General features: G+C 41.3%; 1 non-coding gene and 2 pseudogenes across 1 annotated transcript; 2 read left to right on the top strand and 1 right to left on the bottom strand.

Annotated features, from left to right (window-relative positions):
• Positions 1 to 30,577: 30,577 nt before the first annotated feature.
• Positions 30,578 to 92,847, top strand: LOC138080806 (large ribosomal subunit protein uL18 pseudogene; annotated as a pseudogene).
• A 6,750-nt stretch (positions 92,848 to 99,597) lies between these two features.
• LOC138081589 (U2 spliceosomal RNA) lies at positions 99,598 to 99,796 on the bottom strand. The gene has a single exon (XR_011145042.1). It is a non-coding gene; the product is annotated as a U2 spliceosomal RNA (small nuclear RNA).
• A 13,955-nt stretch (positions 99,797 to 113,751) lies between these two features.
• LOC138081321 (large ribosomal subunit protein uL18 pseudogene) lies at positions 113,752 to 114,613 on the top strand (annotated as a pseudogene).
• The last annotated feature ends 29,566 nt before the right edge of the window (positions 114,614 to 144,179 follow it).

Genomic DNA, 144,179 nt, shown 5'->3' on the forward strand with positions numbered 1-144,179 from the left:
GAGTTCACTCAAACTCACGTCCATCAAGTCAGTGATGCCATCCAGCCATCTCATCCTCTGTCGTCCCCTTCTCCTCCTGACCCCAATCCCTCCCAGCATCAGAGTCTTTTACAATAAGTCAACTCTTCGCATGAGGTGGCCAAAGTATTGGAGTTTCAGCTTTAGCATCACTCCTTCCAAAGAACACCCAGGACTGATTTCCTTTAGAATGGACTGGTTGGATCTCCTTGCAGTCCAAGGGACGCTCAAGAGTCTTCTCCAACACCACAGTTCAAAAGCATCAATTCTTCGGTGCTCAGCTTTCTTCACAGTCCAACTCTCACATCCATACATGACTACTGGAAAAACCATAGCCTTGACTAGACGGACCTTTGTTGGCAAAGTAATGTCTCTGCTTTTGAATATACTACCTAGGTTGGTCATAACTTTCCTTCCAAGGAGTAAGCGTCTTTTAACTTCATGGCTGCAATCACCATCTACAGTGATTTTGGAGCCCCCCAAAATAAAGTCTGACACTGACTCCACTGTTTCCCCATCTATTTCCCATGAAGTGATGGGACAAGATGCCATGATCTTCGTTTTCTGAATGTTGAGCTTTAGGCCAACTTTTTCACTCTCCTCTTTTACTTTCATCAAGAGGCTTTTTAGTTCCTCTTCACTTTCTGCCATACGGGTGGTGTCATCTGCATATCTGAGGTTATTGATATTTCTCCCGGCAATCTTGATTCCAACTTGTGCTTCTTCCAGTCCAGCATTTCTCATGATGTATTCTGCATAGAAGTTAAATAAGCAGGGTGACAATATACAGCCCTGACATACTCCTTTTCCTATTTGGAACCAGTCTGTTGTTCCATGTCCAGTTCTAACTGTTGCTTCCTGACCTGCATATAGGTTTCTCAAGAGGCCCGTCAGGTGGTCTGGTATTCCCATCTCTTTCAGAATTGTCCACAGTTTATTGTGATCCACACAGTCAAGGCTTTGGCATAGTCAGTAAAGCAGAAATAGATGTTTTTCTGGAACTCGCTTCCTTTTTCCATGATCCAGCGGATGTTGGCAATTTGATCTCTGGTTCCTCTGCCTTTTCTAAAACCAGCTTGAACATCTGAAATTTCACAGTTCATGTATTGCTGAAGCCTGGCTTAGAGAATTTTGAGCATTACTTTACTAGCATGTGAAATGAGTGCAATTGTGCGGTAGTTTGAGCATTCTTTGGCATTGCTTTTCTTAGGGATTGGAATGAAAACTGACCTTTTCCAGTCCTGTGGCCACTGCTGAGTTTTCCAAATGTGCTGGCATATTGAGTGCAGCACTTTCACAGCATCATCTTTCAGGATTTGAAATAGCTCAACTGGAATTCCATCACCTCCCCTAGCTTTGTTCGTAGTGATGCTTTCTAAGGTTTGTAGTAAATGGTAAGTAAATGTCTATTGAATGAATGTTGCAGGGTCAAGAAGAAATTGTTGAACACGGCTACAGATATTTAAGCTTGGGTATCCGGATGGTTGATTGAACTGAGAGACTAAAATACAAGGGAAAGAATAGCATGAGGCAGAGAAAGTTCTTAAGTCTAGTTTGGGACATGGATATCCCACAGTTGGATATCTCTGGGTTGGGACCCTATGGAGAAGTATGGATTAGAAATTGGTTTGAGAATTATGGGATAGAGAGACACCCAGAGAATGGGGCAGAGAGATCAGACTTCCCAGGCGTAGACAGAAATTTGAGTCTATCTAGATAGACTCTCAAGTTCTCCTCTTTATTATCTATTTACACTCTTTCCCCCTTACAGGTAACAGCTCAACTCTCATGGATGCCAGGAGAAACATCCAGTTGATCCCATAAAACTTCTATGACTCCTTCTTCTTGCTCATGATCCAATCATTATAAAGACTAGATATGATAGAAGATTTACAACAACCACTTCCACCATTCTCTCCATCCTTAGCAGTCCCACTGTTTTACAGTTGATTAAGAATCAACTTAACAAGGGGAAACACTGAACAAGAACTGAGAAGCTCAGTTTCACAAGAATAGAAATCATAACTTGTCCAGAAAAGCAAATTATACACTCTAAGAAATCCTATCTAGAAGCAGAAAAACAGATGTTTAATGGCAACAACAAGGAAAAGGTAATAGATCATTAATGTGTGTGTGTGTGTTTAGTCACTAAGTCAAGTCCAACTCTTGTAACCCCATGGACTATAGCCCACCAGGTTCCTCTGTCCAGTGGATTTCCCAGGCAAGAACATTGAAGTGGGTTGCCATTTCCTTCTCCAGGGGAACCATCCTGACCTAGGGATTGAACCCATATCTCCTGCATTAGTATCTCCTGCATTTACCACTGAGCCACAAGGGAAGCCCCCTAGATCATCAGTGGTTCCTTGTTAAATTAAAAATTAACATCCCTCTTCACGAACTCTCAGAGATCTCAATTTTGATATAAAAATTGAGATAATTTACTCTCACAGTAAATGTTCCACTGTACTTGAAAATATGTGTTATTTTAAAATACCTTTTGACACTGATTTCTAACATAATTCCACAGTGATAAGAGAACAGACTATAATTTCAGTACCTTTAGATCATGAAAGTTTCGCATCCTATTTTATGTGCCTGGATATGTTCCAGTGTCTCATGGTTTATAGTCTATGGGAACTTGAATAGAATTTGTATCCTGCTTTTGTGTGAAAATTGTATAAATCTTAATTATGTTGAATTAGTTCATAGTGCTTTCCAGGTCTACTATATCCTTCTACCTCTCTGTCTATTCATTCTATTAGTTTTTGAGAGCTTGATATCAAAATTAAAACTAAAAATCTTAATTTATCTACTTAAAAAATAATTGTAATAAATAGTGGAACTATTTATAACTTTGTTTTGTATTTTCCAAGTCTCCTGTAAATATGTTATCATACTTTCATAATTTAAGAAATAAAAAAGAAAGAAGATTGTCTTTAAACAAATGAGATGATTTAAACTTGTCAACTATGTGTTCCCAAGTGATTCTCTAGCTCATAAAAATAATATGACCCTACATTTAGCAAAGACCATTTTATTACAACAAAAATCACTATACCTCAAACCATCCCTTGCTGACAAAGAGAAGGTATAGACAGTTATCTCCAATTTTGTTGGACAAATCTAGCCATGGAGTTATCAAACAATGGCCTAAGGTTGTGTATCAAGATAGCACAAAATTAATATCTCAGTACTCAAATCAGAGGCTGAACACCTACTTTAGTACTTTGCCCATAAAGCCAGAGTGCCTCTCTGTGTTTTGTTACTGTTGTTCAATTGATAAGTCATGTCTGACTCTATGCGACCCCATCACTGTCTCCGAGTTTGCCCAAACTCATGTCCATTCAGTCAGTGAACCATCTAAGCCTCTGTCTACCCCCTTCTCCTCTTGCCCTCAATTTTTCCAAGCATCAGGGTCTTTTCCAATGAGTCAGCTCTTCTCATTCAGTGGCCAAAGTATTGGAACTTCAGTTTTAGCATCAGTCTTTTCAATTAATATTCAAGGTTGATTTCCTTTAGAATTGACTGGTTTGATATCCTTGCAGTCCAAGGGACTCTCAAGAGTCTTCTCCAGCACCACAGTTTGAAGGCATCAATTCTTCAGCACTCAGCTTCCTTATGATCCAATTTTCACATCATACATGACTACTGGAAAAACCATAGCTTTGACTATATAGATCTTTGTCAGCAAAGTGATGTTTCTGCTTTTTAAATACACTGTCTAGGTTTGTCATAGATATTCTTCCAAGGAGCAAGTGTCTTTTCATTTCATGGCTGTAGTCACCATCCACAGTGATTTCAGAGCGCAAGAAAAAGAAATCTGACACTGTTTCCACGTTTTCCCCATCTATTTGCCATGAAGTGATAGGACTGGATGCCATGATCTTAGTTTTTTGAACGCTGAGTTTTAAGCCAGCTTTTCACTCTCCTCCTTCACCTTCATCAAGAGGCTCTTTAGTCCTCTTCACTTTCTGCCATTAAAGTGGTATCATATGCATATCTGAGGTTGCTGATATTTTTCCTGTAATCTTGATTCCAGCTTGTGCTTCATCCAGCCCAGCATTTCTCATGACGTACTCTGCATTTAGTTAAATAAGCAGGATGACAATATACAGCCTTGACGTACTCCTTTCCCAATTTTAAATCAGTCTGTTGTTCCATGTCCAGTTCTAACTGTTGCTTCTTATCCTGCATACAGCTTTCTCAGGAGGTGGGTAAGGTGGTCTGGTATTCCCATCTCTTTAAGAATATTCCACAGTTTATTGTGATCCACACAATCGAAGTCTTTAGCATAGTCATTGAAATAGAAGTAGATTTCTTTTGGAATTCCCTTGCTTTTTCTATGACCCCATGTCTTTTGGCAATTTGATATCTGGTTCCTCTGCCTTTTCTAAATCCAGCTTGTACATCTGCAAGTTCTTGGTTCATGTACTGCTGTGTTTTAATGTTTCTAATCAGTCCTGGGTGTTCACTGGAAGGACTGATGTTGAAACTGAAACTCCAATATTTTGGCCACCTGATGCAAAGAGCTGACTCACTGGAAAAGACCTGGATGCTGGGAAAGATTGAGGGCAGGAGGAGAAGGGGATGACAGAGGATGAGATGATTGGATGGCATCCCTGACTCAATGGACATGGGTTTGGGTGGACTCCGGGAGTTGGTGATGGACAGGGAGGCCTGGCTTGCTGCGGTTCATGGGGTCGCAAAGAGTTGGACATGACTGAGTGACTGAACTGAAGAAATTACTATCCCATAAAAATCACTGTAGTTCTTTTGATTAGAAAGAAAAACCCTTTGATTGAAAGAAAGACCATTTGGAAGTCTTAAAAGAAAGTATATCTAAATATCTATGATTAGGAAGTCAGGGCCCAAACATATGAAGTGATTTGCCCAGAGTCATATGGATATTGAGAAGCAGGGCTAAGTTGTAAACACAGAAATTTTAACGCTTTTTTTTTTTAATTGTGGCTCTTATTATTTTTATAAAAATCACAATAATGCTTAATATTTAGTAAGTATGCATTAAACTGCCAAACACTTGTTATAAGCATTCCCCTACATTAATTTATTTAATCTTATGATTATATTCATTTTACTGATGGAGATAGTATAAAAAATAGGTTAAACAATTTGCTTAAAGCTACATAGCTATGTAAGTAAAGGATCCAGAATTTGATCCAGAATTTGAATCATACAGGTTTGTATGATTAAGTCCAAGTTCTTTACCACTATGCAATGCTACCCACAATGTCTTAGAATTTCAGAATTTGAAGGAATCTTATTGATCATCCTTCTCAGTGTCCTATAGCATCCATGAACAATCTTCCATATCTTTGATACCTAATGACCCAACATTTACTTGAATACCCAGTAGTGGAGAATTTACTGTCTAAAAATGCACTTCACATTATTTTAAGGCAACTGAAACTCACCTTCCTAAGCCTTCTACTCACTGGTGCAATTTCTGGATAATAATGGATGGAGCAGCATCCCTGAAAGACTTTAGAAAGAACAAGGAAGGAAAAAGATGGCAACTCCAAGTGTAAACAAAAGTGGGGTCCAACTACTCATCTCTCAAAATCCAACAAAGAGGCAAGTTGGGGGAAAGGGGAAGTTTGCTTTATTTTGTATGCCGGCAATGGGCCATTGGTGGGGAGTGGGGGAGGGGAAGAAGGGTGGTGCTACATTCAGAGACAGCATAGTCAGCTCTGACTGTTATCTTGAAATTGGTCATGTGGTGATCTGACCAGCCTTGTCTTGTTGTTTTTAGGTGCAGTTAGCCCTCAGTATCGGTCAGTTTGTTCCCATCACTTTGAGGCAAATTCTTGACAGCAAGGAGATCAAACTACTCAATCAACTGTGAATACACATTGGAAGGACTGATGCTGAAGCTGAAACTCCAATATCTTGGTCATCTGACGTGAACAATCGACTCATTGGAAAAGTCCCTGATGCTGGAAAAAATTGAGGGCAGAAGGAGAAGGCATCAGAAGATAAGATGGTTGGACGGCATCACCAATGCAGTGGACATGAACCTGGGCAAACTTTGGGAGAGAATGAGGGACAGGGAGGCCTGGCATGCTGCAGTGCATGGGGTTGCAAAGAGTTGGACACAACTGGGCAACTGAACAACAACAATATCATGGCTACAGTCTGGCCATCATGTAGTTAACTTCTACCTGGTGCGGGTTTCAGTATCTATAAGAAAGCTCACAGGAAATGGCTCAGAATATTATCTGTAGCCCTTGAGGAGGAACTAAAGGTCCTTGACTATGCTTGAAAGTGAAAGTGAAAGTGAAAGTTGCTCAGTCGTGTCCAACTCTTTGCGACCCCATGGACTATAGAGTCCATGGAATTCTCCAGGCCAGAATACTGGAGTGGGTAGCCTTTCCCTTCTCCAGGGGATCTTCAAAACCCAGGGATTGAACCCATGTCCCCTGCATTGCAGGCCGATTCCTTACCAGCTGAGCCACAAGGGAACCCCAAGAATACTGGAATGCGTAGACTATCCCTTCTCCAGAGGATCTTCCTGACCCAGGAATCAAAATGGGGTCTCCTGCATTGCAAGTGGATTCTTTACCAACTGAGCTATTAGAGAAGCCCATGCTTAAGACAATATTATTATTATTTGATCTTCCTTGACATTATTTGGTTTTCTTTTGCTTCTGCATTTTCTTATTTCTCTGATTAAACTTATGGCTAAAGTTTTTTCACAGACAAAAGGTAGGCTGAAGGCATGGGCAGAAACGACCATAGGGTTCTGCTCCGTTCCACCAGGACAGCAAGTTTAATTTATGTGGTCAATAAGCAAACAGATGCAACTTTTCTAGTTTTATTTATCTCTGATCTCATGGAGATATTAATCCAGCAATAATGCAGAGAAAGTACTGTAATGTATAAAGATAACAAATTCTCAGGACCAGGAAATAAATTTCAGCCAGTTCTTGAACTATGAACAATTCACAAACCCTGAAGGAATATCCAGGGACATGCAGATTCTCTCTCAGCAGGGGTGTCCATAACAGCTTTCCAGTCACTTCCTTAAGAGAATGTGTGGATACAGCATCCCAAAGCTCCAAAATTCATCAATTGGTAGTGGATACTTTTTGAAAGCCATCTGGCTTAACTTGAAAGTTAACTGAAACCTGCTGATGGGAGTACGAAGACTCTCTGGTGTCTCATAATTATAAGATCTGACTAAAACTGACATGTCATTCTCCCCTTTAACTCTGACTTTCCTTAGAGCCATTAATGTGCCTGTGATGAGGCTTAGAAAACACTCAGAGTGTATATAAATGTGTAATAGCACATAACAGACCTAATAACATTGGGATTGGGAATTGAAATTAGTCTTCTTCCAGTCTGGGTTTGAGGATCTTAGAAGAGTTTTATCTAGAACAGAATTATCTGTTTGGGAATTTAAAAAAAGTTCTTGAAATAGTTATGATGGCTGCACAACAGTGTGGATGCAATTAATGCCACTGAATTATACACTTACATTATTTAAAATGGTTAAAAGAAAAATTTTGTGTTTTATATTTTTTCACATATATATTTTACATTATGTTTTTTTTTTTTTAGGAGCTTCCCTGATGGTGCAGATGGTAAAGAACCTGCCTGCAGTGCAGGAGACCCAGATTCAATCCCAGGGTCAGGAGGATCCCCTGGAGAAGGGAATGGCTACCTACTCCAGTATTCTTGCCTGGAGAATTCCATGGACAGAGAAACCTGGTAGGCTACAGTCCATGGGGTTGCAAAGAGTTGGACAGGACTGAATAACTTTGCATTTTTTAACCACAACTAAAGAAATTAACAATGTAATATACCCCAATACATTACAAACAATGTAATACACCCCAATTGTACACTTTAAGGAGATGAATTATATAGTATGTGAATTACATCACAATAAAGCTGCTAAAAAAATAACTAATGAAACCTCAGATATTATTTAGTTCTAGAACCTCATTTTATAATTGAAGGTCCAAAGAGAGGAAGGGACTCTACAAAGGTTGCACATATGCTTCATGTTAAAAAACAGTTCATTTTAATTTTACATTATGTGCTTTTCTAAAGAAAAAATATTTTATTTTATATTTGTAACAGAGACTCATAGAAATCCACTATATTTTAATAAATCTTAGTGAATAAAATTGTAAAATATGACTAATTTACTTAAGATTTTCTTGCTCTCTAGACTAGTAGAAAATGTCTTGAGTCAGAAATATCTGATTAACTTCTTTTTACTAACAAGCTATAAAGCCACTTGAACTCTAAAACAAAAGAGAGAAATTATAATTCCTTAAGAAGAGAGGAAATATGTCTACATTCAGCCTGATACTCTCTTTTTATAAAGTCTTCACAGAAGAACCCTGAGGTCTTTGGTCTTCAAGCCTTTGTTAGATGAGTATCATTGGTCTCCAAATGGTGTTGACCAAAAAGAGGCTGATCACACCCCCTGAACAACTTACATACCAATGGTTAGTCAGAAATAAATAAATTTAAATTAAAATAAATAAATAAACCTGCCAGCTACCACCCACAAAGAAGAAAGAAAATAGAGAGCTTATGAGCCAAATGAAGAGCTGAGAAATGAACATGTCCTTAATAACTTAAGCTAAAAAAAAATACAAATGGATTTCCCACCCTTTTAAAAATCTTTTAAATTAAAATGATAAATTTTTAGTATATTGAAGAGCTCAGGTCACAAGGCAACTGAGTAACATGAATTTCAAACAAATTCTTTCAAAGAGAAATAAGACACATAAACATTTGCTTTTGGCAAAGAAGGGGGAAAATGGTAGTCACAAGATGAACAGGTAAAAAGAAGCCACCTAAAATGTTAATGAATTATTGAAGAGCAAATGATGCCATCTTGTTATAGCTGGAGGTCCCAGACACTAGTAAAACTCACAATCTGTTCTTCATGGGCCTCTACTGAGTTGTGTTGGTAATGGACTCTTTTAATCTGAAAACTCTGGTTTTTCAGGTCTAGCAATTTTTCTTCTATTATATTATGGAATAAAATTTCTATTTTCTTCTGTTTGCTCATCTTAGATATCAAACTTCCTGGACCAATTCCCTAGTTTTATGATTTTTGTATTTTCTAGTTATCTTTTTTCCCATCCTATTCTCAAAAGATTTTTTTCAATTTTGTCTTTCTTTTTTATTCCCTATTGAATTTTCAGTTTCTCTCTGCAGGAGAGAGTTAACACAGCAGGTCTGATTGTGCTGTCTCTGCTGCTGCTGCTGCTGCTGCTGCTGCTGCTGCTAAGTTGCTTCAGTCTTGTCCAACTCTGTGCGACCCCATAGACGGCAGCCCACCAGGCTCTCCTGTCCCTGGGATTCTCCAGGCAAGAACACTGGAGTGGGTTGCCATTTCCTTCTCCAATGCATGAAAGTACAAAGTTAAAGTGAAGTCGCTCAGTCATGTCTGACTCTTCGCAACCCCATGGACTGCAGCCTACCAGGCTCCTCCGTCCATGGGATTTTCCAGGCTCTCTCTACAGTATGAAGTCGCTCAGTCGTGTCCGACTCTTTGCGACCCTATGGACTATAGCGAACCAGTCTTCTCTGTCCATGGGATTTTCCAGGCAAGAGTACTGAAGCGGGTTGCCTTTTCCTTCTCCAGGGGATCTTCCTGACCCAGGGATTGAACCCAGGTCTCCTGCATTGCGGGCAGACGCTTTTAAAGACGGCTCCTGGCAACTTGGTCTCTGGTATGCACTCCATGCTGCTAAGTGATAAGAGTTAAAAGTGTTTTAAGTGCCTGGGGCACTGAATTCTGTTCTATTAGCCTGACTAGATGGTGCAAACAATGTGATTTAGGGTGAACACCTGCTTTTCTTCTGACAGTCAGGAATTTTGGTAATTGTGGCTAGTTCCACAGGCGGAGAGTACTTAAATGATTAGCATTAAAAACTGTGAACTGTGAGTCTTAAGATGGCTTATCTGGCAAAAATACTGCACGGGTTTCTATATTTCACTGTTGAAAGCCAAAGCATATTCTGCGCAGCAATCCCACGCTGCCCAGAGGAAAATCTTTGGAAACCTGTGCTGGACAACTTCAGAACCTGCCTGATGTGCCTTCCCTTTTATGATCCTGCTATGCATCCTTGGCTGTAATAAATAATGGACATGATTACGGTCATCTCGGAGTCTGAGTACTTATACAGAATCACTGGATGTGTGGGTAGTCATGGGAATCCCTAAAACTTTCAGGTACTGTATTTTTTGACTTCTATATATTCTGTTTTATCTCTGATTGTACCTTTAAAAAAAAAACACACACACAGCTCTTGTTTAAGAAAAGCAGTATCTTCTCTTCTCTTTTAGAGAATTTTAATTCTAAACTTTGTAGTACTGCTCCATATATGGTCTTTTTCACCCTGTACTTGGTTTGGCCTCTCTTTTTAATATTGGAAGTATTCCTTAAATATTTCGTGATTCTTGATTGTCCATTCAGAGTTAATCATGGGGAACTAAAATGCTGATGGAGGCTCTGTTTGCAGGGGTAAGTCTTGTTAAATGCTGGGCTTGACTGTTGGGAAAGCTGGCTTTCTTCACAGGGGATGCCAGTATATACAAGCTCTCCACCTGGAAACAGTTTCTCCAGAGAAGAATCCTTTAAATTTTCTCCTTGTCATATACATGCAGGGCTGCTGGATTTTTGTGAATATAGTATACAGTGGTTTTCAAACTTTAATGCACATTGAAAGTATGCATATGGACCTCTTGCTGTGAGGTAAATATTTGGGATACCAGCAAATATTTGGGATGGGTCTACCCCATAAGTGTCTGCCTCCAACTCCCAGCTCCTGATAGATAGACCTCTCTTGCTTCCTTCAGAGAGGCCATTCCACCCCTCTCTCCTTGTGACCCTACGGACTGTCTGCTCTCTACTCTCTTTACAGGCTGTATGCTCCCTCTCTAGTGCTGACTCCCACTCTCATCCCTATCAGATAGGTTATGAACAAGATGCGGTCTCCTTTGCCTCCCCCATTCTCTGCTTTCCCACAAAAAGCCCTCTTTTCATAAGCATACTGCAAATCAAGTCAGGGAAACAGAAGAATGACAAAAATAAATGTGAGACTAAGACATGAGTTTTGGAACACTTTCAAAGTTCTGGAAATTGTTGCCTCTGATTTTTAGTTCCTAATTCTACTTGTTCCGCCCACTTTGTCATCTCTTCCATCTCATACATAGTGTACTATAAAATAATAACAACCTTTTTCTTAGTATACAAGTAATATACAGTTATAGTAGAAAATTGTAGATAACATCCCCCATTTTCCACCATACACTCAAACAGAAATTTAAGTTATCCATAATCCCTTCACCTACTACTGTCAACACTTTGATACATTTCTTTCTAGTCTTTCTTCTGTTCAAGACTGTTGATTTATATACATATGTAATAAATATTTTGCAAAACTGGAATTATACTGTACATTTTTTTTGTAACTCTCCTTTTCATTTAATAATGCCTCATGAAATGAATATAACTTTACAGTTATAAATTAAAAAATAAATAAGTCAATTTTTAGTATGTGAATTTATTATAATTTATTTAACTAAAAGATCATATTGATGGACATTTAGGTTATTTTCAACAGTGTGCTATTATAAGTAGTGCAGAGATTATCATACTTCCATATATGTCTGTACATTTGTCTGTTGTTAATCTTAGACAGGGAAATCTAGGGAAGTCTAAGATAAGGTATACTAATTTATATTCCATCAATAGTTGTCCCTTTTGTGACATTATTGCTAACACTGCATATAAGCATACTTTCAAGCTTTTGATGGCCTGATAACGGAAAAATTACATTTTATTTGCATTTGCATTTCTTTGATATTGAATATGTTTCTATGTTTATTGACCTCTTGTTTTTCTTTGTGACTTGCATTTTGTTGCCTACTTTTCTATTAGGATAGTCAGTTAATTTTATTCCTTCATGACAAGTTTTTGTGAATTAAATATAAATTTAATTACATACAAATTTAGTCTGAAACATACATTGTAAATTTTTCCTAGTTTATCATTTACCTTTTATATGCTCATGGTTCAGTTTAGTTCAGTTCAGCCGCTCAGTCGTGTCCGACTCTTTGCTACCCCTTGAATCGCAGCATGCCAGGCCTCCCTATCCATCACCATCTCCCAGAGTTCACTCAGACTCACGTCCATCGAGTCCGTGATGCCATCCAGCCATCTCATCCTGGGTCGTCCCCTTCTCCTCCTGCCCCCAATCTCTCCCAGCATCAGAGTCTTTTCCAATGAGTCAACTCTTCGCATGAGATGGCCAAAGTACTGGAGTTTCAGCTTTAGCATCATTCCTTCCAAAGAAATCCCAGGGTTGATCTCCTTCAGAATGGACCAGTTGGATCTCCTTGCAGTCCAAGGGACCCTCAAGAGTCTTTTCCAATACCACAGTTCAAACGCTTCAATTCTTCGGTGCTCAGCCTTCTTCACAGTCCAACTCTCACATCCATACATGACCACAGGAAAAACCATAGCCTTGACTAGATGGACCTTTGTTGGCAAAGTAATGTCTCTGCTTTTGAATATACTATCTAGGTTGGTCATAACTTTCCTTCCAAGGAGTAAGCGTCTTTTAATTTCATGGCTGCAATCACCATCTGCAGTGATTTTGGAGCCCAAAAAAATAAAGTCTGACACTGTTTCCACTGTTTCCCCATCTATTTCCCATGAAGTGATGGGACCAGATGCCATGATCTTCGTTTTCTGAATGTTGAGTTTTAGGCCAACTTTTTCACTCTCCTCTTTCACATTCATCAAGAGGCTTTTTAGCTCCTCTGCACTTTCTGCCATCAGGGTGGTGTCATCGGCATATCTGAGGTTATTGATATTTCTCCCAGCAATCTTGACTCCAGCTTGTGCTTCTTCCAGTCCAGCATTTCTCATGATGTACTCTGCATATAAGTTAAATAAGCAGGGTGACAATATACAGCTTTAATGTACTCCTTTTCCTATTTGGAACCAGTCTGTTGTTCCATGTCCAGTTCTAACTGTTGCTTCCTGACCTGCATATAGGTTTCTCAAGAGACAGGTCAGGTGGTCTGGTATTCCCATCTCTTTCAGAATTGTCCACAGTTTATTGTGATCCACACAGTCAAAGGCGTTGGCATAGTCAATAAAGCAGAAATAGATGTTTTTCTGGAACTCTCTTGCTTTTTCCATGATCCAGCAGATGCTGGCAATTTGATCTCTGGTTCCTCTGCCTTTTCTAAAACCAGCTTGAACATCAGGGAGTTCACGGTTCACATATTGCTGAAGTCTGGCTTGGAGAATTTTGAGCATTACTTTACTAGCATGTGAGATGAGTGCAATTGTGCGGTAGTTTGAGCATTCTTTGGCATGGCCTTTCTTTGGGATTGGAATGAAAATTGACCTTTTCCAGTCCTGTGGCCACTGCTGAGTTTTCCAAATGTGCTGGCATATTGAGTGCAGCACTTTCACAGCATCATCTTTCAGGATTTGAAATAGCTCAACTGGAATTCCATCACCTCCACTAGCTTTGTTCATAGTGATGCTTTCTAAGGCCCACTTGACTTCACATTCCAGGATGTCTGGCTCTAGATGAGTGATCACATCATCATGATTATCTGGGTTGTGAAGATCTTTTTTGTACAGTTCTTCCATGTATTCTTGCCACCTCTTCTTATGCTTATGGTACTTTTGGACAATTAGAAGATATAGACTTTTCCTAGTCAAATCTATCCTTCTTTCTCTTTATGGTTTCTGCCAGTGGTGTACATTCTTCACAAAGCCCTTCACTCCCTCCCACCTCTGCCAAAATATGTATCAATATTTCCCTCTAGTACTTTTATCTTTTTGTTTGTTTACATTTAATTCTTTAATTCAACTGAATTTACTCTAGTGTACTGTATATGTGTTAGTGTTCTCCAGAACAATTAGGGTGTGTGTGTGTATACGTGTGCAGAGAAAGAGAAAGAGAGTTTTAAGAAATAGGCTTATGTGGTTGTGGAGGTTTGCAAGTCCAAAATCTGCAGAGAAGACCAGCACTTGGAGATTCACAGAAGAGTTGATATTGCAGTTTGAGTCCCAAAACTCCCTGCTGGCCAAATTCCCTCTTTGTCAGACAACCTCAGTCTTTTTTCTCCTGAGGCTATCAACTCATAAGATAAGGTCCTCCCATATTATGGAGGGTACAGATCTTCCTTGATTTACAATGGGATGACTTTTCAATAAACACATCATGAATTGAAAACATGATGTGAAAAATGCATTTAATACACCCAGCCTACCAAACATCATAGCTTAGCCTAGCCTACCTCAAACATGCTCAGAACACTTACATTAGCCAACAGTTGGGCAGAATCATCTAATATAAAGCTTATTTTACAGTAAAGTGTTGAATATCTCATGTAGTTTATCGAATACTATATGAAAGTAAAAAACAGAATAGTTGTCTGGGTACAGAATGGATATAAATGTATCAGTTATTTATCCTTGTGACTGCATGGCTAACTGGGAGCTGTGAGGCTCCCTGCCCTGCCCAGCATCACGAGAGAGTACCCTACTGCATACTACTAGCCAAAGAAAAGATCAAAATTCAAAAAGTTCTACGTATGGTTTCTACCAAATGAATATTGCTTTTGCACCATTATAAAGTCAAAAAATCATTAAGTTGGATCATCCTAAATCAGAGAGCATCTGTAATCTGCTTTACTCCAAATCTATTGACATAAATGTTAATCTTATCTAAAAAATACCTTTAAAGAGACATCTAGACTGATGATTTACCAAATATCTGAGTACCATGACCCAGCCAAGTTGACACATAAAATTAACCACTGTGTGAGTCAGGGATCTGATATTATCTCTGCCCTACTCTTTTTTGGAAGTGGGTCCCACAAAGCCCTAATTACTTAATATCCTCTGGTTTATTTTAAGGAGGCTAAAAGCAGGTGTTCTACACATTTTTTTCCCTCTCTGAGCCCACTCTTACCTTCTCTAGGTCCTGCAAATGTCTTTTCAAGCCACTAGACCACAAATGACAAGCAGAGAGAGAAATGAGTGTGATCCAGTGTCTTCTTGTCTCCAAAAGTGGGGAGCTTGATCCACAGCAGATTAAAGGCATGCCCCATCCTGATATCTATGGGGATCTTCGCCCATGACACTTCCCCTGTAGAAATAGCCAAAAACATGTTAAGTTGCTATTTATCTTCACACTCTACTGAGCCCTCTAGCCCTCATTTCTCAATTGCAAAGCAGGACCCAACTGCTGTAGAGCTTCCTAGCCATGGTATATGCTATCATGGAGGCCATGGTGGAAACTTCTACTTAAATATATGACACTATTAATAAGCACTAGCCAACTCAACCCTTTAAAGGGGCATCTGAATTGGATCTGAGTTTCCTTCAGACACTGTGATCTCATAGCAGATTTCACACTCTGGTCTGCCTGTTCCTAAACCTCAGGCTTTCTGCCCCTTGGCTTGGCAGGAATTTACATGTGAGGCCAGTCCTGACTTTGAGTGTGAAGTATCATGAGTGGAGTATCATCCCTTGCATTTTGGAGGGCACTAAATGCCAACTCTCATTACACAGGGACCAGAATGGACTCAGGGATATTGGTAGCAAGCCAGGCTGCCAGTCTTCCAGTTAGGCAACTGGGCCAACCTGCAACAAATGCTGCCTGGTCTAGCTATTTAGAACTGAATAATTGGCACAGATATAAATGCCTGCTGACTTGCACTGGTGCCCCCATTTGAATTTGAATTCTTTCATTATGCTCTGTGGAGCATTCTTTTAAAAGGCCCAGATCTTCCCATAAAAATTAGACTCTTCCTAAAGTACCAGGAAGGCTGAATTATTGTTTATGCCTCCCTGATTTGGTTGTATTTAAATAAAATGGTACTTACTTTCTGAGTCTAGGAAAAAAGATGAGTAAGGCTCAACTCCCTTTTCAAAAGTACAGATAACACTTCTAAAAATGCCTCATGATATCTAAGTGGCATAGATGTGCTTTCTTGGGTACAGAGGGGAGCCTTGAAAAACTGGGCTTTTGCTGTGTGCTTCCCAGTGAACTGAGGCACTAACAGCCCTGGGAGACTCTGCAAGGTTGTGGCAGTGTAGTTTGTGTGTACCCTGATAAACAGTTCTGTTGCTGTTTCAGTGCATTTACAAGCCCTTATTGAGGTAGCAGGCGGCAATAGGAAAGGAATCCCATTTATTTTTTTAAAATCCTTTGGAAAGTTGCATCTAAGTACCCAGGATATATAAAAATGTGATTGTGATTCTCAGCAGGCTGAAACTCAGTAACAGAGAGTCAAAATAACAGATTTCATACAAGCTACTTATTCACTCATTGATTTTTTATTCACTAATTCCTTTACTGAGTGCCTCTATTAAATACCAGGCTTTGGATAGGATCTAGTCCCTGTCCTTGATGACCTGAAAGTGTTTTGGTAGGGGTAGAGAAGTGGGGTAGGTTAATTGGTAGGGGTAGGGAACAGAGGGCAGAGGAGATAGATAAGTAGGTAGGTTTTTGATATAGAGTGATAATTATTAAACAGTGGTAGGTACAAGTACCAAAATTCAGATGAGGAAGAATTTATTAGGAACAGTGCCAGAAAATGGTGGGAATGAAAGGAAAGGCTGTACAAGCAAAACCAGGTTTAACTGAGTCTTGAGTAAGAGTCTTGAACTGAATCTTGTCAGACATATGAAGAAGTAGGAAAAAAAGAAAGGCACTCAAGTCAGATACAAAATAAAGGGGACATAAAACAACATGGCGTACATAGGTAACTACAGGTTGGTATGGCTAAACCTTGCGAGCACGGGAAAGGGAGCAGCAAAAATGAAACTAGGGAGGTAGTGATGGGCCAGATCTACAAGGATCAACACCATGGAGCACATATCCCAAGAGCAACGAGTTCAAGAAGCTATACCCTGGAACTCAGGGTCACTTGGCACAAACCACAGCTACCCATATCTATCATTTCATGAAGACTTAAGGGCCAAGTAGATCTCCCAGAGAACAGGATGATCATGAACAGAGAGAAGATCATGGTTTGATCTGGTTAATACGCTAATAAAGTGTGTGCAAGCCCAGGCCCAGGGCCAATGCCCCACAGTAGCCACTGAGGATCTGCTTTCTTATCACTATTCATCCATTAATTGTTATTCACTGGAGACAATTATGCAGCCAGCACATGATATCTGTATCCTGCCCATCTTCCCTCATTTTGCCTTTAATGACATGCCTTGCTGTCATCTGGATATTCTGTGCTCACCTCACAACCCTGCTCAGCCATTCTAACCACCCTAATCAGAAAAGGAAATTAGATTACTTTGGCATGACCTGTTCTACTGAAATGCTACTGGCTTAGAGGCATTGCTACTTAATTTGTAGGCACTCATCAGCCATTAATAGAATAATCTTTTATGGAACTTTGCCTAAGACGGGTGCCAAACTCATGAATTCATAGTCAGTGGGGGTGAAGTGGGAAAATTAATTGTATTTCCTGAAAATCAAGACACTTGCCCATCCTTAGTCCTTCTGATGACTCTCATTTTCTATGAGTCCCTCAGATTATTGACAGTGGCTGTTTGATCTCACCAGCAAATCTCCCAATAGCTTGTGAAGTGATTTGCTTAGTCCAGAAGACAAACTCTTTTAGGACAGCCTTTATCCCCATGTCTCCTCTTGCAGGGAATTCCGTACCTTTTATCAGTTTGTCCCAATCGTTTTTGTCAGAATAGCCTTGTCTTTGATGGAGAAGAAAGCAAAATTGGAGTCATCCATTGATCTTCCTGATTCTTTCTTTTGCTGTGTTTCTTGAACAGCTGTTAAGTTTTCTTGATGATTACAAATTATTTTTTAAACTTTGGCTGGTTCAAATATTAACTCTCATATTTCATATGTTTTGTTTCAATGCTTAACATCCCCCAACATTCAAAAAGCACGGGACAAGTGCTTCCAAAGAGACAATTGATAGTCCCTGAAACCAAACATTTGAACTTAGTCTGAGTCACAAATAGAATTTAGTGCTTCGGAATTCTCTCAGAGGTAATACATCATGAGGAAATCTACAGGGACAAGAATCTTGCAAATCATCCTTGACAGGAAAGAGCCTTTGAACTTATCTACTCAGTACAGTTTCACCTCGGTATGTCTCTTCTACATTAGTTGAGTATAAGACAGATTCAGGGTTGAGGAGACAGATTATCTCTATGGACTTCAGTCTCTTAATTTATAAAATGAAGAATTTTGGTGGGATGACTTCTAAGATCCCTTTCAATTGGAAAGTTCTATATCTCCAGAAAACCAAAGGGAAGAAGAAAACTAAAATTAGTGGAAGGCCATTAAGACTACGTACTGTACTAAACTCAATACCTGTGAACTCAATTAATGTAGACAAACAATCTTATGAACTTGCCCTATTTGGCAGATAAAGGAGCCGAAGTTTATAGAAAGCAGGCATCTTGTCCGGGGTTGCAGAACTACTAATCCAAAATAACGAGCAGAGTTAAGAATTCAAATATTAATCCATCTACATCATTGATTCTCAACTGGAGCCATTCTCTCAACCCCCCAGAAACATTTTGCAATGCCTGGAGACATTCTTGGTAGTCACACAAAGGGGACCGTTACTAGCATCTGGTGGGTAGAGACCACAGATGCTACTAAACATCCTACAGTGCATAAACAGCACCCCACAAATACCCCCACAAGGAATTTTTTGGCTCGAAATGTCAATGTGTTGAGGTTGAGGAACTCTAAAGAAAGCAAACCCAAGTGATATGAAAATAACCTAGGTCACTTTCTGAATTCAGAAAAGGTTAGTCATTGCTACACACAAGGTTTTCTATCTAAAGACACACAGCTACAGTGAAAATCAAACACATATTCCCAAAAGAGATGTGGCCATTGTCCAAGTCTGAGAATTTTGCACCATATTCCATAATAGGCTCACAATTATATAATAGAAAACAAAAATTTCAAAGGCTTTCTTTCCAAATCTTTGGGCAAAACGCTGGAAGATGCACCATGCTTATCCTATGGCTTATCATACCCACTGACTCACCCACCACTCATACCCCAAGAGTATGGGAGTCCCACCTTGAAAACATAGCTTTTAAGTGGTAAAAGGTATAAACTGTCCATTGGCAAAACTAGCCTAAATCAAAAATAATAGTTCTTAATGTAAACCTGTTATAAAAGACAAAAGAGATATGAATGGAATATGAGGCAAGACCTCAAAATCATCTACTTTGGCCATTTCATTTTAACGAGAAGGAAGCTGAAGCCCAGAGAAGTCAAATGACTTGTCAAAACACACAGCAAGTAATGGGCAGGTCCAAAGATCACACAGTACTCAACACTAATTAAAAAAAATATATTTCTTAAGCAAATAAATAAATCAGCCAAGACCAGAAGCCCAGTGTGTCCTGATGCCACAGTCGACTATGGTAGACCCTGTCTACTGCCTACCCAACAGGCAAGCTTCCATATATCCTCTTCCTTACATCAGAACCCAGATTTTGTTTAGGTGTTAGGCAGACAGTAACGTACTCAGGGAAGGTAGGACTAACCCTTCTCCAGGTGATGAATCATCTAAGCCATTCATGGTATTCTCATTCCTATCTGTCAGTGACTGGTTTACAGGAAGACCCAAAACAAAAGTATGGCTGCCAGTAAGACTTTTACAAGTGAGTACCATTTTGTAAAGGAGACCCCTTTTTGCTGTTAACACCCAACTTCCCATGTTGAAAGCAATCTTTAAAAAACACAATGTCTGCAGCTACCTAGGACAGCCGTTTTGTTAGTCTAAAGCTAAAAATCCAGTCCTCTGTGGATGCGGAATGTGTGTGCTCAGTTGCTTAGTCAGGTCCAACTATTTGTGACCCCATGAACTATAGCCTGACAGGCTCTGTCCAGGGGATATCCCAAGACAGAAGGATAGATCTTAGCCTGGATCTTAGCTTAGATCTTAGCCTGGATCTAAGATAACATGGAGCTACTTAACCAGGCTTGAAAATGTTTACATCCTGTCTTCTTGATAAATGACATGACAAATCTCTGTAAGATTTAAGACACTTATTGGGGCTTCTGTTGTTTGCAGCCAAACACATTCTGTCCAGTACGGCCTGGTACCTGCTTCTTGGAAATGGAGGGATTTCAAGGATGTCTTCTTGCTCCATTTAATCTTTTTTTTTTTTTTTTTTTGCTTAAACAACATTTATCTTTCTCATAGTTCTGGAGGATGGGAAGTCTAAGATCAAGGCACCAGCAGATGCAGGTGTGATGAGGGTCTGCTTCCTGGTTCATGGATGGCTGTCTTCTCATTGTTCCCTTGCATGGAAGAAGGGGCAGGGGATGTCTCCAGGGTCTCTAAGGGCATTAATTCCATTCACGAGGGCTCTCCTCTTGTGATTTAATCAGCTCTCATAGACCCCACCCTCTTAATACTCTCCCATACGCCCACCTTCCTTGTTGTTGTTGTTGGGTTTCTATGTCCAACTCTCTAAGACCTGAAGGACTGTAACCTGTCAGCCTCCTCTCTCCATGGATTTCCTAGGCAAAAATACTGGAGTGGGTTACCATTTCCTTCTCTGGGGGATCTTCCCAGACCAGGGATCAAACTTGCATCTCCTGCATCGGCAGGCAGATTCTTTACCACTGAGCCACCAGGAATGCCCCCATTTCCCTTAGTGAGAGTTAATCACTCTCCACTTGTTTGGGGGTACAACAAAGGAAATCAGGTATGATATATAATTTGGACTAGATGAACTATAAGGCTGCATAAATAATGAGCTTCTGTAACAACAAGATAGTTTAGGGTAGTTATGAATGTCAGATTTGGAATGAGACCGCCAGGGTTCAAGTGGCTGCTCTAACCCTTACTAGCTGTGTGATACTGGGATAGTTCAGCTTCTGTTCCTCTTTGGTAAAATTAAGAAATTTGTGTGTGTGTCGTACCGTCACTTCAGCCATGTTTGACTCTTAGGGACCCTATGGACTGTAGCCTGCCATGAGATTCTCCAGACAAGATTATTTGAGTGGGTTGCCATGCCCTCTCCAGGGGATCTTCCTGACCCAGGGATCAAACTCAGATCCCCTGTGTCTTGCATTGTAAGCAGATTCTTTACTGCTAAGCCACCAGGAAAGCCCAAGATAATTTATACAAGAAGTAAATGAAGTACTTGTGTAAAGTACTTTACAAGAGTAGCCAGCACACAGTAAAGGTTTACTACATATCCATAATAATGGTTGTGCTGCCATTATGTAACTTTTACTTTCAGGTAACTAGTTACTTATTTTAATCAGGAGGAGGAGAAGGTTTCTGTTGCTTGCAGCCAAATTACCAGGGAGAAATATATCACTCAGGGATTCTAACTGCAAACAAAACCATTTGACCTAATTTAAGCAGAAAAGAGATTTATGAAAGGCTATTAGGAAACTCACAAAATGCCTGAGAGGACTGAAGGTTATCTCTCCAGGAATAATACCCAATCAAACCACAGAGTTACCTGGAGGAGACATAACTGTTGAACCACTGGGAAGACACAAGCTCACCTTAAGGAGAAGGCAGGGCTTGGGGGTCATCTCTAACCCCTCCAGGAACTGCATCCACCAGAGACCACCATCACCAAAGTGGATTTGGTGGCACCCCCCTCTTTATGTCACCAAGCTCCAAAAAATTTCTAGCTTCTCAAGCTAGTTGAGTTGGATTCCTATGTGTAGATCCTGGTTGCAAAGGAGGCTGAGAAGGCAAGTTTCTGGTCTTCCCCTTGGATTTGTATGGACCTAAAAGGCAGAGAATTTGCCAAACCAGGTAAGGATTTAACTTAAGGATGGCTACCCTTTTAAAGAATCAAATTAGTTTAATCATCATCCTGATGTTACTGGGGAAATGTAAGGGAAAAGGAGATGTTATGTGGGAGCGCCACCACTTACCCAGTTACTCAAGCAAGAAATCTCCTTGCCACCTGGTCCCTCCTGTCTTAAGTCTTACAAGTTTTACCTCTGAACTCTCTAGCATCAGATCCCATCTCCATCCCCTCTGCCCTGGTTTAGGATCTTATTAGTTCTTATCTGGACAGTCATCTAACAGGTCTACCCACCCCTAGTCTATTTCCTAACATTGCTCCAAAAACAACATATGTGAAACACAAATCTGCACAAGCACAGGCGGCTGCGACGGTGCACAAGCGAGGCCGAGAGGAGCTAACCCATGTCCAGGGTCAGGGGCAGAAGCTGGGAGGGCCCCATGCCCGGGGGGCGGCGGCCGAGAGGAGCTCCCCATGCCCAAGGCCAGGGGCGGTGGCCTGGAGGAGCTACCCCAAGTCCAAGGAGCAGTGGCTGCGCAGGCGCAGGAGGGCCTAGAGGAGCTACTCCACTTTCAAGGTCAGGAGGGGTGGCGGTGAGGAGATACCCCTTGTCCAAGGTAAGGAGCAGCAGCTGCGCTTTGCTGGAGCAGCTATGAAGAGATACCCCATGTCCAAGGTAAGAGAAACCCAAGTAAGACAGTAGGTGTTGCAAGAGGGCATCAGAGGGCAGACACACAGAAACCATAATCACAGAAAACTAGCCAATCTAATCACACTAGGACCACAGCCTTGTCAAACTCAATAAAACTAAGCCATGCCCTGTGGGGCCACCCAAGATGGATGGGTCATGGTGGAGAGGTCTGACAGAATGTGGTCCATTGGAGAAGGGAATGGCAAACCACTTCAGTATTCTTGCCTTGAGAACCCCATGAACAGTATGAAAAGGCAAAATGATAGGATACTGAAAGAGGAACTCCCCAGGTCAGTAGGTGCACAATATGCTACTGGAGATCAGTGGAGAAATAACTCCAGAAAGAATGAAGGGATGGAGCCAAAGCAAAAACAATACCCAGATGTGGATGTGACTGGTGATAGAAGCAAGGTCTGGTGCTATAAAGAGCAATATTGCATAGGAAACTGGAATGTTAGGTCCATCAATCAAGGCAAGTTGGAATGGGTGAATTTAACTCACATGACCATTATGTCTACTACTGTGGGCAGGAATCCCTTAGAAGAAATGGAGTAGCCATCATGGTCAACAAAAGAGTCTGAAATACAGTACTTGGATGCAATCTCAAAAACAACAGAATGATCTCTGTTGGTTTCCAAGGCAAACCATTCAATATCACAGTTATCCAAGTCTATGCCCCAACCAGTAATGCTGAAGAAGCTAAAGTTGAACAGTTCTATGAAGACCTACAAACCTTTTAGAACTAACACCCAAAAAAGATATCTTTTTCATTATAGGAGACTGGAATGCAAAAGTAGGAAGTTAAGAAACACCTGGAGTAACAGGCAAATTTGGCCTTGGAGTACAGAATGAAGCATGGCAAAGGCTAATAGAGTTTTGCCAAGAGAACACACTGGTCATAGCAAACACCCTCTTCCAACAACACAAGAGAAGACTCTACACATGGACATCACCAGATGGTCAACACCGAAATCAGATTGATTATATTCTTTGCAGCCAAAGATGGAGAAGCTCTATACAGTCAGCAAAAACAAGACCGGGAGCTGACTGTGGCTCAGATCATGAACTTCTTATTGCCAAATTCAGACTTAAATTTAAGAAAATAGGAAAAACCACTAGACCATTCAGGTATGACCTAAATCAGATTCCTTATGCTTACACAGTGGAAGTGAGAAATAGATTTAAGGGCCTAGATCTGATAGAGTGCCTGATGAACTATGGAATGAGGTTCCTGACATTGTACAGCAGACAGGGATCAAGACCATCCCCATGGAAAAGAAATGCAAAAAAGCAAAATGGCTGTCTGAGGAGGCCTTAAAAATAGCTGTGAAAAGAAGAGAAGTGAAAAGCAAAGGAGAAAAGGAAAGATATACGCATCTGAATGCAGAGTTCCAAAGAATAGCAAGAAGACATTAAAAAGCCTTCTTCAGCGATCAGTGCAAAGAAATAGAGGAAAACAACACAATGGGGAAGACTAGAGATCTCTTCAAGAAAATTGGATATACCAAGGGAACATTTCATGCAAAGCTGAGCTCGATAAACGCCAGAAATGGCATGGATCTAACAGAAGCAGAAGATATTAAGAAGAGGTGGCAAGAATACACAGAAGAACTGTACAAAAAAGATCTTTACGACCAAGATAATCACAATGGTATGATCACTCACCTAGAGCCAGACATCTTGGAATGTGAAGTCAAGTGGGCCTTAGAAAGCATCACTACGAACAAAGCTAGTGGAGGTGATGGAATTCCAGTTGAGCTGTTTCAAATCCTGAAAGATGATGCTGTGAAAGTGCTGCACTCAATATGCCAGCACATTTGGAAAACTCAGCAGTGGCCACAGGACTGGAAAAGGTCAATTTTCATTCCAATCCCAAAGAAAGGCCATGCCAAAGAATGCTCAAACTACTGCATAATTGCACTCCTCTCACACACTAGTAAAGTAATGCTCAAAATTCTCCAAGCCAGGCTTCAGCAATATGTGAACCACGAACTTCCAGGTGTTCATACTGGTTTTAGAAAAGGCAGAGGAACGAGAGATCAAATCGCCAACATCTGCTAGATCATCAAAAAAGCAAGAGAGTTCCAGAAAAACATCTATTTCTGCTGTCTTGACTATGCCAAAGCCTTTGACTGTGTGGATCACATTAAACTGTGGACAATTCTGAAAGAGATGGGAATACCAGACCACCTGACGGGCCTCTTGAGAAACCTATATGCAGGTCAGGAAGCAACAGTTAGAACTGGACATGGAACACCAGACTGGTTCCAAATAGGAAAAGGAGTACATCAAGGCTGTATATTGTCACCCTGCTTATTTAACTTCTATGCAGAGTGCATCATGAGAGACGCTGGGCTGGAAGAAGCACAAGCTGGAATCAAGATTTCTGGGAAAAATATCAATAAACTCAGATATGCAGATGACACTGCCCTGATGGCAGAAAGTGAAGAGGAACTAAAAAGCCTCTTGATGAATGTGAAAGAGGAGAGTGAAAAGGTTGGCTTAAAGCTCAACATTCAGAAAACGAAGATCATGGCATCTTGTCCCATCACTTCATGGGAAATAGATGGGGAAACAGTGGAAACAGTGTCAGACTTCATTTTGGGGGGCTCCAAAATCACTGCAGATGGTGATTGCAGCCATGAAATTAAAAGACACTTACTCCTTGGAAGAAAAGTTATGACCAACCTAGATAGCATATTCAAAAGCACAGACATTACTTTGCCGACAAATGTCCATCTAATCAAGGCTATGGTTTTTCCAGTAGTCATGTATGGATGTGAGAATTGGACTATGAAGAAAGCTGAGCACTGAAGAATTGATGCTTTTGAACTGTGGTGTTGGAGAAGACTCTTGAGAGTCCCTTGGACTGCAAGGAGATCCAACCAGTCCATTCTAAAGGAGATCTTTGGTGTTCTTTGAAAGGAATGATGCTAAGGCTGAAACTCCAATACTTTGGCCACCTCAGGCGAAGAGTTGACTTATTGGAAAAGACTCTGATGCTGGGAGGGATTGGGGGCAGGACGAAAAGGGGACGACAGAGGATGAGATGGCTGGATGGCATCAATGCCTCGATGGACGTGAGTTTGAGTGAACTCTGGTAGTTGGTGATGGACAGGGAGGCCTAGCGTACTGCAATTCATGGGGTTGCAAAGAGTCGGATACGACTGAGCAGCTGAACTGAACTGAACTGATCATGTCACTCCTCCTACTAAAAGGATTTAGCAGTTCCTATTTCTCACAGGATATGCAGGCAGGTCCTTTACCACTAGAGAAACCTGGGAGGCCTCAGGTTTGGTTTTACTTGAATCAAATGACCCATTAGAGATAGATGATTAATAGATCAACAGATAATAATATGATACTTTTCAGAATATTCTAGTTTCAAGATAGAGGTTTTCAAAATTTTACTTCTCAAACTACTCTTTACACAAAATGTAGTTCTGCTGGTCAGAGTAGGCCTCTGTGAGGGGTATAGATGAGCAGAGACCTGACTGATGTTGGGGAGGGAGCCACAAGTGTCTAAAAGATGAGGGTCCAGCTCTCCTAACTGTGGCCCCCCACCCCAACTTCTTCCCTCGCAGCTAAATTATTAAGACACAAAAGTGCATCTTATTCTTACTTCCACAGCTCCCTTGGAGACTTGCTTTCCTTTCCAGTATAATTCAGGTATCAGGGGCAGTTGTTAGTCTCAAATCTCCAATTGTTAGCCTTAAAATTCCCAGTAATCCCCTCAGGCAGCTCAAAGGACTCGTTGAGATTCTGTGGATTCCTAGGGCCTCCCAACATTCCAAGGTCTCCCCTGAATCTTATTGCACATCTGTGGCCTCCAGGTTGACCCATGTATTCAACTTCAAAGACCTTTCCTCAGTGCTGCCCTCCCCACAGGCACACACACAAACCCACTCACACAAGTATTTCTGAATATTGATACACTTTACTGACAGTTGAGAGAGAAGGGGGAGGACATTGAAGTGGCTTGCCTCACTTCAAAATGCACAAACAAACTGGATGATAAATGTGTGACCTCTCTATAGTGGGCACTCCACTGTAGGAGACTCTCAACCACCTTCCCAGCTTCTCAGTCCCTCCTTCCTGTGGGGATAGACACGAAGGGGTACTGAGGAGGGGCCAGTCTCGGTGGAGGTGTTGAGAGGAAGGCTTTTCGGAGAAAATGACAACTGAAGGGGGAATAGGAGTGAGCAGGGCAAGAAGGGAGATGACAGAATCCTTGGAGCTTGGCAAATTCAGCGTGTGATAGAGCAAGACATGCACATGGGGAGGTGAAGCTAGAGAAGTAAGCAGGGGCCAACGTAAGAAATTTAATGCTCCAGCTAATGGGCTTTCATTGCATTCAGAGAGCAATGTCGAGCCAGTGAAGGATAACACAAATAGATTTGCCTTTTTTTTCTTTCTTTCTAAAATTCACTGCAAGGATCTCATTGAGGATACATAGTTGGAAGGAGGGGAGAGAGCCCGCAGGCAGAGTGCCCATGGACTGGGGAAGGGAGACACAGTGCCAGAGTGCTAGCCATGGAGATGGAGATGAGGGGACTGCAGGAGAGCCAGGGAAGATGTAGACAGGACAGACTGGTGCTGATTGGGCAGAAAGTCAAAAGGATGTGAGGATTCGAGGATCAGAATCACAGCAGGTTTCCAGCGGGGCAGCTGGTGGATGGTACGGCCAACCACTGGGAAGTGGGGCACAGAAACAGCCACACAGGTTTGAAGGCAGCTGTTAGACTGATTCCCTCCAGTTTTCCCATGACCATGATGACTTGGACTCCCAGCCTAGAGGACATTTGCTCCCCTCTCCCATTCCTGCCAGCTCTGCACCAGCTGCATCTGGGTATCTTTTGAGCACTTTCTTTCCTTGCTGGTGGTGGGTGAGGTGTGGCCTCCCCAACAAAGAGTGTAGGCTGAAGCAGCTGAGCAGAGGGAAGGGGGCATAGAAGGCAACTTAAGAAACTCTGAGTTGCTTAATATCTGTGTAACCACAGGGAGCTCAGTTACCCCTCTGAGTCATAGATTTTCTATAACTTGGTAATGGAGGGGACTACTTACCCTAGACTTGTGTTTTAAGGATTTCACATAATGCATATGATAGTGATTCTGTAAAGCATAAAATCCTGTAAGGGGGTGTGTGGCATGGGGTTGAAGGGAACTATTTGTGGCAGCTATATGAACAGTATCTCTACCCACTACCAGTTCCTCTCAGGGAGGATCTAGGGGTCACAACGAAACAGGTTTTCTGGAAGTTTCAATTCATCTTCATTGACTCACAGTCCCTTTGCAGTGAAAATAGGCCCGGGGAGGAGAAGAATATATAACTAGCACAATAATGTCAAGATTAATATTTCATACCTAGGATCAAATCACTTTAATTAGAGGAATTTCATGTTATAACTGGACTGTATGATCTTCATAAGATAATAATTCTTATACAGACATTTGCCTTAAGATTATTCAGGAAGAAAGAGGGCTTGATCATTACTGACAGTTCTCATCCTCCCACTGAGCCCATCCTCAGGAAGCCTAGCCTGTCACCCACCCAAGCTTCTCCCTTGGCTTTTTCAGGAGCCTGGGCCAAGGAAGCGTCTATTCACATCCAGCTGCAGCCTGCAGCACAGAGTCTTCAAGATATGAGAGACAAGGTCTGGGGACTGTCATGCAGGGAGAAGGAAGAGCGTCTGGAGGAGGAGACAAAAGGGAGTCTCAAAGAGGGCATTATGGGAGGAGGACAAGTAACAGTTAGAGACATAAAGGTGGGGTAACAAGGAAGCATCCAGGCAGAACTTCCTTCAGACCCCTGAACAGTGAAACTTGTCCCCCATCCCCTGGTGCAATTCGACAGATGACATAGCCAGAATCCCAAATCTCATCCTCCAATCTGGTGCTCTTTGCAGAACTTTATATGCCCTTTAGTAAGAGAACAGCTCAAACCTCCAGCAGAGTTTGGTGAGGACTCCACTTTAGGAAGCTGGGCCTCTTCTGTACCTCATCTCCTGGCAGAAACTCTCCTGCTGCCCTTGGGGATTTCCAGGCAGAGAGGATTAAGGAGCAGCAAATGCCAGTCCCAACAGAGAGACACTGAACCAGTATCCTTGTTCCCCTGCCTCCTTGCTCCCTCATTTGGTTAAAGATACTCACAGTGGGACAGACAGGAAGGCTCTCACCTTTCCTACCCAGGACAGTCCACACACCAAGGACAGATGCCTTTCCTTTAGGGATGAAGAGGCTCAGAGAAAGGGTGTGCATGACCACCATCTCATCCACACCATACGAGAGGGAGCAAGCAGTCAAGGCCACGTTCAGCTGTATCCAAAGCCTTCCTGCCACACCAGCAGTATACACGTTTGCTAAATAGGACAACCAGACTGGCACCGTTGCCCCTTTCCAGAATAGGTTGGCTCTGTTCCCCTTCCCCTAAAACTCCTCACACACACACACACACACACACACACACACACACACACCATGCTGCCACTGCCACCACCACCTCCACCTACAACATCAAGTTCCAACCCAATAATCGCAAGAGGCCTTCCCTCAGGAAACATGACTGTCCCCAACACCATCCCTGGCCCTGTGCTGACTCAGCAAAAGGGGACCCTGAGCTGCTCCTGCCCAGAAGGCTCTCAATGTAGTAAGGAGACAGTCCTAGAGGCATGTGGCACCAACCTGCTCTCAAAGAGCATCTCAGTTCTGGGGTTCTGGGACCCCTCCACAAAAACCTAACTGTTGTCCCCACTCCATCCTGGGAAGTGGGCACCTGGGAAGAGGAAGGTTCCCAGGTGACAGAGGGGGTATGTGGGGAGCACCAGCAAGAAGAGAGAGCTAAGAGAGTCTCCCTGACACCCCGATTATCTCCACCCCATTGGGCCTCAGGTCTTCTTCCCTCTGCCCAGCTGCCTGCTGTCCTGGCTCTGGAGATGGTCACTGTGCTTAGAAGAGACCCACAGGGTGACTGCTGGTAACCTAGGTGCATGTGATCGTGGCCAGCTGTCAGTCAGCTCCCTTCTGGAGGCTTCCAGCTGGCAGCAGCTCTGAAGTCAGATAAGCTGTGACTCCTGGGCTGTCCCAAGGGGATGGAAAGTTCAGGGCCTACATACCCAACTGGCTTTCAGCACCCACCTATATAATCCCCCAAGTCCAAACAGGACTTCCTAAAGGCCCCAGTGTCTCAGGCCAGCTGCTATACCTCTACCAGAAAAAACAGAACAGGTGGAGTTTATTCACCCCTGCCTGAAGCAGACAGAACAACAGTTCAAAAAGGCAGTCTTCATTCCGTCATGTCATTTCACCTGCCCAGCAACACAGAAAAGAGTTCCGCTGACTCTGACCTTCAGCATGCCACACAACCCCTCTGTGCCACAGTGACCAACTTTGTAAAGTGAGGGCAATAAAAGCACGCATGTCACTTTCTAGCTATGTGTCCTTGGCAATGTATTCAACTTAACTGTGTTCCAATTTTTCTCATTTGCCAAATGGAGTTAAAAATAGAATCAAATCTCATGGGATAGTCGGGAAAGTTAAATAAGTTAATAAGTTAAAACAATGGCTGGCTACATAGAAAGTACACGGGAAGTGCTAGCAACAATCATTCTTTCTGTTGTTATTAATCACAGGATGGTTATAAGGATTAATAGACTAATAGCTGGCATTTGTTGCATACTGACCATGAGTCTGGCCCTGGGCCGCCTTGTACAGTAATGAGCGTGTGCTGAGTGCAGCACCTCACATGTAGAGAGCCCTACACCTTACAAGCAGATGGCAGCCTCTATCATACTTCACCCTTCCCCTCCATTCTACAGAAGAGGAAACTTCGCAGAGTTTTAAGCTCAAGGCTACAAAGCTAATAAGTAGGAGCACTTTGACTTGAATGCAGGTTTTCTGGGAAATTAATCTTTATGGCCCTACAACCCTCACCTCCTCTTCTTGCTTGGTCTTCAACATTTGCTCTGTAGCTAAAACTGGCTTCCCCTCAAGAAAGCTGCCAGAGGACACATCTGCTGCTCAGTTGGACGGCACCCGGCCTGCTATCAATGCCGGCCCTGGAACGAGCCGACCTGGCCTCCCTGTGGCTTTTCCTCTTCAGCAGCCAGAAGCCAGAAGCCAGCTCTGGCAGCCACGAGTGTGAGTGAATGTGATGGGGTAATGGACATTCCCAGAAAGCAGACCTGACCCCAAATATAGCTCTATCCTTCTTCCCAAATGTCCCCCTGCTGGGATTCTGTAGTAAAACACACCAGAAAAGACATCTGAGTCCCCATAAATTGAGCAAAATGAGTCCACAACTAGCCACAGCCAGGGGTGACAGGTGTTTGTTTGCATATTCCATGTCAAAGACAATGTCTCACTGAAGATGTGACTTCTGGACTATGAGCAAGTCACTTCCTCCCTCTAGGCCACACTGCCCTCATCTGCAATATCAAACTACTAAGACCCATCTTACCACTTCCCAAGTGGTGTTGGTGGTAAAGAATCCACCTGCCAATGCAGAAGACGCAAGACACTTGGGTTTGATCCCTGGGTCAGGAAGATCCCCTGGAGTAGGAAATGACAACCCACCCCAGTCTTCTTGCCTGGGAAATTTCATGGACAGTGGAGCCGGGCAAGCTACAGTCCATGGGCCACAAAGAGTCGAACACAACTGAGCACATACACATCCAAGACCTGTCTAGTTGGGTTACTGTAAGGACCTCATGAGAGAATGGGATCAGAGCCCAGAGTCTGACACCCAGTAACACAGGAAGGAGGGGAGTGAGCACACAATGTGCACTCCACAAATGCCTGCTGAACAGCTGGAATCTGACAGCCCAGAGCTCAGCAGTGGAACACAGAAGAGGGGGCATGAGCAGGGTGAGGTGAAGAATATGGGGATGGAAGACATCAAAGTCCACTGAAGAATAAAAGCATGTGCCCAATCCAGGTGGCTCTGACCTAGAAAAAGGACACTTTCCTAAGACTTTACAAAACTCTACTTACTTCTGTCATGTGGCAGAACGCACAGATGGCAGCCATGGGAAGATGTGAGCAGTGCAGTGACAAGGAAGCAATGGAGCTGTCTTTACATTTGATCCCCAAGAATTCAAGGAATGAGCTGATCCTTGTCAAGAAAATGGCATGCAAAAGGACCCAGGATCAATGGTACACTGGGGCTGCCATGTATCTTCTCACAGGAGCCAATCGTTAAGTTTCCAGAACTTTTACTAACTGGTTGTTAAACATTATTTAAAATTATGTGAACTTTCAGTTAAGTAAATTATTTTAAATGCAATAATAATAAAACTCAAAACTCATCACTTTCTAATTATTTTACTGTATTTAGATGTGCTCTTAAGGTTCCTTACATCCATGCTTCCGTACGAAAGAAATATGATACCATACTCTACTACTGTTCCTCTTTTCCCGAGCCCATGTTCAGTGATATCAGTTTCTAACTAAACTTTAAACCAACCATAGAGTATTTACACCACAGAAATGGGCAAGCCTACAAATCATAATCTCCTCCCGGCCCTAGAGAGCTGGTTGTCAGACATTTACCAGCACACCACTGACAAAAAGCCTCCCCATTGTTCCAATGCCTCCAAGGGAACGGGAGTTTGTGAGACTTAGAGTTGTGTTGTATTTGATGCTTAGGTTGTGTTTTCTCTGTTAATTAAATCTTTCTCCACAACTTTGTACGTAGAGCGCTTACAAGGCATTTCATGAGTCTAAGAGTCCCAGGAGTACTGAAAGGGCACATTGCTGCAATGACTCATACGGTAATGAGGGGGCTTCATGAAGCGTGCTGCTGAAATGAAGTGACTCAGGAAGATACCAAAAGAGAATATAAACTTAGAGACTCTTATTGTCCTCCTTAACCTTCAGGGCATTTCTACAATTGATCCATTCAATAAACAGTTACTCCATATTCAGTACAGTCAAGGCATTAGGCCAGGGGAAGAGGAAGGAATACACATAGCCTTATTTCTCAGGAACTTGCTCTCTCTTATGATCTGATTGAGGCCTATACTGAGCTCCTTACTTTTTAAAATTTTTATTCCCTGGTCGCACAGATGGTAAAGAATCTGCCCACAATGTAGAAAACCTGAGTTCAATCCCTGGGTCAGGAAGATCCCCTGGAGAAGGGACTAGCAACCCACTCCAGTATTCTTGCCTGGAGAATCCCATGGACAGAGGAGCCTGGCAAGCTACAGGCCATGGGGTTGCAAAGAGTAGGACGCAACTGTGTGACCAGCACACACAGAGTTGATTTACAATGTTGTGTTAGTTTCGGGTATACAGTAGAGCATGAACTCCCCATTTTAAATTATCGCTCTCCACCCCCAGCATTCCTAATCCTCCTAACTCTCTTTTTGCTATAACACATGTCACTTTCTAACACACTATATAATTTACTTGTTTTTCATGATTGGATTTACTCTCTTTCTTCCCCGTCTAGAATATAAGCCCCCAAGGGCAAGGATCTTCCTTCAGTTTGTTCCGGTGCCTCACACGTACTAGGTCATTAAGAATTTTTTTTAATAGTTATACTTAATATACTAGAAAACACACTGAATCAAATTCTAATTTCTACTCTACTACTTAGAATGGTAATACTGGGCAAATCACTGTACCTCTTTGAGTGTCTGGTCCTCATATGTAAACTACAGGATTTTGATAAGACTATCTCTAAACTGGATAATGAAAAATTCAAAATTCAACGAATCTGTATTATACATGCCAATCAAGTATGTCTGCCATAATCATAGCCATTTCTACAGGAAACTGTCTTTCTGCAGTCCTCAAATCTAGGCAGCTAAACCCTAAATTCCACCATGCAGCCACCTGGCCTCCTTCAAACTTTCAAATCCTCTCTCCTGCCATATTAGCATGAACACCTAACCCCAAGGCAGACAGAAGCTTATTATGTGGCCCAGGAGAAAGATCTGCCATATAGGGAAGATTGGACCAACTCAATTCTACTCTTGATGGAATTAAATATAGAATATATTTAAATCCTTAAGAATTTAAGTTGAGAAATATGGCCAATATATTGGGCAGTATACAGAAAACTGAGGGTCACACGTTTGAGAGAAGCTGGAGATGCTACAATTAGTGATAAATGAACCAAGTCAGAAGACAGCAAAAACCAAGAAAAAAGATCAAAAATAAAGAAAAGACACAGAGTATACAGAGAAGTCAGTTTTTAGCAAGGAGAGAAATGGGCAGGTACAAGAAGCAGATCTAAGAGACAATATGTGTGGCATTTCTCAGGGGAACACTTTAGCTGCTGCTGCTGCTGCTGCTAAGTCACTTAAGTCATGTCTGACTCTGTGCGACCCCATAGATGGCCTCCCACCAGGCTCCCCCATCCCTGGGATTCTCCAGGCAAGAACACTGGAGTGGGTTGCCATTTCCTTCTCCAATGCATGAAACTGAAAAGTGAAAGTGAAGTCGCTCAGTTGAGCCCAACTCTTGGCGCCCCCATGGACTACAGCCTACCAGGCTCCTCTGTCCATGGGATTTTCCAGGAAAGAGTACAAGAAGATCCTTAAAGTCTGCTGCTGAGATCCTTAGAGGCACTGGTCCACTGTCCACCTCCAGTGCCATGTAGGCTGGCTTGTTTTGCCTGTTGTTCTTGGATTTCCATGAGATTGTTTCCTCTTTGCCCCACAGACATTTCTTGGACTAACCTGACTGTCTTTATATGTTGCAACCAAAAGAACTCAATTCAGAGATCAAGCCCCACAGACAGATTATGTTTGATGGGGTCATACATTCTAGAAACTCATGTCAATGGCTTGTATAATCCTGTAGGTGTTGATCTTTTGATGGTGCATTGCTCAGGGATGAGATGGTCCTGTTTGGTACACTCTGATTACAATATCTGAATACACACACACCCCAAAGGGAAAAAAAAATGGTTTGAGGCTATAGTAGAAAGAAAGAGAATGAATACTTATCTAGCTCCCATTGCCTGCCAGGCACTATTCTAAGGGTATGTCACCTAATCTTTGCTGCAATCTTATAAGGTAGATATCATGCCTATGGTTGAGGTGATAAAATGGAACTTTCAAAACAAAATGATTTTTGTGTTTCTTCTTTCCCGTCGGGGACCCTGATAGTCCACTGTGTCTCCTCCTGGAGTTCTGGGTTGTATCCCAAGCTCTCATATGAAAGAGAAAATAAAGGGAAATCCTCCACAACATTCTTCCTTTTTCTAGTCCCTAGGAGCTTAGGAGAGACTAAAACTGTCAGTGAATTTGGCCTGATGGACCCAAGCAGAACTGAGGAGCTCTCCATAGATTTCACATTCAGGGAACTATCACCCAGGAGGACCCACCTGAAGCCTAAGCCTGGGAGGGATCATTTGATGCTGAGACTGCAGCATCTAAAGACAAGGTGACTAAATCCAAAAGAAAGCTAATTCTCAGTGAGCTGTAACTGTACCAGATTAATAACTCTTTGGCACTAAGATATCTGTGACTTCTGATGCCTTGACTACCCACATATAGCAATGTAAGCTAGGATGGAAGTTTGAGGTAAATTTAAATGAATCTGCATTGTCATTCTGGAAATGAGATTACTGGATTTCAGCAGTAACAAGGAGTATCACCAACTCACATCCTCCTCTCATTTTTCCTCTCTTTGCTTTACTCATCTGTCTAACACTGAATCTACTGATGTCTCTGCTCATGGGGTCAGCATCCCAAATCAGTTCCTACTTCTAATAGGAGCAAGAGATATGATCAGTAGCCTGTGTTCTCCTTCTCTCAATCTTACGAGTTTCAGGATTAGTCATATTCCTAGATCCAAGATCTGGTATCCTAGCCTGAAAACCACTGTGTTCCCACTGTGTTCACACCAACCAGAGACTTGCATGATTTAAGAATACTAATACAGGTTTTAAGGTTACAGAGACTTAGAGTTAGATTCCAACTCTGCCCTTAGAGCTTGCACAGGGACAGTCAGAACAGAATAGGCAACAGTGCTAAAAATTCAGCAACTTAAAATTTATTTCTCATCACAATACATGGGAATGAGTACTCCACAAAATCAGCCAAGGACCCAAGTTAAAAGAGATTCTATATTGTAATGTCACCATCACAGCAAAACATCTTCAGGTATTCTAAGATGGTGGGAGGCTAAAGCTTGAGTTTTTCACCATCTCATCCTGGAAATGACACAGTACTTCTGTTTGTGGTCCACTGGCTAGAACTAGTCACATGGCCCTGATGACTTGCAAGAGATGAGAAAACATATCCTTCCATATGCCTAGAAAGTGGAGACAATTGGATATGGCTAAATAGTTCTAACACAGCCAGTTTCACAGTATGGAATAGAACCATTTGATTACTTTCTTCCTCCAAGGTTCCTGTAAATCCAACAGACCAAGATCCATTAAGCTAAGGGAAGTCCCTCCGGCTTATATAACTACTCTTCAGAGAATTCTATCCCCACTTCTCCTTCACCCTCAATGGAATCCACAATAAACAGGCTCAATTTACCAGCTTGGGCTTAAGTCCAGGGCCTTTCTTCCTGGCCAGTCTTGCTCTAATGTCCTTCCTGATTTCCTGTCCTCCACCACCAACCTTGATCTCTGCCCTGAGAAGAAACCTGTAGGGCTGAAGTCTGGATGTCTTGTCTAGCTCTTGCCAGTCCTCTTGAAGACCAGTCAAGCAATGTTTTTAGCAGTAGTCATCTTGGATCCACAACTTTTTTGGAGTCAAACAATCCACGGTCACAACAAAACTACTGCTGAAGATACAATCACTCAGCCATCACTAAAAAGTGATTTGATGTGCAGAAAAGGATTATGTACAAAGATGCTTATTGGAGCACTGTTTGTAACAGCAAAACATTGGGAATAACCTAAATGTCCAGCAAAGGGGACTATTTGTAAATATCAATCATCCACTGATACATATACTAGTTTAGCCTGCCAAGTTAATCAGGGTGAAAAAAAAAAGACAAACTCAGATCATTTACTGTGAGGGAGTTAACCAGGAGCTTCCCTTTCACTGTGGGTCGCAATGTGGCCTGTTTCAATTTTGTTTGTTCTACGACTGTACTTTCCCAAGTAGGGTTTCCAAGTGAAATGAGCTAGTCAAAAAAGGACAAATAATGTGAAATTCTGCTCATATGAGAGACCCACAGTAGTCAGATTCACAAAGACAGAAAGTAAAATGTTAGTTGCCAGGGACTGAGGGTAAAGGGTGGTGAGTTATTATTTAACTCTGGGTCCAGACTTTCAGTTTTGCAAAACAAAAAAAGTTCTGAAGATAAATGGTAATGATGGTTGCACAATAATGTGAATGTACTTAATACAGTTGATCTGTACACTTAAAACTCATTTAAATGGTAAATCTTATGTATACTTACCACAATTTTAAAAACTGAAATGTGTGAGTAAATGTACTGAATGTCTGTGTGTGTGTGGTGTGTGTGTGTGTGTGTGTGTGTGTGTGTGTGTGTGTGTACGCCCAGTGCTCCTGTCTTTGGTGATGGAGAGAAATGCTATAATTTCTTTTTAAATGTTTTTCCTTAGCTAGGCAAGGATTAGTAAACTATAGTCCTCCAGCCAAATCCAGCTTCCCATTTATTTTTATAAATAAAGTTTTATAAGAATACTGTCATGCCTACAATTTACATATCTATGGCTGTTTTTCTGCTAATGTGGCAGAGTTGAGTAGAAAGAAAGTATTGTCCAGAAGGCCTAAAATATTTTACTATCTGGCCCTTAACAGAAAAAGCTTGCTGACTCTCGCTTTAGTGCATTGAGAATACCCATGGAGGCCCGAAGAATAATCAAAACTTTAAAGTGGGTTTCAAGTCCTATATTTTAAATGAAACAGAGTCCACAGGCCTGGAGATTTCAGAGTTGGCATCTCTTCTCTATTCAATTGTTTTCCAACTTCTCAACAAGTCTGGAGCCTTCATTATTGACTCTCAGAATACCCCTGGAGGCTACCCTGGACCTGACAGGTGACAGAGAAAAAGGGAAAAAAGGCTCCCCCAAGGTAGATCTGATTCATTATCTTCCTGGAGTTACATTGTTCAAGACTTTCCTCCGTTATACCAAATTTGGAATATATTAACAAGTGAGGGAAAGGACATGATGTTACACTTGGAAACAAAGATGCAGTTTTGAAATCTGGGAGAATGTGTACTGACAAATTCACTGTGGTAACTCCTGAGTTGGGGGATTATGGATAATTTTTTTTTAATATTCTCTATAAATTATTTTATTGTTTGTTACAATGAACATGGATTGTTTTTATAGTCAAACTGTCATTTCCATTTTTTTTTAATTATTAAAAGAAAGAAACATGAGCATGGTAGGTTGAAACCCAGGGAGAATTACATGAGAGACATTTCAGCAGGGTCAGAAATCTGGGTAACAATTAGCCAATCTCAGCTTGTTTTCTTGATCTAAACTCTTCTCAGAAAGAACTGAAATCTGGCAAGCCCAGTATTTTCATGGCATGTTCAGTCACATGTCCCATAAATTTCATTTGTCCTGGTACTCTCTAGTCCCTTAAGAACTCCTGTGCCCTCTAGACTTTTTAAAGAAGCTTCTAATATGGCACATTTTTTTCTCCACTTGACTACACGTTCTCTTTTCAAATGCCACAGACAGTGGTTCTGCAGAGCCAAAAAAGTCAGACCTAGGTTGGACACAGGCTCTGCTACTCAGCTGAGCTTGAACCAGTTACTAAACTCCTCATCTATAAAAGGGAAGTAATCCTACCTTTTTGGACCATAAAGAAAGCTGAGCACCAAAGAATTAATCCTTTTGAACTCTGGTGTTGGAGAAGACTCTTGAGAGTCCCTTGGACTGCAGGGAGATCCAACCAGTCCATCCTAAAGGAAATCAGTCCTGAATATTCATTGGAAGGACTGATGCTGAAGCTGAAACTCCAATACTTTGGCCACCTGATGTGAAGAACTGACTCATTGGAAAAGATTCTGATGCTGGGAAAGACTGAAAGCAGGAGGAGAAGGGGATGACAGAGGATGAGATAGTTGGATGGCATCACCAACTCGATGAACATGAGTTTGAGCAAGCTCTGTGAGTTGGTGATGGACAGGAAGGCCTGGTGTGCTGCAGTCCATGGGGTCACAAGAGTCGGACATGACTGAGCGACTGAACTGAACTAAACTGAATCCAAGCTTCAGGAGGAAAAGAAATTCTCCACTTTTCTGCCCACTTTTCTCCCTCTTCTCCCAAGAAGACCAAACATTAATCTCAATTATATACAGTATCTGGGTGGGTTTGAAGGTCGTGTAGACTGGTAGCTTACCTGCTTCTGTACCTCCTTCCCTAGGGGTAAAAGTAATCAGAGGAGCAGAGCCTTCTCCCATAAGGAAGGAGGCACAGCCATTGTGTACTCCTTTCTGTGATTTCCTGTGATATAGCTGGCTACAGGATGGTGGCATGGTAAGATTTGGGTTTAAATTTAGGAAAAAAGACTTCAAAAGACCTCACCCTGCCTATATCACAAAGATTTGCACTAGGTTTCTAACACAAGCCTAGATGTTTCCTTCATTTACAGAATCAGGACATGTCTCTTACAGAACTTAAGTAATGTCATCCCATTGAGCCCCACCACTACTCCTTCCAATGTCGATGTCACAGAGGCGTAGAGAGGACTAAATGAGACTAAATAGGATAAAGCAGCTCACACAGAGCCATGTGCAGAGTAGAAGCTCAATATCAAGGAAATTTTTCTCTGTCCTCTTCCTTGTTCTCTTCCTCCCTCGATCTTTCTCCTCTTTCTTCATTCTGATCTTAGGACTCTTCATCTAATCACCATAGCATTTATCACACTAAATTATAAAACCAAATTTGCTAGACTTTGAGTACTTACGAGGATTGAGCTGTATTTTTCTTACTCACCATTTAATTCCCGGAGCCAAGCACAGTTCCTGGTATAGAGTAGCTGCCCACTTAATATTTGACAAATTGAAAGAATGAATAATAAAAAACAATAATGATGCATCACACTGATTCGCTAAGCCTGTTTTTCCCACAGTATTTCCTATCACAATTAATCTTTCAAGTTGATCAGGCCAAACAGTTATTCTGATGCCTCTCTCTAATAATTTACATCTGTGCATGCTAAGTCGCCTTAGTCTTGTCCGACTCTTTGCGACCCAATGGACTGTAGCCCACCAGACCCCTCTGTCCATGGGATTCCCTTGGCAAGAAAAGCGGAGTGGGTTGCCATGCCCTCCTCCAGGGGATCTTCCTGACAAAGGGACGGAACCTGAGTCTCTTACATCTCCTGCATTGGCAGGTGGGTTCTTTACCACTAGTGCCACCTGGAAAGCCCAATTTACATCCAATCATCAGCAAACCTAACTCACTCGTTATATTCTGAATGCAACCATTCCTCACCACCTTCACTGTGACCATCACCACCAGGGCAAACATCTTCCTTAAGGTCCATTGTCAATACAACAGCTAGAATGATTATTTTTAAATAGTAGTCAAGTCAGGTTACTTCTCTGCTCAAAACATTTCTGTGGTTCATCAGTTGACACAGAAGATTGACCATAACCCAGTTCCAGAGTCTCAGCCTGCAAGACAGCTTCCTAAGGCCACTCTTGACACTAGTTGTCTTAGACTGGGTTTCCCCTCAAAAGCAGAGCCTGAGACAAGAGCTGTTAGGAAGCAAGGGAGAGGATCTAAAGGGAAAGAAACAGAAAGGAAAAGCCAAAGTTGGTCACTACTTTAAGGAAGCAGAGCTTAATCCTACCAGTACCTTCTGGGGAGGCATATAGAATATGACACAGACGAGAGCAATTGCCTGAGAGGAATGGGGGGAGGTATTTATCTATCAGCCCCCACTCCCCACGGTCACTCCCTATGTGTGTTAAGGACTTCACACCTCCAGGCTACACATGTGTGAGGGTCAGACTGCTTTCTATGGAGAATGAAGGGTGGGAGGCGGCACAAATCAAGGAATGCTCAATGTAGCTTAAGCCAGAAGTTGTCAGGTTATACCTGGGCAAAGCTGGTTGCCACAGTAGTGGGATGAAAAATGGGTCAAATCTGCCAACTTTTTCTGTAAATGACCAGATGGTAAATATTTTAAACTTTTCAAGCACATATTCTTCTTTGTTATTTTATAATCCTTTAAAAAAAATGTTTTTAAAAATTCTTAGTTTGTGTGCCTTATGAGGACAGGCCACAGGCAGATTTGACCAATGTACTACACTTTGCTACCTCTCAGCCAAGAAGATATGAGGTCTTTCTTGTCCTGATAGAGAGGACTTCCCTGATCGCATTATTTATGAGGGAATCTACCCCTCACCCCTCCTGATCTTCCTTCTTGCTTGATTTTTTTCTTTAGCATTTATCACGTTTTCAAAATGCCATATCTAATTTACATATTTATTTAGTTTGTTGTACAGATGCTTCAAGAGAATGTAAACTTCACAAATGTAGGATCTTTCATCTGCTCTGAGTTAGCACTGCAGTATTCCAGCATGAGTGCTTGACCCATAGTAAATCCTCAATACATTTCTGTTAAACAAATTAACACAACTGCATGCTTGTGTTTAGCACTTTACAAATGATACACATTTTAATATTCATTTTTATTTAATTTTCACCATCACATTTTCAAGTAGGCAAAGCAGGTACTATTATCCTGATTTTGCACATAAAGGAGAAAGGTTAAGCAATGAAGATGGCATTAGAAGAAAAAGTCCTCTCTATCTAAGGATTTTGGATCATATAAACCTGGCTTTGAATTCTGGTCCTAATACCTTATGATTTTGTATGTTGCGTAACTTCTCTGTAATCAGTTCCTTATTTGTGAAAAGAAGATACTCATACTTGCCTTCCAAGGGTATGTGCAGATTAAATGAAATAATATATTTGGGGAAATCATGGTAAAATCTAATTGACAGCCCTTGGGTAAGAGTGTGGGAAAAGACTTTTCACAGAGTACTTTTATCTTTATGTGCAATTCTACAGGCAAATGATGAAAAACACCAGTCTGCAAATTCTAATCCCATTCTTTGGAAGAAGAAGCATGAACACATCTCAACTGTCCACAGCCATCATTACATCACCTACGCCACTGCCTTCAGGCTGAGTTTTGTTTGGCTGGTTAGTTTGGTTTTGTAGGTTAAAAGGCAGTTTATTTTATGCAGGTGTTCAGCTTGGCTACAGTATGAGCTGCTTCTTGCCAGTTGTCTTACTCTAGCTTGATGCATTTATTGAACTTGTCTGGCCCCTATAGACATTTTGAGTTCTATACCCCTGGCATAGTAATAAGAATTTGGGGCAGCAGTCAAACCTAGGTTTGAATCTTGACACTACCATTTATTTAATCTCTCTGAACTTCAGGTTCTTCATTTATATGAAACTGAGGTATTTTGCTTCCCGAATACTATATGCCCTAAAGTAGACCACTTAAGCCCCCAGTTTGCAAGACTCCCAGTCCAGTACCTTTCCTGATTTTCCAAAGGGACCCCCAGCCTGCATACACATGAAATGAAAAGCTAGTTCTGTTTGCTCTCAAGGCTATAGCCTTGTCTGTAACAGAAACCTGGGCATTCCAAAGAGATATCTCTAATCCTTGCTGCTGTCAACACTGGTGCCAGAATAACTATCCCTGGAGTTTATAGTAGATAGTCTTAAAACACTACCCCTAGGGATCAACCACAGTATATTCATTCTCTTCTCTTAAATCTGGGCCGACCTGGAACTAGCTTTTGACCAATAGATGTGACCAAAGTGATGTTGCGTGTCTTCCATGTCTGAATAAAAATTGATGCAGCTTCTATCTAACTCCCTTGGAAAATGTGTTCTGGGAAAAGCAAGTCTTTGTGTTAGAATTCAAACTACTCTCAACAACCATACTATGAGGAATTCCAAGCTACCCATGTGAATATATCTTCCCAGGTGGCACTGGTTTTAAAGAACCTTCTGGCCAATGCAAGAGACCCAAGAGATGAGGGTTCAATCCCTGGGTCGGGAAGATCCCCTGGAGAAGGAAATAGCAAACCACTCCAGTATTCTTGCCTGGAGAATCCCATGGACAGAGGAGTCTGGTGGGCTCCAGTCCATGGGGTCACAAAGAGTTGGACACAACTGAAACAACTTAGCACATGTGAATATGGGTAGAAAACCAAACTTCTGATGGAGAGCTCCAGATTTAGCACCAACTTGCCCGACAGAGAATGAAGAAGCTATTTGGATGAACTCACTCAAGCCTCCAAATAACTCTAGCTTCAGTCACCATCTGACTGCTACTGCATGACAGACCACAGTGAGAAATTTCTTACTGAGCCCTGAACAGTGAGGGATAACAAAATGGCTGTTGTTTTCAAGCTACTCTGTTTGTGGGAAATTTGATATACAGCAATAGATAGTTGAGTACAGTATTTTTTACCAATAAAATTGTTTGTTATATTTTTAAGAAGTAAATTTAACACTATTTCCAAAGAAGATAAGAGGATGCCATTTCCATTTATATTCACATTTCTATTTTTTTCTTTAGTGCACAGTTGACCAATAGAGCAATTTTCCATAAAAATACTTCTCATAATTCTGCTTCCAATTTAGCTACGAAAATACAGCATTATTAGATGGTGTCCTTCTTATCAATTTTAAAAAATCATTTCTCATAGACTTAGCCAGCTTCTGACTCTCCTATGCCAAATCATACATTTTAAAATTAAACTTTTACATTGGGATCATTGTAGGTTCCCATGCAGTTGTAAGAAACAATACAGAAATATCCCACATAACTTTACTCATTTCCCCCAAATATAGTACTATATTATAATCAGAATTTTGACACCCATGTAATCTACCAATCTTTTTCAGATTTCATCCATTTTATTTGTACAGTTCCATCACCAAAAAGATCACACATGTTGTCTTTTAATAACTACAGCTACTTCTCCTGTGTGTTCTTAACCTTTTCAACTGCTAATCTGTTCTCCACAATTTTGGGTTTTTTTAAAAATTTTTAATTGGAGGATAATTGCTTTACAATGTTGTGCTGGTTTTTGTCATACAACAATGCAAATCAGCCATAAGTATATATATTAGAGTTCCTCCCTTGTGAGCCTCCCTCCCTCACACCCCCATCTCACCCCTCTAGGTCATTGCAGAGGGCTGGGCTGGGCTCCCTGTACAGACCATTGTTGCCTGGCACATGAGAAGCCCATGACTGTGACCAAGCTTCTGCTTCTGACTGCTGCAGCATCGCTAGTGGAAATTCCTTCCCAGAAGACACTGTTCCTCAAAAGGCAAGGGAGGATGACTCCTCTCTGCATTATACTTGAACAAGATTGCCCTATGACATGATTATTCAGACAGTTTCTCCAACCCCTTCTCCAGGACATAAGCCTGCCACCAGGATGACTCAGTTGTAATAGGTACTAGGATCCACTGCCAAACTGACTGTATCAAGCAGGGTCCCAACTAAAAAATATAGTATTTTCAAATTAGAAAAAATAAAGGACTATTTACAAAGAATGGATATAGAACCCCACAGGGAATAGTGGGGTTATTCCAATCTAGCAACCACAGTGGAATGTTACTACCTCTGTGCCCATAAGAATGAGAGAAAGGAGCAGTTAGCAGAAACTGAAAACAGTCATAAGAAGGCCATCTTAAGATGAACTGTGTACTTCAGTCTAGAGAGGTAGACAGACCTAGGTAACGTTTTAGAAAATGAGCCAGAGGAATAAACATGAAGACTTTCTTCCCATTACCTCCCTCTGATTTCCTGCTTTCATTGACCAGAATCAAGCAGAAGGTGGAAGTCAAGGAAGTCTATTGGTTTTATTCTATTCTTTTCTTTTCTTTTTTCCTGTATGAATTCTTTTTATTATTATTTTTTTACTTTATTTTACTTTACAATACTGTATTGGTTTTGCCATACATCAACATGAATCCACCACAGGTGTACATGAGTTCCCAATCCTTTTCTATTCTATTTTTGGCCACACTTAACAGGTATGCAGGATCTTAGGTCCCTGACCAGGGATTGAACCTGTGCACTCTGGAATGAAAGCATGGAGTCTTAACTAATGGACCACCAGGGAAGTCCCCATCAGTGTATTTTGTTAGTCTATACAAGTCAGGCTTCTAGATTTTAGCTCAGGATGGGAAAGGACAAAGAAAGATATCTAGCATGTAGACCTGGATCCATCATTACTTAACACCTTCAGCCCAATAGTCCATTTCTTTCTCTCCTAATGGAGATTTTTATTCTAGGAGTCTCAATGCCACTCCCTGTGAATCATTCATTTCAATAATTTTGGCTCTTAGATAAGAAAAGTTCTGAGTCCTTTCCCTCCCTAAAGGCCCCTGGATTCCTTATACAAGTTTGTCCACCAAACTCCAGCAATTTTAATGCTTCAATCACGTCTCTTTCCCAATATACTCTCTAAAAACATTTAAGAACAAAATATTTCTGTAAGGCAATCCAAGAAAATAATGATTGTGCATTTGGGGTAGATAGGAATTTCTGTCCCTTTTTCTGTTTAAAAAAAAACAACTGCCATGACCTTGAGTTACTTTTTCTAACTAAAGTAAAATGAAAATAATATCTGTCTCATAGAAGAGAATTAAATGAGATAATGGACAATTTACTTCTGGCCATGAAATACACAATTAATGACATTTTTCTTCTCCTCTTCATCCTTTTCTTCTTCTCTTCATCTTTAAGTAATTTGCCCAAAATGACAATAATGGCTCAGATTTGACTTCAAGGTTGTGAACAAAATTATTTCTCCCCAAAATACAGGAATAAATAAGAACCAAGGCCCAGTACTAACCTGCAGAGAGCAGGTCCCCTAAGCCAGACAAGAAAGAAATTAATTCAAATCATATTGTTTCTAAAATGAAAAAAATCACATAAATCTCTCTTGTAGTACTTCAAAGTCAAAGACTTGTTGCTTTATTCCTCTGCATCTTATGTCCCTTCTTATCTACAGGGCTATGATGGGGTCCAAAGACAGGATGTTCAGGAAAGCATGATGAGTTGTTACTATCAGTTGTTATTACCTCTTGGTTAAGATCTCTTCAAGTGAGAATCTATCCTGTGTTAAAGGAGTAATGCTGAAAGTTATGGAAATTACATTTTTAGCTTTAAATAAGCCATACATTTAAAATCTGAAATTATAAGACAAATGGGCTTCCCTCGCAGCTTAGCTGGTAAAGAATCTGCCTGCAATGCAGGAGACCTGGGTTCAACCCCTGGGCTGGGAAGATCTCCTGGAGAAGGGAAAGGCTACTCACTCTAGTATTCTGGCCTGGAGAATTCCATGGACAAGAGTCGAACACGACTGAGCAACTTTCACTTAACTTCATAAGACAAATACATCAGGGCATAATTGTTACAAATAATTTTCAGTTTGCGAACAGTAAGTCTTCCTGATTATTTTTCAAAATTATCTTAATTTATCCACAATTTTTTCAGGAATATGCATTTTGCTTAAAATGAGGTCTCATAGTTCTAAAACAGTTCAAGAAGAGATGCACTGAGCTCTGAGAATTTCAAGAACAGAAACAAGGAAAAGCAGACCACTACTATAATTTCTATGGCTCTGAAGAAGGGTAGAGCAAGAAGGTGAGATCAGAATAGCCAAAGAGAAATGCCACAGTTGGAGAAGTGCCACCTCCTCTAAAAGGGGTATAAGAGTGACAGCTGGCTCAGCAAACCTATTATTCCAAGCCACAGTTACCTTCTTAACTCCTTTTCTTAAAAATTTCCTTCTCAGTCTTTGAGAAGTTCTTTCCAATGGAATGTCTTTCAATTAAGAAAAGCAATGAACATAAATAATTTAGTTTCAAGAAATTTCCTTTGCCTGTTCCTTTACTGGAAGCCATCTATTCTTCAGAGACTCACTTCAGTGGCTACTGTTGCTTCCTTGATCAATGCCATTACAAAACTGTGGGAGTCTTTTCAGTGCTCCACCACCCTCTAAAGGCTGTTCCACTCTCGGACCCTCAAAGGTTGTTGCAAGGTAAAGAGACAAGAGTCCATCTCTCTTAGACAAATCTTGGACTGCTAGACATTGAAGGGTTACTGTATTAGGTTCCTCAAAGGCATTACAGTGTGATGCCTATTACAGTGTGATGCCTATTACAGTGTGACAGCCCCTCTCTTTGCATTCCCAGAAGGAGTTAAGTCATTGTAGAGGCGCTACCTGATGCTACACATTTAAATATCCCTCTCTAGTAGGGGGCTCCAGATCAGGGCTCAGCTCCTCCTTGCTTTCTGTTCAACTGGGACATCCTGTCTACAGGAGTGGGACAGCCTTTGTTCTTTGTTTCCATTCTGTTTAGAAGCTTTCATTATTTATTAACTAAAAAAAGTTTTTTAAATATATGTATGTGTATTTTTAGTCTAACAGGGAAAACAGACAATAACTAGAACACAAAAGGCTAACTGTTATAAATGAGAAATACAGGAAATGAGAACCACCAACTCTAAAAGGATGGAAAAGTTTCCCAGAGGAAATGTCTTTTAAGGCGAGTCCTGAAGAACAAATAAAGGTTATTTAGGCGTGTGTGTGTGTGTATGTGTGTGTGTGTGTGTGTGTGTGTGTGTGTGTGTGTGTTGATGGTGGGGGAAGAGAAAATGGCATATGTGAGGATAACATCAAGTACAGAGATTTTAAGAAATCAGAAGAATATTGCTAGAATATAGCATGTGAAGTAGAAATAAACATGGTATAGAGATGAACTGTAAGCATCTCTTACAGGTAAGCAAAAACCAGTCTCTATTTCTCCTTGCTATTTGGATGTTTTCATATATATATATATATTTATTCAATAAATATTTATTAACTCTCCACATTTGGCTATTAATGAAAGAACATGAAAGGCCTTATAAACCAGGTTAAGAAATTTTGTCTTTATTCTAAAGGCAGTGGGGTAACACTGAAGTATTTTGGTCAAGACCAAGCTAGTGTCCTGGAAAAGCTAGTATCAAAGAGAAATAGATTATCCCATTTTCATAGTTAGAGGTTTTAACAGCCCTCTACCAGAAATTCACAGGTTCGGCAGGCAGATAATACAGACAGAGTTGACCTCAACAGCATCATCAGTGGATTGAATATAATTGACATCCATAGACTACTTCATCTGATGACAGCAGAATAAACATTCTTCCTCAAGCTCACATGGAACATTCACCAAAATAAAACACATGCTAGGCCAGAAAACAACATTTAAAAGATTAGAAATCATACAATGTCTGCTCTTAGATGACAATGGAATTAAACTAGAAATTAATGAAAGAAAGATAACTGGCATTTTTCAAAATATGTGGAGATTTTGAAAAAAAAATTAAAAAGAAAACATGCCTCTGGGACTTTCCTGGTGGTCCAGTGGTTAAGACTCCACACATTGAATGCAGGGGTCACTGGTTTGATCCCTGGAAGGGAAACCAATATCCCACATGCCATATGGTGTAGCCAAAAACAAACAAACAAAAAACACATTTCTAAATAACACATGAATCAAATAAGAAATCTCAAGAGAGAAATTTTAAAATATTTTGAACTAAATGAAAATGAAAACACAGCTTATCAAAATGTTTAGGATACCGTGATTGCAGAGAAAGGTATAGTATTGAATGCACATGTTAGAAAAGAAGAGTGATCTAAAATCAATAATCTAAGTTTCTACCTCAGGAAACTAGAAAAAGAAAAGCAAATTAAATATAAATAAGCAGAAGAAAAGAAATAATGACAACTAAAGCAGAAATCAATGAAACTTAAAATAGGAAATCAATGGAGAAAACCAATGCAACCAAAAGTTGGTTCTTTGAAAGAATCAAGAAAATCAATGAGCCTCTAGCTAGGCTAACTAAGGAAAAAAGAGAGAGTACATAACTTATTAGTATCAGAAATAAAAGAGATAACATCACTACCAAACTTCTGAACATTAAAAGGATAATAAATACTATAAAAAACTCTATGCACACAAACTTGATAGACTAGATTAAATGGACTGAATTCTTGAAAGACACAACTTGCAAAACTCACACAAGAAGAAATAGATAAACTAGACAGGCCCATGTTATTTTAAAAAATTAAATCAGTAATTAATAACCTCCCATAACAAAGCACCAAGCCTGTGTGGGTTCACTGGCAAATTCTACCAAACATTTAAGGAAAAAATTACCCCAACAACTGTGGACCACGGGCTTCTCTTGTTGCAGAGCATGGGCTCTAGATCCCACATGCCACAACTAAGAGTTTGCATGCTGTAACTGAAGATCCTGCATGCCACAACTAAGACCCAGTATAGCCAAATAAATTAATTTTTTTTTAAAATACGTATTTCTGGACTTTCCTGGTGGTCCAGTGAGCTGGGAATCCTCCTGCATTGGACATGGTTTTGATCCCTGATCTGGAAAGATCCCACATGCCACAGGGCAACTAAGCCTGTGTGCTACAACTGAGCCCACACTCAGCAACAAGAATAGAATTACAAGGAGAAATAGATTATTTTACTCACCACAACTACAGAAAGCCCACTTGCAGCAGTGAAGACCCAGCACAGCAAAAAATAAATATTTTTTTATAAAAAAGACATATCTCCACTCTTAGAAAGTTTATATAGTTCATAAAGTACATCCAATACTCTGGCAATTCTGAATTTCCTTCTCCTGTGAAGCTTTCGGGCAGATGAGATCAGGTCCTTGAGGCATCTTGAGAAGAGGACAGGACTGGAAAGTAGGCTAGAGCTCAGAGCTGCCTGAGTAATTAACTGTATAGGGTCAACCAAGTGGACAATGGATGGTATCCAATGCTGAGGACAGGAAATATCATCCACAGAACAGAAAGGCCACAGATATTAGACTGGGGTTCAGTTCAGTTCACTAGCTCAGGCGTGTCCGACTCTTTGTGACCCCATGAACCGTAGCACACCAGGCCTCCGTGTCCATCCCCCACTCCCGGAGTCCACCCAAACCCATGTCCATTGAGTCAGTGATGCCTTACAACTATCTCATCCTCTGTCATCCCCTTCTCCTCCTGCCCTCAATCTTTCCCAGCATCAGGGTCTTTTCAAATGAGTCAGCTTTCCACATCAGGTGGCCAAAATATTGGAATTTCAGCTTCAACATCAGTCCTTCCAATGAACACCCAGAACTGATCTCCTTTAGGATGGACTGGTTGGATCTCCTTGCAGTCCAAGGGACTCTCAAGAGTCTTCTCCAACACCACACTTCGAAAGCATCAATTCTTTTGTGCTCAGCTTTCTTTATAGTCCAACTCTCACATCCATACATGACTACTGGAAAAACCATAGCCTTGACTAGACAGACCTTTGTTGGCAAAGTAATGTCTCTGCTTTTTAATATGCTGTCTAGATTGGTCATTACTTCCTTCCAAGGAGTAAGCGTATTTTAATTTCATGGCTGCAATCACCATCTGCAGTGATTTCAGAGCCCAGAAAAATAAAGTCAGCCACTGTTTCCACGGTTTCCCCATCTATATGCCATGAAGTAATGGGACCGGATGCCATGATCTTAGTTTTCTGAATGTTAGACTGGGGTGCCGCTGGTCTAATGGGGTGGTCAGATAACCAGGACAGCAGAAACTAAAGCCACAGGCCATGGCTTCAGGAGTATCATGGGAATCCAGAGAACATCATAGAAGCTGATTTCAATTCTAAGGAAAGCAGCCAAGCTACCTGCCTCTTTTTCAGATGGTCCTGGACAGTCTGAGACTTCAAATTCAGTGATGAATGAACCAGCTGTCTGGAGTGGAAAATGAAAAAAACATTCACACACTAGGTCTCCATTTATGCTCCGCCTGGAATGCCTGTCCATATCTTTCTCATATATATATAACCCAATTCATAAGCCTCTCTAACAGAAAGCCAAAAGGACATAGTTTAATTCTCCTCTGAACATTTAGACACCTTGCCCGGAACCTCTTAGAAAACATATCACATTCTGCTTTCCATTTGTGGACACAAATTTACCACAGTCTATATGATAAGCATTTTAGGGACAGTGATTACTCTTCTGTGGGTTCTAATCCCATCTCTGCATAGAGCTGCATAAAGCTGAACAACTCCTTTAGCCTCTCTGAGCCTGGTTCCTAATCTGTAAAATAAGCATAACAAAATCTTCCCCTGTACCTCTTGGGGTTGTTACAAAGTACCATCAAAGCAAAACTTCTTCATTTACCTTATAAATTATGACATCTTAGGCAAATGTGACTACAAATGGGGACACTGACGCACTAAATATATTGAAGAAACTTCTTTAGCAGGTCTTCGAGCAGAATTAAAATGAGGCTACTCATCCATTCCCATCTCCATTCCTCCATAAGAGCAAAGCTCTGAAGCCAGACTGCCTGGGTTGTATGCTGCTGCTGCTGCTAAATCGCTTCTGTCGTGTCCGACTCTGTGTGACCCCACAGACGGCAGCCCACCAGGCTCCCCCGTCCCTGGGATTCTCCAGGAAAGAACACTGGAGTGGGTTGCCATTTCCTTCTCCAATGCATGATAGTGAAAAGCGAAAGTGAAGTTGCTCAGTTGTGCCTCTTAGCAACCCCACAGACTGCAGCCCACCAGGCTCCTCCACCCATGGGAGTTTCCAGGCTAGAGTACTGGAGTGGGGTGCCGTCGCCATCTCCGTGGGTTCTGTGAGCTTTGGAGAAGTTACTGAGCATTGCTGCAAGCACTATTTCTTACCCACTTTTGTATCTACCAGGTGCGCACCTGGAACCCAGGGTCAAAGGACCAGGCAGCGTCTAAGAAGCTGACGATCAGTTGCCACCCCAACTCGCCATGTAGTGGACATGTCATCTAACCTCTCTGGGTGATTCGTTCTCAAAGCCTCGGATATGGTGAACTCTTTTTAAATTATTTTATGTAATACCTTAAAGTCCATAGAATAAATCATTCCTAAAGGTCTTTCAGCAATGTTTTATACTTCATAGTAGAGACTATCATTTTGGTTAAATATTAAAATTTTATTGAGAGCAAATGAAGAGTAAAACTCTTAGTAGGCTTTTTACCAGCCTTCTGACCTTGGAAAAGAGTGCTCCCTGTGGCTCAATTTCCTCCTAAGTAGCCGCATCATAGACTGGTGTGAAGATTAAATATTTTTTAAAGCACATAACACAGTGAAGCACAAGGGCAGCCAGCAACACCAACAATAATTACAGCTTAGCTTTAAAAATTAATTTGTAAGTGGATTTTAAAAACTTGAAATCAGTCTTCATATACTTCAATATTTTGAAACACTAGTCATTCACATTTCCATTATCAACCACCAAAAATGTATTACTCAACGGAAATCCACTACTCTCTTTGTGTTATTCTTTCTTCTGAAATAAGCTTTCTCTCTATACCACTTGATGAAATCCTAGCCATCTTTTAATGCCCACATCAAATGTCACTTCCTCCAATGTCTTCCCCACCTCCTTTGGGCAAAGAGATGCTTCCCAGTGCCACATACTTCTGTGACAAAAATCATCATGTATCCCTGCAAATACTGTATTTCTTTATGCTTATATCTCCTCTACTAGACCATGAATGTTTGTTCAAGGATGACAGTGAGCACAGGACCTGGCTCCTGGTAAGTGCGCAATATATTTTTTTAATTGTTTGAATGAATGAATGAGAACAAATATTTCTTCTGCTTTTAGCTGCTATTTAGTAAATTCAGTCACTATAAAAAGAAGAAAGGGCAAGTTAAAGGCTTTGTGTAACTCCACAGGCTCAGGTGCAAGCTAAAAAAAAAAAAAACTAATCAGAGTTTTTTAGAAATTCAATCTGAGATGGAAATAGGAGAGAATTTAGTGATGGTTACTAACTGCCTCATGACCAGGAAAAAAATTCTAAAATAGAAGAGTTCCAACTCTACACACTGTTTTATTGAAAACATCAGAAAAGCTTCCCAGCTCTTGGGAATCATATGGCTCATCTCTTTAAGTCAAAGGAAACAAGAATAAGAACAAATCCAAGGTTGGTAGACTGTAAGGGCCACCCCAAGTGGATTTCACAAACAAGTTTGATGGAAAACCATGATTTGGCCTATTTATTTTTAAAGAAAATTATAACTCTGTTGCTCAATTATAGACGTTTGAAAACTTTAGCTGAATCACACATATTTATATTCTGGCATCTGTTTTCCCAAAATGTGAGGAGTTCAAAAGTTTGAACACAGCAGGTTTATAGCCGTCACTAATTACGATGGGGACATGAGTAAGTTACTTTATCTTTCTGGGTATTAATTTTGTTCATTACAAAATGAGAGCATTGGAATGGATAATTTTCAACGTCCCTTATGATTCTCAGCAAAGTCACAGGAAAGAAACAAAGGGTATCATTTGGAATAAGCAGAACTGGCATCCGCCAACATAATGCGTTTTGAGAGTCAAAAAGAAAGTATCTTAGTCCAAAATGTCTGTCCCAATAGGACTAAACCCCACAAGATAATCAGTAGAGAAGCAGTGAAAGACGTAGAGGCTTTGAAATCAGCCACACCTGGGCTCCAATCCCAATTCTGACATCACTTTCTGTCAGTGAGAAAGTAGCCCATTTTCTCACCTGTGAAATGGCAATGCCCAATACACATTGTACTATCAGGATAGAACAATGATAGTCAAAGTGCAGCAGAGCCTTCCCAGACTGCAGGGTTAGTAACTAGTCAGCAAACAATGAGTTTGTATTACCTGCTTCTACTCCAACAAGAAGCAAGATGAGAGGGGACCAGTTGCCTTCTGAGCTTTCCTAGAACGGACTTACTCTGGCTCATCTGAAAGCCCAGCCCCACTAAGAAAATGAACCTGTCCAAGGTCCAGCCAACATTACATTTAATCGTCTCTAGATAACAGTTGAGTACAGTATTGTTTTAACCATGGCAGTAGATTTTTCTGAAGCTGCCATTCATTCCTTACCTGCTAAAACCTTCACTGAATTGAGAGTTAATTATAATCATATGTTAAAGGGTGACTTATATGCAGAGTACATCATGAGAAACGCTGGGCTGGATGAAGCACAAGCTGGAATCAAGACTGTCGGGAGAAATATCAATAACCTCAGATATGCAGAGGACACTGCCCTGATGGCAGAAAGTGAAGAGGAACTAAAGAGCCTCTTGATGAAAGGGAAAGAGGAGAGTAATAAAGTTAGCTTAAAACTCAACATTCAGAAAGCTAAGATCATGGCATCTGGTCCTATCACTTCATGGCAAATAGATGGGGAAACAATGGAAACAGTGACAGACTTTATTTGGGGGGCTCCAAATCACTGCAGATGGTGACTGCAGCCATGAAATTAAGAGACGGTTGCTCCTTGGAAGAAAAGTTATGACCAACCTAGTTCAGTTCAGGTGCTCAGTCGTGTCCGACTCTTTGCGACCCTATGAATCGCAGCACACCAGGCCTCCCTATCCATCACCAAATCCCAGAGTTCACTCAAATTCACGTTCATCGAGTCGGTGATGCCTTACAACCATCTCATCCTGTCATCCCCTTCTCCTCCTGCCCCCAATCCCTCCCAGCATCAGAGTCTTTTCCAATACGTCAACTCTTCACATGAGGTGGCCAAAGTACTGGAGTTTCAGCTTTAGCATCATTCCTCCCAAAGAAATCCCAGGGCTGATCTCCTTTAGAATGGACTGGTTGGATCTCCTTGCAGTCTAAGGGAGTCTCAAGAGTCTTCTCCAATACCACAGTTCAAGAGCATCAATTCTTCGGTGCTCAGCTTTCTTCACAGTTCAACTCTCACATCCATACATGACTACTGGAAAAACCATAGCCTTGACTAGATGGACCTTTGTTGGCAAAGTAATGTCTCTGCTTTTGAATATGCTATCTAGGTTGGTCATAACTTTCCTTCCAAGGAGTAACCATCTTTTAATTTCATGGCTGCAATCACCATCTGCAGTGATTTTGGAGCCCAGAAAAATGAAGTCTGACACTGTTTTCACTGTTTCCCCATCTATTTCCCATGAAGTGATGGGACCAGATGCCATGATCTTCATTTTCTGAATGTTGAGCTTTAAGCAAACTTTTTCACTCTCTTCTTTCCCTTTTATCAAGAGGCTTTTTAGTTCCTCTTCACTTTCTGCCATCAGGGCAGTGTCATCTGCATATCTGAGGTTATTGATATTTCTCCTGGCAATCTTGACTCCAGCTTGTGCTTCTTCCAACCCAGTGTTTCTCATGATGTACTCTGTATATAAGTTAGACCAACCTAGAAAGCATATTAGAAAGCAGAGACATTATTTTGCCAACAAATGTCCATCTAGTCAAAGCTATGGTTTTTCCAGTGGTCATATATGGATGTGAGAGTTGGACTATAAAGAAAGCTGAGTGCCGAAGAATTGATGCTGTTGGATTGTGGTGTTAGAGAAGACTCTTGAGAGTCCCTTGGACTGTAAGGAGATCCAACCAGTCCATCCTAAAGGAAATCAGTCCTGAATATTCATTGGAAGGACTGATGCTGAAGCTGAAACTCCAACATTTTGGCCACCTGATGCGAACTAACTCATTTGAAAAGATCTTGATGCTGGGAAAGATCGAAGGTGGGAGGAGAAGGGGACAACAGAGGATGAGATGGTTGGATGGCATTACCGACTCAATGGACATGAGTTTGAGTAAACTCCGGGAGTTGGTGACAGACAAGGAGGCCTGGTGTGCTGCAGTCCATGGGGTCACAAAGAGTCGGACACGACTGAGCAACTGAACTGAACTGAAAGAGTGATTTTACAGATTATTTTACTTTTGTTCAATGGATGCCACATAAATACCCTTTAATGGTTTTTAGCACCTGGGAGACTAGAGCTCAACTAGCAATTTTAGAGTTGAAAAGAACCTGAGGCCCTCACTCATAAGCAGAAGACCCAGCCTGCCAAGTATCTTGGGAAATGTGCTTGGTAAAAACAAAAGGAGATGCAGCTGTGTCATGCTTCCCACATATGATTTTGGACAGGATATAATGAGATGATTTCTACAGTGCATCTGACATGATGCCTAGCTCTAGGAGTGATTTATTAAATGGTAATTACCATTATTAATCACAGCTGATCTATGTGGCACCAACGTCTATGACTGTTTTTCTATGCTGCACTGCCTCCCTACCAACAGAACGGCCTCTGGACTTTTTAGATCATATATCACACTATAAATTTTTTTAATGTTAGCATATATACTTCAATACACATGTATTTATTTATGTAATATATATGTGCTACTTTATATGTTAAAACTTAAGATAAACATTAAAGAATCTAGTACAGTATGAAAAATACTTTAAATAACCTTTATTTTATTAATTTCTAGAACAAAAAACTGTAAGCAATGCATTTGAATATGCTTTGCTATTGTTTTTAGAATCTTGGTTTAATGTTTTGTGTCAGGGCAGTTTGAGGGCTTGCATCTACGTTCAGTTTATATCAACACTTAATTGTAATGTTTGTCATAGGTGGGAAAAGAACTTTGAGTGGAATAGAATTAAATAGAAGTCTCTCACTGAATACACTTATTAAGTCATAACACTCATTTTTCAGTTCTGGTCACTATTTATACAGAGATTATTGTTTAAGTTTAGCTAATCAATTTTTATCATTCTTTTTTTCCCCTTCATTCTTGATGCCAAAAATTTATTCCTGCAAACAAATTAGAAGGAACTGATACTGATATTTTCAATAAACATATTTAAAACCAACTAAGGCTCTTTGGGAGATTATTAAACATATTGGAAAATTCTGTTTCCAAGTTTATTAGGTATGTAGGTGACAAACATATATAATTCCTATAATTGAACAATATAATAAAAACAGAAACAGTCCCCAAGAACTATTTTCAAAAATGCCCTCTGGGTTTCTTTTTTGAAGTATTTTGTTTCCCCTTATTAAATGTCATTTTTACCAAGAAGAGGCAAGCTATTTAATCTGTGCCTATGTTTCTTTTAATTTATCTGCTGGGTTGCACAATACCAACAACTACCTGTCATCACACAAAAAGGTAAATAAATCAGAGTTTTTGTCTCTATAACTTCAACAACCTTTTAAAGTGCTTTGACACAAGATAAACAGTGAATGTCTATGTTCATGGCTATTCCTTGCTCATAACAAAGCAGGAGTCAGCAAACTACAGCCCTTGTATCAGATCCAGCCTGCTCCTATTTTTAGAAATAAAATTTTATTTTGGAACACAGTCACAAGCATTCACTTCTATATTGTCTATGGCTCCTTTTTGAATTGCAGTGCTGGAGAAGATTCTTGAGAGTCCCTTGGACAGCAAGAAGATCAAACCCAGTCAATCCTAAAGGAAATCAACCCTGAATATACATTGGAAGGACTGATGCAGAAGTTGAAGCTCTGGTACTTTGGCCACCTGATACGAAGAGCTGACTCTTTAGAAAAGACCCTGAAGCTAGGAATGACTGAGAGCAAGAGGAGAAGGGAATGGTAGAGGATGAGATGATTAGATAACATCACTGACTCAGTGGACATGAGTTTGAGCAAACTCTGGAGATAGTGAGGGACAGGGAAGCCTGGTGTGCTACAGTCCATGGAGTTGTAACGAGTAGAACATGACTTAGCAACTGAACAACAATGCAGTTACCTACAAAGGCAGAATTGAATAGTTGTGACAGAGACCTGCAAACATTAACTATCTTCCTCTTTACAGAAAACACTTGCCAGCCCCTGCTATAGATCATTATAAAAGTTTTACTATTAAAGGCTCTGTTTCACAAGATTCACCACATCTACATTCCCGGAATTTTAATCACTATGGTTCTGAGTTCTATGCTGCAATAGCTGCCTATGGATGATGCCATGATTAAATTTCTCCTGTGGTTCTGTCCCTCTAGTTTTATCCCTTCTTTTTTAAGAAGTCATTAATATATGTATAATTAATATATGCCTTCTAGGATATCTTTTTCTCAGTGGAGACAGAGAAAAAATAGTTTTTAGTGTATTTCATTATTGAAACAGAATCAAGCAAATATCATAAACTAAGACAAGTTAGAAACATCTGTACTTTCATCCAGCCATATCACAAACTTTTTACACTGTCAAATTTCTCTTTATAATGACAGTTTCTTCAGATCTTCAGCAGTGTTTTCTAGGCGTCTTCCAGTGATATTTGCCAACAAAGGAATACAGTTTTGTTTATTATTTCAGGCAGCTTTTACCATGTATGTTTTAACTTCTGTTCTTCAGCAAAAACTGTAAAGGCAGTAAAATTATGCTAAGTGAATTTGAGTATTGCCTAACTATAACATCTCTGTAAAAGAGGTGTAGAAATCTGACCTTCGTGTTCTAGATGCTGTTTCTAAATGTCATGATAACATTGACAGCTTCACAGATAAAAGTCAAGCACAGTGCTCATTTTGGGTCAATGCCTATTGTTAACAGTATTAGATTTAAACCCACAGTACAAAGAGGCTCCAGGAAATTCTCTAATTTTCTTTATTACTTCTTGTCAGATCTGAAGATAATTATTTATCTCTTAACATTACTAACAAAGAACTCATAACAGGAGCATAAGAGTTTACTTGACTATTTTCTCACTGTTTCCTTGTTTTGCCATCATAGGAATTATCTTCAATTCACAGTTTTTTTACAAATATCTTTTTAAGCCTTTTATCCACTCTGTGTTGCTGCTGCTGCTGCTAAGTCGCTTCAGTCGTGTCCGACTCTGTGCGACCCCATAGACCGGCAGCCCACCAGGCTCCCTCATCCCTGGGATTCTCCAGGCAAGAACACTGGAGTGGGTTGCCATTTCCTTCTCCGATGCATGAAAGTGAAAAGTGAAAGTGAAGTCGGTCAGTCATGTCTGACCCTCAGCAACCCCATGGACTGCAGCCTTCCAAGCTCCTCCGTCCATGGGATTTTCCAGGCAAGTGTACTGGAGTGGGGTGCCACTGCCTTCTCCGATCCACTCTGTGAGAGTTACTTTAATTAAAAATATAATTGTACTACTTTCACAATCTACATAGGCACACATAAGCTGCACACATAAACAACTGACTCCTGAACAACACAAACATTGGGGTATTGACTCACATGCAGTCAAAAATCCATGTATAACTTTATAGTAGGCCCTGTGTATACCCATGGTTTTGCATTGCAATTTCAACCAACCATGGATCACGAGTACATGGATATTGGAGTACATATTTAGTGAAGAAAATTCATCCACAAGTGGACCCACCACAGTTCAAACTCATGGTGTTCACGGATCCACTGTAATGAAAGTATGCTGAAAACCAACACCCATGAGAAAACAACTTGGTTAAGCCTCCCATGTCGCTCTTCCTCAGAGCACTTTGTGAACTACAGTTGACATTTGACTTATGTGAATGCACCAGTGTCAGTTCCTATGTTATATATTTAATATTTCTTATTTTTCAGGTAAACACACAAAGAATTCATGATTTTTTCATACCCCAGTGTAATCTACTTTGGAGACCACTGTACTAAACAATGACTCGGTCATTTAAAAGAGTGAAATACTCAGAAAAAAGGAAGTAAAATTTACTCTGTTAATATTATACTTACTGAGCAACTACCATGTACAAAAACTCCTAGCATATGAGGTGCTATTTGAATATTACAAAGATGAGTTACAATAGATCAGACATGGATCTAGCTTCACCTCTAATCATTCATTCATTTATTCAACTAGTCAGCAAACAATTGCTAGATATATTCCAGTTTCAGGAATAGAGCCATGTACCTGGGCTTGGTGGCATGGTAACTATCATTTTAGACACAGAAAACTATTCAATCAACTTGAATTGGTTTGATTATATTTGTTATTATCATGGAAATTTTTCATTTTTTAGCCCATAATTCATTCACCCTTCTTAATAACATTCCAGTTTCCTTTTGGATAACTACCTTTCCTCCATCGTAAGACACTGAACCAAGTTGAAACTATAGGTTCAAAGATACCATGAATAAGGAAAAATGCATGCTCTGCAGAGAGATCAGAGTAGACAGAAACTGATTACAGAGATCAAAGAGTCTCTTAAAAAGAACAGGTTTATGTCCTTACTCTCTATTTCCCTTTTTCAGATGCTCTAAGGCCAAACTGTACTTCATTTCTTCTCCATAAACATCCATGGCATTGCCTCACTGTCCAGAACATGAGATGTTGTAACCACACAATAAACATTCTACTTGAGCTAATTTGAGTGCTTCTCTTCCTTGAAACCAAATAGTCCCTAACTGAGAACAATTTGGTTCCAGGAAGAGGAGATGTAAAAAATAAATACTCAGAAGAAATTAAGAATGATTGTTGCATAAGAATGATGACACTTTCCTCCCTTTCCATCACCACACTCCACACTAGCAGAGGAGATAAAACTCTGAGATGTACAGTCGGGAATCAGCTAGTTAAACTTTTACCTTAAGCTTCCATGCAAACTTAAGCTTCCATGCAACCTTAAGCAAAGTATCATTAGAAACAGGAAAGAAAAAAATCCAGCTCCAGGTTGCCTGACTTAAAATAGACTGAGGAAAATATCAACTTATTACCACTCCAGCTTGGGGCTCTGGTGTGGAAACTCCTTCCCATCATTTCTCTGAGGGTCTAGGGGTTCCCTTTAGTCTCATAATTTTAGTAGGAACACCATAAGGATTAGCTACCTAGTGGCAGAAGTAGACAGTATAAGCTGGTAAGTTGGGCTTTGCTTCTGCTAGAAGGAACATTTTTGAGGATGTCTGATGTAAAATATAAAAAGGGTTCATGAAGAGTGAACACTTGATCTTCAGAACAGGTAATGAAGATTTTCAATCCTATGAAAACCTCATAGTCAGCTGGCAATGTTTCTGATCCAATATGACTCTAAGGCAATAAAGACACGGCCAGTCACAGAAGTCTTCCCAACTACTCATGAATTACTTCTTTGACTTTGAGTCAATGGCCCTTCTAACTTTCTCACCACATACCTTTCATCCTTTACACCTGAAGTTTTATTCTCTTTCCCCATTCTCCTCACTAAAGTTCTTAATGACTAGACTTGGGAACACCAGAAAGAACTTTTATAGCCAGTGAAAAATCAAAGCAGGATAGGAAAGGTAAGAAATCAATAACAAATAGCATCCTCTCCCCCTTTCTCAAGAGCATGAAAGCACTTTTGAAACAATAATCTACAAAATAATATTGCCTAATGTTATTGCTTAACATAGTCTAATATTACCTATTTCCTGGAGAGGAATGAATACACACACACACACACACACACACACACACACACACACACACACACATACATACACAACTTGGAGGAAGGTGTCCACCACTCAGAAATGAGTTGTGATTCTTTCATTATCAAAACTGTAACAAAAAGAAAGTCTGAGTTTCTATTTTAACAGAAATTAAACATTAAGTAAATAAATATATATAACATATAGTCTTATTACAAAGTCTTTTCTGCCTGCAGATAATGATTTAAGTTCCACTAACAAAAATGTTCTTATTGAAAAGACTGGGTACTTGTAGGTATTGGAATGGGGCTATCTGAAGGACCAGGGGACCTTGAAAGCTTGGCCTCTAAGCCCTGGGTAAATAGAGCTGATTCTTGAATAACACAGGTTTGAACTAAATGGGTCCACTTATACACAGATTTTTTTTTTTCAGTAGCAATTACTGAAAACACTACACAATCCCTGGTTGGTTGACTCCACAAACCCAAAAACACAAATGTAGAGAAATGAGGATATGGAAGAACAACTATAAATAATACGTAGATTTTCCACCGGAGGATCACCTCCACTAAACTCTGTATTCTTCAAGGGTCTTCTATACTTCACTTTGGAAAGATTCCTTCTAGTCAGGAGAACCTGAAGTTGCCATATTTTGTGTCAAAGAAACTCATTCCTTTTCCACAGAGGTGAATCTTTGCTATCCCTGATCAGCAGGAGGTAATATTTATCATAGAAAAATTACTGTTGCATATTGTGTTTCCTTTTTTCTCTTTTCTAAATAGTTGCTTTTCAATGTGGGTGTTAACACCTCAATTAGACATGGGTTTCTGAACCAAGAGAAGTAGAATTCAAAGTTACCTGAGAAGGAAGATCTTCCAGCGACTTGGACTTGGCACTAAATCAGCTAGTAAAGACTACAAATTGTTTTTGATTCAGGGAGGGGGTGAGTACATTTTAGGGATCTGTATGATGGTTGTGTTATTTTGGCCTAGAACATTTTAAAAATAGTAGCTTATGGAAGGAGTTTGTGTTAGACTGAACAGTCAAGGGGTAGATTGTAGGAGACTGTGGTAACTTATTTTCCCTCTCAGGAAGCTTTCATATGTTCCTTCTGTTAAGAAATTCTACTACCCTGACCATGTGCTGAGTAGATGATCCAGGTAAGGCAACTCCCCTGACAATCACAGTGGTTCAAGGTACAGTAAAGCCAATCAAAGTCTTTCATCAAGAGTGAACTAGAAACTCTGGAAGATAGGTAGTTTTTTCTTTTCTCTAAGATTCCTAAACTATGACTATCAGCAGCCATGTTTATATGGAAAAGTACAAAATAATGATACCAACATGCAAAAATGCAAGTAGAGATGATAAGGAGAGCAGGAGAAAAAATTCTGGGGTTTATAGAGGCCTTAGTTCTAATCCCTGAGGCCCTGATTATTGCAGTTTTTCCTTAAATTCTGTGAATTACTCCATCTCTGCCTGTGATCCAATAAACCACCCCCCTTATCTGTGGAGGCCTGTTTAAATGGGCTTCCATCATCCTAAAGAACCCTGACTAACAAACGCCCAGAACTATGTGGTACTTGGGGAAATATTAGCTTTTTGTTGGTGTTATTTTTTATTTTACTGAAACTGTAATACATGCCTAGGGTAAAAGTTCAAACAGTACACCAAGGTATATTATGCAATTATAAAATAAGGCTTCCTCCTACCACCTTCAGAGCCCCTCTGCAGAGGCAAAAGCTGTTAGCAATTTCTTGTGTATCCTTCTAGGAATTTTTTTGAGTTCACTTTATAGCATTCTAAAGGGACAAGGAAAGAATGAAGGGAATGAGATGTGTGGTTCCCAGATCTAGCTCAATAAAGCAGAGGTGTATCAGTGTTATCTCTATTGTTCCCTTTTCTGATTTAATATGTTTAAATTGGCAGTTGTAAGATTGTCTAACTATGCACGTTTTTTTAAGATTTATTTATTTATTTATTTGGGGTTGTGCTTGGTCTCTACTGCTGCACTCAGGCTTTCTCTAGTTGTGGTGAGCGGGGGCTACTCTTCCTTGAGGTGTGCGGGCTTCTCATTGCAGCGGCTTTTCTTGTTGCAGAACACAGGCTGTAGGCGCGTGGGCTTCAGTGGCTGCAGCCAGGGGCTCAGGAATTGTGACTCACGGGCTCTATAGCACTGGCGCACGGGGCTTAGTTACTCCACAGCATGTGGGAATTTCCCAGACCAGGGATCAAACTGGTGATCCCTGCACCAACAGGCAGATTCTCAACCACTAGACCATCAGGGAAGCCTGCCTTAGCACAAACGTTTACATTTTTAAGTAAAATTCCAACAGGGAAGTACTAGCTAATGAGTTCTGTTTTGTCATCATATCAGGCTTTTACAACATAGTTTAAAACATCCAACATCTTGAAGCAATTAACAAAACCACTGAACTTCACAGAAACTTAGTTTGTTTTTCTAAGGCCTATAACCATAGAGGGATTTATTTTTAACTCTATATCTATGCTGTCTGGTTTGAAAAATAGTTAAGAGGTCAGACAATCTCCTTTGTCGCTGTGGTTTCATTTTTTCTTTTCTTTCTTTTTTTTTTTTTTTTTTTTTGTCTTTAAATTTGAGAGGCAAAAGAAATTGCTGGAAGACCATATCTAAAGATACTGCTGATTCAAATATATTTTGGAAGACATGACTGAGCACACACACACACAATATATATAAAAGTATGACCAAAAGTAGATGCCACACAACACTGTGGATGTACTAACTGCCATTGAATTGTTCACTGTAAAATGATTAACTTTTTTATTATGTGACTCTCACTTCAATAAAAAAAAGACAATCTTTAAGAAAGTTCTATATTTTGTAAAGCAAATCTAAATTAAAAGATTTTTTAAACAACATCTCTGACAATGCAAGAAATAACCTTTGTTCAGAATCTGCTCTTGGAAAGACTCTGCTAAAAGCACTTCCATAAACAGTAGACATACTAAGTAAATTACTACAGTATATCAGAAGGTGATGGGTACTATGAGGAAAGAAGTAAAATAGACTAAAAAAAATTAGAATAGACAGCATTTTAGAGAGGAGTATTTAAAAGGTTAGTCCCAGTAGGCCTCATTGAGAAGGTAACATTTAAGAAAACAAATGAAAGAATGAAAGGTAGTTGGTCAAGAAGATACCAGATTGGTACTTTACTGGCAGTCCAATGGTTAAGACTCCATGCTTCCACTGCAAGGGGCATGGGTTCAATCGCTGGTTGGGGAACTATGATCCCACATGCTGCACAATGCAGCCAAAAAGAAGAAGGTATCATATCTCTGGGGGAAGACTATTCAAGAAGAAGGAACATCTAGCAAAAAGGCCCTGAGGCAAAAAACATGTCTGACAGCAAGGTCAGCATGGCCAGAAGGCAGTGAGAAAAGGAGAAAGTAATGGGATATGAGATCAGAAGTAACTGAGGGCCTGAAGCCCTTGGAAACTATGATGAGGACTTTGGGTTTTTCTCTGGGTAAACTGAAGAGCCATAGCAGACATCAGGAGCCATGGCTGAAACCAAAGCCTGTGTACAGAATGAAGTAGGGGAGAAGAAGAGGGAGCCATAGTAGACTCAGAGAGACCAGTTGAAGGCTATTTGTGAATCTCAAGCAGAAAACAATGATCACTATGACCAGGAAAATAAGAGATGGTGGAAAATGGTCATATTATCAATTTATTTTGAAACTGGAACTTAGAATTTCTGAGAGGCTGGATATAAGGTGTTAAAGAAAGAAGAGAGTCAAGAATGAGTTCAAGGTTTGGGATATGAACAGCTGAAAGGACAGAGCTGCCATGCACTACAGTGAAGTTACTTTGAGTGAACCAGGTTGTAAAAGAGGCATGAGAAGTGGGAGGGGAGGGAACAGCAATGATAATCAGAAGTTCAGTTAGGGACAAGCTAAATTTGAAACATCTTAGAAAGCCAAATGGAGATATCTCATAGAATGAAGGCAACTTTTGGAAGTCTGGAGCTATCCAGTCCTCAAGCCTCCTTACAAGGCTGTAATATTTAATTGTGTCTGTCAAACCTGATGTTTTCATTTTCCCTAAAGAGTGAGATTCTGATCTGATCTATCATCGAATTGTAACATGGTTCTTGCATACTTCTCTTCACTGTGCATCCCCTCACCTATTTCTCTGGGTGGGAACATTAATTTATTTGAGCCAGTGCGTATCACTCTTCTTTAAAAGGTACTAATGAAATGTACTGCTATTTTAAGAAATCTTTTACAATTATGTTAAGAGAGTCTGCAAATGGTGATTGCAAATTATTTTTCCAGACTGTGTAGGACATCCAGCCCAGTGAAGTATGACACACAAAAGGAGCCTGGACCCTTATGACTGGGATATATCTGACATATATCTGATATATCTGAGTTTCTTGTTGTTTAGTCGCTAAGTTGTGACCAACTCTTTGCAACCCCATTAACTACAGGGATTGTCCCAGAGTTTGCTCAAATTCAGTCCATTGAGTTGGTGATACTCTCCAACCATCTCATCCTCTGCTCCTTCTGCCCTCCAGTCTTTCCCAGCATCAGGGTCTTTTCCAATGGATTGGCTCTTTGCATCAGGTGACCAATGTATTGGAGCTTCATCAGCTCCTGCATTAGTCCTTCCAATGAATACTCAGGGTTCATTTCCTTTATGATTGACTAGTTCGATCTCCTTGCAGTCTAAGGGACTCTCAAGAGTCTTCTCCAGCACCACAATTCAAAAGCATCAATTCTTCAGCACTCAGCCTTCTTTATGGTTCAGCTCTTACACCTGTATATGATTACTGGAAAAACCATAGCCTTGACTATATGGACCTTTGTCAACAAAGTGATGCCTCTGCTTTTTAATACACTGTACTGGAGAAAGGAATGGCAACCCACTCCAGTATTCTTGCCTGGGGAATTTCATGGACAGAGGAGCCTGGCAAGCTATAGTCCATGAGGTCGCAAAGAGTCAGACATGACTAAGCAACTGACACATACACAGGTTTGCCGTAGCTTTTCTTCCAAGGAGTAAGAATGTTTAAATTTTGTGGCTGCAGTCACTGTCTGGAGTAATTCTGAAGCCCAGGGATATAAAATCTGCCACTGTTTCCACTATTCCCCCATCTATTAGACATGAAATGATGGGACCAAATGCCATGATCTTAGTGGTTGAATACTAAGTTTTAAGCCAGCTTTTCACTGTCCTTATTCTATAGCAGTTTCCTAGTAAAAATTGAGCAGAACCCTGCAAGCCCCACCCCTCCAAGTACAAAGGCCCTTCCATGTCCCCTGTCTCTTGTTCATAGAAAAAAACTGAAGTCTCCCAAGCCTTACAGAGTCATAAAAGAGCAACTCAGTTAATGATTATCATGGCAGAGTCACCAAATATTTTAGTGTCTAATGCACATTATTATGGGGCTTCCCTTGTGGCTCAGCTGGTAAAGAATCTGCCTGCAATGCAGGAGACCTGGGTTGGATCCCGGAGTTGGGAAGATTCCCTGGAGAAGGGACAGGCTACCCACTCCAGTATTCTGGCCTAGAGAATTCCACAGACTGTATAGTCCATGGGGTCGTAAAAAGTCAGACACAACTGAGCGACTTTCACACAATAGCCATGGCATACGCTACTCCATCTTGAGCAATACTGAACCTATGGGTAGCGTTATTCCAAGAACTGGCCTCAAGAGAATGGGATTAACACTACTGCTCATAATCATCTGTATCTCTGTGGGTATCAAAATGATTGTAGCTTGCTCTGCCTGTATATGTAAGCAGGCAACTAAAATTGTTACCAAGAAGATGCCACAGACCCATGTTGACATATTCCACTCTGAGAATATGGCATCCTATATCAGCATGAAGAAATTACAGAAGATAGACCTTCACTCATAATCCCATAGAAATAGAACGGTGGAACCTCTTAAAGAGCACAGTAGGGATTTGTGAGCAGCTTAACGCAGGCAGCTCTATGGCAAGAAGCAGCTCTCTGCAGGAGACCCTTTTGTCTTGTCACTCTAGCAAAGCTGTATTTCAACTAACCTCTGATCTAAGCACACTTTTCAAATCTTTTGATCACACAATACTTTGCATAACCTGTTGTTTCTTTCATTAGATCAAAGAAATAAGAACAAAGAATAAGTAATTAATGGATGCCTAAAACTTTTCTTCAGCTTCCCCTTCTCAAGAGCAAACTGAACCAGACAGCATCTAAAGATAGATTATAAGGAGTCAACAAGCCCGTACCCAGTGGGAGATGGCAACAAATCTGACCACCTACCTCAATGATTAATTGAGATTACATCCCCTTTGTCCCTTTAAAAACTTTCATGGCTGGATTACATCCCCTTTTTCCCTTTAAAAACTTCCATGGCTGAGCAGCATCTTCAGAGTTGTTTCTGGGACATGAGTCCACCTTCTCTTTAAATAGCTAGTCTTCTGATTAAAACAACCTTTCCATTTCTACCAGCACTTGTTTCATGAGTATTGATTCAAGCAGCAAGCAGCCGAACCCAAGTTTCCAGTAACACTGGAAAGCAATATTTAGTATCTGACTGAATGTGGGTCCAAAAAAATGGCAATAATAGAGACAGAATTAACCAATAAAAACTATCCCAAACATCAACCCTTAAAATCCAGTTAGTTTCAAACTTTCCTTCACACCAAACCTCTTAAAGGGCACAATAAGATGAAACCAAAGGGGCTTTTGTTTTTGCACAGGACACTATGGGCATCTCACAGCCATGCAGAGCAGGCAGAGAAGACAAAGTGAAATTCTGACCCTGGAAGTATACAGTCAGATCTTTAGCAGGAGGAATAGGCCCAGCTGCAAAGGTAAACACAAGACTGGCAGCCAGATGGAAGAGCCACAATGGCCAAAGGACACAGCAAGCCCAAGCATGATTGAAGCAACTCTTCCAATCAAATGGATAGAGCACAATGGTGAGGAATTCTAGCATCCTGTCTGCCTCCCCAGTCAGGCAGACAGACAGGTGGGAAGTGATTTCCAGGTAAATTGTCCATGGGCAACAACAGACTGGTATAAAGATCCAGGTTCTTGTCCCAGGGAGAAGTACCCCATAGGACATCAGGACCCAGTCCCAGGCTGAGTCCGGGCCACTGTCAAGTCCTAAAAGGGAACAGTGCCTTTGAGCAGGAAAATTAATGATTGGTATAAGCCAGATCTATGGCTTAGACCAACAATGAACAGGGAAGAGAACAAATGTCACTTGGGAAAATATGTCACTAGACCAAACCCAAGATCAGTCAGATGACTGAGCAGCAAGTCCTTCCAATGGCACTGAGGTTGTTGATCTAATTCCTACCTGAATTGGTCTGCACTCAGAAATGAGGAGTGGGGGACGGGGAGAGAAGGCAACTGACAGTAAAATGTATTGGTGGGCCCGAAAGGGAACAGCTGGGTAACTTAAGTACTTGGAAAAATTGAGGCAAGAGACGAGTAGGTTTGAGTTATTTTGCTTGATCATGCACCATGCTCACCTTCTGTTAGAGGTGCTAGTGGGGAAGAAATGGCTACAGTTGAATTATCCACTTGGAAATCCAAGAGGGTAACATTAAGAAATACTCATTCATTCTAAAACACTCCAACAACAGATATTATAGCACCTACTACATTCATAGCTCTTGATTTGGAGCATGCAAAGATGCCAAAAACATTGTGTCTGCCCTCAAGTATCCTAAAGTAGAGCAAGCATAGTAAGACACCCACAAAAACAACTATATGATAATCTTAGCCAAATACTTGGAGCACAGGTAAAATAAGAAGACCAGCCATAACAACAGAAAAGTCTCATAAACTTCTTGATAAGACCATAGCTATTGTGGCCTGGACAATACAATGCTAGTCATTACTCTACCAGAGATTTCAATCACCTCTGAATGGTACCAGCTGCATCTAACTCCAGGTCTGAAGTTATAGGCATTTTTAATTTCTCCACATCCCCCTCAACTATCTAAATCTTGGCCATTTTGGTCCTCTAAGAGAGGGAACCTAGGATTCTGAATAGCAAGAACTAACAATTCTTAGCTCCGTCATTTACTAAATAAGTACCCATGTCAGAAAACGAACTTATGGTGAGCAGAGGATTAAAGGGGGGCGGGAGGGATAATTAGGAGTTTGGGATTAGCAGACACAAACTACTATATATAAAACAATAAGGTTCTGCTGTATAGCACAGGGAACTATATTCAGTATTCTGTAAAAAACTGAAATGGAAAGTAATATGAAAAACAATATATATGTTTGTGTATGTCTATATATGTATGCATGTATGTACATGTGTGTGTGTATATATAATTATATGTACATGTACAAACACAACAGGGCTGCCTGCTGACACCCTGTTTGTTTAATCTGTATGCTGAGCACATCTTGAGAAATGCTAGATGAGTTACAAGCTGGAATCAAGACAGGTAGGAGAAACATCAACAACCTCAAATATGTGGATGATATCACTCTGATAGCAGAAATCAAAGAGGAACTAAAGATCCTCTTGGTAAGGGTGAAGGAGGATAGTGAAAGAGCTGGCTTAAAACTAAATGTTAAAAAAATTAAGATCACAGGATCCAGCCCCATTATTTCATGGCTGGATAGAGGGGGGAAAGGTGGAAGCAGTGACAGATTTCCTCTTCTTGGGCTCTAAAATCACTGTGGATGGTGACTGTAGCCACGAAATCAGAAGACGTTTGCTTATTGCCAGGAAAGTGATGACAAACCTAGACAGTGTGTTGAAAAGCAGAGACATTAGTCTGCCAATAAAGGTCGATATAGTCAAGGCTATGGTCTTCCCAGTGCTCACATACAGTTGTGAGAGATGGACCATAAAGAAGGCAGAGCACCAAAGAACTGATGCCTTTGAACTATGGTGCTAGAGAAGACTCCTGAGAGTACCTTGGACAACAAGAGATCAAATCAGTCAATCTTAAGGGACATCACCCCTGAATACTTGTTGGAAGGACTGATGCTGAAACTGAAACTCCAGTATTTTGGTCATATGATGTGAAAAGCTAACTCATTGGAAAAGTCCCTGATGCTGGGAAAGATTGAGGGCAGAAGGAGAAGACAGTGTCAGAGGATGAGATGGCTGGATGGCATCACTGATGCAATGCACATGAACTTGTGGGTAAACTTCAGGAGATGGTGAGGGACAGAGAAGCCTGGTGTGCTGCAGTCCATGGGGTTACAAAGAGTCAGACCTGACTGGGCGACTGAACAACAACAACAGGTATATGTATAACTGAATCACTTTGGTGCATACCAGAAATTAACAAATGCTGTAAATCAACTATACTTCAATTAAAAAAACTAGTAGCCATATATCCACATTCCCTAACCTATGTGAACTTCAGTTTTACTCCCCATAAAGTGATAATAAAGACAACACATACTTTAAAATGCTGTTTTAAGGATTAAGTGAAAAAATGTATGTGAAAGAGTTTTGTAAACTGGAAGGAACTGGAAAAAACATTAATTCAATGAGGTCCCAACATGAGCCTAAACTGGTTTCAGCCCTGGGTGCTGTGTTTGAAGAACTAGTATGTAGGGTGTCTGGGAGTCACTCTATGTGAAGAGGAGGAAGTGGTTTGATTCACAAGCCAGAAAAAGAACAAAGATGAGTGAGAAGCTTCAGACATCTGTGTCTGGCAGACCCCATGGAGACGGTCAGAACTCAGCAGACAAAGGGCCTTCTTGCAGTACCTGAGAGGGTTGTTTCCAGAAAGGGACATCACCACATTAGGGCCTAGTGACAAACTAAGGTGCAAAATGTGGCAGAGGGCAAGTTTGGGGGTATAGGTAGAGAGAAGTGAAAGGGGGAGTGGTCTTCCCAGCACAGGAAAACTCCAATCAATACTATTTAGTCACCTGAAGAGTTTCCACATGAGGAGAAAGTGTTCTTAATACAGACAAGAGCACATAAGGCACCCACCACACCCTATCCCCTCAGCTGCCAAGTGATCTAGAAACACTGCCAATACTGGTATGAGAGGAAGAATGAGAGGGGTACTTGTGAGCACCTGTGAAGTTTTTCTAGGGAACAAAGTCACAGGAGCAAGAGAAAGCAAAATATAGGTCATTGGCCCTAATAAGATTCCAACATTGATACCCACAGGTTGATAAGGCCTGGAGAAACTCAAGAACTTTATCATTAAGTCAGGCTGACTGTTTGATACCATGTGAGTTCAGGTAGCATTAGACACTGTTTCCAGTCACTTCTATTGCTTCATTTGTTTTCTCTCAGGGAATTTGGAAATGGAAGTGCGAAACCGAGGAAGACTAGAAACCCCTTCTCTTGAGGATGACCACCCAAAAGTGATCCAAGGCATTGGAAAGCACCCAATTCATGCTTTCAACAAAGGCTGCTCAAATCAGCTACAGCATCCAGTAAACCATTTTCCCTGGTTCCTATCAGTGTTTCAAGTCTGGAAGAAGAGGGAAGACCAAGTAGATAGTGTGTAAGATTATGACATAGGAGCTGCATGGTGTGTGGCAAGGAAGGAGAGAGGAGCAAGGACTACAACAGCAAAAAAATGTAAAATTTCCATTGTAAGTGGAGACAGGGGTGGGAGGGCAATGGAGGGAGCTGGGGGCAAAGGTGAGCCAGAGAGAACAAAATGTCCCCCCTCTGAAGACAGAGCAAGCAATCTGGCCATGGGTAGGAATGCTGGGTTTTTCTCTCTCCCTGCAGCCCACTATCATTAAGTCCAGAATTCTGGCCCAAGCACTTTGAGAGGCACCTTAGACATACCCAGAACTGGAGGCATCACACAGACACCTGCATTCACTTAGCAAGAAGAGAGTAAATAATTCATCCAAGGTCTGCCAAGACAGTTTGCTGGTACTACAGTGCTCTCTGAGGTTGAAGGTTGGCTCTTGCCAGACAGGGAGGAATAAAGAAAAGGGGTCTACTTAGCAATCTGGGATCTCTGTCCAAACAGCAACTTACAGGCCACCCTGACTAGCTTCACCACAGCTCAGCTTCACCAGCAGATTGCTGCCTCTGACAGAGTTGATGCCAATTTCCCCAGTTCATATTGAATGCCAGGCATGGTTTGGAGTAAAGGAGACATGGTCCCTGACTGCCTTGGAAGAACTTAGTATTAGAATAGGTCGGGGTGGGAGGCAGCAGGTCCCCAAATGGACAGTGAGTGACTACCTAGTGAGTGGACGAGTACGCACTTGGGAGAGAGTGTAGTTTTATAAAGGGGCGGGGAGGCGGTCATTTCAGCAGAATTTTAAATAGTAAGTAGGAGCTTACCAGGCAAGAAAGAAAGTGGAACAAACAGCTTTGTTGGAGCTTACTATGTGCCAGGCAATGTATAAAGAGTATTTGGGGCAGACAGATTGTCAGAAACAAAGTCTTAGAAGCATGAAAGTGCATGATATATTTACAGAAGGTGAATTCAGTTTAGACAATGTTTAGTGTATTGTGGGAGTTGTCAAAAGATGGATGCGAGAGTTGGACTATAAAGAAAGCTGAGTGCTGAAGAATTGATGCTTTTGAACTGTGGTGTTGGAGAAGACTCTTGAGAGTCCCTTGGACTATGAGGCGATCCAACCAGTCCATCCTAAAGGAGACCAGTCCTGGGTGTTCACTGGAAGGACTGATGTTGAAGCTGAAACTCCAATACTTTGGCCACCTGATGCAAAGAGCTGACTCATTGGAAAAGACCCTGATGCTGGGAAAGATTGAGGGCAGGAGGAGAAGGGGATGAGAGAGGATGAGATGGTTGGATGGCATCACCGACTCAATGGACATGGGTTTGGGTGGACTCCAGGAGTTGGTGATGAACAGGGAGGCCTGGCATGCTCCAGTTCATGGGGTTGCAAAGAGTTGGATACAACTGAGTGACTGAACTGAACTGAACTGAATGTTAGAAAGGCAAATTGAAACTGAAAAGGCCTCAACACAAATGAAGATGAAATTCACGATGACAAACCTAGACAGCGTGTTAAAAAGCAGAGACATTACTCTGTCAACAAAGGTCTGTAGAGTCAAGGCTATAGTCTTCCCAGTGGTCACATACGGTTGTGAGAGCTGGACCCTAAAAAAGGCAGAACACCAAAGAATTGATGCCTTCGAACTGTGGAGCTGAAGAAGACTCCTAAAAATCCCTTGGACAGCAAGGAGATCAAGCCTGTCAATCTTAACAGAGATCAACTTTGAATATTCACTGGAAGGACTGATGCTTAAGCTGAAGCTCCAGTATTTTGATCATCTGATGCAAACAGATGACTCACTGAAAAAGTCCCTGATTCTGGGAAAGATGGAGGGCAGAAGATGGCGTCAGAGAATGAGATGGCTGGACAGTATCACTGATGCAATGAACATGAACTTGGGCAAACTCCAGGAGATGGTGAGGGACAGGGAGGCCTGGCGTGCTGCAGGCCATGGGGTTGCAAAGAGTCGGACACAACTGGGGGACTGAACAACAACAACAATGTATATTCACACAAGTCTGGAAGGACACTTGCCAAAATTTTAACATCGGTTATAGTGGAGAAGATTCTGGTGAATTTCAATTTTACTTTTTTAGGTATCCATATTGTATTTTATTTTATTTTTTACCAAAAAAAAAGAAAGAAAGAAAAGAGGCTGAGAATGTAGGTCTGAATATCATATTAGAAAGTATGCAGTTCATTCTGCAGGCACTGGAGAGTCACTGAAAATTCTTAAGGGAAAGACTGAGATAACCAAGTGTGAGCCATCAAGAACTACTTAGGTGGGAGGCCCTTGGTGACTCACTTTGTTCCTCTTTCCTCAGAACCATCTCCCCTGCGCCACCTGCAGACCCAGAAGTCAAGCCTACAGACTCAGAAGTCAAACCTCTCAATCCAGGAGGTGCGAGGCCCCAAGTAATGAGCAGAAGCAGTCAATGTGAGTGCATTTCTCTGCCCACGCAGAGCTCCCCCAAACTTGACAGTGGGCACAAAACAACCTGGCTCTGCTCCAAGCATGAAAACAAGGCAGGGAATGGACAGGTGGTGAAGCATTCACAAAAGCTACAAAAGAGGCAGATCAGTTTTTGTTGGTTTTTTTCCTACAATGTAGGCGCTTTTATTACTAGAAAATAAAATCCTGTCTGAGCAAATGCCAGGAAAACGATTAAGGGCTCAATTTAGACCAAGAGGTTTGGCTGGGCACTGCTGAGCAGAGAGCTAAACAATGTCAGCCCCACTCTCTGTGCACATCACGTTCAGGGTGAGCAGCCCAAGCTCCCACCAGGCCTCTCACCGCCAGTTCTGCAGAATTACAGTTAAGCTTTGGCCACTTGGTTTCAGTTAAAAGGATTGTGTGGAAGGAAGGATGAAAGGCTCTTGCGTGCAGACCAGCTACTGCATCTGAGGACTGAGAAGAAACACAGCCAGGGTAGTGCCAGGCTCTGCAGAAACTCTTCCCCTCCCCAGCCTGACCCAGAAAGGGCATGAGATGGTGGAGGAGTGTGGGCTGGTTTTGGAGTCAGACAGGCATGAGTTGCAACCCTAGTCTGTCACCCATGGGATTTTCAGGCAGGAATTTAAATTTTCTAAGCATTGGTGTCTTCATGTGTAAAGCAGAGATAATAACTTAAAAATTATTATGGGGATAAAATGGCACGATATATATAAAAGCAAAAACAGAGTAGACACTTAGTAGTTGATAGTTTCTTCCTTTTCCCCGTTTTCTCTCCAGGGCCTCCTAAGCCGAAAAACCATGGCGCAGTGGGAAAGGTATGAGATTAGAGGCTGGAAAATTAGTGTTCCAGTCTTTATTCAACTCTGAGGTGTGGTGACGCTGGGCAAATCACTCAGTCTCTCTGAACCTTACTTTCTGCTGCTGAAAAATGTGGCGCTTGGACTAAATAATCTCTAAGGGCCCCTTCTATCACTCACTTTCATACAAATTATGATTAACTACCACTGTTAAGCAGTTGCTGTATGGCAGGCATGTTGCTTAGCAATGCACATATAGTATCTTCTCATGTATTATTATCCCTAGATTATGAGTGAAGAAAATGTGGTTTACATGAGCTTGGGAATTCGTCCCAGATTGAACAGCTAGTAAGAACAGGCCAGGAAGTGTTTGCCCTGACTTACTTTTTTAAACCCATTAACATCTCCAGGGTTCCAAGTCTTTTTTCTGAACCACTAGGAAGTTCTAGGTCAGAATGAAACAGTTGCCAATTCTTGGAACTAGAGTTGGGGTTTCAGGCCTGAGGAATACTGATCCACTTGCAGCAGCATGAAACTGGCCCCACAGAGGAAGAATCTCATATCAGGAGGTGGGAAGGAGACACTGCAAATAGAATTCCTGGGGCTTTCAATCAGGCCAGAGAGGGCACTGTGGGGAGCCAGGGAGAGCCAGGCAGACAGGTGTGTAGTCAGCCAAGTGAGCAAGCAGTCAGCATAAATGTCAACACAGCAAGGCTGGCAGAGGCCTCACAGTGGCCAACTTGAGTTCAAGCAAAAATACAGACTATTTGGACTGCACCACTGTGGAGTGTGTAGGCTAGAGGGAGAGCTGTGACTTGGCAGCCAGTTGCTATTTCTAGAGACACAGGCTTCAGTCTGACTGGCAACAAGGAGCCTCAGGAAGACTCATGGCCAGGCCATGGAACCAAGAGTTGGGTAAGTGAACTGCTGTTAAGCTCCATATCTAGGACAATATTAAATAATGCCCTAAAACTTGGTGATTTGAAACCACAGAGATGTATTATTTCTCACAATTCTGTGGACTGGTTAGTCTCAGATGGGCAGTTCTTCAGCTCCATGCAGTGTTGGCTGAGTGGCTACATCAACTTTGAGCAGGGCTGTGGCTTGTTGCTTTTGTTGTTCACTTAGTAAGTCATGTCTGACTTTTTGCAACCCCATAAGCTGCAGCATGCCAGGCTCCCCTGCCCTTCACCATCTCCCAGAGTTTGCCCAACCTTATGTCCATAGATCGGTGACGCCATCCAACCATCTCATCCTCTTTCATCCCCTTCTCCTCCTGCCCTCAACCTTTCCAAGCATCAGGGTCTCTTCCAATGAGTCAGCTCTTCGCATTGGATTACCAAAGTCTTGGAGCTTCAGCTTCAGCATCAGTCCTTCCAATGAATTTACAGGGTTGGTTTCCTTTAGGATTGACTGGTTTGATCTCCTTGCTGTCCAAGGGATTCTCAAGAGTCTTCTCCAGCACCACAATGCAAAAGCACCAATTCTTCAACATTTAGCCTTCTTTATGGTCCAACTCTCACATCCATACATGACTACTGGAAAACCCTTAGCTTTGACTATGTGGACCTTTGTCAGCAAAGTGATATCTCTGCTTTTCAATACGCTGTCTAGGTTTGTCATAGCTTTCCTTCCAAGAAAGCAAGGGTCTTTTAATACATGACTGCAGTCACAGTCCACAGCAATTTTGGAGCCCAAGAAAATAAAGCTTGTCACTGTTTCCAGTTTTTCCCCATTTGCCATGAGGTGATAGGGCCAGATGCCATGATCTTGTTTTTTGAATGTTGAATTTTAAACCAGCTTTTTCACTCTCTTCTTTCAACTTCATCAAGAGGCTCTTTAGTTCCTCTTCAACTTCTGCCATTAAAGTGGTATCATCTGCATATCTGAGGTTGTTGATATTTCTCCTGGGAATCTTGATTCCAGCCTGTGATTCATCCAGCCCGGCATTTTGCATGATGTAATCTGCATATAAGTTAAATAAGGAGGGTGACAACTCTCCTTTCCCAGTTGCGAACCAGTCCATTGTTCCATGTCCAGTTCTAACTGTTGCTTCTTAACCTGCATACAGGTTCATCAGGAGGTAGGTAAGGTGGTCTGGTATTCCCATCTCTTTAAGAATTTTCTAGTTTGTTGTGATCCACACAGTCAAAGGCTTTAACTTTTTCATAGCCAGCGAAACAGAAGTAGATGTTTTACTGGAATTCTCTTGCTTTTCCTATGATCCAACAGATGTTCGTAATTTGATTTCTGGTTCCCCTGCCTTTTCTAAATTCAGCTTGTACATCTGGAAGTTCTCCATTCACGTACTCTTGAAGCCAAGAATACTGAAAAGGGCTTCACTCACACAGCTGGCAGTGGTGGCTGACTGTAGGATGGGAGACCTCAGGTCTTTGTCACATGATCTCTTGTGTTCTAGGATCTCTCTCCACCAGAATAGACTGGACTTCTTTACACAGCAAGTGGCTAACATCAGAAATTAATCAATACACAAATAATCAATTGTGTTTCTTTATACCAGCAATAACAATTTGAAACTGAATTTAAAATTTTAGAAACAGTACCCCTGGCAATTCCAAAACATGAAATACTTAGATGTCAGCTATAAACTATAAAACACTGATGAAATAATTTTCCGTAAGAGTTAAACACATGAAGATATACCATATTCATAGATTGGAAGATTCACTATGCTAATATATCAATTCTCCCCAAATTTATTTCTAGACTTACGTTGGGAAATCCCAACATTATCCTAATCAAGTTTTACAGCTATTTACAACTTGATTCTTAAAAAGGCAAAGGAACTAGAATAAACAAACAAAATCTGAAAATGAACAGCAATTGGATGAATAGTCTCTAGTACATCCATACAGTGAAATACTACTGAACATTAAAAAAAAAAAAAGAAAGATTGACATACACAACTAGGATGAATCTCACACACATTCTTTATTCTAAGGGACACATGCCAGACAAGTTTTATAATACTATAAGATTCCATTTGCACGTCATTCTGGAAGAGACAAAAACATAGGAACTTACTATAATCAAGACCAGATGCTAATGAACATAAGATAGAGCAATAAGACAAAACAGAGGGGCCAGGGAAAAAAACACATATGGCCAGTGGGTTTTTGAAAGAGATACAAAGGCAATTAAATAGGAAAAAGTTAGATTTGTGAGCAATGGTGCCAGATCAAATGGCCATCAATATACTACAAAAACATGAATCTTTTTTTAATTATTTATTTTAATTGAAGGCTAATTACTTTACAATATTGTAGTGGTTTTTGCCATACATTGGCATGAATCTGCCACAGGTGTACATGTGTTCCCCATCCTGAACACCCCTCCCACCTCCCTCCCCATCCTATCCCTCAAGGCCATCCCAGTGCACCAGCCCTGAGCACCCTGTCTCATGCATCGGACCTGGACTGGCAATCTGTTTCATATATGATAATATACGTTTCAGTGCTATTCTCTCAAATCATCCCACCCTTGCCTTCTCCCACAAAGTCCAAAAGTCTGTGTTTTACATCTGTGTCTCTTTTGCTGTCTCACATATAGGTTCATCATTACCATCTTTCTAAATTCCATATATATGCATTAATATACTGTATTAGTGTTTTTCTTTCTGACTTACTTCACTCTGTATAATAGGCTCCAGTTTCATCCACCTCATTAGAACTGATTCAAATGCATTCTTTTTAATAGCTGAGTAATATTCCATTATATATATGTACCACAGCTTTCTTATCCATTCATCTGCTCATGGACATCTAGGTTGCTTCCATGTCCTGGCTATTATAAACAGTGCGGCGATGAACATTTGGGTACACGTGTCTCTTTCAATTCTGGTTTCCTCGGTGTGTATGCCCAGCAGTGGGATTGCTGGGTCAAATGACAGTTCTATTTCCAGTTTTTTAAGGAATCTCCACACTGTTCTCCATAATGGCTGTACTAGTTTGCATTCCCAGCAACAGTGAAAGAGGGTTCCCTTTTCTCCACACCCTCTCCAGCATTTATTGTTTGTAGACTTCAAAAACTTGAATCTTGGCCAATATCTCACACTTGGTACAAAATTTAACAAAATGGACTTAAATGTAAAATGTAAAGTTAGAAAACTTTTAGCAGAAAATATTGTGACCTTGGGTTAAGCAAAGAATTCTTAGGACCACAAAGCACAATAAACAAAGTAAAAATATTGATAAAGTGGACTTAAATTTTTAACGTCTTGCTTTATTAAATACACTGCAATATTATCCTGGGGAAAGCAAAATAAAGGGCATAGAATAGATCAGTAAGTGCTAGGAGCTAAGAGTTAGTAGAGGGTTTTACCACAAAGAGGAAGCATAGGGAATTCGAAGGGAGAAAACTGTCTAAATTCTGATTGTCTTAGTAGTTACATAACTCTGTGTACTCGTTAAAATCACAAAACTACACAACAACAAAAGTAAATTTTACTGTATAGGTATTTAAAAATAAGTAACATAGATAAAACTCAGTCAAAAAAAATCTAGTCACTATTCCTCCAGACCTACCATGGAGATGATACCAAATATTATCTCCATAGCAAAGAAACATTTCAAAATGCTCACACCCCTGTTAATAAAGTAATAAAGATTGAATCAAAGAAATGTCACTTTGCCTCTCTGTTACACATATTTTTAAATTTTTAACAATACTCAGTCCTGGCAAAGGTATGACAAAATGGGCACAATCAAATGCAATAAAAGGGCATGAGAATTTGTCTATCCTTTTTGGAAAGCAATATAGCAATATGCATCAAGAGCCTTAAAAGTGTTTTTACCCTTAAAGGCACTTCTCAGAATCAATCCTCAGGAAGTAATCAGAGATTCTGATGAGGTTCATTATCTTTTCTGCATTGCAATACTGTCTCCCTCATCACAGGGACAGACGTGCAGCGGCTCCTAAACAAATGTTGCTGACTATCTGGATGGCAACTGACTTCCATAAAGCATCTGCTTCCAGCCAGGCACCTAGTAGGAAGAGAAGCCTCTTCTGCTTAGATCTGTTTGGTCAGGATGCTGCCTTCTGTGTCACAGCGTTAAGGACTGTCTACACTGCCTGTGAACAACTGCAGTGGTGGTTACATTCTTAATGAGTTAGCAAGTGGCGCCCCTGGCTATGCCCATAGAGACAGCAGGGGTCCTCATCCAGACTGACGGCTTTATGAGAGACAAACCTAAACCAGATGGGAGCAATCAAAGAGACAAGAAAGTCGGTTCAGCAGATACTGGGGGCGTTGGGAAAGCTAAGGAACTGGGTCTGAAAGAACACTTTAAGAGGAAGATAGACCCAGGTATAGGACACATAGTCAAGGTCTTGTTTCCAGACCCCACCACTGATGTCCATGCCCTAAGGAAAATTACTCTCTTTAATCTCAGCTAACAGTTTAATCTCAGCTCTATTAATCCCCTTACTCTGTGTATTCATCTAGTCACTGCTGTTCCACTTCTCTATTCTGACTGATTGACTGTCTGTTTACACAACAGCCTCGGGCCTGGCCACAGTGCTCTGGGCACCACCTCAGTCCTGCCACCAAGGCTCTTCCCCCCTCCCAAAGCTCCTCACACCCCCTATCCACGATTTACCCCATATTTCCTCAGAGGTTATAACAAGCACTGTATAGGCTTGGCAATGGGACCAACTTATTAGGGAAGCAAGGAATATTTCCAGAATAACATCTCTTCAACTGGAGAACATTAATTCTGTATGGTGACTCTAACAACAGTGACCACTCCTAATATTTATTTAGTAAGCACTCTCAATGTACTAGGCTCTGTGCCAAGTGCTCTACACATATTATAAATTGTTATGATTTAATTCATCAGTCAGACAGTTCAGGGGCTCAGTCATGTCTGACTCGTTGCAACCCCATGGATTGCAGCATGCCAGGCCTCTGTGTCCATCACCAACTCCTGGAGTTTACTCAAACTCATGTCCATTGAGTCGGCGATGTCATCCAACCGTCTCATCCTCTGTCATTCCCTTCTCCACATGCCTTCAATCTTTCCCAGTATCAAGGTCTTTTCAAATGAGTCAGCTCTTTGCATCAGGTGGCCAAAGGATTGGAGTTTCAGTTTCAAATCAGTCCTTCTAATAAACACTCAGGACAGATCTCCTTTACGATGGACTAGTTGGATCTCCTTGCAGTCCAAGGGACTCTCAAGAGTCTTCTCCAACACCACAGCTCAAATGCATCATACTTCAGCAATCAATTCTTTATAGTCCAACTCTCACATCCATACATGACTACTGGGAAAACCATAGATTTGACTAGATGGACCTTTGTTGGCAAAGAAATGTCTCTGCTTTTTAATATGCTGCCTAGGTTAGTCATAACTTTTCTTCCAAGGAGCAAGTGCCTTTTAATTTCATGGCTGCACTCACCATCTGCAGTGATTTTGGAGCCCCCCAAAATAAAGTCTGTCACTGTTTCCAATGTTTACCCCTCTATTTGCCATGAAGTGATGGGACCAGATGCCATGATCTTCGTTTTCTGAATGTTGAGCTCTAAGCCAACTTTTTCACTCTCCTCTTTCACTTTCATCAAGAGGCTCTTTAGTTCTTCTCTGCTTTCTGCCATGAGAGTGGTGTCATCTGCATATCTTAGGTTATTGGTATTTCTCCCGGCAATCTTATTCCAGCTTGTGCTTCCTACAGCCCAGCATTTCCCATGATGTACTCTGCATATAAGTTAAATAAGCAGGGTGACAATATACAGCCTTGACGTACTCCTTTTCCTATTTGGAACCAGTCTGTTGTTCCATGTCCAGTTCTAACTGTTGCTTCCTGACCTGCATTACAGATTTCTCAGGAGGCAGGTCAGGTGGTCTGGTATTCCCATCTCTTTCAGAATTTTCCACAGTTTGTGGTGATCCACACAGTCAAAGGCGTTGGCTTAGTCAATAAAGCAGAAATATATGTTTCTCTGGAACTCTCTTGCTTTTTCAATGACCCAACAGATGTTGGCAATTTGATCTCTGGTTCCTCTGCGTTCTCTAAATCCAGCTTGAACATCTGGAAGTTCACAGTTCACGTACTGTTGAAGCCTTCCTTGGAGAATTTTGAGCTTTACTTTACTAGTGTGTGAGATGAGTGCAATTGGGTGGGTAGTTTGAGTATTCTTTGGCATTGCCTTTCTGTGGGATTGGAATGAAAACTGACCTTTTCCAGTCCTGTGGCCACTGCTGAGTTTTCCAAATTTGCTGGCATATTGACTGCAGCACTTTCACAGCATCATCTTTCAGGATTTGAAATAGCTCAACTGGAATTCCATCACCTCCACTAGCTTTGTTCTTAGTGATGCTTCCTAAGGCCCACTTGACTTCACATTCCAGAATGTCTGGCTCTAGGTGAGTGATCACACCATTGTGATTATCTGGATAGTGAAGTTTTTTGTTTGTTTGTTTTTTGTATAGCTCTTCTGTGTATTCTTGCCACCTCTTCTTAATATCTTCTGCTTCTGTTAGGTCCATACCATTTCTGTCCTTTATTGAGCCCATCTTTGCATGAAATGACTTCCTGGGTGGCTCAGAGGGTAAAGAGCCTGCCTACAGTGCGGGAGACCCAGGTTCAATCCCTGGGTGGGGAAGATCTCCTGGAGAAGGAAATAGCAACCCACTCTGGTATTCTTGCCTAGAAAATCCCATGGATGGAGGAGCCTGGTGGCCTACAGTCCATGGGGCCGCAAAGAGTCAGACACGACTGAGCGACTTCACATTCACTTTGCGTGAAATGTTCCCATGGTATCTCTAATTTTCTTGAAGAGATCTCTAGTCTTTCCCATTCTATTATTTTCCTCTATTTCTTTGCATTGATCACTGAGGAAGGCTTTCTTGTCTCTCCTTGTTATTCTTTGGAACTCTGCATTCAAATGGGTATATCTTTCCTTTTCTGCTTTGCTTTTAGCTTCTCTTCTTTTCACAGCTATTTGTAAGGCCTCCTCAGACAGCCATTTGGGTTTTTGCATTTCTTTTTCTTGGGGATGGTCTTGATCCCTGTCTCCTGTACAATGTCAGGAACCTCTGTCCATAGTTCTTCAGGCACTCTGTCTGTCAGATCTAATCCCATGAATCTACTTATCAATTCCACTGTATAATCATAAAGGATTTGATTTAGGTCATACCTGAATGGTCTAGTGGTTTTCTGTACTTTCTTCAATTCTGAATTTGGCAATAAGGAGTTCATGATCTGAGCTATAGTCAGCTCCTGGTCTTGTTTTTGCTAACTGTATAGAGCTTCTCCATCTTGGCTGCAAAGAATATAATCAGTCTGACTTCGGTGTTGACCATCTGGTGATGTCCATGTGTAGAGTCTTCTCTTGTGTTGTTGGAAGAGGATGTTTGCTACGACCAGTGCATTCTCTTGGCAAAACTCTACTAGCCTTTGCCCTGCTTCATTCTGTACTCCAAGGCCAAATTTGCCTGTTACTCCAGATGTTTCTTGACTTCCTACTTTTGCATTCCAGTCCCCTATAATGAAAAGAACATCTTTTGGGGGTGTTAGTTCTAGAAGGTCTTGTAGGTCTTCACAGAACCATTCAACTTCAGCTTCTTCAACATTACTGGTCAGGGCATAGACTTGGATTACCGTGATATTGAATGGTTTGCCTTGGAAATGAACAGAGATCATTCTGTCGTTTTGGGGATTGCATCCTAGTACTGCATTTGGGACTCTTTTGTTGACTATGATGGCTACTCCATTTCTTCTAATGGATTCTTGCCCACAGTAGTAGATATAATGGTCATCTAAGTTAAATTCACCCATTCCAGTCCATTTTAGTTTGCTGATTCCTAAAATGTTGATGTTCACTCTTGCCATCTCCTGTTTGACCACTTCCAATTTGCCTTGATTCATGGACCTAACATTCCAGGTTCCTATGCAACATTGCTCTTTACAACATTGGACTTTGCTTCTGTAACCAGTCTCATCCACAATTGTGTGTTGTTTTTGCTTTGGCTCCGTCTCTTCATTCTTTCTGGAGTTACTTCTCCACAGATCTCCAATAGCATATTGGGCACCTACCAACTTGGGGAGTTCATCTTTCAGTGCCCTCCTATCATTTTGCCTTTTTATACTGTTCATGCAGTTCTCAAGACAAGAATACTGAAGTGGTCTGCCAGTCACTTCTCTAGTGCACCCACATTTTGTCAGAACTCGCCACCATGACCCGTCTATCTTGGGAGGCACTACATGGCATGGCTCAGAGTTTCATTGAGTTAGACAAGGCTGTGGTCCATGTGATCAGTTTGGTTAGTTTTCTGTGATTGTGGTTTTCAGTCTGTCTGCCCTCTGATGGAGAAGAATAAGAGGCTTATGGAAGCTTCCTGATGGGAGAGACTGACTGAGGGGAAAACTGGGTCTTGTTCTGATGAGGGGGCCATGCTCAGTAAATCTTTAATCCAATTTTCTGTTGATGGGTGGAGCTGTGTTCCCTCCCTGTTATTTACCTGTGGCCAAACTGATGCTGAAGCTGAAACTCCAATACTTTGGCCACCTAATGCAAAGAGTTGACTCTTGGAAAAGACCCTGATGCTGGGAGGGATTGGGGGCAGGAGAAGGGGACAACAGAGGATGAGATGGCTGGATGGCATCATCGACTCGATGGACATGAGTTTGAGTGAACTCCGAGAGTTGGTGATGGACAGGGAGGCCTGGCGTGCTGTGATTCATGGAGTCACAAAGAGTCGGACACAACTGAGCAGCTGAACTGAACTGAACTGAACTGAAACTATGGGGGAGGTTTTTCCAGTAGTCATGTATGGATATGAGAGTTGGACTGTGAAGAAAGCTGAGCGCCGAAGAATTGATGCTTTTGAACTGTGGTGTTGGAGAAGACTCTTGAGAATCTCTTGGACTGCAAGGAGATCCAACCAGTCCATTCTGAAGGAGATCAGCCCTGGGATTTCTTTGGAAGGAATGATGCTAAAGTTGAAACTTCAATACTTTGACCACCTCATGCGAAGAGTTGACTCATTGGAAAAGACTCTGATGCTGGGGGGGATTGGGGGCAGGAGGAGAAGGGGACGACAGAGGATGAGATGACTGGATGGCATCACTGCCTAGATGAAGGTGAATCTGAGTGAATTCCGGGAGTTGGTGATGGACAGGGAGGCCTGGTGTGCTGCGATTCATGGGGTCACAAAGAGTCGGACACGACTGAGCAACTGAACTGAACTGAATGAAGATAATGGTGACCTCCTTCAAAAGGTCCCATGTATGTACTGCTACACTCAGTGCCCCCAACCCTGCAGCAGGGCACCACCGACCTACACCTCCACTAGAGACTCCTGGACACTTCTGGGCAAGTTTGGGTCAGTCTCTTGTGGGATCACTGCTCCTTTCTCCTGAGTCCTGGTGCACACAAAGTTCTGTTTGTGCCCTCAAAGAGTCTACTTCCAATTCCTGTGTAAGTTCTGGCAGCTCTATGGTGGGGTTAATAGTGACCTCCTCCAAGAGAGCTTATGCCTACCCAAGTCTGCTGCACCCAGAGCCCCTGCCCCTGCAGCAATCCACTGCTGACCCGTACCTCCATAGAAGATGCTTAAACACAGTTTTGTCTCAGTCTCTGTGGGGTCTCTGGGTCCTGGTGCAACAAGGTTTGTTTGAGCCTTCCAAGCCTCTCTGGGGGAAGTGGGGATTGATTCTAAAAGTGAATTTACCCCTCATACCATCTTGCTGTGGCTTCTCTGACCTTGGACATGGGGTATCCCCTCAAAGTCACTCTAGCACTGTGCAGCCACCGCTCCAGCACCATGCAGCTGGATTTAACTCATAGAGCAACCCTATGAGGTGGATACTTATATTATCATTATTAACATCCCAATTTTACATATAAGGAATTGAAATCTCAGAAAGGAATTTTCCCAGGACAAAAAGGCTAATAAGCAACACTGACAGAGGTCAGATTCTACTAGGCATGGGGGCTATAGGGTGAGCAAGAGAGATCCAGTCCCTCCCCTCAAGAAACTCATTGTCCAATAGATTATGGAAACCTCAATAGCTGTCCTAATTGACCAGAGAGCAGGGATTCAAAATCATAAACCAAAGCCCAAGCATATAATCACAATACTTTCTCCTTCTCTCTTACAGGAAACAGTCCCTCTGTGAGAAACAAATCCTGGAAATTCTCAGGCTAAAGTGAGCCACATACCTGTATGAGCAGGAGTTGATGATGAGTAGATGTTGTGTATAAGAGTACAGAATGTGTTGTAAGGCTTTACTTGAATGTTACCTTCTCAAAGAGACCACTCTAACCATGTGCCTCCTATCAGCACTGTCAACACATCTTTCCCTACTTTTTCCATCCTACTTATCACCTTCTTTTGTAATATATGATTTATTACTCCTATTGTTTAGTATGAGCTTCCTCATACTTTATTATAAGCCCCTCAAGGACAGAGAATCCTACTTGTTTTGTTCACTGAGGTATCCTGGGTGCCTAGACATAGCATGGTACACAAAAAATGCACCCAGTAATTATTTTTGTGTGAATCAATAAAGATGAAAATTATATACAGATTTAGAAGCAGATGGTACTAATTAAATAGAAGCCAAGACAGAGCAAGAAGAAATGAGCTGGGAACTGAGTTCCCAATCAGCAGGATGAGAGTTTACCTCCCAGCAGTCAAGAGAGGTGTGCTGTGAGAATTGGAAGTGAGTGGTCAAAGCTCATCACAGCCTGGAAACCAGAAGACCCTGCAGGAGGTAGAGTGGCTGTGTGTCTCTGTGCTCGGAAACACATCAGAAACCTGACATCCAGGAAGCTAGGGTGGATCAGGAAGAGTCCAGCCATCTGTGTTCTGCAAGAAACAGGGAGTCAGGAGGTCAATAAGCACTAGGGCCTGGGGATCAAAGCAGGCAAAGGCCAAAATCCAGGAAGTCTGGGAAGGCAAGATAATGGTACCCATCCACCAAAACACAGAGAAGAGCCCAATCCTAAAGGCAGAGATTGTGAGAGCTAACGTTTCTTTCAATTACTCTCCAAGGAGGCATATGGTGCTTAGGACTGCAGAGGTGAGCAGGGCAGGGAGCATGGTTTAATGGCATCTCTCTTCCCAGCTTCAAGTTTAGTGGCTTCATTTCATAGCATGAAATTGGCCATGGTGGAAGTATTGACACCATGGAAATTGGCAAATACTATAAATCAGGGATCGTTTGCTTGTTTTTTGGGTAGCTGGTTGTTAAATATTTACCAGCACACTGCTAGTATGGAACCAAGGCTACAGGGAGGCTCGGTTCTCAACTAGAAGATGGCAGTGGAATTGCAGGTAGGTACTTAGGCTAAGGCAGACTCCATGGAAAGCTCCTGTACCCTTTGACAACTGCAGACAGAGTAAGGAGTCAACTTAATAAAACGCTTCCCTGGGGTTCTCCTATTCACTGTAGAACTTACACAGAAATTCTGTCTCTTAACTTTGGAAGCCAGAGGCTTGTTTGAACTCATTTATTGTTTATTCATTTATTCAACAAGTACTAATCAAAGGCTTATCATGTGCCTGGGTAGCATTAGACCATCAGGGTAATGAGACAGATTGTTCCTGCCCTCATGGGACTTATTGATGATCAAATGTGGCTTGTAAACTCATTTAATACAGCCTTCAAGTTAGGAGTGGGATTTCTTTGGAAGGAATGATGCTAAAGCTGAAATTCCAGTACTTTGGCCACCTCATGCGAAGAGTTGACTCATTGGAAAAGACTCTGATGCTGGGAGGGATTGCGGGCAGGAGGAGAAGGGGACGACAGAGGATGAGATGGCTGGATGGCATCACTGACTCAATGGACATGAGTCTGAGTGAACTCCGGGAGTTGGTGATGGACAGGGAGGCCTGGTGTGTTGCGATTCATGGGGTCACAAGGAGTCGGACATGACTGAGCGACTGAACTGAACTGAACTGAACTGAAAGAAGGAAGAGGAAGAAGAGGAGATAAGACAGAGACCCTGTGTGACCTGCAAAGCCTAAAATATCTACGAAGCTGGAGGCATAACCCTCCAGACAATACTACAAAGCTAATCAAAACATTGTGGTATTGGCACAAAAACAGGCATATGGATCAATGGAACAGAATAAAGAGCCCAGAAATAAACCCACCCACCTATGGTCAGTTAATCTTCAACAAAAGAGGTAAGAATATAAAATGGAGAAAAGACAGTCTCTTCAGCAAGTGGTGTTGGAAAAGCTGGACAGTTTCATGTAAATCATTGAAGTTAGAACACACCCTCAACACAACACACCAGAATAAACTCAAAATAGCTTAAACAATTAAATATAAGACATGATACCATAAAACTCCTAGAAAAGAACATAGGCGAAACACTCTCTGGCATGAACCATATTTATGCTTTCTTAGGTCAGTCTCCTAAAATTATAGAAATAAAAGCAAAAAATAAACAAATAGGATCTAACCAAACTTATAAACTTTTTCACAGCAAAGGAAACCATAAACAAAATGAAAAGACAACCTAAAGACTAGAGAATTTATTTGCAAACAATGTAAGCAACAAGGGCTTAATTTCTAAAATAGACAAACTGCTCATACAACTCAATACCAAAAAAACAAACAACACAATCAAAGACTGGGCAGAAGACCTACATAGACAATTATCTGAAGAAGACATAGAGATAGCCAACAGGCACATAAAAAGACACTCATTATTGCTAATTATTAGAGAAATGCACATCAAAACTGCAATGAGGCATCCCCTCACACCAGTCAGAATGATGACCATAATAAATGCTAGAGAGGGTAGAGAGAAAAGGAAACCCTCCCACACTGTTGGTAGGAATGTAAATTCATGCAGCTGCTATGGAAAACAGTATGGAGGTTGCTTTAAAAATTTAGAATTACCATATGACCTAGCAATTCCACTCCTGGGCACATATCCAGAGAAAACTCTAATTCCCTAATTCAAAAAGATACATGTACCCCAACAACCACTGCAGCACTACAGCCAAGACACAGAAGAAACCTAAATGTCCATCAACAGATGAATGGATAAAGAAGATGTGATACACACACAAATAAACATATTAATAAATGGAATTAGAGATTATCATACTAAGTGAATTGTCAGACAAAGAAAGACAGATATCAAGTGATATCACTTATCTATGGAATCTTTAAGAAAGTGATGAAGTGAAGTGAAGTCATTCAGTCGTGTCCGACTCTTTGCGACCCCACGGACTGTAGCCCACCAGGTTCCTCCGTCCATGGGATTCTCCAGGCAAGAATACTGGAGTGGATTGCCATTTCCTTCTCAGAAACAGACTCACAGACAAATTTATGGTTACCAAAGGGGAAAGGGAAGAAGGGATAAATTAGGAGATTGAAATTAACAGATATACACCACTATACCTCTTGCCTGGAAAATTCCATGGATGGAGGAGCCGGGTAGGCTGCAGTCCATGGGGTCGTGAAGAGTCGGACACGACTGACCGACTTCACTTTGACTTTTCACTTTCATGCATTGGAGAAGGAAATGGCAACCCACTCCAGTATTCTTGTCTAGAGAATCCCAGGGATAGGGGAGCCTGGTGGACTGCCGTCTATGGGGTCGCACAGAGTCGGACATGACTGAAGCGACTTAGCAGCAGCAGCAGCAGCAACACCACTATACATAAAATAGATAAACAACAAGCAAAGCACAGAAAATTATATTCAATATCTTATAACAAATTATAATGGGAAAGAATATGAAAAATACATATATACATATACATAAATGTTTCTGAATTACTTTGCCATATACTGAAACTATTAATAATACAACACTGTAAATTAACTATACTTCTATCAAAAAAAAAATTTACTGTCCAGCCCATTACCAAAAAACTTTGTCAAATTTTTGTCTAGCAGCAGAGATAAATCTTACTTTTTCACAGCCCCCACAGTCAGCCATTAAAAGACCAAGGTCTGAATCAGGACTTGACCAAGGAAAGAACCATGAGTAGAGGAGGTGGTGCTTAAAAGGAATGAGTCTAGATATCTCCTGGGCTACAACCCAGTGTTAGCTTATAAGAAATCAGTAAATATTTGTAAATATTCAGCTAAGTGGACCAGAGAATGAGACTGAGGCACACAAGTTGAGTGCAAGAAGAAGGTAGGTAAGCCCAAGAAGTCAAGAGGAAACAAAGTCAGATGACCTTTACTTTTGGTTGAGCAGTGAAGATAGAGAACAGTAACAACAGCTAACACTTCTAGAATGCCTGCTGTGTACCAAATCCTATTCCAAGTACACTGTTCATTGTAACACATTTAATGTTCTCAACAGCCCTGTGAGGTTGGTCCTATTCTTATTATTCCCACTTTACAGAGGAAGAAACTGAGGTACAGACAGGCAAAGTAACTTGCTAACAGTTGCACAGCTCATAAGTAATAAAACCAGGATTTAAAACCAGAAAATCCTTTTTAGGATCTATGTTCTTAACCACCACACTGCACTCTCTCTCAGATAGACTGGTAGGAAAAGCAAAGAGAGTAGGTGGAAAGGGGGAAGAGGAGTGTGGTGATTAGTTGCATCTGAACCCAAGGACAGACAGACAGGGAAAAGCAAGTCATACTTTTGGAGGAAAAATCCAGGCCACACTCAGAGGTGGCAGTGAGCATTTTCCAATCACTTCACAGTCATGGTTAATGCCGCTCTGTGCCAGGCTTTGTGACAGAAGCCAAGGGTACAGAGATGCGTTTGACTTGGGCTAGAGGGGATGCAGTCATGAGTTAACAGGCAATGCTAATACAGCACTGTGGAGGATTAAGTCCTTTACAGCACTGTGGAGGCCCAGCAAGAAAAGAAACTCCACCCAGTATATTTGGAAGCTGTACTAATAAGCTTAGAGCCAGGTGCCAGGATGTAGGATGCAGAGCTTGCGCTGTCTTGGGTCACCTGGATAAACCACCTCCATAATATGTCACAAAAAGACAAGGTTCAAAGGAGCACTGCAGAGTCCAACAAATATCCACATGCCAAACAAATGAAGCAAAGGCATAAATTCTGAAAGAAGTAGTGGGTCAAAAACCCAGCAGCTATAAGAATTAGGGGTACGGTGGCAGGTAGGCAGCTGGAGAGCCCAGATCAACCAGCAGAAGCCAGAACAGAGCAAGTAGAGATGGACAAAAGGGACCTAGACATGCCAGGGTCTTCATTCCATGCCATCTTCCCTACCTCACAGCTTTGTCCCTCATCTTATTTCCTAACAGCTGACATGCTACCAGCCTTAAGAATCAGGAAGTTGCTGACTTTGGTGCCCCCTAGTGCTGGGGAAGACCGGTCCAGAGTTAAGCATTTAATGCTAATACTTCTATATTCTGCCACCATCCAGCTGACCTTCCCAGGATGAGCTAACAGTCTTCCTCTAAAAGCAAGTGTCCAGCTCCTTTTCTCACTCGCATTTCTTCCTGGAAACATTCCATCCAGAGCTTAAGGCTGCCAGTGACCTGACACTGTTGATGATTTCACAGTCTCCCTCTGGGAAATGAAGTGACTTAGCAGTCATTAAGACCAAGATAACAGTGCAAGTTGTCAGTGGTTCCTTGCAGAGCGGAGAAATGTCAAGGCTGTTGGGTGTCTAAATGGAGTCGCAGGTCCTAGGGTTAATGTAACGGGAAAAAAAAAATGACAGTGTACAGAGTTGAAGGCTAGTCCAACAATTATCAAGTCCCCAGGGAGTCTCAATAAAGACTTGTTGACTCTGTTCTAACAATAGGAAGGGTGGTATGCTACACCATAGTTCTTCCTTCCTGATTTCCAGCATACTGACCCACACGCCTATACTGGACATTCCCAGTGGACAATCACTGCTGTGCTTTTAATATATTAGATATCCATAGGCCATCCATGTTTGGCCAAAACCCTTCCTCAGAGGAACTATTCACCCCACCCCATCCATATGGCAAATTCCTACATGGCCTTGTCTTCCCCAACACATTTGGTTAGTTAGGGATGAAGCTCTTGACCCTGGGAGAGCTAACCAGAGCCATTCTTTAGGATACTCTCAACTGGAATAAGAGAATCAGTCTATGCTTATCCACACTGCATGCCCCTCTACTTGCTCTAGTGTTTCTCAGCCACTGCAACTGAGGTCTACTTGGTCTGTTTCTCTGGATTCCAACTCACTGCATCATTCTTGGCTATTTCTTCACTATCAGTACGTCTTCAAAGTATTCAGACCCTCCAGCCAGCAAGATAAGTTAGCCACTGCCATCCAGCATCAAGGGCTGAGCCTAGAAAAGCATAACACATCCGCGAATGTTGTATAGTACAGTATAGACTAGAACTGCCACCAGAAGTCAGAAAAGGGAAAAATCAGTGTGGGGTCTTATAAAACAAATGGCTAGAATTTAGAGAGATAGAAAGGACATTCTAATCTAGAAAAAATAATGACAATGAAGCAGAAAAGAGCTTAGGTCCAGAGGCCTGCAGACAAGAAATGAACTTGACTGGAGTGAGTCTTGTAAGAATGGGACCATAGAGCTCTGTGGCAAGCTGCAGAGTTGGGGTTCTGTTCTACAGTATGGGGTTAAAGTTTTCCAGAACACGGCTGACTTCAAGAGATACCGAGTAAAATTCAGATGGCAAGAGGGCAAAACTGACTACTATCCTCAGAAACGATTGGTAATCCAAGATAAAAATAAGTACAACACATCCAATTACAGAATGATCATTCATGTAACAAACAGAGATATCATTTGTCAGACTGCTTATGCCTGTATAGAAGGACATATAACAGTTCGTGCAGTTTATGCTCACGAACTCCCAGAGTATGGTGCGAAGGTTGGCCTGACAAATTATGCTGTGGCACACTGTACTGGCCTGCTGCTGACCTAAAGGCTTCTGAATAGGTTTGGTATGGACAAAATTTACAAAATTTCCAAGTTGAGGTGACTGGAGAAGAATACAATGTGGAAAGCGTTGATAGTCAACCTGGTGCCTTCACCTGTTACTTCGATGCAGGACTTGCCAGGACCACTACTGAGAATAGTTTCTGGGGCCCTGAAGGGAGCTGGCAATGAAGGTTTGTCTATCCCTCACACTACCAAATGGTTCCCTAGTTATGATTCAGAAAACAAAGAATTCAGTGCTGAGGTACACCGAAAGCACATCATGGGGCAGAATGCTGCAGATTACATGTGTTATCTGATTGAAGAAGATGAGGATGCTTACAAGAAACAATTCTCTCCATTCATAAAGAACAACATAACTCCATACATGATAGAGGAGATGTATAAAAAAGCTCATGCTGCAGTATGAGAGAATCCAGTGTATGAGAAGAAGCCTAAGAAAGAAGTTAAAAAGAAGAAGTGGAATCAGCCCAAAATGTCACTTGCTCAGAAGAAAGATCAGGTAGCTCAGAAGAAGGCAAGCTTCCTTAGAACTCAGGAATGGGCTGCTGGGAGTTAATAAAGTGAAAGTGAAAGTTGCTCGGTCATGTCCGACTCTTTGCAACCCCATGGACTGTACAGTCCATGGAATTCTCCAGGCCAGAAGACTGGAGTGGGTAGCCTTTTCCTTCTCCAGGGGATCTTCCCAACCCAGGGATCGAACCCAGATCTCCCACATTGCAGGCGGATTCTTTACCAGCTGAGCCACAAGAGAAGCCCAGGAATTAATAAACCAAACCACAATCTTCTATCTGGATTTTTCAGGTAAAGACAATAATAAACATACCGAACAAGAAAAAAAAAAAAAAAGAATGGGAGCATAATGCCATCTGCAACAACATGGATGGACCTAGAGATTATCACACTAAGTAAATCAGACAAAGACAAATATCATATGGTATCACTTATACATGGAATCTAAAAAAAAGATACAAATGAATGTATCTGCAAAGCAGAGACAGATTTACAGACTTTGAAAACAAATTTATGGTTAAGGAAAGGGAAATATTGAGGGGAGGGATAAAGTAAGAGTTTGGGACTAACACATATACATTCCTACATATAAAATAGATCATCAACAAGAACCTACTGTATAGCACAGGAAACTCTCATTATTCTATAAACACCCACATGGGAAAAGAATCTGAAAAAGAATGGATACATGTATGTGTATAACTGAATCAGTTGTATACCTGAAACTAATGCAACATTGTAAGTCAACTATACTGCAAAATAAAATAAAAATTTAAATTTATAAAATGGGACCAAATTAGGTGAATCTGAGAGATTATACAGGGTCTTAACAATAAGGCAGAGGAGATTAGACTTCACATGCAGGCAGGTATCATGGTAGTTTTTGACAGGAAAAGAAGGAAGGGGCTTTCCTGGTGGTCCAGTGGTTAAGAATCTGCCTTGCAATGCAAGGGACGCCAGTTTGATCCCTGAAAGTCCAGGAAGATCCTACATTCCACAGAGCAACTAACCCTATGCACCGCAACGACTGAACTGGCGCTCTCGAGCCCACAAGCTGCAGCTACTGGAGCCCATGCACCCTAGAGCGTGTGCTCTGCCACAGAGAAGCCCCTGCAATGAGGAGCCCTCACACCACAACTAGAGAGTAGCTCCCACTCTCCACAACTAGAGAAAGTTTGTGCAATAACAAAGTCCCAGCACAGCCAAAATATATAAATAAACAAATAAATAACTTTTTTTTAAGAAGGAAAACAATAGTTTAGCTACATGTCTCTCAGAGAAGATGAGATTCTCCCTGAGCTACAAAGAAGATAAAAGAGGGGATGATGCTTATTCTCCCTACCAAAAGCATCCTTCATCGTTCTAAAGGATTTATCATTGGATATTTTGAGACTTTTTTTTGTTAGAGTACTATTCAATTTAGAAATTTAGAAAATATAGACAAGCAAAATAAAAAATGAAAGTCTCCCAAAACTTCATGTACAAAATAAGCATTAAGACATTTATATACATACTTCCAAATGACTTATAATATGTATTAATTAAAATTGATATGTGTTATACAAATATGGTTCTTCTCACTTAGCAATATGTTTTCCATTGGTTGCTTTTCAGTGATAAATTCCTCTATTATATTTAAAATATTATCTGATTCAAAAACCTGAAATTTACATGTATCTTTTTTAGAATTTCATTCCACTGCTCAGATCAACATTTCCTAAATTTGTTCTACAGAACTCTTAGTTACAAGATATTCTGTCCCAAATAATAGAGTTATATTTAGGAGAGGCTTCATCCGTTGTGGAAATGAAAGATTTTTAGGTGTCCTACAATGAACTGATCAAAGTTAAATGAAGTTTGCTCCAAGAAATACCTTCTCAATGAAAATTCATCAATATTGATATAATTCTAACTGAAATTAATGTATTCAGAAAGAGAGCTCAAAACATGGTCTTGTCAAAATATCCTATACCCAACGAAATTATCAAAAGGCGGCCCACTTTTGTAACAGTAATGATCACCCCATTACTCAGTGAGGCCAGCACTGGCCATAGGGCTACTTTACAAGGACTCAGACACCAGAATTCAGGCATCTACTTGAAGTTGCAGATGAAATTAAGATCCCTTTCAACCCCAAGACTCCATCAATTTTGAGCATTAAAAAAATCTTTCAGATCCACTTATTTTCCAGCCTCAACATAAGCTATTTCCCCTCTGCAAGTTTCAGTTTCACCATCTACAAAATGAAGGATCTTTGTGTGAAGTCAGGGCTGCCATCCAACTGTGGGCCATAATCTGGATCCCCTTGGGGTCACTTCCTACACTAACATATTCATACCCCCTTAGTATCCTAACTTTTACATCCTCAGTGAGGATGTCTTTTCTTTCTCTGTTCAGGAAAAAATGGTATAAGTAAACAATATCATCAAGAATTGCTCACATGTGCACACAGAGCACACACCAAACAGCTGGAAAACAAAGAAAGTAGGTGAAAGGTGAAGTTGCTTTGCTGAATGGGTATTAGAGGTTGGCGTACAAATCCACAGGGAGGATGAAAGCTTCACTAACACTAGCACTTGCTCTGAAAAATCTGTTCACAGAACTTCCATCTCAGCAGCCCAGCCTCCTGTCCCCCAGCTGGTTTCTTCTGAAAGGCCTAGAGGCAAAGATATAGTTTTTCTCCTTCTCTCTCCTTTTTTCCAGGAATACAAATAGAAGTGATTCTTCTAAATGTTTTTAAGAGACTAAGGCTCAATCAGAAAGAGATCTTCAGGAAAAAAAGCTTGAAGCAACTTCAAAGCAGCCCTTGGACCCCACATGATTTGGCTTCTCTGAACCCTGGGAGGGGTCTTGCTATTTTGTGTGCTCCTCAGAGCCCAGAGAAACCAATTTTGTGCCCCTCTTTCTTCCTGATGTTGAACAAGAATACAGGAATCTCAAGGGGGTTTTATCTGGGATATACTGCAATGTGGAATAAAATTACTTTGAATGGTAGTCCTTTCTTGAAATGAACTTTCACTCACCTTCCAGGCAAAATATCAAAAAGACCAGGCAAAAAGACCAACAAAACCTTAATCTAATTAAGTCTGAGAGAGGCACAGAGTTGATTTCTCTGGCTGAACCTAATACCCCTGAAGAAGCTCTAAAACCCTCAGGGCTCCTTACTGGGTGCAGAATTAAGCCCATTGCTCATGCTTGAATAAAATATACAAATTCAAGCAGTCTAACATTTTGGGTTTTGTGCCTGAGGTCTAGTGTTCCTTTTGTCCTGTGTCTCTTTCCATAGAGGACAGTCACTTGAACCTACTCCAAAGTTGGCTGGCTCCATCATTATAAAATCCTTATGTTCACCTTAAAGAGAACCGATCATGCTAGTGCTGTTTACAGTGCCAAAGGCAGAGAATGGGCCCCCAAAGCCTCAAGAGTGAGTTACAGGACTGTTCTTTTACTGTCTGGCTAATAAACATTTGTAACTTTAGCAGAATTTTATCAAAGACCTCAGCTGGTGTAGAGGTTGTAAGGAAGATGATTTATAGTCCCACTCACCTGAAACTATTAGAGCTCTGAAAATCTGTTTTGTCCAGGACATTGAAAGCCCCATGTCCCAGGAAACACCAGAATACTAGGCAAACCAGGACACTTGGCCACCCTAAATATCTACCAGAACAATAACCAATGCCAAATTAGCTTGAGTCATTGCAAAACATCTTGTTTCCCTTATAATAACTTTTACAGATTTAAGTCCCCCCATAAAAAAAAAAAAAAAGAGATCTAGAGCCTTGCTACTCAAAATGTGTTCCACAGACCAGTATGTGGTCCACAGATCTCTATTCCCCAGAACTTACTAGAAACGCAGTCTAGGTCCCACCTCAAACCTACTGAATTAAGATCTGCAATTCCACAAGGTCTCCAAGTGAGACCATGCACTAGCCTAAAGGAAGATATCTCAGAGGGTGACTTTTAGCTCAGTCTTGAAGTCAGTAGGAGTGAGTCACCAGAGGGCACAGCAAACAGAGGCACAGAAGACAGCAACATGTTCATTCATTCACCAGGAGTCATTTGTTGTTTCTGGGGGTTAGGGGTGGACATAATCTGGAAGGCAAACTGGAGACAGACCGTGGAAGCCCTTGAACATGAGACTGTTTAGCCCTGTATCTTCCCTGTTCTCTCTCCTCTCAAGGCTCAGCTACTAAATTCTGTTTTATTTTCTAAAAGCTAGAACCACTCCCTCCCCCTGACCACTTCTGGCAGCAGCTGGACTCCTACAGTGCTAACTGAGGAAGGCAGCAGGTCCAGGAAGACCCTCCCCAAGGGATGCATTCAGGTTTAAGCTTTTCTATCTGGGAACCTTTGAACACTCAGAGTCCTGTGTCTGGTTTAGGGAACTCAGCCTCTGATGGGGGAAAGCAGAGGAGAGAGCCAGCAGTTAAAGGAATGCAGATCAAGATCTCCATTTCCAAATGAAAAGCTGGAAAAATGAGATGTAAGCAGTTTCTCTTTCATTCAGAAACCATATGGAGTACTGGTTACTTAATTACTTTGTGCCTCAGTTTCTCAAGCCATACAGTGGGATAACCCTTGTACCTACCTCAGATTGAGCTCGTGAATTAATGTAAGCAAACCTCCTAAAACAGTACCTAGATCCTAATAGGAGATCTGTAGATGGTACTGCTTTGAATTGAACATATTGCAGGAGTTGAAGACATGACTTGCTGAGTGAGGAGCTCGGATGTGGTAGTTAGCCTCTGATTCAACCCAAGGGGCCATCTTCATAGATGCAGACATTTGCAAACACATTATTCTTTGCTACTTAAGTGAACACCAAATAAAGAACAGTAATCAATCAAATACAAGGTGAACTGAGACTTACGGGGTACATTAGTTAGGGGATGATCAGAGAAGCAGCGTGAGGATGAGTGATACAGAATAGGATTTATTACAGTGGTTAGACCTTAAGTTAAACCATACAAAGCCACCACACTGTGCATTCCTAGCAAGGCTGTTCAATTTTGAAATTTCACCAAAAAAACTTAGTCCCTATACCAAAGCCCAGGAGACCGGTTCAGAGGGTTTCCTTTCCTCTTTCCCTTTGGGGTATAACACACACTACCCTTTGTACACCTCTGTAATACAGCCTGTGTCACTTATGCTCCAACTATTGTGTCCACCTCCTCCCTGGATTCTGTAAGCTCCTTCTGGCCAAAATTTGTGCTTCATCTCTTTTTATCTCCAGCTTCTGGCATAGTTCCTGTCACGTGTTAGGTCAAATCATGCAAAATTATACCATCGTTGGTCCACAAAAAAAAAAAAAAATCAGAATTTCATAAATTTCAGGGTATTCAGAGGTCCCTGGCAAATGTTAACCAAGTAAGTGAACACAAGGCAACCACATACTCACAATTTCTGGTTAAGCATAAATGAAAGAAAGTACTTGATGTAAGGAGATGCCAGCTCCTTATTACATACTCAATTATCTCTATACCCTTGAATTCGGAAGTGCCAGTGAGTGAACCCCAACACATCAAATACACAAGTTCTGTAGCACTTTCAGGTTTCTAGAGCTTGGCAGTGTCTCCACACAGAAGATGAGTGATTCCCCAAGGGGTCAAATACACAGTTTTCTGTACCATTGCAGTGTTTTCAGAGGCTGGTAGTATCGCCACACAGCTAAGTGACAGACTCTGAGATGGATGAGATTAACTTCTGAGATGGCAAGTGTCCAAGACAGCTCAGTAAGCAGCTGCTGAACTCTGCCTGATTTTCAGTCCCAGCATCACGGGATAGCAAGGAGCTTCAGAGGTCACGGATCCCAACTATACATCACTTGGAAGTGAAAATTAGCAGATGCAAAATAACTATTTTAAAAATCAAGACATGTGTCAGTGAAAGAGTTTGAGAAAAGGTAAGCAAGAAAGGAAAGAAGAAGATAGCTGATAGAAACTCTTTAGCACCAGGCAGTTGCACCTGCCAAATGTAGCCTTTGTCCTCACTTCATCCAGCTATAAGAGGTCTAAAATTGTGAGGTGTGGCAAGATCCCCCATCCAAATGGACCCCAGCGGCCACCATTTGAAGTTGCAGAGAGGCCTGAGCTGGTGGGTCAGGGAGAGGTTGTTCTGAGCCTTTAAAAAGGACAAAGCTCCAGAGAAATGTTATCCTTGCAGATGTGCTTCTGCCTGGATCCAGCCCTACAGTTACCTGGGGTCTGGGCCTCCTCTCATTTCCATTTCCTACTCCTTGGTCCCCAGGTCCCCTAACCATCACTATCCTCTGCCCCTGGTTACATGGTGACTGGACTCTTCACCTCCATCCTAGGTCCTGGGTCCTGCCTCTCACATCTTGCCGGGTTAGGAGGACAGGGCAAGTGAGTTTAGAAGAGCTGGTTATCTTATACAGGCTGCTGCTGCTGCTAAGTCACTTCAGTCATGTCCAACTCTGTGCAACCCCCTACACAGCAGCCCACCAGGCTGCCCCGTTCCTGGGATTCTCCAGGCAAGAACACTGGAGTGGGTTGCCATTTCCTTCTCCAATGCGTGAAAGTGAAAAGTGAAAGTGAAGTCGCTCAGTCGTGTCCGACTCTTCGAGACTCCATGGCCTGCAGCCTACCAGGCTCCTCCATCCATGGGATTTTCCAGGCAAAAGTACTGGAGTGGGGTGCCATCACCTTCTCCATTATATATAGGCTGAAAAGTGAAAGTGAAGTCGCTCAGTCGTGTCCGACTCTTTGTGACCCCATGGACTATAGCCTATCAGACTCCTCCGTCCACAGGATTTTCCAAGCAAGAGTGCTGGAGTGGATTGCCATTTCCTTCTCCAGGGGATCTTCCCGACCCAGGAATCGAACCCAGGTCTCCCACATTGCAGGCAGACGCTTTACCGTCTAAGCCACCAAGGAAGCCCATTAATACTTATTGTGCTCAGATAGAGGACGTATCAGATATTAAACTGATAAGAACAGATCCTACACTTGATCTTAGCCAAAAGGCCAAGAAGTGATATATAGGCTCAGTTCAGTTCAATTCAGTTCAGTCGCTCAGTCGTGTCTGACTCTTTGCGACCCCATGAATCGCAGCACGCCAGGATATATAGGCTACATCACTTCAAATTCACAACCAAATGCTCAGAGGTAGGGATTATTTGCCTCCTCTAAAAGATGAAGTTAGGTAACCTGTCAGAAGTCACAGAGCTAATAAAGGATGAAAGAGGAATAAAAATCCAGGTGTATCAGACTTCAAGTCCATATTCTTTCCAACATGCTACACTGTCTCTTTCCATGCTTCTTTTCCACTTTTCCTGGAGTCTCATATGCATCTTCCCCAGAATGCGACAGTCATTCTAACTCCTTCTTCAACCTACAATTCATCTCTTAAACTCTAGCAACTTCTGCTACTCAAATTTTAGCCAACTCACAATGCCTTTTAAGATAGATGAGCTGCCTACTGTTCATAATCCACAAATGAAGGGAAAGCATACCTGATCTCACCTCTCTTGCCTTCCACGAGTCTCCACCACTATAGGCAGGGTCCAAACATCTGATCATGGCATAAATGCCATTCACAGTGTGGCCCCTACTGGTCCAGCTGGCCCCACTTCTCACCTGGCCCTTCTATCTTTTCCTTTTCTCACCAGATTTCAACCACACTTAACCTCTTCCCCAAACACACCTACTCTAAGATTAAGTAGCCAACAACTTGGCCTACAGTACTTATTATAATAAGATGGAGAACTTTTAATTATCTTGGTATCTGGTGCTAAAATTTTTCTTTGGGAAGAACCACCTTTATTGGGATGGCTTCCCAGGTGGCGTTAGTGGTAAAGAACCCACTTGCCAATGCAGGAGACATAAGAGATGCAGGTTTGATCCCTGGGTTGAGAAGATCCCATGGAGGAGGGCATGGGAACCCACTCCAGTATTCTTGCCTGGAGATCCCATGGACAGAGGAGCCTGGCAGGCTATAGTAGATAGGATCACAAAGAGTCAGACGTGACTGAAATGACTTGGCATGCATGCACCATTCCTGGAAGAATTTCTTTATAACCCCCACTGGTGCAGAAGTTGAGGTCCTAGGGGCCCCCAGTGAGGATAGTTTGAGGGTTATGCTCTTCAGAAGTAGATGCTGATACAGAGTTTGAGGCCCAAGATATTTATTAGGACAATCCCATATACATCAATTGATGAATAAATCATAGTAGATCTATAAACTACATTGTGGAATATTATTCACCCATAAAAAGGAATAAAGTACTGATACATGGTATAACACAGATAACCTTGAAACCATTATGCCAAGTGAAAAGAAGCCAGTCACAAAAGGCCATATATTACATGATTCCATGTCTTCCCTGGTGGCTCAGACAGTAAAGCATCTGCCTACAATGTGGGAGACCCGGGTTCAATCCCTGGGTCAGGAAGATCCCCTGGAGAAGGAAATGGCAACCCACTCCAGTACTCTCGCCTGGAAAATCCCATGGACAGAGGAGCCTGTGAGGCTACAGTCCATGGCGTTGCAAAGAGTCAGACACGACTGAGTGACTTCACTTTTATATGAAAAAAATCTATAACAGATAAATCTATATAGGCAGAAAGTACAAAGAGTTGCCAGAGGCTGGGGAAGGAGGTAATATGGAGTGACTGCTAACATGTATGGAGTTTCTTTTGAGGATCATGAAAATGTTCTGTAATTAGATAGTAACAATAGTTGCACAACTTTGTGAATATACTAAAAACCACTGAGTAGAACACTTTTAAAGAATGACTATTACAATACATAAATTATACAGTAACAAAACTAAACAATTTTTAAGGTAACTGTTAGGGATCAATATCTGTGAAAGGAAGGAGGAAGAAGCAGAACTTGGCAGAGGAAGAACCTGAACTGTGATGCAGGCCCAGCAAAGCCCCAGCTAACCAGACTGGGAGCTCTGGAGTGAGTGGTGCCCATTAGTGTCTCACATGAGGCTGAAATAGCACAGCCGTTATACTTCCACCTCACTCAGTCACTGGATGTGGGTCACTCTAGGGAGGATGTAGCCTCAGGTAAGGTGTCGTCCTGCTGCTGAAGCAGACCCTGCCGACAGTGGGCAGCTGTCTGCTGACCCACTTGCTGGAGTTGAGCAATATGACTTTCTTAGGAGGGGGTCTGAGTGTAAACATCCTGCAGGTCACTAGTGAAAGAATGCGATACTTGTTCCAGAAAGGAAAGAGAAAATGATAGGGGTAAAAAAAAGAAGTGAGTGACACACAGCCAGTGAGATGGCAAAAAGCCCTATAGTGTGCAATGGGGTGTGTGTGTGTGTGTGTGTTAATCACTCAGACATGTCCGATTCTTTGCCACCCCATGGACTGTAGCCCACCAGGCTCCTCTGTCCATGGAATTCTCCAGACAAGAATACTGGAGTGGGTTGCCATTTCCTTCTCCAAGTATGCAACAGTATTTCTCCTCATAACTCTTCACATCTTCACCTACGTTAAGGTACAGAGTATAGACCCTTAACCTTCTGCCAAATAAATAATTCTAACACTCTACCTTTCTGTTCTTATATTCTCATTTCTTCCAGAGACTCAGCTATTTGAAGTAATTATTCAACTAAAATTTTTTTTAAGTTTTGTAGGACAGAAGCACATCTCTTTATTCCTTCTTTCCACAAACTTGCTAAAAGTCATTAACACTGTGGCATAATTTATGAATTAGGGTCAACACTATGCTTAAAATTTATAAATAATGATTAACAAAGGAAGTGGTGAAAGAAAAAACAAGACAAACTCTACCACCAAAACTAAGTTGGACTTACATCAGGAGTTTCATCCACGAGTTTTTCATATAAAGCACACCTGGAAACGCCACAAGAAAGACTGTATTTCACATAATGTATCTGGTTAACACAAGAGCAGTGGGAAAACCAGCAGGGAAAATGTAAACCCAGACATCTAATAATAACAACTTATTTTTGCAAAATTACTTTCTATATATCATCCCATTTAGTCCTCTCGACAACTCCCTAAAGAAGGAAGATCAGAATTATTATTATAATCATCATTGATAAGTCAACTGACATTCAGAGTTTAAGTGATTGGCTTAAGTTTACATAGCAATGAAGCAATGTTACCAGAACTTTACATAGAGTGAGTGACTCCAAAAGCAATACTCTTTGCATGACTATACCATTCTATAGCACAACTACCACCATCTCCATACCCTCCCTGGCCAGAGAGGTAACCACAAGTGGACAGAGAGAAACCTGTTCAGCAATTCAAATGAATTTCTCATAAGGCAACATCCATCTGAGGATTAACTTCTTAGAGGAAGTTTTCCATTAATTAGCATGGCTTTCAACCAACAAACATGGGTGTCCCAAGTGGTTCAGATGGTAAAGAATCTGCCTGCAATGTGGGAGACTAGGTTCAATCTCTGGGTCAGGAAGATCTCCTGGAGAAAGAAATTGCAACCCACACTAGTATTTCTGTGTGGGGAATTCCACAGACAGAGAAGCCTGGCCAACTACAGTCCACAGGGTGGCAAAGAGTCAGACATGACTGAGTGACTAACACATTCAACCAACAAACAGAGTGAACAGAGCTACCTCAGAAATGTGAGGACTCATTTGTGTGTGTTGCTGAAAAAGTTAAACAGTAAAACTGCAGACACACAACCAGTGACCATTTCCAGTATGGCAGCAAGAGGAATTTTAGATAGCAAGACAGAAGAAGAAAATATTGAATAAACGGTTTGCATAGAATGCAGTAACATTCAATCCAGGACTTTTCCTTCCCAACAGAAGTCACTACAATAACATCAGGAAATCAAAGGCACTCATGGGCAGTGATAGTGGACAAGGACAAAGAGATACATCCAGCACTGGTATGGATTGTGCAATTAGCAATGAAGAAGATACAATATTCCTTTACAAAAAAATATGTTTGAGAAACTTATGTCTCAATCAAGTTAAATGGATTTCTTTACTCCAGGACTTCCCAGGAGGAAAAGAGATTATACAGCAGTTTGAGAAATGGTGAATTCAAGCAATAAAACACAGTTGGTGTCATTTATAACAACTGCAGAGAAAAATGAATCGTTCTGGACAACTAGTTCAGGTAAGAAAAATACATGGCTTGTTTGCCTTCATTCTCCCTCCTGCCCCCATCGCAAGCAGAACTAATCACTACACTCTGCCACTGATTATAGATACAGACCCATTATCTTTAAAACAACACTCCAAGAAGCTGCTACTAGTTAATCACAAATGAATTATCAGCTTTGAAGCAAAAAAGTCAGGCATAAACCAGCATGGGATGAAGAAACAGATTAGATACTCCTCAGAGTGCAACAGATGTCAAGGGTCCAGACCAGGAAGACCTGTTAGCTAACTCCCACAGGAAGAGGTAAGGGCCAGAAACCAGATCCCACTTGCTACCATACCCCTAGCACCTAGTACAGGGCCTGACATGGTAGACCCTATTTATGTTTGGTGAATTAATGGGTTAACACCAAAATCACATGGCAGTGATCATTTTACATAGCCTGTAGTATTACACAGTCTGTAGTTATATATGTACATTAGCCATTAGGAAAATGTATAACATTGTTCCCTATTATGGGTCCAGTTTCTTTCTCAGTTATTCTTTCTGCTATCCTTCTAAGGACCTGATAAAGAACCCCATCCAGTATGGTTTAAGAAGCACCAAGAACCACAGACTATAACACCAACAAATCCTGGTATGAATTCTGAACCTACATTTACTTGCTATATAAACTGGAGAAAATTACTTGACCTCTCCACTGTAAAAAGAGGATAATAATTCTACCTTGTAGAGTTGTTTTAAGAATTAGGGACTTATACAAAGCACCTAATACAGTTCCTGGATCTTTTTCTACTTATGCCTCTCCTTGTTTCCAAAAGGATTGAAAGTGGTTTTAAAAAAGTAACCTACAATCAACTAAGTTAGTTTAAAATAAGTAAAAAAATTCAGAGCAAAGGGAAAACAAGTATAGTAAAAAAAAAAAAAAAAAGAGTAAAATTAGGAATGTGCCTACTTGCACACAGTAGGCATAAAGTAAAAACGTTGGTGGTAGTGGTAAGAGTTTGTACTGTTAGTCATCATTGCTGCCGTCATTATCTCTGCCTGGGGGATTCCAGTCTTCCTTCAATTGTCAAGCAGAGACTAGCTCTACTAAATTGTAAACATATTGTAAAACTTCAATAGTTAAAACACTGTGTCACTGGTACATGAATAGACCAATAGAACAAAACACAATGGCCATATGAGATGTAGTATATGATAAAGTTGCATATGTATGTGCTTAAAGTTTCTGATAAAGTTTAATATATGATAAATTTGCCAGATTTTGAAAACCTCAGATATAGATGTATAAACTAAAGCAATGAAACATTAAGAAATTTGCCAAGTTCACACAGCTAGTAAATTATACAATGGGGATTTGAATGTTGGCATTCTGATTCCAGAGTTCACTTTATTAATCACTAAACAAGAATATTAATTTTAAAAGCCAAAGTTCAGACAAGTAAATATAATATTCTACCTTTGGTGTAAAAAAAAGGGGAGAAAGAAAAAAACTGTTTGCTTGTATATGCATTCAAAATTCTGAAAGGACACGCAAGAAACTAATAGCCATAGTTACTTTTGGATAGCATGGGGCTGGACAGAAGAGTAACAGGGTCTCAGGGAGATATATATATATCCACATCTACATACCAATTTATTTTAAAATATATGCATATATATTTGAACTATATGAATGTATAACCTGATCCAAAATTAAAATACAAAAACAGAAAGAAAATGCTCACCTGAGCAAAACTTTTCAGACCCTCTTCCAAATGCAGTAAGCCCACCCCTCTTCCATGCTCCTGTATCACCTGTGTCTACATTTTTTCTGACACATATCATGTTGCACTGCCCTCATCTATGCTCCATTACCCTGGTCACCTAGACCCCGCCAAGCTCCGAGATCTTCTAAGGCAAGATTCTATTTCTTTCATTCTTGTAGCCCCAGTACATAGTACAGTCCCTGATGTGTGGCACACACTCAGCTCAAGGGGAACTGAAAGTCAGAAAAAGAGAAGAAAGAGGACAGGCCGACCAGTCAACTTCATGGTATTAGCACTCTGGAAAGGAGAATTAACAGGGGCCTTCATGTAAAAATGGGAATCTGAAGAGGAAGTGAGAAGAGAGGAAAATACAGCAACCCTTGCAGAAAAGGTATAGCTAACTCAACGAAGGCAAAGAGGTAAAAGGGGTACTTTGGGCCAGTGCTAATCAAGGGTAAATGAAGAAGGTGAACCTCCAACCGAGAAAGAGATGAAGGATGAAACCAATCCTGGAAGAGCAGAGAACAGAGCACAAGACTGAGGCCTAGAAGGGAGTACTTCCAACCACAAGAGATTCAGCTGAAGACTCTGGTGACTGAAAAGAGGGCAGAGGACATGTGAAAGATTCTCAATTTGTATATGCTGACCACACATTTGGTCTGTCGCTTTCTGTTCATTTAAACTCTTTGCATACAGTACAGGGAACCCGGTGCTCTGTGGTGACCTTAAATGGAAAGGAAATACAAAAAAGAGAGGACATCTGAATACATGTGGCTGATTCACTTTGCTGTATAGCAGAACTCTTGCCTGGAAAATCCCATGGATGGAGGAGCCTGGTAGGCTGCGGTCCATGGGGTCGCGAAGAGTCGGACACGACTGAGCAACTTCACTTTCACTTGTCACTTTTATGCATTGGAGAAGGAAATGGCAACCCACTCCAGTGTTCTTGCCTGGAGAATCCCAGGGACAGGGGAGCCTGGTGGGCTGCCGTCTATGGGGTCGCACAGAGTCGGACACGACTGAAGCGACTTAGCAGAAGCAGCAGCAGAAACTGACCAAGAGTGTAAAGCAATTATACACTCTGATAAGACAAAACAAACAAAAACAAAAAAAACCTCTTTGTATACATTTATCTGAGGGTTGAATGAAGATTCAGGAATTGAGTCAAGGATGTATTCTCCCCAGCAGAATAAATCCCAGATTTCACAGACAGCAGTCAGACCACTCCCACCCCTGCAAAACCAGGCTTCTGTGGATAACTGTGCATATACTGAAACTATGAGCCACAGGAATATTTAATTACTTGATTGTGTTAATCATCGAAACTGCACTTTTTTTCCTCCCCAAGCCACTTGGCTTGCAGGATCTTAGTACCCCGACCAGAGACCGAATCTGGGTCCTGGCAAGGAAAGTACAAAGTCCTGACCACTGGACCACAAAAAGAATTCCCACTAGTTGTTATTTTAGATACAGTCATTTGGAACAGGTGGAAGTGATGTGAAACAATGTCTGCAGTTTGTTTCAAAAAAATACCAAGGGCTTCCCTGGTGACTCAGTGGTGAAGAATCCACCTGGCAATGCAAGAGAGGCAGGTTCCATTCCTGGTCCAGGAAGATTCCACATGCCATGGAGCAACTAAGCCTCTGAACCACAACTACTGAGCCTATGTTCTAGAGCCTGGGAGCCCCCACTACTGAGTCCACCTGCCACAACTATTAAAGCCCATGTGCCTAGAGCTGGCTCTCTGAAAAGAAGAAAGAAAGAAGAAAGAAGAAAGAAAAGCCCGTGCAGCAATGAAGACCCTAGCACAAAAACAAAAAAATAAATAAAGTCATTCTTTAAATAATATTAAGGTTTTTTTTAAATAACAGTTATTTGTAAAACAAGAAGCCTGGATTGTCCAAATGATAGACTTTAGGAAGGGAATGCACTTTATAAGGATACTTCCCTTTAAGACACAAACCAATTAAATGAAAAACTAAATTCCTTCCTCCTGCTGCTCCTGCTGCTGCTAAGTCTCTTCAGTCGTGTCCGACTCTGTGCGACCCCATAGACAGCAGCCCGCCAGGCTCCCCCATCCCTGGGATTCTCCAGGCAAGAACACTGGAGTGGGTTGCCATTTCCTTCTCCAATGCAAGAGAGTGAAAAGTGAAAGTGAAGTCGCTCAGTCGTGTCCATGGATTGCAGCCTACCAGGCTCCTCCATCCATGGGATTTTCCAGGTAAGAGTACTGGAGAGGGGTGCCATTGGGTACAGGACATGTTTGCAGAAGAAATTTTATTTCATTCCTTCAGCCCTAACTGGCATTAGCAAATTCTGCAAAGTAATGAAAGAGGTCATTAAGAAGGAACTAGAAACACCTTTCAACGCTATGAGAAAGAAAAAAAAAAAAGACATCTTAATTATATTCTGCCACCTAGTGACAAAGGAAATTTAACATACTTGCTTAGCCAGTCTCTGAGAACAGAGAGCAGCCCTCCACCACCTAGAGGCCAGGGCATGGTGTCCACAAGCTTTAGGTGCACCGTTGTCCTCTCTGCTTCGCCCAGAACTTCAGGAGACATTGCAAATACCTCAACAGCCAAGGAAGCTGTTCAGTCTGGGGCTGACAGACATCATGCGGAGCCCGAAGGCCCAACCTCTGTCACCCAACAGGGTCCACTGGCCCCTCTGCTACCTCCTGCCAGTTGCCAAGGGCTTCGAGGGGAAACAGCAGAAGACAGAAAGACACGCTGAAATTGGCCATTTTCATCCTGAGGTTCCACCATCAAGAAGGAGAAGTGGAAATATTAGTCTATTATCTCCTCATGGCAGAAGGCAATGGCAGCCCACTCCAGCACTCTTGCCTGGAGAATCCCATGGACGGAGGAGCCTGGTAGGCTGCAGTCCATGAGGTTGCTACGAGTCGGACACGACTGAGCGACTTCACTTTCACTTTTCATTTTCATGAACTGGAGAAGGAAATGGCAACCCACTCCAGTGTTCTTGCCTGGAGATCCCAGGGACGGCAGAGCCTGGTGGGCTGCCGTCTCTGGGGTCGCACAGAGTCGGACACGACTGAAGCGACTTAGCAGCATCTCCTCATGAAATGGCGTAACTTATACTCACAAATCTTCCTGCTCATACAAGACGCTGACACGAAAACTCCTATTCACACCCGAATATGAACTGAAGAAACGTATGCTTTAAAGGGGCATTCAGTACACGACTGTGCACGCTTTCTCTGAGAAGCTTTTGTCAGCTGAGCTTCGTCCAGTGAAGAGGCGCCCCGTATCGCACTGCGAGGCTGGTAGCCGGGGAGCTGGGGGCGGAGCCAGTAGAAGTGCAGCCGCTCTGGCTGGCGCTCGGGACCATAGAGTTTCTGAACGGGTAACAGAATCTCAAGGATTCTGCAGAGGTCTTCAGGTTCTCCTGCCATTTGGTTGGCCACCTAGGTCCTTTTGTGGAAGACCATCGATGTTATAGCAGTAGAATTTAATAAGAAACTTGATCCTGTACAGAAGCTTTTCATGGGCAAAGCAATCAGCATTTAAGAACCTTCTTGGCCCAGAGAATCAGCAAAAGCTGGAGAGGGACTATTCTAAGCTTTCACATGTTTACGGTGAAGTAGCCAGGAGTATGTTGACCAGCTGCAGAAGTGAAGATCCCAAATTTGAAAACTTTAAAAAAAAAATCCCTGTCCTGAACAAATAACATAAAATTAACCTTGTTGTTTGTGATGTATGGATTCATTGTACAACTGAGTAGTATCAGACTAAACTTGTAAAAACAAAAATGTGCATCCAAAGTTATTCGTATCAGATTTATTTCTATGCCCCATCTCACCACTTCCAAAAATAAAATTTCAAATTATAAATTAAAGCAGGCAAAAAGCAAAAGGAGAAATGTAGTTGAGATAAATTCCATGGTAAGAATCTTCCGGGAAGAATTTGTTACCAAAATACTATGATATTCCAGGACCTTACTGCTCACATTGTGGTCCCAAGACCAACGGTGTCAATATCTCCTAGAAACTTTTCGGAAATGCAGAATCTCAGGCCCTACCCCAGACCTGCTATATCAGAATCTTCCAGCAGAATTGCCAGATGACATGCATGTACATGAAATTTTTGGAGCACTGATCTAGATTTCCCCCATGAAGACTGAGATGTTTTGAGCATTCTAGTATACAAAGTAAATCAGGTAAAAAGGTAAGCATAATAAATTCCTCAATGGGAAGCCAAGCATTTTAAGAAATTTATCCTATGGGACCTTAAGAATCAAGTACATAATGACCCAATGGAAAGTGTTCTCAATGTCTTTTTTTTTCCTTTGGTGCCAAATGTTGCAGCAAACAGAATTTGGTTATGTCTTATAAATTATTAGTAGTAAAAGCTGAAGGTGTAGTACCAGAGCCTCAGTGAAGGCAGTTCTAAAGTGGGGCTAAACTAATAATCTAAGTCAGAGGTCAGAAAACTTTGTGACCAGCCTTGTAAATAGTTTTATTAGAGCACAGCCATCCTCATTCAATTTCCATATGTCTATAAATGCTTTTACACTATAATGACATAGGTAAGTATTTGCAACAGAGACCATATGGTCTGCAAAGCCTAAAATATCTGCCATTTACAGAAAAAAAAAAAAAAATTGCCAACCTGTGCTCTATATGATTACCCTGGGGAGAACACAGCTTTCAGTCTTCCCAAGAATATCACTTCTCCTGGCCAACTTCTGATAGGAATTAGAAACTATACAGTAATGAGGGCATAAGAATTAATTTGAGGGGTTGGCGGCTGATAAACTGACACCCAAAAAAAACCCCCACATTTGTAAAGTTTTCCAGTTTCCATGGTATAAATCACAGTTCCTCAGCTTCACCGCTGTTGACATTTTGTGCTAGATAATTCCCAGGTGACACAATAATTACCAGGTGACAGACGGTAAAGAATCCGTCTGCCAGTGCAGGAAACACAGGAGACTCGGTTCGATCCCTGGGTCGGGAAGATCCCCTGGAGGAGGGAATAGCAACCCACTCCAGTATTCTTGCCTGGAAAATCCCATGGACAGCGGAGCCTGGCAGGCTACAGACCATAGGGTCACAAAGAATCAAACACCACTGAAGTGACTTAGCACAGGCACCAGTATTCTTGCCTGGAAAATTCCATAAACAGAGGAGCCTGGTGGGCTACAGTCCATGGGAGCACAAAGAGTCGGACATGACTGACCGACTGAACACACAAATACTTTGTTGGCTGCGAGAGGGGGTGTGGGGAGGGTGGCTGTCTTCAGCATTTTAGGATATTGAACAGCATCCCTGGCTTCTACCCACTAGATGTCAGTAGCAATCCCCAAGTTGTGACAACAATGTCTCTAGAGATTGCCAAGTGTCCCAAGGGGCAAAATCACTTAATACTCTTGCTCTGGTGTTAATACTCTTGCTCTGACCAATTTCAAGCTGCCGACTTGACACCACTGACCGTGGATGTGGGAAAAGATGTGTACAGTCTCCCAAACCAGAGAGAGCCGTCTCCAGCATACCACCGTGTGAGAACATGCTTGCACAGGTAGTAACGTCCTTGCCTTATTTGAAAAATGAGGTATCTAGGCAGGATTTCCACCTGATTCAAAAGTTACCCCTTTCCCACAGAAATGAATCTACTAGCAAAAATTTTTTTTTTTCAGGAAGTGGCCTGGATCCTGCCGCACAAAATTATGTCCCGCAAAGCATGGTTGAAATTGTTTTGAAATAGAAAATATCCAAAGCAGATGTTAACAGTCACCTCAAGGCTTATTAAAAACTCTCAATAATATATCCCTGAATCATGCGACTTCCCAGTAGATTTGACTGAATGAACTAGCCCCAAGAAAATTAAATGACTGAACTTTTTATATGAACATGGGTCCAGTTTTATTGTAATTATTGTTTTAGTTTTGTTATTTATTTAAATAAATATGGGGAAATATCTACTAATGAGAGTAACATTAACTTTGAATACTTTACATGAAAAGTACTGACAATGGTTAATTATTCAGAACCAATTACTGAGGCATTTTTATGGCCGTGACATTAAAGCCATATCATCAGCACCCAGGAGAACACTTACCCTCCTCTTCTGGGAGGGCAGGCATCCATATTTATCTACAGTTTGAGACTCATTAGGATGTAAGGCTATTTCTATCAATTCTGAATTCTTTAGGGATATTAGCATGCAGATTTTGTAGAATCAGCAATAATGTAGTGTCTGTATTAAACTCATGAAACTTAAAGTGACAGACCAATGGAAGGTCAATAATATTATTCTTGCCAGATTTCTGCACAAAATCATTCTGCATAATGATCAGTGGGCTACCGCTCTGCAATTTCCTTTCCTCTTCCTAGCTGTGGCCTCCCTGGGTTCCCTGGATGATTAAAGAGACCAAAAACAATTTGACTCAGAGAGTCGTAAGAATTTTGTCAACTTTGTGATAGCCCTTAGTATCATGTGGTTGACAGTGTGACTGATTGAACCCATCTCTAAATTAAAGATGTACGTATACATGCACACTGCACACATTGAATCATCTACAAATTTGAACTTCAACTTCACGCTGGAGACACTACTTCTCAAGGATCTCATCTGATTATTTCACCTTTTTGTGGGATCTCGGTATCTTGCAACAATTGTTAACATCTGCTCCCAAGTATTGAAAAGTATCCAGGTGGATCTAGGTGCTCTCAATATCTTGGCATCAAGATATTACTTAAGTATTCATATCTTCTCCTATAGCAAGCAATGATAAATGAGATAAATACCAAAATCTATATATGAAATATGGGGAAAAAGAGGAATCTCAATTTGAAATAGTACAACTGCAAAAAATAGAGAAATCTAATTATCATATGTGACCTTATACATACATAAGATGTAAGAGCTATAAATGCACTGTAGGTTATGATTGCAAATCTTCCCCTTAATCTCGGTAAGGATAAGTCACCTCAAATCCATTGGAAATATCCTTTGTATACATTACCTCCAACAAATAATGTAGATATTCCTAAAGCCCATTTGCTCTGAAAAATTCTGTCCTGGAGACCCAAATAAGAATTTTCCTAAAAATGAGACTAGCACAAAAACTGAACAAAAATACAGCAAACCACATGAATAAAAATGGAATTTTGAGGGCTAGAAGGTTTCTGTTTATAAAAATCAAATGGCTTTTGATTTTTGAATTGTACTTGAAGAGTTAATGAAAAATATTTAATAAGGATCAGAGGTCACCAACAATAACAGATTTTGGAAAAACAGCAAAATAAAACCTTTATCAAGAGCTTTAAAATAGATTTGAGAGGAATCATTAGCAGACTCTATCAAAAATCTAACACAAGGTCTACAAAATCTCAGGTAGCTGTGATGTCTTCTAGATATCAGTTGAGATTTTACTTCCACTCTCCCCATAATTATGTTCATTATATATTCTCAAGTCCAAAGTCAAAGTCTTCCAGAATTATATTACTCAACTTTTTGAATGATTGTATCAGTCAGGATAGGATAGGATAGGTTTTATGGCAATAACAACCCCCAAATTTCAGTGACTTAACAAACATTTATTTCTCATCCACGTGATCACAAGTGGGCTGGCAGGAGGTCTCAGCCCACCATAATCACTCACTCAGATGATAGAAGTTTTATCTCAACATGTGCTTCCATCATCTCCAGAGTAGTGAGAAAGGAAGATGTAAACTTCATGCAACCTCTTGAAGATTCCGTCTAGAACTGTCCCATGTCACTCCCATTTGCATTGCATTGCATTTGTCACAGCAAATCTTATTGCTACATCCAATGTCAAGGGGGGTGATGACTCAAAGAGGAACTGGAATGATGGTAAGAAGCCCTAATGACTACCACAGTGATGAGATATATTTTAGGATATAAATGTCATGACTCTTTGAGTCACCTCTAACTACTTCCCCCTTCAACTATGTAGAATTCTGTGTTTGTATAAGACAGACATAAAGACTTTTTATCCCATAAATCCTCATAAACCTCACCAGAACAATTCAAATTGAGCTTCCCACCCCACCCCACCCCACCCCACCCCCAGCCAGAGCCGTACTGGTCCTGCAACTCTGTGGTAAGCCGAAGTGTCCAAGCTCTGTTCTGCAGGATGGGGTTTGTTAAAGTTGTCAAGAACAAGGCTTACTTCAAGAGATACCAAGTGAAGTTCAGAAGACAGCAAGAGGGCAAAACTGACTACTATGCTTGGAAATAACTGGTAATCCAAGATAAAAATAAGTACAGCACACCAAAATACAGAACAATCGTTCATGTAATGAACAGAGATATCAATTGTCAGACTGCTTATGCTCGTATAGAAGGAGATGTGATTGTTTGTGCAGCTTATGCTCACGAACTCCCAATGATGTGAAAGTTGGCCTGACAAATTATGCTGTGGCACATTGTACTGCCCTGCTGCTGGCCTGCAGGCTTCTGAACAGGTTTGGTATGGACAAAATTTACGGAGGCCAAGACAAGGTGACTGGAGAGGAATACAATGTGGAAAGCGTTGATAGTCAACCTGGTGCCTTCACCTGTTACTTCGATGCAGGACTTGCCAGGACTTCTATTGGGAATAAAGTTTCTGGGACCCTGAAGGGAGCTGGTAATGAAGGTTTGTCTATCCCTCACAGTACCAAACGGTTCCCTAGTTATGATTCAGAAAACAAAGAATTCAGTGCTGAGGTACACCGAAAGCACATCATGGGGCAGAATGCTGCAGATTACATGTGTTATCTGATTGAAGAAGATGAGGATGCTTACAAGAAACAATTCTCTCCATTCATAAAGAACAACATAACTCCATACATGATGGAGGAGATGTATAAAAAAGCTCATGCTGCAGTATGAGAGAATCCAGTGTATGAGAAGAAGCCTAAGAAAGAAGTTAAAAAGAAGAGGTGGAATCAGCCCAAAATGTGACTTCCCCAGAAGAAAGATCAGGTAGCTCAGAAGAAGGCAAGCTTCCTTAGTGCTCAAATGGGCTACCAAGAGTTAATAAACCAGACCACAATCTTCTATCAAGATTTTTCAGATAAAGACAAAACTAACTTACTGAACAAGCAAAAAAAAGTAAAAAAAACATTGAGCCCCAATTAGATGCTCTAGGAAACCCAACACTGAAGGGGAGGGTATTACTCAGAATCTTTTGGGATTCAAGAGATAGAAATCCAATTCAAACTAGCATGGGTAAAAACATAACCAAATTCAGAAAGAGCTATGGCATACCACGCTTCGAAGTAAGACTGGATTTCAGGGCTTAAATACCGTTAGTCTTCCTTCTCTCTGTCTTTCATTCCTGGTACTCTTCTTTATCAGAATATCTCAAGCTGACTTCTCCAAGCAAGGGGATGGAAGGGAAATATGACCCTAGGGAGCTGTAGGCTTACAACCAGAAAGGAACCTAGGACTCTTCCTCACCAGCTCTACTTTGAAAGATCCTAGGAAAACCACTGAAGCTGCACCAGGGCAAAGTTTGTGAATTTGCAAAGATTGCTCTGGCTGCTGTTTGGAGAATTTGTTGAATAGAAGCAAAAGTGGAAGCACCACATGACCTTGCTGGCCAACTATTTAATGAAATTCTCTCTTCCCTCACTTTCTATGACACGGAAGCATTATAGGTCTCTGGTAGAGGCTCAAAAGCTTTTTAGACTCATTCCTATTGTTATCACAGATCATCTCTTGGGTTCTTCATGAACTACAAACATTGGGGGCAGTAATCCAAAGTATTATTATTCTGAGCCTGGCGTTGGAACCCAAGTGGAAAAGTTTCACAGACTGATCCTGGATATTTCTCTTTTCCATACTTAAATCCTAACCTTATAGTTAAAACTTACTTCTCTGCTGAACCTGCTGTTACTAATCTGCTCAAAAACAGCCACTGCTTTTTACATTCATTTATTTAAATAGAAACTTCTCAAGTTGTCCACAATACTGCTTCAGTTTACTTTTCCAGTTTTTCCCCCCATTTTTACTACTCAAATGTAAGTTAGTACATTTTCACAAAAGACTCCAAAAAATTCAGATGTGTGCAGAGGGAAATGTGGTAGCCCCCCTCACCTCCTCCACTTCCCTCTCCAGAGGTGACAAGTTCAGCAGCGAAACTGACCAGGACACTATGGTCCTTCCCCTCCCCACAACCCCCATGTCCTCCACTTGCCTTTTGTCTGTAGAAAAACTTTAGTCAAAGAATAAATTTAATCCGAGAAATGATAAAATGCAGAAACAAAGGGAAAGAAATCAAATGGGACAAAATAATAACAGTTTAGTCACTAAGCAAAGTCAAGGACCTTTTATTTCTTCTCAATGGCTATAGATGATATTCTAACCCATATCCTTTGAGCTGCTTTGTAGATACCAAAATTGCCACCAGGTGGAAATTAAGTAGGACGAAAAGTTTGTTTGGGTTTCCTCACAAGGTGTTATGGGAAAATCCAAGTGAACATTTTGGCCAACCTAATGGGTGATGACCAGACTGTAGCCATGATATAAGTTGCTCCATCTTGCACAGCTCTGAGGACTGATCTCAAAGAAATGAGAACAAACTGACCTTGGAACTAAGGATTAGCTGTACTTAAAATAATCAAGATGATGCTGATCAGACCACCGCATGACTAATTTCGAGGTGATTGTCAGAACTGACTGTGCTATTCTGCACGCAGCCTGCTCCCTCCACCTCTGCGCCCCTGAAACTCCCCTTTAAAAGCTCTGGCCCGCTGATTGGCAGTGGGGAGTCAGCTTTTGGACATGAGTTCACCCTCTCCCCCGGTTGCTGGCCTCCAAAATAAAGTAAACTTTTCTTTCAAACAATCTTGCCTCTCAAATATTGGGTTTTCAGAGGCAAGCAGCTGACCTGACTTTGTCTCCTTTATCCTATATATGTAAAAAAATATGTGGAAGCCTCTTTCTATAAATGTAACAGGAATTATATATTATTTGGCCAATTGCCTATATTATTTGGCCAGTTGCCAAATACTCTAACACGTTTGGTATTTATTACTTAACATATGCCTTACCTCATCATTTAAATATGTCTTGCTGCCTCATTGTTTTTAAGAACAAACTGGTACTCATAAGGTGGATGAAGTACAGTAAAGGTCCAAGATCCTTTTAAATGCAGGTCTAGATTCCAAAACACTCTGAAAACTGAAAGTTTTTGGAAAGCTGGCAGCAAAATCCTTTGGTGGTAAAACCTGACCTGAACCAACATGAAGCTTTTCAGTCTTTATGTATCTTACTTAATGAATATTCATAATTTTTATTGCAGAAATAATAATGTGTTTGATTAGGACATGTTGTCCCAGACCCCAATAGTGATGTGACATAATAAATAACAACAAGTTCTGAAATATGGAATGTCTGCCCCAAGAGTTTCAAATAAATGACAGTGACTCTGTAGCTTAGGAATTTGGGTCTTGTGTGTGTGTGTGTGTGTTTGCAGTTTCTTAAGAGAAGTTTATGAAACTTATAAAACTTCCTACTACTGCTAATTAACATTTACTGCCTGCTCATTATGTGCCAAACATTGTTTCAATGTTTTCCGCAAACTAGATAATGTCATGCTCACAACAATACTATAAAGTAAATATAAATATTGTTATAATCTCCATTTTATTGATAAGAAAAACTGAGTTGCAAGGAGGCTAAGTCATTTGTACAACTTCTACAGTCAGTAACTTAAGCAGGCACAAATTAATCTAAACCTATTTGGTTCCAGAATTTGTGTACTCAACCCCTTGTGCTATTTTGCCTCTATGCTCTCTGAGAATAATGTAGCAAACACAGCCAGATCTTTACATTTTGCCCCATTTTCTTGACACCATTTTTTTTTAATGAAACATTACAGATAGGTTAGAAACCCTCATATCCCTATCCAATCCCATTCTCTTTCCTTCCAGAGATAACTGCTATCTTCAGTTGGTATTTATCATTATATGTATGTTTTTATACCTTTACATAAAAACATATAGTATTGTTCTGCATATTTTAAGCTTTCCATATGGTAGGGAAGGGATGCACCTGGAAAAAAAAAAAAGACTCATAGTGCTTCAAATGACTAAACTATTTCAAACCAGGTAGTGACTGTGTTTATTTCCTTGTAATTCTTTAAACTGTATTTATATTTGGAATTGTATATATTCAGTTCAGTTCAGTTCAGTTGCTCAGTAGTGTCTGACCTTTTGCAATCCCATGGACTGCAGCATACCAGGCTTCCCTGTCCATCACCAACTCCCGGAGCTTACTCAAACTCCTGTCCATCAAGTCGGTGATGCCATCCAACCATCTCATCCTCTGTCATCCCTTTCTCCTCCAGCCTTCAATCTTTCCCAGCATCAGGGTCTTTTCCAATGAGTCAGTTCTTCAGATCAGGTGGCTAAAGTATTGGAGTTTCAGCTTCAGCATCAGTCCTTCCAATGAATATTCAGGACTGATTTCCTTTAGCATTGACTGGTCAGATCTCCTTATGATGCTTTTAAATATTTTAAAGAAAATTGGTATTAATATTAATAATATTGGACTATTAAAAACTATACCCATGAAATGAAACACTATATTCAATGAAAACATTATATTCAATGAAACACTAATCTAGCATTGCTGTGAAGGTATTATTTTTTTTCAGATGTGATTACCATCTATAATCGGACTTCCCTGGTGGCTCAGACGGTACAGTGTCTGCCTACAATGTGGGAGACCCGGGTTCAATCCCTGGGTTGGAAAGATCCCCTGGAGAAGGAAATGGCAACCCACTCCAATACTCTTGCCTGGAAAATCCCATGGATGGAGGAACCTGGTAGGCTACGGTTCATGGGGTCACAAAGAGTCGGACACAACCAAGCGACTTCACTACTATCACTACTACTACCATCTATAATCAGTTGACTTTCCTAGGTGGCTCAGAGGTTAAAGCATCTGCCTGGAATGTGGGAGACCCGGGTTCGATCCCTGGGTTGGGAAGAAGGAAACTGCAACCCACTCCAGTACTCTTGCCTGGAGAATCCCATGGAGGGAGGAGCCTGGTAGGCTATAGTCCATGGGGTCGCAAAGAGTCGGACATGACTGAGCGACTTCACTCACTTACATAAAGGATATTTTCCTGAGTTATCTTGGTGAATCTTAGCCAATCAGTTAAAAAGTTTTAAGAACAGAGCTGAGGATTCCCTGAGGGGGGAAAAAAAGATATTTATTTCATCTGTGGATTTCAGCATTAATTCCTGCCCCCAGAAGCCCCAGTCTGCCCTTCCTGACAGCCTGTCCTCTAAGTCTCAGACTTGCCTCATTAGCCCCCACAGCAATGGAAGGCAATATTCCTTGCAATAAGAAGGTTTTACACACTCATATCCTATTGGACACATATCTTACTATATATCCTACTGTTTCTCTGCTGGAACCATGACTGATACTGATACAGGACAGGAAAAAATACTGAAAGATGATGACCATAAACTTCCCAAATTTGGTGAAAAACATTAAGTGACAGATCCAAGACTCTCAATAAACCCCAAGTAGGGTAAACAGAAAGAAAGCCACACCTAACAGTGTTTGAAGCCCAAGATAGAGAAGCACCCTATCAACTCACATTGATGAGTCATGCAGAAGAGAATCAGATTTGGAGGACATTCTGAACTGTTCTGTAGGACTTGGAGTGGCAAGCCCAACTGGAAAGATGTCCAGAATTCCTAAGGCATTGGGCTAATTTTAAAAATCTAGGAACTTCCCTTGTGGTACAGTGGGTAGGAATCAGCCTGCCAGTGCAAGGCACACAGGTTCAATCCTTGGTCCGAGAAGATTTCCCATGCCATGGAGCAACTAAGGCCGTGTGCCACAACTACTGAGCCCACGTGTCCTAGAGCCGGTGCTCACAATAAGAAAAGCCGCTGCAATGAGAAGCCTGCACACCACAACTAGAGGGTAGCCCAGGCTGTCTGCAACCAGAGAAAGCTCACACACAGCAACAAAGACTCATCACAACCCAAAACAAAAAAACAAATAAATAAATCATCTAAGCCTGGAGAGGTAGTTCGATCTTGGGATAGGTTCAAACCCTAAGTGTGAGTGGCTGGTGCTTCCCCACAACTGGGAGGAGATTTAAATGTCAAGGTTTTAAATAAAGAAACATACTTTAGGATGGAATCAAGGCTAAGAACTGGTATTACATGCCAAGGTACAATGTACTTTCTAACACTCTCCCCCAGAACTTAACCTACTCATCCAATCACAAAGAAATCTGGACATGCTCTGCTCTCACCCAGACTCTACCTCCTGAAACATTACACTGTGGCAAAGAGTAAAGACAGTATGAATTCCCAGTAATCTACTAGTTCAGAAGGGAGAAGGGGAAAAAAGTGCTGAGCCACCACACTTAGTACCTTTGCCCAAGTTTACCAACATTATAGGTTACTCTCCCTCTCTTAGGAAGAATGAGAAAAGAAATAGAGAGAAATGGTCTCCCTCAGTAGTAGAGTAGAAACGCCTTCCCCTATGCAGAAACAAGGGGAGAAATAAACTGGTCTCTTCTCCCAACTAGATTATAAATTTCTTAAAGTCAGAAAACTGACTTACATAAACTTCTGTGTTTATCATAGTTCCAAGCAGTGAGCTGGACATATAATACACAGTGAGCAAATATGTATCAATTTAACCATTCTATATTTATTGTGTGTGCATGACATGAAGACTAAACATAATTTTAATTCTAATTTTACCTCATATTTGAACAGTGACCAACAACTTATAAAACATGTACATATACATTATGTCATTCAGTCTTCACAGCAACCGGTGTTATGAATAAGGAAAATGAGGCTCAGAGGGGTGATATAATTTCTTTAGTTACAGAGCTAACAATCAGAGTCAAGACTCAAATCCTCGTGATCTGACTCAGATACAATTCTGTCTGCATCATGCATGTGTGTCTGCTAAGTCACTTCAGTTGTGTCCAACTCTTTGCGACCCTATATATTTGTTAAGCGTTTTGATGTCCTTTAAGAAGAAAAGGATGTTGCCCATGAAGTCTGAGGCAGCTGTCTGAAATGCCTCCGCCAGGTTTGGCAACAGCTGTCTCAGCTTGACGTCTCACTGGGTGCCTGTCAGAGCCCCACCTTGGGGAATGACAAGTTTAATGAAGAAAAATCCAACCTTCCACCTGAACTCCTAGCTTTGCAAACGCAATTGACATCTGACAGGCTTAGAGGCCCTCACTGCAGGGGATGGCATGACTCCAGCCTCTCAGCTCATAGATTATGTGTTTGGCAGCTCTCTCTGCAATTGGCTGTCAACATGTGTGCCCTCTCCAGATCTTACTTCCTCATCCCAATGCTAACTTAGCGGCAATTCAAACAAACACTTACCATTTCCTGCATGCCAGGCACTGTGGATACTTAAAGAGATGAGTAGCATACCATTCCTGCCTTGGCAGGCAGGAATCAAAGTCCTACAGAGAGTCAGAAACTTTACACGGCCAGTATTTCTATGGAGACAATATCTCATTGCCATGGTAAATCAGTCCCATTTGAAAAGAGAAGCTCCAAGGAGGCTGCTCAAAAAAAATACCATGTTGACTGTTTTCTTTGGCAGGAACAGCAAATTCAAATGTCAGCAAGAATCTCAGAAGAGCAAGGGTGATTCAAGAATGACGGAAGGGGGTCACTTTGAAATTAGCGTTTGAGAAACAGAGCCACATTGTTTTTAATCTTAAAAAATAAAAGAGTGATGAGCATGAGGCCAGGCCACGTGAAAGTATGTGGTGCGTTACGAGGAAACAAGCAGGGCCATATGTTTGGAGGACAGGGTATGGAAGCTGAGATTAGAAGGAGATGGGTGGAGAGGCTTCAGTATCACACCAAAATGTTTACAATATATTCTGAACAGAGCCATAGAAGATTTCCAAGCTGGGATGGTGTTAGCATGATGTGCTTTAGAATAATGATGCTAGCACTTAGAGGAACACACTGGTCAGGTCTGCGTCAAAGAAAGGAATAATACGTCTGGTTATGTGACAGGGCACTATAGAAGGCCCAAAAAGGGATGGGGAACCCAGAAGAGGTGGAGAAGTTTTGAGAAGTTGCTGAGTTTGGTTTGTGACGTACATACAACATCCAAGTGAAGACACTTAGTGGACAGACAGAAAGTAGAGCCCAGAAACACAGAACAGGCTCACGGATTAAGCCATGAGTGTGCAGGAGACCCTCCCCTAGGGAGAGAGCACAGAGAGAAGGAAAATAAGTGACGGATAGGACAAGTCCCCTGGGAATCCCAACATTTGGGAGCCAAGTCAGAAATCAAAAACAGGAAACTGAGAACAGACACAGAAGATTAAAGGAAACTCAAGAGACAGATAGCAGGGCAGAGAAAAGAAGGGTGAGCCATAGTAGCGACTGCTGCACAGAAATCATAGAAGATTAGAGCTAAGGAGGTTGGGGGGAGGGCAGTGTGGGTAGGATGCTATGCATAAAATAGATAACTAATGAGAACCTTGGAGAAGGCAATGGCACCCCACTCCAGTACTCTTGCCTGGAAAATCCCATGGATGGAGGAGCCTGGTAGGCTGCAGTCCATGGGGTCACAAAGAGGCGGACACAACTGAGCTACTTCACTCACTTCACTCAATGAGAACCTACTATAGAGCTCAGAGAACTCTACTCAGTGCTCTGTGGTGACCTAAATGGGAAGAAAATCTGAAAAAGAGTGAATATATGTCTATGTATAACTGATTCACTTTACTGTACAGTCAAAACTGAGACAACATTGTAGAGCAAATATACTCCAATAAAGATTAATGTTTAAAAGAAAAGAAGAGCAGAGCTATGATTCCCTCTTGAAACTGAAAGGTCATTAAGTTTAGAAAATAAACAGGAGAGGAAGAGATTAAATAAGATTGACAAAATGTCAATCATTGTTAAAAGTGGGTCATGAGTACCTGGAGGTTCTTGATAATATCTCTACTTGTCTATATGTTCCAAAATTTTTCCAAATAAAAAACTGAAAATTTTAATAATACATAAAAAGAACTAAATGTCATTATTAGCTTCTAAGAACAGGCTTTCAGGAGAATATTGAGTAGCAAATGGGAAAGAGAAGAAGGGCCGCTGTTATCAAAAGTCATATTTTGAGCTTGCTGGCAACGTAATATAATGTTGGGGAAGAGCTAGGCTGATGCCTATGTCATTCACTTGGTGTCACTGCAGGAAACAGATGACACTCAAATTAGGGTGGCTCCCCAAGGGCTTAATAAAGGGAGTATTTGTGGTGTAAGAGCAGAACCCTGGTGCTAGTAGCAGTAGGGTGTTGCTACCCTTTATCATACAATCTCAGTGAAATGCAGCAATAAGCATGTGCTTCTCCCAGGCTGCGGACTTACTGGAGGTCAGCTGGCTCAGCTGGGAGCTCTGCCGCAAGCTGGTGTCCAGCTGGGCTTGCCTCCTCTGCAGATAAATATCTGGGCTGCTCCACATAGGTTCATTCTATGGCCCAGACTGAGGAAGGCAGCAGTGCCCAGGGGAAGCTCTTCTCATGGAGCTGGCAGAGGCACAAAAAGGCACACAGAAACACATGATGCTTCCAAAGGCCTGGGCTTGAAACTGGTGTAAACAATTGGTTTTATTCACATTCCATTGACCAGAGTGTGTCACAGACCCAAGCCCAAGGGCAAGGAGAATTATACACCCCGCCACCGCCCCCTCCCTTTATGAGAGTAGCTGCAAAGTCATATCCAGACAAAAAGTGTGGCTACCAGGAAGGACAAAGAATTCGGGCCAATAATTTAATCTATCACATATCTAGGGTTGAGGGAGGGAGTGCTTAGCAGAACTCAGAACCGTGAGGAGAGGGCCCCCTTGGGAGGTGCTCTGACCTTCTGTCAGAGAGAACCTGAGGAATCCCACAAAGAGAGCACCAGGGGAATAAACGTTCGGACCTGCCCAGGTCTCCTGCAGTCATCTCACCGCTAGACCAGCTGGAAGCCAGGAAGCAAAGGAACCATTTGATGGGGTCCAAACAGACCCACCTCCCAAGACAAGGAGGAATATAAGGAAGAATGAGTTTGGAGGGACAAAAAAAAGGGACCTGGACACAGCACTGGCCAGCTTCTAGAAGAGAACACACTGAAGGTGGGCAGGAAGCTAGTGGGAGAGGCTCAGCATATGAACAAAACCTTCATCTTCCCCAGTACAGCCCAGGAAAATGGAGAACCTGGAGGCTCAGGAGTTGTAAGAGATCCTCTAGGTCAGGAGTCCCGAAACTCCTGTCAGATCATCGGCAGCATTAGATGAGAAATAAAATGCACACAATAAATGTAATGCATGTAAATCATTCCGAAACCATCAGCCCAACCCCAGGTCCATGGAAAAATTTGTCTTCCATGCAATTGGTCGCTGGTGCCAAAAAAGGCTGAGGACAGCTGCTCTGGGTGGCCTGCACTGCCACCCTGGGCATCTGATCCAGGGGGGTGAGCAGGCACCAATCCCTAAGAGAGAGATTTTTCCCTCTTGCGAGACAGAGGCACAGTTGGAGGTGGAAATGGGCAATTAAAACAGATTGTCTGACTCAGCAATAAAATTAGGCTATCAGATATTGATAGTCAAGGATAGAGCAGGCCATCAGTATGGAGACTGACCCTGGAGAGGACCAGAGAAAAGACTTGTTGTCCAAGTGCTTCGGGAGGCATCTCCCCAAAAGGCACCTTTTACTGAGACTGACCCGAAATCCGCTGGTGGACCATAGGAAGCCGTGAATGTTTGTGCTGGTTATGTTCCTGGAGACAAATTAATGCAGAATGGAGCGAATGTACTAGTAATAACAATTGATAGCCATTTTCTAAATAGAATAGCTGTTGACAGTTAGCTCTTTTTAATATTGGCAGACTCTAGGATTGTCCCCTGCCCCAGACTGCAACAACATCCCTACCTTCTGCCCCTCCACCGTGCTTCACAGGTGGGAGCCTGAGGTAGTGCTTTTTTCCTTCTAAAGAAAACCTTGCTCTCACCTTGAGTGCACCCCAACACCGAGCCCCTCTGAGCCAAGAACGCACACATCACACAAGGCTGGAACCCAGAGAAAATTTCTTTTCTCCATGAGAGCTCTGACCATCAAGTCCAGCTGCTGACTCATGGTTGAGGAGAACAATTAAAGGACCAAAAGAGAGGTACTAGCAACTGGAGGAAGTCAGTATTCTAATGACGGACAAAACAAACCTACTAGAATGAGTTGAGTCTCAGGGAAAGGAGTGTTGGACAAAGGCAGTATATTCTAAATAATATGCTAAATAATATTTAAGTATATGCTATAATAAATATATGTTAAATAATATTTAAGATGCTTCTGAAGAAGGAAGTAGAGGCTCAGTGAGTTGAATGCAGAGAAGTTCCTAGGAAAGCCTTAATGTAACAGAAAAACAAAGAGCCTTGAAAAACAGAGGTTTTATATTTAAATAATAACGCTGGGCACAGTGCTGAAGAGTCTTTGATTCAATGCTTTCTGAATTCCCAATCAAATCTTAGTAAAGCAAACCTCCGAGGGAAGCATCCCAATTAGCCCTATTTTCCAGATGATCAGACCAGGACCCCTGTCCAATTTCCTGTCCCTGGTGCTCATCCTGGAACAAAATTATCTCTGTTGAGAAGCTATGTACCAAATCCCACATGTACAAATAACTGCCTGATTTTTGCAGCAGGCTTATGTGGAGCCATTGATCATGGCTGTGTTTCAATAAGTATTTTTTCCTGATAACGAGCCAATTTATAATCTAAAGTCAGGCCTAGGATCTTTTTTTAAAAATCGCATTATTATTATTAGGTATCACCATCTGGGTTGCATTTTTTTTAAAAATGGCATTCTTGTGTTTTTGGAAAGTACTTCTTTGGGAATACTGTGTCCTCAAGACACCCTCTCACAGCAAGGCCTCATAAATAGCAAGTCTTTGGTGTAGGCGTCTCAAAACACTTTCTCCTGTGTGATCCCATATTTTACAAAATCCCCAAATTGTAAATTCTTCTTCACACAGCTGCTTTTTACAGAGCACCTGCACTAATCCAGGCCCAAAGCCAGAGGCTGTGAAGAACGTAAAGTCCGGCCCTCAGCACTCAATCTAAGAGGCATTAAAGAAAAATTAGTACTATTATGTGGTGTTAAAATTTGGAAGCTGTGTAGAGTGTTTTACTTTCTGGAGTGAAATCCACTTCTGTCCACTTTGCCAAGCCTCATTGTCTCCCCATAATCAAGAAAGGGGTGTTGCTATGAATTGATCAGGTTTAATATTTTGTGGCCAACAGTGCCAGGAAATGGTGCTGTGAGAAGAAAACAAGTGTTAAGCCCCCAGGGCTGTTTCTGGCCACCATTTGCAACCTTCTGTCTCCCTAGTGAGTGAGTGAAGTCGCTCAGTCATGTCCGACTCTTTGCCACCGCATAGACTGTAGCCTACCAGGCTCCTCTGTCCATGGGATTTTCCAGGCAATAGTACTGGAGTGGATTGCCATTTCCTTCTCCAGGGGATCTTTCCAACCCAAGGCTCAATCCCGGGTCTCCCGCATTGCAGACAGACGCTCTACCGTCTGAGCCACCAGGGAAGTCTGTCTCCCTAGACTGGAGACTAATTCTCCACCAGGAAGGACCTTCTGTTTCCTGGAGCGAAACCAGAGTGGATTCTGTGGGGAGGCCACTAGGCCTACCTAGGCTGGCAAAGATACTTTCCTGCCGTTTCCTACAGTTCCACAGGAGAAGACGCTGGATAATTGTTAAGAAAAATTAACCGAGTATAAGTTAATAAATAAGTTTAAGTGCACCTGTCCTTTCAATGCCATACTGAATACTGTTTAACAGACCCATCCAACAATTATTTAATTTCTCATGAGAAGGCATCATTCTATGACTTTGCTGTTTTTACTGTTAATTAAGGCTCAGACTTGGCAACATTGCAGTTGACTTGTAGATTTGTGGCTAGCAGAGATGCAAATGATTTCTGACTGGCAGATATGATAACCTCAAAGGTTATAGTTTTTGCTGCTCTGTAGGGCATTAAATCAGGTTAGTATCTAATCCAGTGATCTTATTTTGACGTTCCTTTTTAAAATTGTCTACAAATATCTTGTTCTTCAAATACTCTTTTCTTTTTTCAATATTCATTTATTTGTCTTCATCGGTGCTTAGTTGCAGCATTCGAGATCTTTTCGTTTCAGCACGTGAACTCTTAGTTGCACCACATGAAATCGAGTTCCCTGACATGGGCCCCCTGCATTGAGAACACAGAGTCTTAGCCACTGTACCACCAGGGAAATTACTCTTCAAAACCAGTTTTATGATCTTACTGGCTCCCTCACTAATGAGTAAGTTAAATAAAATCTTTGACATGTATTTATTCCATATTTTTAAGAGTCATTCGTGTTTTCAATTTTTTTAATTAATATACTATTGAGTTACAATATTATATTAGTTTCAGGTATACAACATAAAGAGTCAAAATTTTTAGAGATTATACTCCATTTAATGTTGCAAAATATTCGTTATATTCCCTGTGCTGTACAACATATCCTCGTAGTTTATTTATTTTATACATAATAGTTTGTACCCCTTGTCTTGTCTCCCTACCCTTGTCTCTCCCCACCTTTCCCCATTGGCAACGACTAGTTTGTTCTCTATATCTGTGAGTCTGCTTCTGTTTTGTTATATCTATTCATTGTTTAATCCAAAAAATCCAAATTTTTTGGATTCCACACATAAGTGATAAAGTCTGACAAACTGTCGCAATCAAGACAATCTTAAGTAGACCTATTAAGATTGAAGGCAGGAGGAGAAGGGGACAACAGAGGATGAGATGGTTGGATGGCATCACCGACTCAATGGACATGAGTTTGAGCAAGCTCTGGGAGGTGGTGAAGGACAGAGAAGCTTGGCGTGCTGCAGTCCATGGGGTTGCAAAGAGTCGACATGACTGAGCAACTGAACAACAAAATTAAAAATATTGCGGTATCCTGGATGGGACCCTGAAACAGGTGAAAAGTCATCAGGGGAAAACTGAGGAAATCTGGACGAACCATAGACTTTAGTTCTTAACAATGTGCCATTACTGGTTTATTAATAGTGACAAATGTATCATACTAATGGATGATATTAATTATAGGAGAAACTCGATGTGGGGTATATGGGAACTCTATTATCTTCACAGTCTTTCTGTAAATCTAAAATTATGCTAAAATTAAAAGTTTATATTAAAATCAATCATAACACCACATACAGATTTTTTTTAAATCAGATTGAATCTCAATTCCACAGCTTATCGACTGTGACCTTGGATAAGTCACTCAACATTTCAAGTCTCATCTATAAAAAGATAACAGTATCTACCGTACAAAATGGTTATGAGGTTGAAATACAAAAGAACCTGGTTTCCTCTACCCTGACTTTAGATTCTATTAAAATGCACTTCAATGAATCTGCAGCAGAAGTGCACTTTCATTGGCCCAGAAGCATATCGCCTTTGCACCTTCTTGAAATCCTTGTTAACAATGTTAGGTGCAGGGCCCACTGAAACCAAGCAGGACTCTGTGGGGTTCCTGGGCATGGAAACCTTTCCACCAGTTGCTAATCAGAGAAGGGAGGGGATGCAGAGATTTGGGAGGAGCAGCCAACAAACCACAATGCAGACTCGGGGCCAGTTCTGGTTCCACCTCAAGGGATACACACAGTATCTTTGAGCTCTTTACAGAACTAAAACCCACAACAAATGGAAACTCTGGAACTTCATTCCAGAGAAGGTCACAGCTTGATAACCTTAAGAAGCTCATTAGGAGACCACCTGAGGCTGGATTAAAGCATCGCAGGCCCTGCACACACCCTGACCCCTATTAGCAGCTCTGCCCTTGAGCTATTAGTATAAAACTCCTCAGCCAAACCTACCACACAGTTTAAAGGGCAGGAGCCAACGGTATCCCCCTTTGCCTGGCAAAGCAATAAAACTATTCTTTTCTACTTCACCCGAAACTCTGTCTCTGACATTCGATTCTGCACTGGTGCACAGAGGCAGAACTTTTCATGCCACCACCCAGCACAAAGGTGAATAAAGGAAACCTCAGCAGTTTCGAAGATACAGCTGTAGTGCCCTCCTGGTCTCTGAGGTTCTTGTTCTACTAAGGTCAAATGTGCTTGAACATGCCTGGATTACAGAGAAGAGCACAGTCTGAGTGGAGTGTGGGGGAAGGGCGTTCTCCTCACTTAGAATAAGCCTGAGAGGATTTGAAAGGTGATTAACTACGGAGATGTCCTTTTTATTATAGGAGACTGGAATGCAAAAGTAGGAAGTCAAGAAATACCTGGAGTAACAGGCAAACGTGGCCTTGGAGTACGGAATGAAGCAGGGCAAAGGCTAATAGAGTTTTGCCAAGAGAATGCACTGGTCATAACAAACACTTTCTTTCAACAACACAAAAGACTCTACACATGGATACCACCAGATGGTCAACACTGAAATCAGATTGATTTTATTCTTTGCAGCCAAAGATAGAGAAGCTCTATACAGTCAGCAAAAACAGGACCGGGAGCTGACTGTGGCTCAGACCATGAACTCCTTATTGCCAAATTCAGACTTAAATTGAAGAAAGTGGGGAAAACCAACAGACCATTCAGATATGACCTAAATCAAATCCCTTATGATTATACAAAGGAAGTGAGAAATAGATTTAAAGGACTAGATCTGATAGAGTGCCTGATGAACTATGGACTAAGGTTCGTGACATTGTACAGGAGACAGGGATCAAGGCCATCCCCATGGAAAAGAAATGCAAAAAAGCAAAATGGCTGTCTGAGGAGGCCTTACAAATAGCTGAGAAAAGAAAAGAAGTGAAAAGCAAAGGAGAGAAGGAAAGATATAAGCATGTGAATGCAGAGTTCCAAAGAATAGCAAGAAGACATAAGAAAGCCTTCCTCAACGATCAATGCAAAGAAAAAGAGGAAAACAATGGAATGGGAAAGACTAGAGATCTCTTCAAGAAAATTAGAGATACCAAGGGAACATTTCATGCAAGGATGGGCTCGATAAAGGACAGAAATTGTATGGACCTAACAGAAGCAGAACATATGAAGAGGTGGCAAGACTACACAGAAGAACTGTACAAAAAAGAGCTTCACGATCCAGATAATCATAATGGTGTGATCACTCACCTAGAGCCAGACATCCTAGAATCTGAAGTCAAGTGGGCCTTAGAAAGCATCACAATGAACAAAGTTAGTGGAGGTGATGGAATTCCAGTGGAGCTATTTCAAATCCTGAGAGATGATGCTGTGAAATGCCAGCAAATTTGGAAAACTCAGCAGTGGCCACAGGACTGAAAAAGGTCAGTTTTCATTCCAATCCCAAAGAAAGGCCATGCCAAAGAATGCTCAAACTACTGCACAATTGCACTCCTCTCACACGCTAGTAAAGTAATGCTCAAAATTCTCCAAGCCAGCCTTCAGCAATACATGAACCATGAACTCCCTGATGTTCCAGCTGGTTTTAGAAAAGGCAGAGGAACCAGAGATCAAATTGCCAACATCTGCTGAATCATGGAAAAAGCAAGAGAGTTCCAGAAAAACTTCTATTTCTGCTTTATGGACTATGCCAAAGCCTTTGACTGTGTGGATCACAATAAACTGTGGAAAATTCTGAAAGAGATGGGAATACCAGACCACCTCATCTGCCTCTTGAGAAACCTATATGCAAGTCAGGAAGCAACAGTTAGAACTGGACATGGAACAACAGACTGGTTCCAAATAGGAAAAGGAGTACGTCAAGGCTGTATATTGTCACCCTGCTTATTTAACTTATATGCAGAGTACATCATGAGAAATGCTGGGCTGGAAGAAACACAAGCTGGAATCAAGATTGCCAGGAGAAATATCAATAACCTCATGTATGCAGATGACACCACCCTTGTGGCAGAAAGTGAAGAGGAACTAAAAAGCCTCTTGAGGAAAGCGAAAGAGGAGAGTGAAAAAGTTGGCTTAAAGCTCAACATTCAGAAAACGAAGATCATGGCATCTGGTCCCATCACTTCATGGGAAATAGATGGGGAAACAGCGTCAGACTTTATTTTTGGGCTCCAAAATCACTGCAGATGGTGATTGCAGTCATGAAATTAAAAGACACTTACTCCTTGGAAGGAAAGTTATAACCAACCTAGATAGTATATTGAAAAGCAGAGACATTACTTTGCCAACAAAGGTCCGTCTAGTCAAGGCTATGGGTTTTCCAGTGTTCATGTATGGATGTGAGAGTTGGACTGTGAAGAAGGCTGAGCACAAAAGAATTGATGGTTTTGAACTGTGGTGTTGGAGAAGACTCTTGAGAGTCCCTTGGACTACAAGGAGATCCAACCAGTCCATTCTGAAGGAGATCAGTCCTGGGTGTTCACTGGAAGGACTGATGCTAAAGCTGAAAGTCCAATACTTTGGCCACCTCACACGAAGAGTTGACTCATTGTTAAAGACCCTGATTCTGGGAGGGATTGGGGGCAGGAGGAGAAGGGGACGACAGAGGATGAGATGGCTGGATGGCATCACCGACTCGATGGACATGAGTTTGAGTGAACTCTGGGAGTTGGTGATGGACAGGGAGGCCTGGCGTGCTGTGATTCTTGGGGTCGCAAAGAGTTGGACACAACTGAGCAACTGAACTGAACTGAACTAACGAGGGAGAAAGCCAGCCTTTTTCTTCAGGAGCTTTTATTTGGATGGGGGAGGGAGGGAGGTATCAAACAGCATACATGGGTCTGGAGCTCCAGGGGGCAGACTGCTGGGTAGAGTTGGAGTGCTTCCAGGCATGCCTCTCTGGACCACAGACCCCGCAGGGGGAAGATGTGAGCGTTTGATAAGCTGTCCCTTTTCCTTATCCTGTTAATATGTTATTGTGTGAATTAGGTTTTTCATTATGGAACTTTGGATGTAGTGGGGCTATTCAGTTGGATCTGCTTTACTCTAAAGTGAACACTCCTATGCTAGTTTGGCATCAATATTTCCATGGCTTTATTAATCATGACCAGAACAAACATTCTTTCTAAGAGAGTTGTACTTATATATGCCTGTTTTACCCGAGATTTACACCAGAGGGCAGTATGGCTGCTCTGTTCTGGAGAAGCCTTTTTTTTTTTTTTTTTTCCCCCAGAAAGTTCAGTTCAGTTCAGGGGCTCCGTTGTGTCCGACTCTTTGTGACCCCATGAACCGCAGCACGCCAGGCCTCCCTGTCCATCACCAACTCCCGGAGTCCACCCAAACCCATGTCCATTGAGTCGCTAATGCCATCCAACTATCTCATCCTCTGTTGTCCTCTTCTCCTTGACTAGACTTTTGGCAAAGTAATGTCTCTGCTTTTTAATGTGCTATCTAGGTTGGTCATAACTTTCCTTCCAAGGAGTAAGCGTCTTTTAATTTCATGGCTCCAGTCACCATCTGCAGTGATTTTGGAGCCCAGAAAAATAAAGTCTGACACTGTTTCCATTGTTTCCTCATCTATTCCCCATGAAGTGATGGGACCAGATGCCATGATCTTCGTTTTCTGAATGTTGAGCTTTAAGCCAACTTTTTCACTCTCCTCTTTCACTTTCAACAAGAGGCTCTTTAGTTCTTCACTTTCTGCCATAAGGGTGGTGTCATCTGCATACATGAGGTTATTGATATTTCTCCTGGCAATCTTGATTCCAGCTTGTGCTTCCTCCAGCCCAACGTTTCTCATGATGTACTCTGCATATAAGTTAAATAAGCAGGGTGACAATATACAGCCTTGATGTACTCCTTTTCCTATTTGGAACCAGTCTGTTGTTCCATGTCCAGTTCTAACTGTTGCTTCCTGACCGACATATAGGTTTCTCAAGAGGCAGATGAGGTGGTCTGGTATTCCCATCTCTTTCAGAATTTTCCACAGTTTATTGTGATCCACACAGTCAAAGGCTTTGGCATAGTCCATAAAGCAGAAATAGAAGTTTTTCTGGAACTCTCTTGCTTTTTCCATGATTCAGCAGATGTTGGCAATTTGATCTCTGGTTCCTCTGCCTTTTCTAAAACCAGCTTGAACATCTAGAAGTTCACATATTGCTGAAGCCTGGCTTGGAGAATTTTGAGCATTACTGCTTAAGCCTGGCTTCCAGGAAAGTGCACTGCTAAGTAGTGGGTCTTATAGTAGTCTCCTAGCATCTTCATATCTGAGATTGTTGATATTTCTCCTGGCAATATTTATTCCAGCTTGTAATTCATCCAGCCCAGCATTTCACATGATGTATTCTGCATAGAAGTTAAATAAGCAGGGTGACAATATACAGCCTTGTCATATTCCTTTCCCAATTTTGAATCAGTCAGTTGTTCCACGTCTAATTCTAACTGTTGCTTCTTGGTGCATGTACAGGTTTCTTGGGAGATAGGTAAGGTGGTCTGGTACTCCCAACTCTTCAAGAATTTTCCACTGTTTTTCGTGATCCACACAATCAAAGGCTTTAGCATAGTCAATGAAGCTGAAAGAGATGTTTTTCTGGAATGCCCTTTCCTTCTTCATGATCCTACAAATGTTTTGGCAATTTGATCTCTGGTTCCTCTGCCTCTTTGAAACCCAGCTTGTACATCTGAAGTTCTCGATTCAGGTACTCCTGAAGCCTAACTTGAAGGATTCTGAGCATGACCTTGCTAGCCTGTGAAATGAGCGCAATTGTGCAGTAGTCTGAACATTCTTTGGCATTTGCCCTTCTTTGGGATTGGAAAGAAAACTGACCTTTTCCAGCCCTGTGGCCACTGCTGAGTCTTCCAAATTTTCTGGTATATTGAGTGCAACACTATAACAGCATCCATCTTTTAGGATTTTAAATACCTCAGCTAGAATTCTGTCACCTCCACTAGCTTTGTTCATAGAATGCTTCCTAAGGCCCACTTGATTGCACATTCCAGAATGTCCAGCTCCAGGTGGCTTGACCACATCATCGTGGTTATTGGGGTCCCTTTTTTGTATCGCTCCTCTGTCTAATGACAGAAAGTGAAGAGGAACTAAAGACCCTCTTGATGCGAGTGGAAGAGAAGAGTGAAAAAGCTGGGTTAAAACTCAGCATTCAAATAATGAAGATCATGGCATCTGGTCCCGTCACTTCACAGCAAATAGAAGGGGGAAAAAAATGGAAGCAGTTACAGATTTTATTTTCTTGGGCTCCAAAATCAATGCAGATGGTAACAGCAGCCATGAAATTAAAAGATGCATGCTTCTTGGAAAGAAAGCTATGACAAACCTACACAGTGTATTAAAAAGTAGAGACATCACTTTGCCGACAAAGGTCCAAATAGTCAAAGCTGTTCCAGTAGTCATGTACAGATGAGAAATTTGGACCATAAAGAAGACTGAGTGATGAAGAATTGATGCTTTTAAATTGTGGTTCTGGAGAAGACTCTTGAGAGTCCTTGGATAGCAAGGAGATCAAACCAGTCAATCCTAAAGAAAATCAACCCTGAATATTCACTGGAAGGACTGCTGCTGAAGCTGAAGCTCCAATACTTTGGTCACCTGATGCAAAGACCCAACTCTTGGAACAGACCCTGATGCTGGGAAAGATTGAAGGCAAAAGGAGAAGGGGGCAGCAGAAGATGAGATGGTTAGATAGCATTATCTACTCAATGGACATGAGTTTGAACAAACTCTGGGAGACAGTGGAGGACAGAGGAGCCTGGTGTGCTGCAGTCCATGGGATACTGACTGAACAACAACGAAGTATTTTCCTGAGTAAAGAAAGAGGAAAGTAGGTGTATACATTTTCTATCGCTGTGTAACAAATTAACTCAAACTCAATAGCTTAAAGCAACACCCATTTGTTAGCTCACAGCTCTGTAGGTCAGAAGTTTATTGTTTTCACAATTATGGATCAGAGATAGCAGTGGGAATGACTGGCTAGAAGGCTTGATCCAGGAAGCCAGGCCATTTCCACTGGAGTCATAAACTTGGCTAGTGAACTCTCTCATGTTGCAGCCACTTCAATCAAGGAAAAGAAAAGAACAGGATTTGTGGTGTTTGTGAAGAGACTAAGAGAATAGCTCAACTAGGATTGTACTAGGTTTACAAACTCTCCTGTGTGTTCCTGGAATCTGACTTTAGACCAAAGTTTCATTTCCTATGGCCAGATAGTTGAGATTTTAAATTGCACACTAAATTATTTGTAAGTCTCAAAAAGAAGAAGAAAAAAAACCTCCTGATTGTAGGACTTTTCTTCTATGGTCTAACCCCACTTGAGGCTGCTCCTTAATGATTCTTTTTTCCAAGCTAAGAAATAATCCCCAAACAGGAAAATGCCAGGTAAAAGAAAGTATCCTTGGTATTCTAGCCTTTCAAACTTCAGTTCAGTTCAGTTGCTCAGTAATGTCCGACTCTTTGAGACCCCATGAATTGCAGCACACCAGGCCTCCCTGTCCATCACCAACTCCCAGAGTTCACTCAGACTCATGTCCATTGAGTCAGTGATGCCATCCAGCCATCTCATCCTCTGTCGTCCCCTTGTCCTCCTGCCCCCAATCCCTCCCAGCATCAGAGTCTTTTCTAATGAGTCAACTCTTCGTGTGAGGTGGCCAAAGTATTGAAGTTTCAGCTTTAGCATCAGTCCTTCCAATGAACACCCAGGACTGATTTCCTTTAGGATGGACTGGTTGGATCTCCTTGTAGTCCAAGGGACTCTCAAGAGTCTTCTCCAACACCACAGTTCAAAAGTATCAATTCTTCAGCCCTCAGCTTTCTTCACAGTCCAACTCTCACATCCATACATGACTACTGGAAAAACCATAGCCTTGACTAGACGGACCTTTGTTGGCAAAGTAATATCTCTGCTTTTTAATACGCTAATTAGAACAACATAAATATTCAGTACTAAAGGAATGATTCATCCAATGGAATACTGTGCTTCCACTTAAATATTTATCTTGAAGACTGTATTGCAACAAAGAAAAGTTTATGTAATGATGTTGTTGTTCAATCACTAAGTCGTGTCTGACTCTTTGCGACTGTGTGGACTGCAGCATGCCAGACTCCCCTGTCCTTCATTATTTCCCAGAACGTGAAGTTGCTCAGTCGTGTCCGACTCTTCGCGACTCCATTGACTGTAGCCTACCAGGCTCCTCTGTCCATGGGATTTTCCAGGCAATAGTACTGGAGTGGATTGCCATTTCCTTCTCCAAGGAATCTTGCCAACCCAGAGATCGAACCCGAGTCTCCCACATGGTGGACAGACGCTTTACCGTCTGCGATCTCAGCCAAATGGCCGAGAAGCACTATTTCCCAGAATTTGCTCAAACTCATGTTCATTGAGTCAGTGATGTCCTCCAACCCATTCCCTTCTCCAGGGGATTTTCCCAACCCAGGGATCGAATCAGGCCTCCTGCATCACTGGCAGATTCTTTACCATCTGAGCCAAGAGAACCTAAACTGAGGGAAGGGCAAGGTTTATGTACCTAATGCACAGTGAGGCCAAACAAACCAAAACATGGGAGTCTGGAGTAGAGAAAGTTTTATTGTATGGTCAAGCAAAAGGAATGGGTGACGTCCACTTAAAACCCCCAAACTCCCCAATAGTCAATGATAGAACCCTGAAGAACCCTGCCATGTATGGAGTGTTCAGAGAAGGGATGCCTCCAAAGGAGATAGAAAAAAATGAATCAAAGAAGCCTAAAAAAGAGTGAAACAAGAGAGCCTGAGTCACAGAAGCTGGGAGAAGGTGGCATGTCCAAGGTGTCAAGCATTTTATATCCATTACTATACTTAGTCCTCACCCAAAGTGAAAGATCCTATTACAGCCCTTTTGCTATGAGCATATTTTGAGCAAAGTTTCAAGAGGAACTTAGCAAGTTGAGAAATATCCCAGTGTAAGGGAGAGGTGGGATTTGAGCTGAGATCTCTCTTTAAGCAAAGCTAAGTACTCTCTGCTTTACACCAAGCCACCTCCATGTCCTGTTAGAAATATCTCCTGAATGTATAGGAAGTCATGGTTTAAGAGGGATCAGTCAGTTGTATTTTTTAATCTGTGAGCTTTCAGTTCAGTTCAGTTCAGTCACTCAGTCGTGTCCAACTCTTTGCGACCCCATGGACGGCAGCACACCAGGCTTCCCTGTCCACATCAACTCCCAGAGCTTGCTCAAACTCATGTCCATCGAGTCGGTGATGCCATCCAACCATCTCATTCTCTGTCATCCCCTTCCCCTGCTGCCTTCAATCTTTCCCAGCATCAGGGTCTTTTCCAAGGAGTCAGTTCTTCGCATCAGGTAGCCAAAGTATTGGAGTTTCAGCTATAGAATCAGTCTTTCCAATGAATAGTCAGGACTGATTTTCTTTAGGATTGAGTGGTTTAATTTTTTTGCAGTCCAAGGGAATCTCAAGAGTCTTCTCCAACACCACAGTTCAAAAGCATCAACTCTTTGGCACTCAGCTTTCTTTATAATCCAACTCTCACATCCATACACGACTACTGGAAAAACCATAGCCTTGACTAGATGGACCTTTGTCAGCAAAATAATTTCTCTGGTCTTCAATATGCCATGTAGGTTGGTCATAGCCTTTCTTCCAAGGAGAAAGCATCTTTTAATTTCATGGCTGCAGTCACCATCTGCAGTGATTTTGGAGTCCAAAAAAATGAAGTCTGTCACTGTTTCCATTATTTCCCCATCTATTTGTCTTGAAGTGATGGGACCAGACATCATGATCTTCATTTTCTGAATGTTGAGCTTTAAGCCAGCTTTTTCACTCTCCTCTTTCACTTTCATCAAGAGGCTTTTTAGCTCCTCTTCACTTTCTGCCATAAGGGTGATGTCATCTGCATATCTGAGGTTATTGATATTTTTCCTGGCAATCTTGATTCCAGTTTGTGCTTCTTCCAGTCTGGCATTTCACATGATGTATTCTGCATATAAGTTAAATAAGCAGGGTGACAATATACAGCCTTGGCATACTCCTTTCCCAATTTGGAACCAGTCTATTGTTCCATGTCCAGTTCTCACAGTTGCTTCTTGACCTGCATACAGATTTCTCAGGAGGCAGGTAAGGTGGTCTGGTATTCACATCTCTTGAGGAATTTTTCACAGTTTGTTGTGATAGACACATTCAAAGGCTTTGGCGTAGTCAATAAAGCAAAAGTAGATGTTTTTCTGGAACTCTCTTGCTTTTTTCGTTGATCCAATGGATGCTGGCAATTTGATCTCTGGTTCCTCTGCCTTTTCTACAACCAGCTTGAACATCTGGAGCTTCACAGTTCACATATTGCTGAAGCCTGGCTTGGAGGATTTTGATCATTCCTTTGCTATCTTGTGAGATGAGTGCTATTGTGCAGTAGTTTGAACATTCTTTGGCATTGCCTTTCTTTGGGGTTGGAATGAAAACTGACCTTTTCCAGTCCTATGGCCATTGCTGAGTTTTCCAAATTTTCTGGCATATTGAGTACAGCACTTTCACAGCATCATCTTTCAGGATTTGAAATAGCTCAGCTGGATTTCCCTCACCTCCACTAGCTTTGTTCATAGTGATCCTTCCTAAGATCCACTTGACTTAGCATTCCAGGATGTCTGGCTCTGGGTGAGTGATCACACCGTTGTGGTTATCTGGGTCATGAAGATCTTTTTTGTATAGCTCTTCTGTGTATTCTTGCCACCTCTTTGTAGTATCTTCTGCTTCTGTTAGGTCCATACTATTTCTGTCCTTTATTGAGCCCATCTTTGATGAAATGTTCCTTTGGTGTCTCTAATTTTCTTGAAGAGATCTCTAGTCTTTCCCATTTTATTGTTTTCCTCTATTTCTTTGCATTGATCACTGAGGAAGGCTTTCTTTTCTCCCCTTGCTATTCTTTGGAACTCTGCATTTAAATGGGTATATCTTTCCTTTTCTCCTTTGCCTTTCACTTCTTTTCTTTTCTCAGCTATTTGTAAGGCCTCCTCAGACAAGCATTTGCCTTTTTGCATTTTTTTTTCTTGGGGATGGTCTTGATCACTGCCTCCTGTATAATGTCATAAACCTCCATCCATAGTTCTTCAGGCACTGTGTCTATGAGATCTAATCCTTTGAATCTATTTGTCACTTCCACTCTATAATCGCACTGTGTGAATTAGGTTTATACCTTTTTTTTTTCCTAAGCTACGCTGGATCTTCATTGCTGCAAGGGCTTTTTCCTGGTTGTGCCAAGTGGGGGCTACTCTCTAGTAGTATTTCATGGACTTTTCATTGCAGTGGCTTCTCTCATTGGGGAGCACAGGCTCTAGAACATAGGCTCAATAGTTGTAGCACAGACTTCATTGCTCCGTGGCATGTGGGATCCTCCTGGATCAGGGATCAAACCCATTTCTCCTTGCGTTGGTAGGCAAGAGTCTTTACCACTGAGCCACCAAGGAAGCCCATTTTACACTTCTAATACAAAGACAGAGGTGGAGGGTGAGCAAATCTACTCCCAGGCAATGGATTATTATGAGCATTGCAAATTCCATTGGCTACAGGGCAGGTAAAGTTTAAACCAAAAGCAGTGTGGAAAACAGGAGAATGCACACACTGTCCAAAGGAGACAAGACTGTGACCCACAGCTGTCAGATATTTCTATTTCTTTGGAGGAGCCAGAAATCTAGATTTTATCTTTTTCCGTGAAATTTTCCATTTCTAAATATTAGTAAACTAAATGAAAACATGTTTAAACACTATGAAGACTAAATGAATCCGTGGAGTAGATCACAGGTTAAGACCAATTACTTAGTAGCAACGCCTCTGAAGGCAATTTGTCTTCAGGAACTACACTTTGAGTTATAATGATTCTATCCAGAGCCAGGTGCCAGGCTAAGAGGAAATCCCTGAGCAGGCCTTGGTGGGGGCACTTCTGTTTCTATCCTCCTTCCCCAGCTGGTCTCACCGGGCCCATCACTCAACTTTCCATGATGAATGCTTTGTTGGGTTCTGTTCCATGGAGTTAAAGGAGCATGGAGTGTCTCTCATCACAGCCCTTCTTTTCTAGGAAAATAAATGGCCAGCTTCCTGGAGTTGGGGATTTTTTATGCAATGACTTTCCTCTATGAGATTTATTGCAGCAGCTTTGTGAGAGATTTGTAGTAAGTAGTGTTCAGGCTGTAAGTCTTAAATCCTCAATGCCATAGTCATAACTCTCCAGGAGGGAAATGATAGAAGATCACAGTAGCTAATATTGCATTATGATGATACTGTCTCCACAGAAATGATTGCTGTCTTGCTGCTGCTGTCTTACTTAGGAAACGTGAGCTCTTCAAATGTGCCTTTAGATAATCTATTTTGGTGGTGCTTTGTGAGATCCTGAAGAACCTGTAGGCTGGGGGGAGGAAGCAAACATTTGTGAAGTTTCTATCTCTCCCCTTTTCACAAATGGGGAGACTGAGGCTCAAAGAAATGAAATAACTTTCCCAAGGCCTCTAGCTGTAAAACCTCTCTGATTCCAAAGCAGATCTTGTCCACCATGACATACAGAACATATATTCATATATAAGAGGATGTCTAATGAATCAAAGTTGATAGGTGTAAATGATGAAATATTTTGTATCATTTTAGGTTTAACCTCCATCTATTTCACTTTTAGACATAGTGTACAGTGTATGGGAAGTCCAGGAGATAAACAATCTAGATGACATTATAAAAAACCAATCTGACCAACAATCAGACTGTGGAATAAAGACAATCTTGCTGATCACTTCAAACAGTCAATGTCAGGACTTTCTTGGCAGTCTAATGGTTAGGACTCCACACTCCCAGTGCAGGGGTTTGGGCTCAATCCCTGGTCAGGGATCTAGAGGCCACATGCCGCAGCTAAAAGCCTGCATGCTGCAATGAAGATCTCGAATACTGCAACTAAGATCCAGCACAACCAAAGCCAAATAACATTATTTTAAAAATTAAATTTTAAAAAATCAATACTATGGTGCAAAAGGTAAGGGTACTCTTTTCTGGACTAAGGAAGACCAAAAGGCATGCTAACAAATGCACTATGTAAAACTTAATTGGATCCTGGTTCCAAATAGAACTATATAAGATATTTTTGGAACAATCGAAGAAATGTGAGGACGGACTAGATATTAGATGATACTAGAGATTATTATTAGTTGTCTTAAGTGTGATATGGTATTGTGTTTATGGAGGAAAACAACCTTGTTCACATATATGCTGAAGTATTTAGGAGTCAGGTATCATGATGTCTGTCCTTTAATTTCAAATCATTGAAAAAAAAAGTGTTTGTGTATGTGTAAGATATTGTCAATTTTTGAATCTAGCTAGTGAGTATGTACTTATTTATTATACTATTCTTTCAACTTTGCTGTACATTTAAGCTTTTTTAAAGTATAAAGGGACAATATATAAATTTTTAAAACTAGGTTGGATTAAGCTGCCTCAGAATAATGGAGATTGAGCTGCTCTGAAAAGAGTAATAGCAGCTTTAAATTCCTTTAGAAAATCAAAACTGTGGACAAACTTACATAGCTCAGGATGTGTGTTCATGGGACCTCCTAGCTGTTCAGTGGTTAAAACTCTGTGCTTCCACTGCAAGGGGCACAGGTTCGATCTCTGGTCAGGGAACTAAGATCCCACATCCTGTGTGGCCAAAAAAATAAAAGCATATGTGTTCATTATAGTAAATGTAAAGAATATTTTTAAAAGATAAGTACATAATTGCAGTACATATGTACTGCATAATTGGAAATATATCTGTTGGACTAATGGAACTAGAGGTGATCATTTTTTTCTTCAAAATTACTCTTGCTATGTCACCTTTTCTATCAGCATAATCATCCAAAAGTAAGCCCATAGACCAAGATAGAAAAATATCACAGCTATTTGCTATGGTGTGGGGTTATAGAGGAATAGTTTTAAGAATCATTCTTGAAGCCCTTTGTAAAAGTGTACTCTTTTTTTAAAATTGGAAATCCATTGAGTTGACTGCATAATTAAAAACAAATCATTGTGGGAGCTTTAGCTCCAATAATTCTAGCATAGTTAAAAAGATCGGAGGAAACTAACCATAAGTGAAAAATAAATAATTAAACATGCAAAACAGCTTCAGAAAGTTAGAAGGCTGGTTCATGAATGACTGAACAAATTGTTTCCTCTAAATTATAAAAACAGCCGTACATAAAACAGGGGTCAACAAACACAAGCTGGCCATCTGGTCTTGTAAATAAAGTTTTATTGAAAAAAGCAGTGCTTATTCATTTATGCATTGTCTGCAACTGCTTTCATGATGCAATGGCAGAGTTGAGTCATTTTAACAGAAACTGTGTGGCATACAAGGCCTAAAATACCGCTATCTTATGCTTCTCAAAGAAATTTGCCAAGTCCTAGTCTAAAAGTATAAATGCTATTATGTGAAAAATGTGAATATAGAAAAATAAAGTTGACTTTTTGTGGTAGAGGTATTCTTGTGATTTTTAGTCATATTTAATAATTTTAAATTTTTGTTACAATGTGGTTTGTTCATTAAATAAATATTTTTAAGAAAAAATAATTGAATGAGACATTATTGATTTTATAATTCATTAAACTATAATTAGGAAGTGAATAAAAATACATATCACATATTAAAGTCTGACGTGAAAATTCTAACCCCTGGAGTTGAGCCAAAGAAAATAATCAGAAATACAGAGGAAATTACCAGGATAAGTCTCACAAGATTGTTCATAATAACAAAATAGTGGAAATAATAAGGTACCTTTTAAGTAAATAATGGTGCAATATGATCAAATATTACACACTCATAAAAATATGTTTCAGTTCAGTTCAGTTCAGTCGCTCAGTCATGCCCAACACTTTTTGAGACCCCATGAACTGCAGCACGCCAGGCCTCCCTATCCATCACCAACTCCCAGAGTTTACTCAAACTCATGTGCATCGAGTCAGTGATGCCATCCAGCCATCTCATCCTCTGTCGTCCCCTTCTCCTCCTGCCCCCAATCCCTCGCAGCATAAGGGTCTTTAACAATGACTCAACTCTTCGCATGAGGTGGCCAAAGTATTGGAGTTTCAGCTTTAGCATCAGTCCTTCCAATGAACACCCAGAACTGATCTCCTTTAGGATGGACTGGTTGGATCTCCTTGCAGTCCAAGGGACTCTCAAGAGTCTTCTCCAACACCACAGTTCAAAAGCATCAATTCTTTGGCACTCAGCTTTCTTCACAGTCCAACTCTCACATCCATACATGACTACTGGAAAAACCAGAGCCTTGACTAGATGGATCTTTGTTGGCAAAGTAATGTCTCTGCTTTTTAATATGCTTTCTAGGTTGGTCATAACTTTCCTTCGAAGGAGTAAGCATCTTTTAATTTCATGACTGCAATCACCATCTGCAGTGCTTTTGGAGACCAGAAAAATAAAGTCAGCCACTGTTTCCACCTTTTCCCCATCTATTTCCCACGAAGTGATGGGACAGATGTCATGATCTTAGTTTTCTAAATGTTGAGCTTTAAGCCAACTCTTTTACTCTCCTCTTTCACTTTCATCAAGAGGCTTTTTAGTTCCTCCTCACTTTCTGCCATAAAGGAGGTGTCATCTGCATATCTGAGGTTATATGAACACTGAATACAAAATTACAGAGAAAATATAATCTGAAGTTCAGGAATAAAATGTGCACAAAACTAAAATGTACCAAGAAAATGTCAAATAGTAAGTGTTGCTTCTGGGTGATGGTATTGTGGATGATTCTTGCCTTATCTTTTTATCCTTATCTCTCTTTCCCTGATCTTTCTGCAATGAACATATATTACTTGGATAATCTGGAAAAAATTGTAAAGGGAGAATTTGTTAAAATAACTTTCCAAAGGAAAAGAATAACATTACAGCTGTTACCAATTCATATCATTAGACTTTTGAAACTTTTTTGTGTCTCTGTCTCTCTCTCACACACACACAGGCACAAACACCACGAATGGTGCACACAGTATTTCCTACAGTAGTAATGACTTCTATTATTAAACTCTATCTGGTCCTCCATATTTTATTTATTTTTTAATAATAAACCATTCCTTTTCTTTTTTTAAAAAGAGCAAGTCCTTTTACTTATTTACTTATTTCTATTTAATTAATTTATTTATTTTTTGGCTCCACCATATTGCACATACAACTTCCCTGACCAGGGAGTGAACCCATGCCCCCAGCAGCGGAAGCACAGGTTCTTAACCACTGGATCACCAGGGAAGTCCAAGGTCCTCCACTTCTGTCTCACACTTCCTGACATCCTTCCCACACAACTCCTCCAAATCTTGTCTGTCACCTGAACTCCACAGGTGAGAGAGAAAGGAGGAACTCAGACAAGGCTCCTGACACTGTGGAAAGGATAAAATACCCAAGCCCTACTGTGACCTGCCTCCCCATAACAGCTCTTCTCCCCAAAGACACACTCCTCTGATCTCACCCCCCACTCTCTCTGTCATTCTTACATTTCCTTCAGGTTTCCTCTCAAACTCCATCTTACCAGGAACACCGAACTTTAGCCCCACCAACTCCAGTCACTTGGTTTCAAGGTCTAATCAAAATATGCTTTACGAAACTTAAATAAATTTATCATAGAGATAAAACAACCACTGTG

Source organism: Capricornis sumatraensis, chromosome 6, assembly GCF_032405125.1.
Source record: "Capricornis sumatraensis isolate serow.1 chromosome 6, serow.2, whole genome shotgun sequence".
Taxonomy (NCBI): Eukaryota; Metazoa; Chordata; class Mammalia; order Artiodactyla; family Bovidae; genus Capricornis; species Capricornis sumatraensis.